The 144,179-nt window shown below is 31.3% G+C and overlaps 6 protein-coding genes across 8 annotated transcripts; 1 reads left to right on the top strand and 5 right to left on the bottom strand.

Moving 5' to 3' along the window:
* Positions 1-29,405: 29,405 nt before the first annotated feature.
* LOC129908230 (chitooligosaccharidolytic beta-N-acetylglucosaminidase) lies at positions 29,406-42,074 on the bottom strand. 2 transcript variants are annotated; one of them, XM_055984600.1, is made up of 8 exons: positions 41,955-42,074; positions 35,146-35,243; positions 34,905-35,093; positions 32,323-32,531; positions 32,143-32,236; positions 30,721-30,939; positions 29,787-30,592; positions 29,406-29,725 (listed from the first exon to the last, which is right to left on the bottom strand). In XM_055984600.1, the coding sequence occupies exons 2-8, from the start codon at positions 35,217-35,219 to the stop codon at positions 29,544-29,546; spliced, it is 1,773 nt and encodes a 590-aa protein (XP_055840575.1). In that variant the 5' UTR covers positions 35,220-35,243; positions 41,955-42,074; the 3' UTR covers positions 29,406-29,543. The 2 variants fall into 2 exon arrangements, with proteins under 2 accessions (XP_055840575.1, XP_055840574.1); XM_055984599.1 differs by having other exon boundaries at positions 41,700-42,031.
* Positions 42,075-46,295: 4,221 nt separating this feature from the next.
* Positions 46,296-50,796, bottom strand: LOC129908232 (uncharacterized). Its single transcript, XM_055984603.1, has 7 exons — positions 50,423-50,796; positions 50,015-50,241; positions 49,695-49,958; positions 49,331-49,635; positions 47,035-47,146; positions 46,885-46,975; positions 46,296-46,824 (listed from the first exon to the last, which is right to left on the bottom strand). The coding sequence occupies exons 2-7, from the start codon at positions 50,188-50,190 to the stop codon at positions 46,525-46,527; spliced, it is 1,248 nt and encodes a 415-aa protein (XP_055840578.1). The 5' UTR covers positions 50,191-50,241; positions 50,423-50,796; the 3' UTR covers positions 46,296-46,524.
* A 1,836-nt stretch (positions 50,797-52,632) lies between these two features.
* Positions 52,633-62,671, bottom strand: LOC129908231 (uncharacterized). 2 transcript variants are annotated; one of them, XM_055984602.1, is made up of 8 exons: positions 62,428-62,671; positions 62,152-62,376; positions 62,076-62,095; positions 57,331-57,574; positions 56,964-57,268; positions 53,616-53,727; positions 53,466-53,556; positions 52,633-53,405 (listed from the first exon to the last, which is right to left on the bottom strand). In XM_055984602.1, the coding sequence occupies exons 2-8, from the start codon at positions 62,325-62,327 to the stop codon at positions 53,106-53,108; spliced, it is 1,248 nt and encodes a 415-aa protein (XP_055840577.1). In that variant the 5' UTR covers positions 62,328-62,376; positions 62,428-62,671; the 3' UTR covers positions 52,633-53,105. The 2 variants fall into 2 exon arrangements, with proteins under 2 accessions (XP_055840577.1, XP_055840576.1); XM_055984601.1 differs by having other exon boundaries at positions 62,152-62,365.
* Positions 62,672-64,614: 1,943 nt separating this feature from the next.
* LOC129909948 (serendipity locus protein alpha) lies at positions 64,615-66,718 on the bottom strand. The gene has a single exon (XM_055987128.1). The coding sequence runs from the start codon at positions 66,631-66,633 to the stop codon at positions 64,816-64,818; it is 1,818 nt and encodes a 605-aa protein (XP_055843103.1). The 5' UTR covers positions 66,634-66,718; the 3' UTR covers positions 64,615-64,815.
* A 14,790-nt stretch (positions 66,719-81,508) lies between these two features.
* On the top strand, positions 81,509-87,081 carry LOC129911022 (serine/threonine-protein kinase fused). The gene is made up of 9 exons (XM_055988661.1): positions 81,509-81,756; positions 81,822-82,406; positions 83,910-84,085; positions 84,142-84,729; positions 84,791-84,941; positions 84,996-85,124; positions 86,209-86,494; positions 86,556-86,848; positions 86,913-87,081. The coding sequence occupies exons 1-9, from the start codon at positions 81,646-81,648 to the stop codon at positions 86,961-86,963; spliced, it is 2,370 nt and encodes a 789-aa protein (XP_055844636.1). The 5' UTR covers positions 81,509-81,645; the 3' UTR covers positions 86,964-87,081.
* A 2,259-nt stretch (positions 87,082-89,340) lies between these two features.
* On the bottom strand, positions 89,341-95,106 carry LOC129909491 (seminal metalloprotease 1). The gene is made up of 5 exons (XM_055986567.1): positions 94,968-95,106; positions 94,703-94,876; positions 89,905-90,065; positions 89,568-89,843; positions 89,341-89,505 (listed from the first exon to the last, which is right to left on the bottom strand). The coding sequence occupies exons 1-5, from the start codon at positions 95,104-95,106 to the stop codon at positions 89,341-89,343; spliced, it is 915 nt and encodes a 304-aa protein (XP_055842542.1).
* Positions 95,107-144,179: the final 49,073 nt, after the last annotated feature.

The following is a 144,179-nucleotide window of genomic DNA, read 5'->3' as shown; positions in this document are numbered from 1 at the left end:
GGTGGTTATCCAATCAGAATCGAATGATTTCATTGGAACGAACACTTCTGTCGGTGCTGTAAATATTTTGTTGTTGTATTAATGCAAATAATAAATAATAGTTCAATTATAGAATTAAAGATTCCGGATAAATAATAATCATTATTTATTTACAATGAGTTAGATAAATCGTCAATACAAAAATTCGTCAAATTTAATTATAATTTCCTTGAAGGTATAGGTATAGTGCAGCACTTGCTCTTATTTACAAACTGAATCAATTTACAGCCCAAAACAAAAATAGCAGTTAAGGATCTCCGCAATCATTAAAAAAAAAAAAAATTGATTGTTAAAATCAATTTTTTACAAATTTTGTTTTTTAACAAACTGTTCAAAACAAGGTTTCAATTTATATAGCGAACGGAATTTTCAATCCAAACCCAAAAAGTTATATGCTGACTCAATAAATCTCAACTTAAAATACCTTAGCTTACTTCAAAGTATATTTTACTGAGTTCATGTGCTTTGCAAAAATGTATCCATCAATTATATATTTTTTTCAAAAATATGTTACGCATACACCACACTGACCTTAAAAGTTTCCTCATATTTATTATAGTGAAAGCAAGTTTTACTTTTGTTGACTATTGACTGTCAAAATTATATACTTATGGAGTAAAACTTTTTAAAAGTTGGGTTCTAAGATCGCCGAATCAGGGTTATCACATATCACAAGCAAAATAAAAAAAAAATTAAAATAATAAAAAAAAAACAGTCTTAAATTGGAGAAAAACTTAATTCTTAAATTCTGGACTATCACAAAGAAAATGTCAATATCTGTGGTGTTGGGTAGATATATGATGCTATTAAAAGGCTACCTTTAATACACTTTTTGTTAATGCAACTTAGAAAATCCTCAAGTGATTGTTTTTTATAAGTTCGATTATGAATAGCTCAAGAGGCTTTAGAGAGAAAAAACTTTTTTTTTTAAATTTTGTTTTTGAATTATTTTAAGGCTGCAAATGCCAATGTTCTTATTGACAAGTTTCATTGAAATCGCATGAGAATAATCAGTATACAAAAACTGTTGTGTAAAATCTGTATGTACCTACCAAAGATTGCACGGGATTATAACATTCGGTTTTTAGTACAGATAATCTGTAGGTAAGGTTTTCAATCCAAGCCCCAAAAGTAATATGCTGACTGAATAAATCACAACTTAAAATACTAATGATTTTCTCAAATAATATTGTACAGAGAATGGTTATCCGTCAATAAATTTTATTTCAAACAAATGTTACGCATACACCACAGTGACCTTCAAAGTTTCCTCATATTTTTTTAATGTAGTGAAGAAAATTTTTCTTTTGCTGATCATTAACTGTCAAAATTATATAGGGGAAGTAGAGGCAAAACTGCCCCTTAAGTGTTTGATTGTCTTAAAAACCAATAAAAAACAACCTTTTATTAAAGTAAAGTCTTTATTCATTAAGTTACATAATTGTTTACTGTAAGAACTTCCATTGTCAAAAAGAAAAAAAAATGATTAAAACACAATAAGTTTTGAAAAACCATCTAACAAAAAAAGGTTTTGATCCAACAATATTTTGGATTGGATCTAGAAAACAGTTGTAGGTAGAGGGTACAAATACAGTCTGCAAAGTCCTCTTCCTCAGAATCATCACTTACATTATTATTTGGTGCCTGTCGCTTAGCTTTTTGGAATAGTTAACGGTGACCTTCTTTTTTCACTTTATTTAAGCTACCAGAGCTAACAATTTCGCACATGGGCGGTCTTGCCCCAGTCATATCATATCTATTGTTCTGGATTATTTATTTTTTTAATTTATCTTTTTGACTTTATACTTTTGAATATTCACTTTCTATTATAAAAAAAAGGAAAAATTGAAAATTTTGATTTTTTTCAGTGTTAAAAATACAACTGACTTTTCACATGAACGATAACAATTTGATGAAAAATCACAAAATTTACCGTAACTTTTCGGCGTCACAACTGAACTTGCTAAAATTTACAGACGTGATCGATAATACCAAAAGGCACCTATTTAATATTGCAAGTGTTGCCAACCTTACTTTTTTTCGTACAACATACAACACTTCCACTACTTAAGGAGTAAAATTTTTTAAAAGTTAGGTTCTAATCTCCGAATCAGGGTTACCGTATCACAAAAAAAAAAAAAAAAAAAAAACAGCGCAGTGTCTTCTTATTCATCAGGGAAAAATCATAAAGCGAAAACGGATGGAACTTTTTGTTTATTTACGAATCCGTAACAAAAGTGTGAAAACAAAAAGTATTCACGACTTTTAGTATTAGGTAGGAAAGTATGAACAGATAAAAGTATTCAAGGAAAAAAGTATGCGCGACAAAAGTTCGAAAAATGGAAAACTATTATTTTGACTGGGTTTTGATCTGGCAATAGTTACAAAGAGAAATGAGAATTTGCGAAAACAAATGTGGCGATGCACAATTCTGTTTGGTCAAAAAAGAATAAATAGACGAATTTATTGTTAGATAGGGCTGGGGTCTCAGAAAAAAAGAGAGTATATAGATATTCATAAGGATAGGAGGTCTAAATTTAATTTTCAGTCTCGCAAGGCAAGGTTAAGAGTGCGCTCGATTATTTTTTTTTTAATTAGGGAGAGTGGAGTATTTGTATGGAAGGTGGACGTCCCGCGGCCAATATGTAAGTTTTATCCGATATCACTTGTGCGCCTCCACAATAAATTAAAACAAAATAGCGAGACATAAACAAATAAACAATACAACATTGTATCGATCTACAATGTTGGATCATAGCATATACCCTTCTGATGTATTCTAATATTTATCTTGTAATAATAAACTGCGACATCCAAGCATCCACTGTTAGATGCTGTGTCATCATTTTAAGTAGTAATAAACTTCGACACCCAAGCATCTGCTAGAGCAACTGTAAGATGCTGTGTCATCATTTTTAAACAAAGAACATTGTAACGATTCCCAGTTGGATCATTCCAAATATCAAAATTATAATTTAATCTTAAGTTGGCTTTCGGGCAAGATACATCAAATCTTAAATTAACCATTGGACAAGACACATCCAATCTTAAGTGTACTTTCGGACGAGATACATGAAATCTTAAGTCGACCATCGAACAAGATACTTCGTATCTTTAGAAAACCTTTGAGATTCAAACTAATAAATTTATTTCTTTTTTAAAAAATATTTTAAAGAAGTTTAATTTAAAATTGGCGCAGTCGGTAGGATCTCATTAAAATAAAATGAGATTCAGTGATACGAATCAAAAAGAAAATCAAATTTAATAAAGTGAATAAGTGAATTAAACCAATCCATGTAAGGAACAATAAGTGTTTTAAATTTACAAACTCATAATTAAATCATTGATTACATAAGTGAATAAGTGAATTAAACCAATCCATTTAAGGAAAAATAAGTGTTTAAATTTTACTAATTCACAACCAAACTATTGATTGTATCGAGTAACGAAAATACTCAACACAATAAATCGATTAGTGAAAATAATCAAACCAAAACCAAATTAAAGTGCTTTATTGTATAAAAGAACAATAAAAGTGTTTTACAGAAAATATCCCAGCTCAAGCCAGTGCATATGGCCTATGCTGAAATTTCCGTAGAGGAAGGTATTTTCAGAAAATTAACAAATTGATCAAAATAAAATAAAAAGTGTATACTCAAAATAAAACAAAGTAAAATAAAATAAAAAATTGTTTAAAGAAAATTAAATTCAAAAATATAACAAAACAAAATAAAAATTATTTGTTTAAAACTTTTGTGTGAAGAAAAAAAAAACGCACATTAAAAAATTAAAATTTATGGTTCATATTATAAAGTAAAAACTTTTTGAATCCAACGGCAAGTGGCATGATCGAAAGCCCCAACGAGTTCGAAAAATAGATGAAGAAGATCATCAATAAATTGAACAGAAATTCAAAAGAAAAAAGAAGCCTACAATTCAACCAACAAAGGAATCTAGAAAATCACACCATGGATCAACAAGCAGCAGCAGCAGCAGCAGCAGCAGCAGCAGCAGCAGCAGCAGCAGCAGCAGCAGCAGTAGCAGCAGCACAAAACAACAATGGTAACAATATTAATAATAATAACAATGTTTTAATTCCAAGAGTCTTAGAACTCAATCCTTTAAAGTACATAGAAAGATTATCTACTTTTGACGGTAAGACACAGGACTTACCTATTTTTATAAGTAACGTAGATGACATAATTCCAACATTACTGACATACAACGATCAAGGACAAAGAATGTGTATTAATTTATTAAAGTCCAAATTCATTGGTCGAGCTAGGCAAACTATTGAGATTCATTCTCACCTCACTCAATGGGCCGATATAAAGGCTATCCTAATTCAAAATTTCGGGGGATTCAAAAACAGTTATCAACTGTATGATGACCTCAGAGCAGCACAGTTCAAAGGTGATGTGCTTAAGTATTATAATTATATACAAAGAACTTTATCTTTGTTAAATCAAAAATGTTTACAGGAAAATAACCAGTTAGACGTTCCTAGAAATAACGAAACAGCCTTAAAAATTTTTAAAGAAAAACTTCCTGTTCATATGAGAACAATTTTATATTCCCTAAAGCCTTCCAGTATGGAAGCAGCACTCCATGAATTATCAGAAGCAGGTTTTGTAACTCATAATTCTGATTCAAAACCCCAATCCAAAAATGAAAGTCCTAAAAATGATAGTAATTTTAGGAAAAATTCTAATAACAGAAATAATAACCATAATTACAATAATAAAAATAACCAAAGACAAAATAACAATTATCAAAGAACTTACGAAAATAAACAATATCCTCAACAAGTTGAACCAATGGATATAGATCCAAGTTCATCACAAGTAAGAAGAATTAACAAAACGAATTATATTAATAAAAACACTGAACATACAGAAGCAAATTTTCGGGATTCAGCCTCGGAAATTCACTTCCCTATATTAAGTTAGAAAAAGGGAACACTATTTTAAGACTCCTTATTGATACAGGAGCAACTAATAGTCTTTTGCGTGAACAAGATTCACCAAAGGAATATACAAAATGGCGTACTAAGCCTATGACAATACGAACCGCAGGAAATTCAATAACTGTAAATAAAGACGTAATAATACCAAAAAATAAATTTGCACTATCAGTGAGAACTGATTGTGAATTCCAAGTACATACCTTCAATGAAGAGTAGGTACAACGGAATAATAGGAAATAATATCCTGATCCCAAACGATGGGGAGATTAATTACAGGAATAGGACATTAAAATTGAACGGCATATTCATTCCATTTTTCTTCAGCGAAAATGAAGAGAAAGAATATGAAAGCTCAATCAATTATTTTAATGATATTAAACCTGTAGATTCCATATTAAATAATACAATAATTAAAGATCTGCGAATAGATCATTTAAATAAAGAGGAAAAACAAAAATTATTCAAAGCAATAAAAGAATGTGATGGAGCATTCTATAAAAAAGGTGATGATTTGACATTTACTAATCATGTAAAACATAACATCCCTACGGAGGATAACTCTCCAATTTACACAAGGATATACAGATATCCTGAAATCCACAAAAAGGAAGTGGATAGGCAAATAAAAGAAATGCTCGAATCAAAAATAATTCGGCATTCAACTTCGCCTTATAACGCCCCAATCTGGGTCGTACCTAAAAAAGAAGACCACGCTGGAAATAAGGAGTGGCGTATAGTCATTGACTGTAGAAAATTAAATAATAAAACAAAAGAAGATAAATATCCCATTCCAAACATGGACTCAATATTAGATAAATTAGGACATGCAGTATATTTCACTACATTAGATCTAACAAAAGGTTTCTATCAAATAGAAGTAGAACCTAAAGACAGAGAAAAAACAGCATTTAGTACTTTATCGGGACACTATGAGTTTATTAGGATGCCATTCGGTTTAAAGAATGCACCCGCAACCTTTCAGAGACTTATGAATGAGGTTTTGAAAGACTACATAGGAAAAATATGTTATGTCTATTTAGATGACATTATAATATTTTCTTCCAGCCTACAAGAGCATATGGATTCACTCCATAAAATTTTAAATACGCTTAAGAACGCAAATTTTAAAGTGTCATTAAATAAATCTGAATTTCTTCGTAAAGAAACAGAGTTCTTAAGGCATGTAGTAACTCCCAATGGTGTTAAACCAAACCCGAACAAAATTGAAACTATAAAAAAATTTCCAATACCAAAAACAGTGAAAGAAATCCAATCTTTCTTAGGATTAACTGGATATTACCGCAAATTTATCCATGATTATGCAGCTATTATAAAGCCAATGACGTTATGTCTTAAAAAAGATAGCATTATAAATATAAATGATGAAAAATACAAGGAGTCTTTTAATAAATTAAAAACTTTGATGACTACTGATCTAATAAATAGACATCCTGATTTCTCAAAAGAATTTATATTAACTACTGATGCAAGTAACTTTGCAGTTGGAGCCGTGTTAAGTCAAACACATGGACCTCTCTCATTTGCTTCACGCACCTTAAATAAACATGAGTGCAAATATAGCACTATAGAAAAAGAACTACTGGCTATAGTTTGGGCTACAGCTCAATTTAGGCATTACCTTTACGGTAGAAGATTTCTTATAAAAACTGATCATAGACCATTAGTATGGTTACATAATCTTAAAGAACCAAATAGTAAACTCCAAAGATGGAAAATAAAACTAGAAGAATACGACTTCGAAATACAGTACATTCAGGGAAAAGAAAATAAAGTAGCAGACGCACTTTCTCGTATTAAAATAGAAAACAATAATATAAATATGATAAACGAAGATAATGAGTTACATACTCAACACAGTGCAGAATCAGACAGTTCTTCTTTTATACCTATTAGCGAAAAACCTCTAAATTATTTTAAGAGACAAATTGTTCTTGATGCCAACGCAAATGGTGATCATACAATTTTATTCCCGCATGTTGGTAGAAGGAGAATTACATTTAGAAGCACTAGTCCAAATGAAGAATTATATTTAAAAATAATAAATCAAATCGATTTAAATATCACAAATGCAATTTATATTGAAAATGATGAACATTTTAACGATTTTCAAAGTATATGGATTAAAGAAAATAAACTAAAAAAGAATATACTATTGCGAAGTAAGAAAATACTTAAAGACTTGAATATAAAAGATGCACATGAATTTATACTTAAAACCCATAAAGATTTTAATCATATAGGTATCGATAAACTTTACTTAGAACTTACAAGAGAATATTATATTCCGAATTTTAAAGAATTAATTAATAAAATTTTGAACAAATGCCATTTTTGTATGACAAAAATAGATAGAAAACCGATAAAATTACCCTACGAAAAAACAATTACACCCAAAGGACCACATGAACATTATCATTTAGATATCTGGTTCAGGGATAAAAACAGAAAATACCTAACTTGTATTGATAAATTTTCAAAATACGTAGCCGTAGAAAAAATAAAAAATAAAACATACATAGACGTTATGAACGCTATGACAAAAATATTTTCGTACATGACTAAACCCAAACTTATAACTTTAGATAACGAAAATGCTTTTATGGCAGAAACATTAAAAAACTTTTTATCGAATAACGATATAGAGGTACATTACTGTACAGCAAACAGACATACGGGCAATTCCGACATTGAAAGATTTCATAGTACTTTAAACGAACAACTTAGAATCCTATCTCAAATAGAAAAAACAGATGATCCATTCCCTTTAATAGATCAAGTTATTAATATTCTTTCTATTTATAATAACACTATACATTTAACTACCAAAGAGAAACCTATTAATGTTCACTTAAATAAAGTAAACAATGAAATAATTTATAAAAATATAGAAGAAAAAAAAGAAAAGATATTAAACAAATTAAATGAAAAAAGAAAAGACGTTGACATTAATGAACAATTCATAAAAACGACAACACAAGAACGCATTAAGAATAAAATTATACCAAGACATAAGAAAGCAAAGGTAATAAGTAAAAATAATAAGAAATATATAATAAAAGAAGCTAAACGCACTCTTCACAAAGACCAATTTAGAAAAAATAAAAAGTTTCAAGATGACATATCATTCCATTCTAGATCCTTCAGTGAAAGCATATCGAATAATGCTACTTTCGGGGAAAATTCCGACAATATTGACAATATTGACGATATTGACAACTCTAAACCTAGTACAAGCGGAGTTAGAAATAATTGACTTGAATCAAGGAAACGGGTTTACAACTATACAATTAGGAGAATATCCAATCATAAAAAGATTTAATACAATCCTTCATATCATTAATTTAACTGAATACGAGAGAAATATAGACATAATGGAAAGAAACATTAATAGATTACCAGAAGAAAACAACAATTTGTTAAAGAAAATGATAAAAATAAAAAATGAATTCAAAATCCTTTTACCACACCCTAAGGAAAATAGGCCGAAACGTGGACTAATAAATATAGTAGGTACAGGACTAAAATTTTTATACGGAACAATGGACGATAACGATAGACAAAACATCGAAAAACATCTAAAATTAATCGAAATTAACGAACATAATGAAATAACAAACCTTAACGATCAGATAATAATTAACGATAAATTTAATAAGCAAATTAAAATACTTACTGATACCTTAAACAATGAAACAAAAGATATAATACAAAAAATAGATAACTTTATAGGAACTTATGATTATGAAAAAGACATAGCTAAGATCCAATATGAAATAAAACTAAGAGAAAATCTTGACTACTTACACGAAGATATTGAAAAAATTAAGGAAGTAATAATGACTTCAAGATTAGGAATACTTAGTAGGGATATACTTACTACAGAAGAAATAGAAAAATACAATATTGAAATAAATAATTTAGAAGACATCGAATTAAGCCTTGCATTGTATAAAGACAATATAGTTTTTATAATTCAACTACCAGAATACACAAATGAAAAATATAAAAAATTATATATACAACCTATTCCTAATAAAGAAAATAATTTGCAATTATACATAAATAAACATTTATATCTAACTAATAATGAAATTGTATATGAAGATACAAAATATATTAAAAACTTGAAACTTATAAAAGATAATTGTATTGAAAACCTTTTTAACGCACAAATGCATTGTAACTTTATAAAAAACCTAAATGAAGAGATTTTAGAAATAGGAAACAATAACCTTTTACTTATAAATGTTAAACAGCAAATACTTAATCAAACTTGTAATAAACAAAAGATTTATGTTAAAGGAACCTATCTTATTAAATTTCAAAACTGTCAAATAGAAATAAACAATGAAATCTATGAAAGACAAAATTATAAACATGAAATAATAATACCTAATACAATGTTAGATATTAATTATACAAGATTTGAAAAACTCACATTTGAGAAATTACATTATCAAAATATTAATAATTTAAAGGAAATTATAGAACTTAAGCATAATCATAAAAAGTCAAACTTGACAGTATATTTTATCATTTTAACTATTTTAATTACATTAATCATTTATGCTTATTCGAAATTAAAAAATAACAAAAGGAAGATAATAAATAATGTAAATCTTCCAACGGTCTCATTTCAACCATTAGAAGACTCTAAAGGGGGAGGAGTTTTATCCGATATCACTTGTGCGCAGGGTCGGACTGGGGCAAAGGGGCCCGGGTGGCAAAATAATAAAAAGGTCCCGCACCGCTGCTTGATCCATGGAACTAAAAAAAACTAAATACTACAAACGTTTAATTTTTAAGATTTTGGTGCTTCTTTTGGCGATTCTAATATTAAAAATTACATATTAAAAATAAATAAATAGAGTATGAGAGCAGGGCCCCAAGAGGCATGCGTTGAGCTCAGTTTATTTTTTTTTATTTTTGATACATAAATCTTATTCAGAATTTCTATTAAAAAAAAAACAGATAGTCGACAAAATTTAAAATTGTAAGAAAATTTGAAAGCTCTTCACAAACTAAGTTGAAAAATTTATTAAAACGCGGGATTTTTAACTATCTGTATAAAGATTTTAAAATTTTTGAACTTGTAGCTGCAAATAGACAATGACTTATAAACAAAAAAATTATATAACATTATCCTGCATTAATTTTTTATCAGGATTTTCGACAAATTGTATTGAGTTTATAGTTTTTTTTATTTCGACACTGCCCAGACTTCCTGAAGGGTAGGTATAGGTACAATGTACCTGGTACATACACCCCTGGGGCCCCAAAAATTTTCCTTCATATACAATTATAAATATAATATAGTCAAATAGTCCGAATTAGGGCCTGCACTTGTTAAACGGGCCCCTTTTCTTTGGACATAAGACTGTTTGATGTTTGAAATTTTTATTTGTATTGTTCTGTACATGTTCTTATCAAATTTTATATGGGATAGCTGAGGGCCCGGGTGGCAATCGCCAACTCGGTTATATGGCCAGTCCGACCCTGCTTGTGCGCCTCCACAATAAATTAAAACAAATAGCGAGACATAAACAAATAAACAATACAACATTGTATCGATCTACAATGTTGGATCATAGCATATACCCTTCTGGTGTATTCTAATATTTATCTTGTAATAATAAACTGCGACATCCAAGCATCCACTGTTAGATGCTGTGTCATCATTTTAAGTAGTGATAAACTTCGACACCCAAGCATCCGCTAGAGCAACTGTAAGATGCTGTGTCATCATTTTTAAACAAAGAACATTGTAACGATTCCCAGTTGGATCATTCCAAATATCAAAATTATAATTTAATCTTAAGTTGGCTTTCGGGCAAGATACATCAAATCTTAAATTAACCATTGGACAAGACACATCCAATCTTAAGTGTACTTTCGGACGATATACATGAAATCTTAAGTCGACCATCGAACAAGATACTTCGTATCTTTAGAAAACCTTTGAGATTCAAACTAATAAATTTATTTCTTTTTTAAAAAATATTTTAAAGAAGTTTAATTTAAAATTTGTATATTATTATTTTTCCAATATCAATTTTATTTCTATCTCATTTTGCTTGGAAAATAGATTTTTGCACTTTTTCTAAATTCACCTTTGTTTACCCTACTCAAACTTCAAATTTTAAAAAATCCTGAAAATTAAAATTTTCAAATTAAATTTTTTATGACATATTTTTTTTTTTTAGAAAATACGCTAAAATAAACTTTAAGGCTTGGCAACCCTATGCCTTGACAGATTATCGCTAGGCAACCCATGTGCAATTTATATCCTTAGACACTACCTTTCAGAAAATATAACTCTCAACTGGTATAACGATGAGAGTAGGTCGTCCTATGGCGCGATCTCCTACTATAATATTTGTTTTGATGAAGATACCAAAAGTTTCGACCATGAAGGTTTTTTAAAAATAAGCCAGGTTAAGGCAGGAAAGGAAATTTTCCCACTTCTACTACAAAATGCATAGCTTATACAATTGGTTACAAAATGTTTGTGGAGGAAGAAACGCATGATTTAAGTTTTGCCTATGAAAACCGTAGCACAATTTTTTCTGAGATGTGGGAGAGTTTCTAGTGCTATTTTTATACATGTACCAATATCAGAATCCTTATTCGGATCTCAAAACACTCTGTATAAAAAGAAAAAAAAATGAGTGATATAAAATGAGGTCTAATGAAACAAATAGATTTTGCATTATATTATCTTTGCTTTCTAATCGTCTAAATTGTACATATATTCATACTCTAATAACATTTGTTGAATACTCCCTTTAGTGATATTTTTTCATCATTGATTGTAAGAATCATTTTATTTGCGCTCGTTTTTTTTTTTTGCAGAATATGCAGAAGCAGATACATAATTGCTCAAATTTTGCCAATTAAATGGTAATTAAATGTGATTGCAATGAATAATCTAAACAAGTTAAGTTTGAAATTTTTAATCATTATTATTATTATGTCTACGAGTCCCCTAATGAGAATTAAAGGACAGCAACAATCAAAAGGCACAATATACCATGTTTCTCTCAGAATTTATATAAAAAAATGAATACATTTGTTCCTCCAAGTATAGGCATAGACCGATATATGTACGTACATATATTATTATAACTTTGTAGGCTATTCAGAACACAAAGTTTATACAATTTTATTTTAATTTTCGGAAGCCAATTTGATTTATGAACAGGAAATCATCCATGCACAAATCCAATGATTTCCAAATTGATATTATTTCTCGTTCCCTGCCCCATATGGTTATTCATGATATATGCAATATGGATTCACTCAGTGGCTCCTCGATTGACCACAAAAAGCCGTGCATTTTGTTTTCATTTTATTTATGTAGTGAAAGCTTTTTTGGAATTTTATTGAAAATTTTGTGAACTCCATTCACGACGAATTATTTTAAACTCAAAGAGTCGAAATCAATTTATGAAATTGCATCCAGCATTTTTGGGAAAGAATTGTGTATTTCTATATACATACTTGCATATAGGTAAATATACAGAGATAATAGTTGTGGAAAAATAAAAGCCACTTTTGAATGAGATTTCACCAATTTGATTCCTAATAAATTTAAATTTCTCTTCATTACTTATCGCTGATAATGGTGGGTTGGAGTAATTTGTTCAAAGGGTTTGATAGGATTGAGAGTTGCATTGAATTCGGTGAATTTATGCATGGGCCATTTGAATTGAGTTTTGAATTTTATAGCCATTTTACAAAACTGAATACGATTTTGTGCATGTGGTTGTGGACTTTATTTAAATTATACCTTTTTGTATAGAGTTAATAGAGACACAGAGTATTTGGTAAGAGCAATAATGGATTTGATTCGTTTTGTTCCACGTGACTGAGTCTGATGTTTCACATATACCTGCACAAGAATTCGTTTATTTTCTGGAATTTTTGATGTTTTTAACCACCACATACTTAGTAGGGTCGTATACAGGGTGACCGGTAAAAAATGGATAAGCCTGAAATGACATATGTAGAGCTAAACTTATGACTTTACTAAAACCAAATAGAAAAAATTTCTATCGCAACCAGCTTAGAAAATATTAGCTTTTTTTCGTTCAGTGTATTTTTAATTTCATCATCTTACGTTTTCGTTTGCCACAACCCAAAATGAATGAATTTAATAAATTTCAATTTTTTATAATTTTCTACAATAATTAACTAAACCATGAGCATTTAAAAATTTTCATAGCTGTCGCACTTTTTCTTTGAAAAAATATTGAAAAAAAAATATTTTATGAAAAATTTTAACACCTGTGGTATAAAAAAAAATCTATAGGAACGTAGGGGAAGGTGGCCTAAAATGGCCCCCCTAAGGGAAATGTCCCATATCTCGAAAAAAAGTAACATTCAAACTTAAATGCTTTATACTTTTGAAAGTCTAATATATTACTCCCACAATTTTGTGTTTTGCGAGTTAAAAAAATTCCATAAAGTATTTAAATTTTTTAATTTTCAAGACGTCTACAAATTTCACTGATCAAATTTAACCGGGTAAAATGGCACACTGTCCAAATATACGTGATTTTAAAATCGAGTCAAAGGGCTCCTTTTCCATTTTCTTGGAACAAGTGGTGCTTAATCCCTCCCAAAATTTCTGTGAGTCATTCAAAACCCTGTTCCTGTTGGTTTCTCATCTCCTTACTGTAGTTTTTGGAAATTCGAATAATTTGGTTACTTTTTTCCAGATTTTGGACGGAATCAAGGACTTTCATCAGTCCAGAGCTTCCTCTCTGTAGATCGTTTATGTTTAGCAACCATTTTCACTATAAAAAAATGAAAATGTGAAAGTCAGTATAAAATGCAATGTGAAAGTAAGTATGCCATTTTACCCGAGTACTAAGTAGGCCATTTTGCCCATTTTGGGTTTTTTGAATTTAAGTTTTATACCGAAAAATCTAAAATCGTTCTAAGCCAACTTATTACATTAAATTATTAAGAAATACTTCATACATACGTATTTTAACTTCTTTTTCCAAAATACATACAATGTTTTTTATACTTTTTTTTGCAAAAAAAAAAATTTCATAAAATTATAACGAGTGTACTTTTTCAGGTGATTAGAGACAGTTTGACCTGTCGAATTGTAAATAATGGCTTGAAGTTGCTAAAACTTCGTGTATGTCGGTTTTGCCAGATTAACATAAGAATCGTGTTCATAAAACTTTGTAATTATGTTCGATTCTACGAATTCTAGCAAGGGGGCCATTTTACCTTGGGGTGCCATTTTAGGCCACTTTCCCCTAGGTGTCCAACTTTTTTAAAAATATGCGCGGATTGCAGAATTGTAATAGTTTTTTATCATTTCTAGAGCTATAAGGAAGTTATTGGTAACAAAGTGCAAAAAAGGACTATTAATTTAATGAATTATTTCAACTTTATATAATAATAAGTTTTTTCACATTGCTGCCTCAAATGCATGGATTCAATCAGTCATATTTTACAATAATTCTTCTAATACCTACAGTAAAATTAAAAAATGTTGTTGAAGAAAGCACCTGGGACACATCCCAGGTGCTCACTTACTTATTTAGGGTGACCAGCACCTCGTTCATACAGGGTACCCCAAAAGTCAACGTCCAAACGAAAACGGTAGATAGCGTAGATGCTGAGAGTTTTCAGAAAAATATTTCAAAAATCACAGCCATCTATTTTGTGTTAGTTATAGGCATTCGAAAAAAAATTGAAAAAATGGTCGCCTGGTGACGGCCTTTTATGTGCCGTGACTACAGATCTTAAGATTTCTCAATTTTTTCTTTTGCTATGAAATCTTGCTTACAATTGCATTCAAAAATTTAAACTCACCTGTATCAATTTTAAAGAAAATATCACTTTTTCCAAACTAGGTACCTACTCAAAAATTGTACGTGACCCCCATTCAAGTGTAAATAAAATGCAAGACTGGGTCGCACAAACTTGCTCTTAGAGCTCAAGTTGCTTAAATTTTTAAGACTTTTAATATTTAATATAGAAATTTGAGAAATGTAGGTCTATAAAAACAACAACAAAAAAAAACACAAATAAAAAAAAAATCGGTTTTCAAAAAAATAAAACAATAGATATCTGAAATCAAAGTGCCCACAAAATAAGTTTGCAGTTTTATTTGATATATTAAGATGCATTTTCAGGAAAAAAAGTTTCAAAATCATTAGAGCCGTTTTTAAAAAAAATAATTTTTTATAAATTATATATGCCATTTTATAGAAATCACTAATCAACATCTAAAACCAAAATTTCAAAAAATTCAACATCCCGTTATCGAAAATTTGATTTTTCAAAAAAAAAAAAAAAAAAAAAATTCAATTTTTTTTTAATTCAAAAATTATTTTTTTGAAAATTTTATTTTGAATTCCTTTTAAAATTATATAAGTTCTTCAGTATAAAAAAATTCGTTGAAATTGAATTACTAGAATCAGATTTGAAAAAAACAGTTCTATGGCAGGTACCGTTAATAACGATTTTCGAAAAAAAAACTTTTCATCGTAAGATAGATCTTACTAAAAAACTAATATCTGATTTTTTTTAGCAAAATCGTTGGAGCCGTTTTCGAGAAATTATACTATTTCGAAGTTTTTATATGACAGGTACCGTTATTTTTGGTCCCAAAAAATCAATTCCAAAAACCCCTCTGGAGAGTCTCCAAAAAATGCTACATACCAAGTTTGAAGTCAATCGGTCCATCCGGTTAGGCTGTAGCTCCTTATACAGATAGACAGACGGATTTCCGGGACCCACTTTTTTGGCATTCTCTACTATCGTAATGTCATGGAAAAATGTTTTTTATACGAATGCATAACTTGATATATAGTACCTATATCGCAAGTAAAAAAAATGCACTACGACTTTTGGGAAAGAACCCTTAAATGTTGGCTGCATGGCTGCGATTTGTTTTTATTATTTTTCTGATTACTCTCTGCGCCTGCGCTATCTACCGCTAAAAATAGCCGATTTGAATTTATCGTATCTGAATGATTAAATCTTACTTTAAACTTTGTCTTAGAAATTCTTGTTTTTTGTAAGTTTTCTTTTGATCACGAAATTTTAAAATCTTTGAAGTTTAAACAGTGAGAACAAATAAGTCCGAGTCAGCTGCATAGTATTTCAAATATTTTTTTTTATAAAAGAAAACACATTTACTGCATTTCCAGTATCCTTCCATTACCTACCATAATCACCATAAAACCATCAAAACGTTAATTCAATACAAATGCATTTCAAAAATTCATTTAAATAATCATGTTAATTCTATACAAATGCCCAGCTCCAATGATGGGCGCCAGGAAGTAACCTTTCTTCATTGCAGAGTGGAAAAAGAGGAGGCTGGGGTAAATGTGGTCGCAAATTTTTCTTTTATTGAATTTAATTCATTAATGCACCAGAGAGGCCGCACATTAATGCAAAAAACACACATACATACCTACATACTTATAATACAAAAAATAAAAATACTTTTTACTCCTAGTAGGCTGAGTCCAATGAGCTGATAGCAGAGCTGAGCTGCTGAGAAATATACCATACCAACATCTATATTCTACATAGATCAACAATGGCACAAAACCATCATCATCATCATCCAACAGCAACACAGCATCAGCAGCCGACTGTAATTAAAATTTTTAATTTACTTTGATAAACAGAGTTGCGGTAGCTGATTTATCAACTTTTTTTCCTCTGTTAAGGCATCAGTTGGAACTCTCTTGCTTACTATACTCCCAACATCACAATCACAACCCTGGCACAGGATGGCTTTACGTCAAAGTCAAACTAAAATAAAGCAGCAGGTACGTTAGCATTTTATTATTTTTTGTTTTTGTATTATTGGAAGTCGTTTCTATTGTTGTTATTCTTCCCCCTTTTACTAATCATTATTCTATTATTTGTGTTTTTCTTTTATTCCCCCTATACCCTAACAAGTGCGGCGCGGGGCGGACGATTTCGTGTTCTTCAGAATGTCCTTTCAACTCTTGGCATTGATTTTTGCATTCTGCGCGATGATTAAATAGATTATATGTTTATGTTTACATTTGCTGCCCAATAATGACAAAAAATAAAGGGTTGAAATGATAACGCAAAATTCAAATAACCTGGTCATTTGAGTGCATAGAGAGCATACAAATGGACAGGGGCGAACTACATCGTTTTTACAACATATTGTATAGTTGATACATTCTTAAATTTATTTTCTTAAAATAACAAGATTTCTTATCAAAATAAATGATATCCACAAAAACTCTATTAAAATCAAAGTGAATTTCATTTAATTTTTAATTTTAATTAATTTATTTCTTTTTAATTTTATATGCATGCTTAGGTATTGAAATTAAAAGATTAAACAAAAATAAAGGGATGTTCAATTTTATTTCGGCATACATTTTGCAGATGCTTTGTTTAAGTGCAAGAAATTAAGAAGATTTGTGCGCTTATCTTAAGACGGCAGTCTTCTTAGCAAAAAACCATGCAGAATTCCGTTTAATTTAATATAAATTCAATTTGCTTTAAAGCATGTCCTTTTTCTCCGTGTATCTGCATGTTCTAATATTTTTTCAACATTCGATCCTTAGTTATATTTATCTCATCGTCAAGATTGAAGGCTTTTTGAATAAAGTGTTTTTGAAAACTAGTTCTCAAATTTTATTGAAATATGTATTTGATTTTCTCTAAAACTAAACATTTTTTTTGTTGTAAATGCCTCTTCCACAATAAAGACTATTCAATAGAAGAAAACATATAATAACTATTTTAATTTTTAATTAAAAATTATATACCAGATCATATTCTTAAATTTGTATATACATTTTACATTATACCTACATTTAAGATTTTTTTAACGACATGAATGGTTGATAATTAAAATAAAGGAATTAGTTTTAATAATTCAACTACACATGTAAAACTAGAAATTCGACTAAATCCCCTCATGCATTTCGGTATATTTCAAAAATTAAGACGGATTCGAAAAATTTCAAGCAAGACTTTTTAGTAAAACAGTTAACTGAAAAACTTATTAAAAACTAAAGCTCAATTTATTCACTCTCTATTATCACAGATAATAAAATCATAAAGATATCTTGTCTGTTCAGAAAAATATGAATCATTTTTTATAATTTATTATCTGTGCCATTATATTTAAAATCGTAATTAAAAATGGTCTTCAAATCGCATAAAAATTTAAAAATTTTCCATTTTAAGTGGCGACTTTAAACGTAATGGAGAGTGATTAAACTGGGCCTAAGTAGGAACAATTAATGAAGTCTAAAAATAAATCGATAAAACATGGATTTTTGAAAATTTTGAATAAATCGTTTATTTTTTTACATTTACATTTACATTTTAATCTAATCTGAAGATAAATCTTTTAGACTAGACACATTGCAGCTTCGGAAACTAAGTCCATTTGGCTGATACAGCACAAGGAATCAATACAACAGAGAAAGACAAAGAAAGAAAGAACAACAGAAACACATATAACACACATAACTATGTGGCACAGAGGGGAGACATCGTTGACAATTGTCTTATGTTATCGCACAGGTGACTTCAGTTAAGCTGGCGATTTTAGAAAAAACTTCTGAGCCGACCGTTGGGCTCGAACCCACTATGTCTGGCTCTGAAGTCATCTACCCATTCCTCTGTGCCATGGCCACTTGAGCAAAGCTAACTGAAAAAAATTATAGGTTCAAGCCTATGACTTGATAGCATAAAAATACTTTTGACATGCTAAGAAAAGCTCAATTAGATTTAGGCCCATTTGCTCATACGGATCATAAATTTAGATCTTAGCTAGGTCGAACATAGCACTTCTGTTTTACTTAGTTTATTCCAAGTTGCTAAAAAATATTTATGTTAAACCTAGCAATGATTTACTTTCATGCGAGAAATCGCTGAGAGCTTCAAATCAAATTGTCAAATCGACACAAACGTCAGTTAATTTAAATTGTTTTTGAACAATTTACGGAAAATAATTCAAGAAATTTTGTTATTCTGTCTATTTTTATTGAAGAAAAAATGAATATTAGTGAAAGCGGTAAAATAAATGGTGTTTAATTCAATAAAAAACAAATTATTAATTTGAAAGATTTATTTTTGTATATGTATTTGTGTGTCATTGTGTTTGTTTGTATTGTGTGTGAAAATTTTGACAGCAAAATGTTAAAAAATGTATACGAATTTGTGCGGCAAATTGTACCATCTGCTAATAGTTAACAAGTATAAGGTAAGTTAACCTTTCTTAAACTTATAACTATTGTTCACTTTACACCCAAAATAATTTTTAAGGGTGTTTTTTTCTTTTTTTCGCAGTTAAAATTGCTTAAGAAGAACATAAAACCCTTATGATCTACTATTTCCTCATCCTAAATAATGTTAAACTTAGTCAGATCTAGGGGTTACTTTTAAGTTCGTGCAAACCGGTATGTGAAACTTAGGCCTTTATGATTTACTTAAATATTTAAGACTCGTTTCAGCAAATGGGCCTTATTTATTTTATTTATTTATTTATTTATTTATTCTTTATCAAACAGAGCAATAATTTCTCTTATAGACTACTTAATTATATTTAACAAAAAGATTCTTAACTTAATCCATTAGAATTTATTATTGAAAATAGTTTTTTCTTAAAACATTATCTGCTTAAGTACATGTTAAAGTCTAAGACACTACATACTGAGTTTGCCTGTTTTAAACAACGTGTTATGGGTTCATTGTTACCATAATTTACTCTATGAAAAGGGACATAAAACAGATGAGAGTGCCATAGTTCACGAAATGGTACACGGAAATTTATAAATGAAAGTAAATCAGGGCAATTGATTTTTTAGTTAATAATATCCCTCACAAACATCACATCAAAACACTTTCGACGCGATTCTAAAGTTTGGATGCCAAGTAATAAACATCTAGAGATTTACTTTAGTTTTTAGTTTTTTTTTAGAAAAAGATTATACCTTTTTTCCGATACTAAATGAACGCGTTTGTGATCATATCTCATAGGTATATAAAAAACAAATGGGTTAAAATACCCGATTTGTGGTGTATTGGGCCCATAAGAAACGTGCTGTCAAAATCCGACACTGTATAACGAAGTGATTTGAAGAAGTATTCTTATACGACAAGCAAACAATCTTAACGAAAGAATGTACCGTTTAATGCGACAAAACTTAATATGCGTATGAATTTGCTCCGCTGAATTTTAACAAAACAATAATGTTTTTAATTTTTTCATTTAAGTTGCATTTGTTATCATTTTAGAGCGTAATTCAGAGAGTGCTTTTGTTTGTATATTATTTGTAAGGATACATTTTTTATTCATTAACAAATAGCCAAAATGGCATTACCTAGATGCATTAAAAATATTTTTGCTAGTTATATATATTTTTACCAGACTGGAAAAATTAGTTCCTTTAGAAAAAATTCTTATACCTTCATATTTCTAAGTATTATGAAAGTGAGAACAAGAAAATTAAACAAGTTGTAGGTTATGTGTGTATACTTTTATATATGCAAACAGATTCAAAACAGATTCGAATTCAAAAACAATGCTTTTTGCATTATATTTTTTTCACCATATAAGAATTATTAACTTTCTAATAAAAGAACTCTACTCTATTTGTATTTTGAAAAATTTTGGTTCTTAAATTTCATTGCTATTAAAGGGAATTTCTGTTTTTAAGTAATGGAATGATTTTTTCTGCTTATACGATGGAAATCAATGAATAAGTGTGAGCAAAAAAGAAATGAAAATTTAATAAATTGCAGTTTAATTAAAAAAATATTCTCCTACTCAAATTTTCCATAGCCATGATTTTAACCCTTGCCTTTCTTATTTAATGAATTTTTTCTGGGCTAAAAATATATTGTTTTTCTAGTGAAAACATGTAAAAACCTCTTTTCTCTGAAAACATATACACAAACACATGATATAAGTTATTTGTTATAGTGTATAGGTGGGTACACAATAATGTAAAAGAATAGCGTATAAACTGTAGTTATTATAAATCTCATTCCTATACTTATATGATATGTTAAACAAATTGAATGCACCCTACATGCTATAAGATTAAAAATAATCATCATATCACATTCATGGTTATTTTGAGGCATATAATTATTATGCTCACATCTCATTGTCTAGCTCTATAACACCAACACAACTAAATGAAATGATGGTTTGGTTCCAATCCAAACTCACCAACTCATCTGCTAACGGCTTCTGCACTCGAAGAGTCGAATCTACATACATTTATGTACCATCATAATAATATATATATATTTTTTTATATAATACAGCTGAGTGAATGAATAGAAATTTTTTGTAATGGAAAGCCTATTCTCTTGTGGAATGAAAATTTTAATTGAAATATGTGATGAATATAAAACACCTCCCACACAACCCCATGCCACCCGATGGCAATATTTGATGTGATGAACCGAAACTAAATCAAAATCACCCAAGCCAGGATTAATTCATCTGCATTGCTTACCACCCACCATACTACAGTGAAATATAATACTTTTGAAACTGGATTAAAATCATTGTACATATAATACAAATACATGTAACAGATTCCGAATTTAATAGATCTGAAGGGATAGACTTCTAAGCTTTAATTTTTCTCCTTCCCGAATATATTGTATGAACTTGTGTTTATGATTAAAGCTTTCTGATTTATAGAATATATGCCATGAAAATTCAGTTCAAACAGCATCAGCAATTCCATTATGTTATGCGACGTTCTAATTAGGGATGAAACATCGTTAAAAAAAACATCGATGTTTGAAAACATCGATGTTTTATTTACAACATCGATGTTAAAAAAACATCGGTTCTATCTTCGATACATCGATGTTTTTCCGATGTTTTTGTTGTTGGACATAAATACGATCTACTGTATCTAAAGAACAAAATTTGTATGTCTTATCTGTTTAAAACCCAAAAACCTAACTTGAATTCAGTTTTAAGACCACAAAACAGAAAAATTTATCAACAAAATGAAACATATTTTCTTAATACGATTTTCGTTTTTATTTATAGTATATAAATACTATATCAATTCTAAGCAAACGGAGCTCATTATTTCTTACATTAAATTTACATTGTTTATTTATTTGGTAGAAAGTAATTCAGAAATTGAGTTCAGGAAAAGAAGTTTGGACAGTCTAGTGCCCAGAAGCCTGTTTCTATCCTGGGTGATGGTTGCCCCAGCCTCCGAAAACAAACGTTCCGTTGGAACAGACGTAACTTCGATAGGAAGATATACCATTTGAACCAGTGCAAGTTTTGGAAAAAGAGTTTTCATATCTTGCCAAAACAAAATTGCGTCACTTTTAATTGGTGAACAGGAGATGAGAGGTACATTTCTACTTCTGTTTCACTCATAGTTGTATTGATTGTCGTTGAAGACGATTTATTTTGTATGTTTTATGAGTTATTTTTGATATTTCCATATATCAAAATCCTAATCATCTGCATCTCTCTCAGACAAAACTTTGAAGCTTTGAACACTAGACAAAAAAGATTGAGTTTGAGAGTTCAAGATCTGTTATTATGCAAAAAAAGAAAAACGAGTAACAAAATGAACGATGTCGATGTTTTGCAAATTTAGCGTCGATGTATCGGCGATGTATCGACTTGAGAAACATCGATGTATACATCGATGTTTTTCACAAAAACATCGATGTTTTGAAAACATCGATGTATCGTTTGCATCCCTAGTTCTAATACCTACAATGGGGAAGAAGTGGAAGGTCAAAAACTCCTGCAACAAGGAAAGATTATATGTCCTATCTTAAAAACATTAAATAAAATTGAAGGAGCTTAAGCGCTGTGTGCATTAAAACCGCATTTAATAGCTTCTTCCAGGAAACTGTCTTCTATTTTGCACCTTTTGAGATCTCTTTCGTCCTTATACATAGGTATCATAAATCACTTTCATTCTTAGTTCTTCAATTGGAAATGCAGATTTCTTCTATTTCTTATTACCTATGGCCTAGCTTTAAAAACTTAACGAACTGAAGGGTCGTTTTTTATTCTATCTACATGTGCTGAAGGTCATTTTAAACTTTTAGTGCGCAGCTTCCTGTCCAGGTGATATCGTGTCGGCCTGCTCCAGATCATCTTCTACCAGTTACGGATCATTTGTTTGATTTAAGTCTTGGAAAAATTACCTTAGAATATGCCTCAGATTTTCTTCTTTTGGTGCTTTCAGGTGCAAAATGAATTGATGGAATTATTCTGAATTGGCCACTGGCAGTCTAGCACCAATCAGGTAACTATTGCCCGAAGCCCGAGTCTATGCTAGCTAGCCTGAAGGTACACGTGTGTAAATTTAGTACGCTGGAGAAGGTCCTTTCGTCGATTGCAATATGATCATTTCGGTCGCAAGTTGGCTTAGCCTTTGTGCTATTCGGGAATCTAGTATTGCTTAGCAATATGTATTTAACTTCGACGAATGCAGTAAGTCTGTCTTGATTCCCAGAATTGTGTGTGAAATAAGTCAGAACAAGAAAGAATTAATGAATATTTAACATGTATTTAATAACACTGGTCAACAAGAATTTTCAAGAATTTTGAAACATGAACCAAAATATATTTTTCTAGAGGTTTTTCATGTGCTGAACTCGAATCCGAAGTCAGAAAATTTTGGAAGGTCAAAAACTCCTGCAACAAGGAAAGATTGTCCGTTTTGGAAATGTTACCGTTACAAAATGCCAAAAAACGTCATTTTGGCTGTTTTCGAGGTTATGTTTTTGTGTGGGGTTTAGTTAACTCTACAAATCAATTACACTTCACTTAACTCAAAAAGAACTATATCAGGAAAAACCTAACAAACTAGCATAAGCCAATTTTTTATAATAGCCATGCTTTTTCGGTAACTCTGTATTTAACTGAGTAAAAAAAATAATTTGTTTTTGAAAAGTAAAAAATGTGTTTAGAAAAAAATTGTCTTCCTTAAATTATAAGTAGCACAGAATTAATGAGGAAACATTTATACCAACAAACAAACATATATATCTACATACTTTACCCACCGTTTATTTACCTACCGAATTTAACCAACTTCGATTTTATCCCAACAACAACACAAAACTTCTCCCACTATCCTACCATACAAAAGGACGATGATGTGTGTGATTTTAACAATCACAATGGTGATGTGTTTGAAAACAATGGGATTTCTGAATTAATATTTTTATATTTATTACTTTTTCAAATCTCATACTCACATATCCAGTCCTGTCCAAGAAACTAGAATGAAATCCAAGATCTTTGCGTTTGTGTTTCATTCAGTATTCAGCAATTTTTTTAATATCCCATATCCATGGAGCGCAGTGAGGCAAACAAAACAAAAAATTCTACAACATAAAAAAAACTGACTTTTGTTCTATGACAAAAGAACTTTATTTTACAACATTTGGTGTTCGGTTTTTTTATACCGCCTAACTATACCACAGTGGGGTAGGGGTGTATGTAGGTAATGCATATTTTATGGTTAAAAGTTGAATGTTTTTTTTTTTTGTATAGTAATGAAAATGATGATGTTAACGTGCGCTTATATGTTTCCAAGGGGCAATAGCGGTAGTGAGGAGAGATTCAAAAGTTGAAGTTGATTAAATTCGAAAGTTGTAAGGGATCGATGATTAAATCAGCGGAAACAGACAAAAAAGCGACACAAAACGACGAAACGATGTTATTTATTTTGATTGTGTTAGCAATGTTTTTGTTGTTTTTTGTTGTTGTTGTTTTTTTTTTTTTAATAGAAGACAAGAAAAAAGGTATTGCCATATGAGTACTGCACAAATTGAAAAAAATAATGATAGGGAGTGAGTAAGGTGGGCGTTTGTGTAATGGGGAAGGCACATTTCATCGACCTGTTAACAATGATTTTTTTTTTTGAAATGCAACTGGGTATAGGAATACATTGAATGATTGCAAATTAATTAAATAAATACATTAAAGGGTTTCTGGTCCAAATGTGCTCAATGAATAGCATAAAGGTTGGAATGTGTTAAAAGGGACAGTGACATGGATGAATAGGTTGAGATTGGGCATATAAGAAATTAGGTAGGTCGTAAGTCAGAATATGAATGCATTTTTAGAGTTCAATTTGTGTAATAATGAACACTTAGAATTATGTTTTTCATTAATTTGTGATAGGTAGAGACATTGTTGTGGCATTTTGAAAAGTGCATCGTAGGTTTTTTTTTGGTTAAGAAAAAAAAAAATTTAATTCAAAACCTTGTAATGTGTGCCTTAAAAATGATAATCTAGAATCTAGATGAACTAAGAAGCGGAGTTTAAAAAAAAAAAAAAAATGTTTTAATTTTAAGTAAGGAGAGATGTGGAAACATTCCATTAACCTTCATTGGAGAAAAGTACAAGGATGTACTTTTTGTACAGTGGATTTTTCAGGTGCTTACCAAGTTTTGGTTTTGCGAAGGGCAGTTTTTTATGTTTTTTATTGAGTTTCATTTGAAACATTGGGTTTCACTATTCATAAACCGAAGAAATTACTTAAGTAAACACTTTAAGTAAAAACCTGCTAGGCTTTAATATTCAGTATTTCCTACGTTTCGTTACATAAGGGACCAGTTATATACTTAATTATCATTGAATTTCATACTCAGTGAAGTGGTTTTTGACAAGTCAATTATAGTATTCATTGAAAAATTACTAACAGTGGAAAGTTCTACCATTCATATGAAATTACTTTAGGTAGGCACTGAAAGATGAGAATAAGAAGAGAATTAAACACCTTCTGTGAAACGGTTTGTGATTTAAGAGTCAATAAAGGTTTTTCTATCGCAGACCTCAGAAACACATCCGAACCAAAAACACTCGGTCCGATGCTCTAGAGTGGTTAGACATATAATATCTGGCATCGACATGCCAAGTTAAAGGAGAAAAAAGGAAACAAAAACATATATATTATGTAGTATTTTATTAGATTTTTTAACCTAAACAATAAGAACATAAGAAAAATGTGTTTTCAAAAAAGAAAATATTTTTTCCAAATAAAAAAGAAAATGTGACATTTTTTTAGCTAGGTAATAGGTATCTGCTGTAAGGTTTTTGTTTTGTAACTAAAATATGTTATTTAAATTCCATAAAACTGCAGTCAAACTATTAACAAGTTATTATTTGCATTTTAAGAAAAAATAAAATGCACGACTGGGTCGCACGAACTTGCTCTTAGAGTTCAAGTTGCTTAAATATTTAAGACTTTTTATATAGAAACTTGGGAAATGTAGGTATATAAAAAAAAAAAAAAACAAAAATTCATTTTTCAAAAAAATAAAACAATATCTGAAATCAAATCGCCCCACAAAACAAGTATGCAATTTTATTTGATATATTAAGGTGCATTTTTAGAAAAAAAATTTTCAAAATCGTTTGAGCCGTTTTTTAAAAAACTAATTTTTTATAAATAATTTTTTTAAAAAAAGTTTAAAAATAAAACTGGTATGCCATTTTGTAGAAATAACTAACCAACATCTAAAAACAAAATTTCAAAAAAATTCAATTTCCCGTTTTCGAAAATTTGATTTTTCAAAAAAAAAAAAATTTCAAAATTTTTTTAAAAATCCAAAAATTATTTTTTTCAAAATTTTATTTTTGGCTTATATTAAAATTGTATAAATGCTTTTGTATAAAAAATTTCGTTGAAATACAATAAGTAGTTTTGCAGAAAATCCGATTTGAAAAAAGCGGTCCTATGGCAGGTACCGTTAATAATGATTTTCAAAAAAAATTTTTTCTTTAAAAGATAGATCTTGTTTAAAAACTAACATTTGAATTTTTTTAACAAAATCGTTGGAGCCGTTTTCGTGAAATTAAACTTTTCCGAAATTTTTGTATGACAGGTACCGTTATTTTTGGTCCAAAAAAATTAATTCCAAAAATCCCTCTGGAGAGTCTCCAAAAACTGCTACATAGCAAGTTTGAAGTCAATCGGTCCATCCGTTTAAGCTCTAGTTCCTTATACAGACAGACAGACAGACAGACGGACAGACGGACTTCCGGGACCCACTTTTTTCGCATTGTCTATCATCGTAATGTCATGGAAAAATGTTATCTCAACTTTTTTTTTTTGTACGAATGCATAACTTGATATATAGTACCTATATCGCAAGTAAAAATTATTTTAGGAACTTTTCCGAGCACTATTTTCTTAAGCACCACGTAAAATCCTTGATATAAAATGTTCAAAATTAAATGAAATTGACGAGTTCCAAAATAGACATTATAAATATCGTAAATATTTCTGAACAAAAATATTCATGCCTTAGTTGTTAGATGACCATAGATAAACCGACTATAATGGCATACTCCATTATTTTGACAGGCAGCCATTATTCCGTTTACGTTTTCGCACGTTGTTGAAGTGCATTAGTTTTGTAAAAAAGTAATGCGTATTATTTATTATTATTACTGGTCAAACTGATTTTAGGTTAGATTTGCAATGAATCGGACAAATTCCGCCGCGGCTAAAGTTTGCTTTGTAAAAAATGGACCCACGAGCCACGAGACATGTGGATTGAAGTGTTTGAATAATTTCGCATTAATTGCAGTTAACACTCCAATAGGTAACAGAAAGCTTATTATTTTCACCAAATTGAAACCAAGTCTAAGAAGTTGAGAATCTAATAGCGTTTTCGTTTGGGAATTCTTAGAAGCGTCCGGGACTGTCCGATCCGGAATGCCAAACGATCAGAGTTAGATACTTTTTTTTTATTCTGAAGTTTGGGTTTCTTTGTATTTGTGAAACATCAAATGCGAACGTCTGATGAAAGTTTTGTTTTGTTTATTTTTTTTTATTATCATTAAGTTATCTATTTTTGTTTTCTTTCTTCACATTATTTTAATATAGTTTATAGTTTGTGCATAGTAAAAAATCTTGAAATTGAGAAATGAATAACAAAGAATGACATTTCATTACTTTGACGTCTTAAGTGTTAACATGTGTGCGTGATTCTGGTTTTGATTCTGCCTCAAAATTCGGAATCGATTTTCTCTTCTTTTCAGAATTAGAACTGTCATTGAGTGCCAAACGATCAGTTTCAGAATCGTTCGGGAGAATTCCGGACAGTCCCGGACGACCAAACGAAAACGCTATAATAATTTACGTCCCTTACTTTGGCGGACACTTTGTGTCGGAATCAAAAAAAAATTAATCTCATTAACTGTAGCTTATTAAATGCTTATTTGTTGCTCAAACCAAAAATTTGTAGTTCGCATATAGTTTTCGAATTATTGAATTTTCCGCTAAAATAAATCTGAAATGATTAAAAACAATGTGTTTAGTTTTGCCATAAACTTGGTTTTTCTAGTCTCAACAGTTTTTTTTTTATATTGAAAATTCCGCTAAAATAAGATTGGAGTTAGCGGACGAAAGTAAGAAAATTAATATATTTTTGATGCCCAAAAATGTAGCTAATTCAAGGCCAATTTGTTGCGCAAAAATTAATTTCGTAGCTCCACCCAGTCATTTTTTATTTCAACTTAAAGTTTCAGGCGCACCGGTCGGTGGAGACATTTTAAAAAATTACTTTTTTAAGTTTTTGCTTTTGCCATTAATTGAAGAGTTTGAATACATTATTTTTGATATCAACCCCACATTCGCAGCTCAAACCGTTTTTAAAATATTCAAGATTGTGTTTTAAAAAGATACCTAGCTCAAAAGTAAGAAATTTGAAGTAACCTAGACTAAAATGAAACCCAAAAAATTATTTTAGCGGAATATTGAATAACAAAAAAAACAAAATCGAGGTTTTTGGGTTTCATCTTATGTCGTTTTCGATTGGAAACACTCAAGGATTCACTCATTCTGAAATCCAATAAAACAGTTTGAATCGCTTCCACTCAATTTTGTTTTTTTTTTGTTTATGTTTGCTTTTATTTGAAATTCAAAATGTCAAATATGGCATAGGATTTGAAAAATAATTTATATTAAAGAAAATTGTGCCTAATGTTCAACAAATTAATGTGGAATTCGTTTTTTAAAATATTTTAAAAGCATAATTGAATTGTTTGAAAGTAAATTAACAAATTAATTTCAAAAAATAAAAAAAAAAAGTGAATGAAAAACAATAAAAAACATGATTGAGTGTTTATTTGACATGTGAGTATATATGTATTAGTGCTTTTTGATTGGATTCTGTTTTGAAATCGAGAAGAGAATTTCTCTTCTCAGAAGCGTTCTGTCTGTCAGTTTTGTGCGAATGAAACACTTTCAGAAGGCTTCTGAATGATTCCGGACGCTTCCGGAGAGCCAATCGAAAACGCCATTAATTTCTAGAAAAAAAAACTTTGATTTCACAAGGATGACAAGAAATTAAGAAGACTGGTTAATTTTAATTGATAAAAATAGAAAATGTATTTCTAATGATTTTTAATCTTAATTTTTAAATATTAATTGTTAACCAAGTACAAACTTTAAAAGTTAATTAACTTTAGTCTTTGTCAGTGCTTACAAAATGTAACTTTCTCTTAGTAACAGTTACCTTCACGAAGAACACACCACTTGGGTGCTACTGCATCCGGTCTTACACCCCGTGCAATTAACCTATCTCTGTAGCGATAAAATCTTGGTTCCACCAACATTGCCGATATCTTTGGATTTGACCAAAGTCTTTCTGCTGCTGCTCCAGCCCTAGGCCAAACGCGACTGTCTATAATTTGGAAGGAAATAATCAATAAAATTCAGAATAATGCTTCTTTTATATCTCATACCTAAAGAATTCTCATCAACATATTCACTCCACATGCACACTTCACCGCCTAGCATATTCTGTTCTCTCACCAATTGATTGCCATAGACTTTTTGCCAGTTATAGTAATTTGTTCTTCCCCAAAATCCATGATCAAGATACCAAGCATCTTTTGTCGAGACAATAATACGATACCCCATAGATAGAAGATCTTTATTTAACGTCGTCGTCGAGTCAACCCACGTTTGAATGACATATCGTTCTTTTGGCAAAAATCCAGCTATAAGCGAAGGATCTGTCAAATGACTTGACCATATTATAACTGATTTTGGAACTTGAAGATTTGGATGAAGTCTCTGATTCACATCATCCCAAGATTCAAGATTTTTTGCATGAAATTCAGCCCATAGTTTCAGAAAACTAAGAGTACTTCTGTCATAACCGGTTTTCATCATCTTATCCACAATTTCCTGAGTTTCATTCCAACATGGTATAAAAACTTCATCTCCTCCCATGTGAATTGTTTCTTCCGGTGAGCTAAATTCTGCAATATCTTCAAAAACTTCTTTCAGCAGACCATATAAGTTATCATTGACTGGGTTAAGTTGACCACATGGTGGCTGATAACAAAAAGAACGCCATGGTTGTTTGTTCATGCAGACTGTTAGATTACCTAAGCCTGCCATGGGACCCCACTGCCATCCCATGCCAGCATGTGATGGTCCGTCAAGTTCGACTAGCACTCGTATTCCACGAATTTTGGCATACTTTATGAGGTTTTGAGTGTCAGTGCGGGTGTACACGTGCTCAGGTGTGTAAGCTCCAAATCTGTAAATTATACAGTTAGTACCATCAAAAAAATATTAGAATCTATAGTATGTTGACTTTGACAAAGGAACATTGTTCAGACGCTTTAAAATTTTGAAAATATACATATGTAAGAAGTAGTTACCAACCTTTGCAATTCAGGAATTCTTGTTATCTCCAACGGAAAACTTTGAGAGTCTGAAACATGCCAATGAAAGACATTGAGCTTAGATGTAGCCATCGCATCTAAAGTAGTTTTTATAAATCTCACAGGAATGTAATTTCTCGAGCAATCAAGTAATAAGCCACGATGTGGAAACATTGGTCGGTCACGAATTCGAGCTCCAGCAACCATTATTAAACCATTTCTAGTTTTTGTTTAAGATAGGTATAAAATAAAATAGAATGGAAAAAAACGTCAATTTTTAATAAAAAAAATGTCTGAAGAAAGTGGTTTTCTTTTGTTTGTTTTTCTACCATACAAAATCATCCCAAAAATTTGCCGACCTAAAATTTATTAAGAATCTTAGCCAAGTTATGCGGATTCAGCTAGAAAACCACACTTTCGTTTCGAAGTATATATTTTCTATGTGTCACAACTAAGCGTACTAAACATTATTTAACATTTTGGTTACACCTCCAGTAAAAAAATTTGATGCGGGCTCCGGGTCTAATCATAAACAAACAGAACTGTATACGTCAATTTTTTTAAATAAATTCATTCAATACTGAACCAAGTCTGAAAGTTTAAAAAATTACTGTTAATGGGAAAAAAAGTTTATAGATCTTCTAATAAAGTTGATTTTTTAAACAGTATGTTTTAGTTAAAATTCCAAGAAAAGTATGGACGTTAGAAATTTGACAGTTCGTGATTTTAAATTTACAAACCCTTGGTTAGATTATTGCCAAAAAAATTAAAGTAAATTATATAACTTTTTTTATTAAACTTTTCTCATTTTAAACGTGAATTTAAAAGGAATATTTATTTAAAATATTATGTTTGTTTTTCCCATTTAATTTTAAGTTAAAAAATTATTTTTTTAAGCATTAATTGGATTTTTGTTTCACGTTTCGAATTAAAAATAAAAGACAATAATAAAATCTAGCCACCCTAATGAACATGTCTTTAATTCAAAATTATTATTGTTGCAATTATGACAACAAAATTCTTTTATCTATAAATTTGTTTTCGTCTTTGATTTTTGTTTTAATTTTGTATGTGAAATGATAAAGTGATACCAAAGTTCTCTGTGATTTAGATGGTGGATCCTGATACTCAAAGTTCAATTCAATTTTCTATTGTATTAAATTTATCTTAATCATTGGATCTTGTACCATAATTATACATTTAAAATAGCTATAAATCCAGCCTATGAATTTGGTGGAAACCCACACAAGTTGATGCTGTTCATTCAAGACCTTATACATTAAGAACATTTTTATGTGTAGAGCTAAAAAATGTATACCTAACCTATTAAGTTTTTTTTTCCAAATAAACTTTTAAATCTCAATAAAAATCAATGTTCTGTAATTTGAAATATTTTGTATATTTAAAAAAAAATATCATTTACCCCAATCCACCAGTTATTAAGTTGCTCAATGTCTCTAATCCATGTCTTGCTCCAAAAACCGTCGCAGCCCTAATATCCACAAAAGTTGCCATTTCTATAATAAATTTAAATTTTTAACAAATACATAATGTAGTTAAATAAAACGTTAAGTAATATTATAAAAACAACATAGGAACTAACCTGTGGTTCTCAAAGTAAGTGTGTATGATTCATCTGTCTCCCAGTCCAGATCTAAACTGGTAGAGTTAACGGTGCTTTTGACTAATATCTCCTTACTTTGGGCCAATGTACAATTGCGAATACATTCTTTTAATGCGTTACTCACAAATATGCGATTTGCTTCACGAATGAATTGCGATGTATGTGAATTTGGAGCAACGACGTGAAATCTAAATAAAATTAGAAAATTAAATAAACAAATTAACCAAATTAAAAATAAAATACACTGAAAAAAGTATTATTCTTAAAAACTATGAATCTCGTTCATAAACCAAAATTCATACATTTTTAAGAAAAATTCATTAAATTTAAGCACAAATTCTTAAAAAAAATGTTTAGTTTTAAGAAAGATTCATAAAATTTAAGAATCAGTTTTCATAAAAATTTTCCTATGGAAAAAATTTGTATGAATTTTTTTTAAGAACAAATACGAAGGTTTATGAATAAATTCATAAACTTCTAGCTCCAATTCTTGCTGAATCTTAGAATCTGGACATACTTTTATGAATGAAATTCACTATTGAAGGTTCACTATTATTTTCCATTCAGTTGTATTTTGAGTTAAAATAATTTTTAAAATTGACTTTTTTCCCTTCTAAAATTAAAAAAATCTATGTTTAAAATTACATTTGTAAGGAGTTCATAAATTTTGTGTGTTTTAAGTATTTTTTTTTTTTCTTAAAATGAATGTATTTTTTCTTAAAATGAATGTATTTTTTCATTAATTGAAAAATAACGAGCATTTTACCGTTATCCTGCATTCGGTATTAAGAACTTATTCTTAAAATCTAAGAATCTGTTCATACTTTTTAAGTTCGAAATTCATATTTTTCCAAAATTTAAGAATTAATTCATTAAATTCTATGAAAGTATACATATAATTTATGAAAAAATTCTTACCTTTTGAGTTTTTAAGTACATTTTCTTAAAGTCTATGTATTTTTTCATCAATCTAGAAAATAATAACTGTTGTTTTGAATCTATGCCTTAGAAAGTTTTCTCTGCAGATTTAGTTTAAAATCTGATATTCAAAGTGGACAGTCGTTGCCGAAACAAGTTTGTAAATAAAAAACAATACAGTGTTAAGCATTTAAAACCACGTATACAATTTTGAAGAGTATAAGACACTTGTTGGTTCCCGTTGCCTCTTTCCCATATACTCAGATAAGTATAAAAACATAATTAATTTGTTAAAAATTTCTTTCTTTTATATATATATTAAATATATTTAAACATTTTTTTGTTATAGGTACATAATTTAGATACTTTTGTGAAACGAGTAGGCACGTGAGTAATCTTTAATTTTAGACAATGTTATTTTCGCAAAAAAGCGAAATATAATAGAACCGGCAAAAGGGCACTTTATACTGCACCGTAAAAACCATCCTAAAGTCTATTTGCAACAGATCCAGTACACCCAAAGTTGTCATTGCAAAAAAAAGCAAACACATCATGTTTGGAAAACATAGAATTTAGTAAGTGTTGCATGTTATTTAATCCCTTTAAATATTTAAATTTTGTTTTAAAGTAATATTATCAACACTCCTCAAATTATTCTATTTCATTCTGTATCTACCTAAATTTTTTATATTGTGATTTTTCCCCAACTTATTCAATTTTGTATTGTTTTTTCTTTCAGCTGCAGAACCTAATGCTGCCGATTACAATAAGGTAAAAGATAATTCTACCTCCTATTTCGATTTTTTGAACCAAATAGTACATAGTCATTTTACTAATACAAACTTTTTTTTTATCTTTCCAGATGATGCATCAATTAAAAAAGAAAAATTAAATTAAAATAAATTTATAGTGATATTTATATTTTTTATTTAATTTATAGTGAAAGTGACCAATAAAACATTTCTTTTATTTTTAAAAACTGTTTCATTTCTTTGTCTTAGATTTTGGGTTGTTTTCTTTTGCTGTTTGTTTGATTGGAACACAATTTTTTTCAGGAACAAATTAAATGCTTTGAATGGTAATGTATATTATATGCATCTATATAAATAAATGCATACATTTTAATGAAAAGTGTACTACATTTTATGAAAACAATCATAGAAAAATTCATAGTTTTTATGATTTTTTTCATAAAATTTAAGCAACATTTCATTCAAATTTTTACGGAATTTATGAAAAAAATCATAAAATATAAGAAATAATCTTAAAATGTAAGAAACTTTTCTTAAACTTTGTTCTTAAATTATAAGAAATAATTCTTAAATTGTATGAATTTTTCTTAAAATCTAAGAAACTTTTCTTAAACATGTTCAAAAATTTTCGAATTCGTGTATGAACAGAATTCATAAAATTTAAGAACATATTCTTAATTTTTAAGAAAGATTCATTCCCTTATGAATTTGTTCTTAAAAAGATTCTTAAATTTAATGAATTTTTACATTGGCTCATTTGCCATGAATTTTTACATTAATTTAATGTACAAATTCATTAATTTTATGTACCTTTTTGGTTCAGTGTAGTGAGAAACTATAAAACATTTTCAATGTAATTTTAAAACTGATCTTTCATGACCAAATTCTTACCTTACTTTCAATGGATCGAAATAAACTCGGTCATGTGCAATATTACATTCCTGAGTAGGCATTGGCCAAATTGCACCATACTTCCCACATGACATTCTACAATCCTTTTGGCTTTCAAATCTGGGAGTATTTGATTCATCATTAAGATCTAGCTGACATAGGTTAGAGTTGTTACATTTCCATGGTTTTCTATTTTCAAAACAAGTTAACAAATTATTCAATTTTTACATTTATTTATTACTTTTCAACTCCTGTGCACTGGGCTAGTACGAACAGCGATATTGCCCAACAGAATTCAGACAGATTTAAACGCATGTTTGCCCTTTATTCCTTTTTTTACTGCAAATAGAAAAAATAACAATAATGTTCAGTTAAAAAAAAAAAAGATCCCTGCAAAACAGGAATAAAAATCATGACGAGGAAAAAAAAAATAAAAGATCAAAAGTCTAGCCTTGAATTGAATACCAGAAACTGAAACATGAAAGCAGCAGTGATTTGATTAATGTTCTTAACTTCATTCAAGTTGAGAATACGGATGGTTTATGGTTTGTACTGGGGGTTGACAAGTACTTTTCAATTCGTCCCCAGCCGCCACCCGTTTAAAATCGGGAGGGTCAACTTTCTAAAATTTGACTTAATTAAAAAAAAAAACTATTACAAATTGAAAAAAATATAAAGCCAAAACTCTCAACTTTTATCTTGTTTTTAAAGCTTACATTTGAAAAATTTTTTCTAAAATTAATTTTCAAAATATGAATGGAAAAAATGAAAAACAAATCGTACTAATTATTTTCAAAAGTGTATGTTATTAACAGTGGCGTAGCTAGCCCTTTGGGGGCCCTGTATCCAAATTTTTTTGGGGGCCCTCTCCATCTTCTTGAACACAGCCTTTATGTATACTTTTCCGGGCTGTTTTGCACAAATTTAAAGTTACCCAGACCCAAATTGTTTAAGCATTCCATTTGGGTCTCGATTTTGAAGCATGATTATTTTTCTACAAAAATTGGAATGTAAGCGATTCATCTCTGTCTAAGTTACTTCAAAATCAGCAAAAAGAATTGTAGAATTTTGCGTTTTTTGGTATTTTGAAAACTTACTTTTATTTATAAAACCTTAAATATTTCAAAAAGAGTTGAGCTACCTACAAAATGTGGATTTGCACCATGAAAGCTATTATTAACAACAACAAAATTAAAAACAGCAGGTATTTCAAAAAAATTTTCCACTGGCCGAGCAAACTGGAAGTGCATTTTTTAAACTTAAAATTGAAATATGAAACTAACCATAGGATCTACGAAATTGATTTTTGGACAAGAAATTAGCAATTAATAAGCTTCAATATCCGAGATTAGTTTTTCTTTGATCCACTCACAGGGATCCACCAAATTAAGGGACATAATAATTTAGCAAGTTCTTTTATGGAATAATTTTAAGCACATTTTTAAAGCAACTTGTTCCTCGTAGAAACAACTGGAGAGTATTTATTCTACTTTTCTACCAGTTTTGTTGATCCTTGTTTTATTACATCATTTGAAAACGGAAACAGTTTATCTGGTTCTAAGGTCCATACTATTCAGGCCATGAAGCATGCAGGCTCTAAAATCCTTGTTTAATTTAACTCATCGAAATTTCCCAGGCGGCAATTGTAAACGTTGACTTCAAGGCACGATTCCGGATTTGAAATTCTTATACTTAGTTACTTCTGCCAACTCATCAAAAAAGCGTTTCGTTATTTTCCTGCTTTTATTTTTAAAAACCTTGAAACAGTGCTAATCCGCAACTTTACCACCGATTTCAGAAGATAAAAGTTGCTGAACCACGGAATTAATATTTGTATAACTGGCCCTAAGTGTCTAAGTCATTTTGTTGAAGGACTTTGGAAACAGGATCTATATTTTCAAACACAAAAATCGATACTAACATTTTTACATTCGTTTCGTTGATCTAGATGCAAAGGAAAAAAAACTATCCCAAAGGCACATGTACAAAAAATGGTTATCATAATCAAAAAATGTTTAATACTCAATTTTTTGGGGGCCCCTATATCTCGGGGGCCCTGTTACATGGATACAGCTGATACAGCGGTAGCTACTCCACTGGTTATTAAGTACTAATTTAGTTTTCAATATGTACAGGAATCCGCATGTAAAAATGTAGTTTTGTAGGAATTAAAGAAAAACCAAAACTATAAGAAACCCCTTTTTTTTGTTTGTACGTGCCTGAACTTGTGGGTAGTGAAATTAATGAAGTTTATTTTAAAATAGTTATAACAAAAACAAAAAATAAATAAATATCATTTTCGTTTTAGTTTTGGTTACTTAGTAGCTAAAAAGTCCTTTTCAGGGATTTTTTTTGCCTATAGAATACAAAACTCCATTAAGGCGACTGTAGCGTCACATCTCATTCATAGCGGATTTTCCCCCGGTGCACACTGGTCGATTCAGTACATCGTAGCTGGTCAAAAGTCGAAAAAAAAAGTTGTTGTCAACATAAAAAATACCGTTAGGCCGAAAGTAAATATTCTTAAACAACAAAAACCAACAAAAATAATTTTTTGATGCCGTTATTTTATTCATGGGAAGCATCTCAATGTAATCATTCATGATTTGCTCACTCTCTATTTTAACTTCCACGAGTTAACAAGTGTTTACAAAGTGATAGTTTATGATAAAAGTGAGTAATTGAGTTGAACAAAAAAATGTCAGAAAATGCTAGTGGTATGCATTTTTAAATTCAATTTGTTTTTTGTAAAAAAAAAGTCGAATTCTATTTCTATTAACTGAATGTTGTAAGGCATTTTTTTGATAGTTTTCAGATGTTTGTTTTTTACTTCTTGGACGATTAAAAAAAAGTGCCGAAGAGTGCCATCGTGAATTTTTTATATTTTGTAGTTTGAATCATTACCTTTAATTTGATGCTAAAATTAAGTGCCGAAAACCGCCGCAAACAATTTTTTTCGTCTTTTTCAGGTACCAATTCGCTCTTTTTAAGGTGACCATTTTTATTACGGAAGGACATTGTTCAAGATTGTCTAGTTTGTAGAGCATGAACTGTTATGTGTGATATATGAAATGAAAGGTTATATTATCTCTTTTCAAAATTAAAATAAATCAAATTTACAAATGCTCTATGTAAAAAGATATTACGTGTCAAAAAAAAGACCATCTTTTTACCGTTATCTCAAAAATGTAACTATGAAAAAGATTGAAATTTTGCACAAATATAGTCCTGGCTTTTATTTATATTTCCTGTTAATTTGATTAATATATCTATCAAAACGAAAAAGATATAAATAAAAAACGGTCAAAAGGGCTCGAAAACGGTAAAAAATTTGGGAAAAAGAAATATTTTTTCCCATTAAAGATATCTCGGGCAATAAAAAAGACATCAGAAAGATTTAAACAGGCATTGAAAGATGGAAAACAGTTCTTATAGAAACCGTTACTAAATATGCTCAAACAATTTTCCTTATATAAAAGAATAAGGTCCAAAGTACCCAAAAAAACGTTTTTTTGCATCTTCTAACGGTAATATTTCAAAAACGGGAGCTGATTAATTTTTTTTAACTTCGGATTCGAGTTCAGGACACCGAAAACCTTCAGAAAAGTGTATTTTTGTTTCGGCAACAAAACCCTTGTAAACCAGTGTAATAGTTTAAGCTGTACATTGATAATGAATATAGAGGCTAAGGTGAAAAAACTGCTAACAGGCACGGGAAGAACGGGAGATTAGGGTTCATCGATTTGTAAGACGTTATCACTTTAAAAATAATATTCTAAGCCAATAAGACATATAAAAGAATTAAGTCCACCTAGTGACTCAAAATCGACCACTGTGCGGTGTCACTATTATATGCATATATTTCATTGATAATATAAATAACGGGTTTTTGCTTTTAACCCCTGACTGCAAATTATGAAAGCTTTGAAAAAAAAAATATTTTTTTTGGAAACTTATATAATATTATTAATTATATAATATTATACCTTATTAAGTGAAAGAAGAAAAAAAATCTATGTTTTTTATTTTATTATTTTTATGAACAATCCATATATTATAATAATTTTTGTTTAACTTTTACTTACTATTTTCTATAGTTTTTTTTAAATTTAAAACTGGTAGTTTAATTGATCTTTATTCTATCTCCGATCATTCTTAAAAAAATTCTCGATTACTTTGATAAGTTGTGCATTTTATTGACAAAAATATGGGAATTCCTTTACATAAATATATGCTTTATTAATCGTAACCGTTGATTAAAATAAAAATTGGTAATAACCATGGCAAAAAAGCTTACTACAACTTAAGAAAACCAAATATGGCTTCGTATGCGGTAAGGGGTTAACTCTAAATGCAAAAAGTTTAAATAAAATATTTCATTTTCAACTTAAAAATATAAATTTTACCTACAAAAAATGATAAGGCTCCACTTTTATTTTTTATTAAAAGATATCGGACTCAAAATTTTGATTTTTCGCATAAGACTTTATGGCTTCGTATGCGGTAAGAGGTTAACTCTTAATGCAAAAAGTTTAAATAAAATATTTCATTTACAACTTAAAAATATAAATTTTACCTACAAAAAATGATAAGGCTCCACTTTTATTTTTTATTAAAAGATATCGGACTCAAAATTTTGATTTTTCGCATAAGACTTTTAAACGGTAGATTTAAATCAGATTTAACAACTTGTATTTTTATTTCAAATAATACAAAAATCATCAAGATGTTTTTTATTTCTCAAACCTTTTTTATAAATATAATTTTTTTACAAATTCGTCGATAAGGCGTTTTGTTTTGCTCTTTGCATAATTGCCGGAAAATATACACTCATTTAATAGAAAAAGTATACATTTCCTACAAGATGTTCCATAACAACTTTTGCGATAGGTACCTAATTTGTATATAAAAATCCATGCCGTTATTACCGTGGCTTTCGAAATCTCTGATGATTTAACTCTTTAATTTATCAATTTAAAATAAATTTAATAAGCTAACGGCTAACACTAATTTTTTTTACTTGCTCTACAGGGCAAGTACCTATTGGTTCCGTGTCAAAAAAAAAATTCGAGGTTTTAATCAAAACTAACATTACGATGATGGAGAAGTCCGAAAAAGTGGTTTTCGTCATGACGTCCGTCGGTCTGTGCGTCTGTGCGTCGTCAAAAAAAAGCTGTACATGAAGCTGCAGCCTAAACAGGTGGACGGATTTTCTTGAAATTTGGTACAGATGATTTTTTCGTAATTTCCAAGGTTGGTTTTTTTTGTTTTTTAATATCTCGCTTAGAACATATACCTCCCATACAAAGTGTTCGAGGAATTGCAATTTTCTCAAAAACGGCTCTAACGATTTTGATTAAATTTGACCCACGAAATACTGTACGTAAATCTAGCAAAACTGCATTTTTAGTTTTTCTCAAAAAATACGTATAGGTAGTGAAAATATGATATTAAAATTTTTTTTACATCTGTGATGTCGGCTCTTCCCGTGCATCGTTAATGAGTTATTGCAATTTTCTCGAAAACGACTCTAACGATTTTGCTTAAATTTAACACACGTAATGTTGTACGTAAATCTAACATAATTGCGTTTTTAGTTTTTCTCAAAAAATACGGATAATGGAAATATGATATTAACTTTTTTTAAATCGCTGATGTCGGCTCTTTCCCGTACAGCGTGATTGAGTTGCTACAACTTTCTCGAAAACGGCTCTAACGATTAAAATTAAATTTGACATACATAATTCTGTAAGTGATTTTAATATAATTGCGTTTTTTGTTTTTCTTAAAAAATACGGGTAACGGAAATATGGCGTAAGAAATTATAAAAAAAAAATTACACAAAAATTATTAAAAAAAAAAAAATTAAAAAAATTAAAAAATCAAATTATAACTTATTCAAAATATTTTTCAAAAAAAGCTTTGACATAAAAGGTACTTTTATCATAAGAGCAAGTACGTGCGACCCCAGTCGTGCATTTTATTTAAATAGTGAACCATATACCTACAAAATAAATCTACCTATTTTTTTCTTTTATTTTATCACTCAACAAATGTTTATCAGAATTCATACATGACCTAACTAATTTATCCATTCACAATTATTTATTAACAGATCTATTGTGTAAGACTAATTAAGCATTCAAAACTTTTTGAATGCATGGTAAATGTGTGCCTATTAACCTTTTCAATTTAGTATTTTTAATAATTATCTATAATGTATTTATTGTGTGTAGGAAAGCAAATGAATACACAAGTGCTGCGAATTTCAAATTAGAAAGATAGAAAAAAGTTTCTAGAATAGAAATCAACACAAAACAGAAATTTTTAATCAACATTACTGCCCTAGCTTCGAGATATCTGATTATAAATTTATCTATCAACTGAAACTTTCTTCACCACTGATTAAATACTAAAACATTTAAAGGAGTTCATTCATCTTTTGCAGTGATATCTACACAATGTACCTACATTATAATGAGTTATCAACAACACAGTACTTGAAAATGCCATTGTGTATCAAGTTCAAAATCAGACCTAACAAAGAAAAACATTTCCTAGCATTACAGGCGTAGGTACATCTACATATCCGCACCGGTCAAGTGTGAAAACGAATCGTGATTTGCACACAATTGTGTTTTGTTGTAGAGCTCTAGCGTATCTAGCAACAAGTGTAACTCTATCCTTAACTCCTCCCTTTGAATACTAATGCTAATTTCTAGTATCAGCCAAAACAAATGATAAAAAAATAAACATAAACTCCCCAACATTTAATTCTGTGTGGATCATACATACTTTATGATGCATAAACAAGCCAAAGGGTGACTAATTTTATATTTTGTTTTGAAATTGCTTAGACTTTTATGGCGATTTCAGCGTGTTCATTAGCATTTGAGATAATCTTTCACAAAATACAAATAATTTGCCAGTCCAAAACCGTGGCGGACGATGGAGTGATTTGAATTTAAATAAAGTTTTTGTTCTGGAGGCACGCACGACACAGCACTTTATGTCCGAATATAGTAGTAGGTTTTCTAAAAACTGTTTCACCTTTATGGGATTCTGAAAAATAATATGTCCGTTCGCGTCGACTCACAACCGCCAACTGAAACTCACAGAATTTCATGTTTCATGGAGCTCTGACTTAGAAAGTTCCCAGTTCCCAGTAGTTCTAATTCTAGATAATGAAGTACCTATATAACAAAACAACACTTTGTTGTGATGTTGTGTGGTGAGTATAATTGAATGTTGTTATTGTTTTTATGAATGTTATCTTTAAAAAAAAAAAAAAACCAAAGAGCTGCTGCATCAACAATAAATAAAAAATGCAAAAAGCCTTTCAGTTAAAGGGGCACACAAAAGAATTATCAGCATTTCGGTACTAAAGAATACAACTACATACCATAAGGTGGATTTTGATGGAATTATAATAGAATAATCTAAAGAAAATCTAATAATAGAAAGTACGAGTAAATACAAACATTAGGAGAGAAAAATTATAATAATAATTGATGTAAGTAGGGAATAGTGTTACCATGGAAAATATTCGAGAAAAGCATTGGAATGAAAAACTTAATTAACTTATGTTAATTAAATTATTAATATGCAAACGATAAATTGGTAATCAAGTGAAATTAAGTTATATTATTATTTTAATAAAAATTTAGATAAGAATGAATGGCAATGTTACGCCTTTCATTTATGAGTCGTTAATATATGAAAATGAAGCAAGTAAAAAAAAATAATGATTAACAGGTCGAAGCCGATCAGGACGTTCCAAATGCTTCAAATTGGCTCCAAAACGAAGGAGTGTTCCCAACAAGGCACTTCCAACTAATGACGGTTAAATACCGACCAATTCATTTTTAATAAAACAAAATTATTTCATTTAAATCCTCTGCAGTCTACAAGAATTACAGAATTACACTTGCATTTGTTTTTTTTTATTTAAATGCATAAATATTTAAACAAATATGTATTTATAACTCTTCAATTCTGTTCGAAAGTTTGAACGTTTGAAATAAGGCAATGGCTAGTAAGGTTGACTTGAAAAAGTAACTGAATGATGAATAAATTTTAAGTTAATTAGAGCAAAATTGACAAACGTATGAGTATTTTTATACTGCACCTAACATCATTTTATACCAGTGTTTAAAACTTTATATCGTTTTCCTAGGTTCCCAAAGTCGATGTCCCTCATAACATCCAAAAAATTTCAAAAAACCCTCCCAGAGTTAAAAATTCATGAAAACATGCGCGCACTTAAAGGGTTTTGGGTACCCTTTATATATGAACTTATTGAATTAAAAGGCGAATTTAATGTCAAATTAAAGCTAATAATGTCTCCTTTTGAAAACCAGAGGTCTTCCAAGTCAGAAATTGGAGGTTAGGTCATGCAGCTTGTTTTAAGGTTAGGAGCGTTTTTCACTTTTAACGTTTCCCCAGGCTTCGGGTGAAATGCCAAGATTTGATCCAGCAGACCCCTAAATTTAAAAAGAATATGTTATTACCTTTATTTTGACATCACTGATTCTCCAATGTCTATATTAACAACATTTGCATCGCACCTTGTTTATATTTCCCTTATATTTTAATAATTTTAAAAATACTTTGTATGGATTAAAAAAAACAATCAACAAATGGCTTAAAAAACTTCTATGCCACGAAAGCTCAGTTTTACCTTTGATTTGATACCAACTCCTTAACTGGTCCACGAACAGCACCAAAAACAGGACTTTAGCCAAAAACTCATGTTTAGCGCTCCTCTGCAGTGGCCGCCCGCTCTATAACTTTCTCCCAAGATCCCAATCATAAGGATATGAATCACCGGGAACACAAGAAATACCTACTAATAAGGGCTTTTTCGCATTCTGCATTATTGACTGGGCCCAGAAGCTCAACGTACGCCTTTGAGTGTGACACAGATGTTTTTAACTATTTTCATAGTCAATCATTTTAATTAGTCAATCAAAGTATTTTCCATAATAACTATTAAGTAGTCACTTTTAACTACTAAAACAGTTATTTGCAACTAATAGTCAAATGGAGGGACTTTATACAAAGCATTTCTATACAGTAGGAGGAGGTGGTCTATCTCCCTCCTCTTTTTATTCAAAGTAATTGTTCGAACGAAATATGCTGATAAAATTTTACCACCCAAACGCTTTATTTTTTAAATATAGGTAATAGCTTTAGACAAATCTTTTATAAGATAAATATTAAGTAGAAAAAAAATATTCAAATTGGGTAAGGACTTTCCCACTTCTGGCGTTTTGAAATTTGTAGAATTGGGAGCGTCTTAGGACCAACGACATCGTGCAATGCCGAAACTGCCAACGTTTTGGTCACGTTGCCACAAACTGCGGCCGCCAATATGTTTGCGTTAAGTGTAAAGAAGACCATGAACCAGGACAATGTAGAAGGAAGGAAAACACCGGATCGGATGTATGGTGCGCCAACAGGACATCCAGCTAGCTTCAAAGGATGCCCGACACTGAAAGCTAAGCTTACCGAAAGGAATAAGGTGCTGGCGGAGAAAAAGTCTCACCAGGAGTTTGCTGCTAAGTCAACATGTACCATTACCCGGCCAGCAGTAAGCTATGCAGCAATGGCCCTAAAAGCACAACCACCAAAGGCAGCAACACCCAAGCCAATAGCACCAATGAAGAACCGAAAACAACAACAGCAAACCAGGACTCCAGCAAAGAGCATCCCAGTTAAGACAGGGCCAACTAAGCCGACCAGACCAGCATCTACATCGGCACCACCACCGATGAATCTCAACAACGAAGTTGAGCGCCTCTTCGGAAGTGACCTCTTGTCAGTGATGCAGAAAGTCCGGAGTGCCGTTCCATCTAACTATGGGCTTCTGAGTGATAAAGATAAGTCCGCGGCCTTAGCCACCTTCATCTACACACTATGTCATTAAAGAAACTCCGCATACTGACGTAGAATGTCAATTCATTGTACAGCCTGGAGAAGAGGACATCATTCAACTTGTTCTTGAAGAACAACAGCCCAGACATCGCCCTCATCAGCGAGACCAACGTGACACGGAAAAATAACATTGACATCGTTGGATTTAACACCTTCCGACAAGACAAAGCCGAGAACCGCAGAGGGACTGCAATTTTTGTAAAGAAAAATATAAGCACCAGTGAAACCATCATCAAAGGACTCTTGACCAGTGAAGCTACTGCTGTAATCTTAAACCTAGGAAGAGATGAGACACTCACCATAATAAGCGTGTACTTCAAATGCAATTCCACGGCCAAAAACATCCAGAGCGACTTACAGACAATCAACGGCACACTCTCGAGAAGCACTTATGGACTCATCGGCGGTGATTTCAATGCTAGACATCACCTTTGGATGGATACAACTATCAACACTGAAGGGAAGGCAATATCCGACTGGTTGGATTTCAACAGTGCCCAACACTCGTTAGTTGTAATTTCTCAACCGAAACCAACCTACCCAAGAACACCTTCAACATTGGACTTCTTCTTAGTAACATCAAATTTTGTGCATATTCATCCTGATTTCTGCAACTTTATCTGTTCAACAGTATCCAGCGACTCGGACCATGAAGCAGTTCAGCTCAGTATTAAGCTTCATCAGCCCATCAACTTAGTGACACAACCAGCGGAACACTTCATCAACTATAGGAGATTGGATATAGACAGGCTGCAGAGAGAGGTTGAACAATCCATCACTTTCCCACCACACAACAGAAATCTCCAGAATGTTGAAATTGATGCTGCTATTGATTCTCTGGAAACGGCAATCATAAGTGCACTGGACAATCAAAAACAGCCGAAGACATCAAAGGACCGCTACCAACATCCCCAACTAACAATTTTACTTCCACAAGGGTCTAACGAAGCTGTTTCGATTTTAGAAATATTGCTTGTATACGACCATAGAGAAGCCCATCTGGCCCACCCGAGAAGCTCGAGACTCATAACATGTCTTTAATGTCTTATAGAAACAACCAACGTTTGAAATTTGAAAATGTGTATTATTGTTGCAGGCTTTTATTTTTATTTAGAAGCTCTGAGTAGACTTGTAGAAGAATTGTGAAAGTCTAAACGAGGTATATCCCAAATAGAATAAAGAAAAACTTTTTATAAATAATTGTTCCTATAACGGTATTTGGTGCCCAAAAAAAAGAAATGTTTTTCTAAACTATCGTAATTTTTATTTTGAATTTAAGTAATATTACTGGTTTAGTGCCCAATTTGTTCTCTTTTCATAAAATTTGATCTTTTATTTTACGAGTATGCTAAATTTAACCTCTGACCCTTACCTAAGGACAAGGAGCTTAGTAATTCGACTGTCAGGGTTCTCTGACTTAAGTTCATATTTCAAATAATAACTCGGAATTCAAGATTGTTTGTCATTTTTTTTTTATAATTTTGAGTCTCTACACTTAATTGAAATAATACAATACTAAAAATATAAAATACAGAAATTATTAAAGTAACATTTTAAGCAAGATACAATTACATTTATGTATATAATAAAGTAAAGGAACAAAGTCACATTAGGTATTGAAATAATTCCAATTTACGTATGAAATATTACAAAATTTGTACTTGTTACTTTAACTTAATTAATATCATTGTAAATATTCTTGGTCAATACCGTGCTTAAATATATCAGCTATTCTCTTCCTCTTCGCTTCTTCTTTAAATGGAGTGATGTTCCAAACATCAGTTAGAATGGTATTTTCCTGAATCGCATCCAGATCGGCCACTTCATCATCCTCAATCAATGCCAGGGATAAAGATTCAATTCCCATGCCACAACCAAAGCGTCCAAATGCTTTTAACTCTGCTAATAGTTCTTCAAAAGTAAGAACCTTATCTGGATTTGAACCGAGATCTTTAATTAAGGCACATGCACTGTCGTGGTAATCCTGAAAGCATACAAAATTATTTTTATTTTATATTGAAAACTGTTGTTTTATTAATTTTACCTTTAATAATGATAAATAATGTTTTTCTCTTAATTCTTGACTTGTACAAGAATAAATGAAAAACACAATGTCCAATGCAATCGAAGCACATCTGGAACAAAATGTGAAATTAAATTTATTGGTTTACTCTGTTATCGAGCTAAGATATACCTTGTTATTTGGTAATCAATAACTTTGACAGCCTCTGGGGATCCATCTTCTCGGTATTTTGTAAGGAAGTTGGGAGTCCAACAATCACCGTGACAAATACTTGAGAATTTACCTTAAAAATAGTAGTTTTTACGAAATAACAAGCTTTAACAATAATTTTGGGAATTAAAAATTTATTTTTAAGGCTAAATGTTAAAAAGTCTATCGCAAGGTAAAAAAAAGCATAAGTCATTAGCAGGTGGCCATGGCACAGAGGAATGAGTAGATGACTTCAGAGCCAGACATCGTGGGTTCGAACCAAAGGGTCGGCTCAGAAGTTTTTTCTAAATCGCCAGCTTAACTGAAGCCACCTGTGCGATAACATGAGACAATTGTCAACGATGTCTCCCCCTCTGTGCCACGTAGTTATGTGTTATATGTGTTTCTGTTGTTCTTTCTTTCTTTGTCTTTCTCTCTGTTGTATTAATGTCTTGTGCTGTATCAGCAAAATGGACTAAGTTTCCGAAGCTGTAGTGTGTGTCTAGTCCGTAGATTTATCTTCGGATTAGATTAATATGTAATGTAATGTAAGCATAAGTCAATTTTTTTATGAAAATTCAAGAAATGATGAGTTTCCGTAGTATTTATTGATTATAAGGAACTGTATTTTTAAGGTCTCGCCAGTCGCACACAGAGAACGTATCACCGCCGCGTTGAATAAACCAGAAGCCCAATGATCTGATTAATAAACTCTGGATAGAAGATAAAATTTTTGAGTAGAATTGAGTTTCAAATAGCACTTGTTGTGTGAGGTGTGACCTTTTTCACTCTATTCACAATGAAAAAGATTACACCGACACTCTAAGATTTGTTTTCGGAAATCGACAAGACCTGGGGTCCTATTATTTTATCGTTGAAACTACTTAGTTATTGGTCAAATGTCGAAGAAAACGAGACTTTTTATATCATCTTTTCAAGAGCTACAAGACTGTGCCCAATAACAACTCGAAATGCAAGGAACTCAATTAAACGGTTTATGTAAAAACAGAAAAAACGTTAATTACACAGGTTTAAAATATCAAAAAAGAAATTTGAATTAAGAGATTATCTAGCTATGGTAGTTAACTTTCTTTTTACATGCTAAAATACATAAAAGGGTGAAATTAAGATTCTCAAAACTTTTTATTCGATTTTCTAGGAACATGGACTATGGACACCTTAACATAGAACATTATAGTTTTAAGGCCGCGATATTACGATAATCGTTTTATTTCAACGATGCTCGTTATTCTTTACGACTGTAATTTGCCTATCGTTTGACTTTCGCTTTCGTTTAGCTGTTATATTATTGTAACGTCTGCGTGTAGAATGCATGTCGTATCAAAAAAAAATGTTCCGTTTAGTTCGGACAATTTACGACTCTCTCGTTTTTAATTGCTCTTGTCGATACTATCGTTTACTTCAGTATCGCTTCCTTGCCGCTAGTATTACGTAATAGACCCCCTTTTTTAAGATATACTCGTCATAAGTCGTTGATAAAATTTAAATTATCAATCACACAATTGTGCTTTTCTAATCCTTTAGCTATTTCCCGGTTAAACTTTGTGATTTTAATACAAGTTATAAATGGATTATATTTCTTTTGTGTTTGGACATTTGTAGCGTTTTATTGTTATTTGTTGATATGATATTACAAAGCATATGTAATTAATATAATTGTGTGTTCTTCCTCCGCAAGTTTATGTGCAGAAATGGAATAATGAATATAAATGAGGAAATAAATAGTGATAACAGGCCTAGGGAAAAAATTTTATGAATTGAAGAAAAAAAAATTAATATTAATAACATATGAAGCATAATAAGCGTTCGTTGATAAGTCTGCTTCTACACGAAGACGCAAGGCGTAGAAATTATCTTCGAATTTCCTTTTGATTTTCGTTTCGGTGCGTCGCGCGCTTCTACACGTAGTATTTTTTTTAAGACGCAAAATGGGATTTTTTTTTTAACTGGCACAGGATTTTTTTTATTGATGAAGAACACTGGCTGAAAAATTATTTTGTTCGGTTTTCAATTTCCTTTTGGAAAAAGTGAAGAATTAACGAAAATAATGGAAGAAATATGTATCGCAAAATATAATATAATAGGAAATATATTCATAATGGTTGTTTTTGTTCATAACAAAAAAAAAAAAAAAAAAATTCAAAAATTTTAAATGGTCTAATAATAGACATAATAAAATCTATAGATAAACCTCATAATCATAATACAATCTAATCTAATCTAGTAGACTAAAACTGTATAAATCTTGGTTACTTACCTCTTGTTCCAACAATCTTAATTTGATCAGAATATAGGGATTCCTGAAGGTAATTATTGACAATTGTTTCATATTTAGTTCCAGGATAAGTTTTTGAAACGGCATCTTTGGCCGCAGTCATTGCAAGCCGCATGAAACCCATATACCAACTGCGTAACCTCTCACTAAAATAAGTCTCTTCCAATTTTCCCACAGTTTCTGAGAATGCTTTTGGTTCTTGATCAGCGAATGCTAAACCAATCCCATGAAGACGTCCCATAGTTTGCATTGTTATCCTGCATTGTTCGATGGAGATATAATCTTGCCTAAAATAAAACAAACCATAAAATGGCAATCATTTTATAAAGCAATATATTATATATACCTGTTCGGACTACCATATCCAAGAAAACTAACATCTTCCAATGCAATGAAATCGTTTTCTCCATCACAATGACATAAATAACACTTTGGATATTCGGTAAAGGGATTTAAAGGATTTTTGCTCTTTTGAAACTGTTCCAAAGCTGGAATAACCTTAGTATAGTAATAGATTTCATTACGAAAGAAGTCAGCCGATCGAAAAAGTTTTTTACGGGCTAAGTTGTCAGGCATAGATTTTATAATCAAATTAACTTCTTGTTTTGTTCTATAAAGATAAGACTTGTCAAAGCAAATAATAATTAAAAGTATAAATAGACATACTTTAGAGTTTCATGTTCTCCATAAACACACAGTCGGAACACCTTGCTCAAGTAGGAGTCGCCCTTTTTAAAACCTTTGCCAAACTTGAAAGAAGTATGCTTTGTTCCTCCAGCTTTCATAATAATCTCATCCAGAGATTTTTCAGTAAAGAACTTGGAAATTTCGGATAGACTCATCTTAGCTTTCTTACAATCAATATACTCAGGAAATTCTTGACTAAGAGCCAACTTAAATGGATTATTTTGACTTTTAAGTGATTTCAAATGATAAAAAACTATATTTGTTTATTTTAAGTATGAGTATGATTAGAACGAGATCCAATTTTAAACTATGTATTTTTGTTTATTTGTTGCGTTGAGATATCAAAAATGTTAGAAGCTGATTCGTCCACGTCACATTGGCACTCACCAATACAAATTGTACAATAAAAACGTCTCGTTCCCACAACAGAAGCAGTGTAAATATTTATGTTTAAAAAGTGGTGATTCCTGTTTTTCAGCTTAGGTTTGGTTAGACACCAAACCAAATTCCAAAGTTCGAACGAAGAACGAACAAATAAATCAACATTTTAATTGGTTATTTTTAATAAATAAAATAAAAACAATAAATTAAATAATTAAAATTGGTTATTTTTAATAACTCAGTCTTATTTTATTACACAATTTTTTATTATAAATATGGCAACGCGTTTCGGAATTAGTGTTCCATCTTCGGGCTCTTAAACTGAATGATGCTGTTGTGATTTGCATGTCTTTTTTCCATGCTCTTGTTATTGTCTTCGTTAAGCTTAACATTTGATTGCGTTTAATTGGGCACGTTCAAAGAGCTAACATAAAGCTATCGGATAGCTTTTTGTTGTTGTAAACAATGTTAAAAATTAGCAAGGAAACGAACCATTTTCTGTCAAAAAATAATCTGAAGGTATGACAGAATTTCTGGTATACCTCAGGTATCCGAGTGATCAGCTGATTATACATTTGGCTTTTTTTTATTTTGATTACTTTTCGGGCGATTATTCAGCTTCAAAATAAGAAAAAATTACAAGAAATAAAGTCAAAGCGATTGTGCAAGTACTATTCAACAATAAAAAAAATGTAATTTGCTCAAAAGAAAAAGTTTCCTCTTCTCAATTTTTACATATTTTTTTAGTAGCTGCTTGGGCAAGCTATCTGGATACCTCTTTGTTCAAAAAGATATTCCAGATACGGGTATCCCAGATAGCCTATCCGATAGGTTTTGGAATGTGCCCATTGTAATTGTTTTCAATAAAGTGTGGTTGTCTCGTTTCATCAGTTTTTTGTGTTTTAGTAAAGTGTCAAATTTCAAATAGTACGTTAGTTTTTAATGTTACCTTGTTGTTGAGTAGGTCGTCTTCTTTCTCCTTGTTAGATTTATAGATCTTGAATTCCTCGAGAGCGTCTAACAATCTAACTTTTCCACAGTGGTGAAGGGGGGTGAGGCTGGAGTCAAAATCAGTATAGTTATGATCTGCTTCGATTAGATGTAGGGCGAAGTTTAATTTTGTATTTTGTTTTGGTTTATGTTCGTTGAACCTGTCTATGAATGTTCTCCCCGTTTTTCCAATGTAGTGTTTGGTGCAGTCGTCGCAATTTAGTGTGTATACCTACCCCTGAGGTGCGTTCTTTTTCTAACAATAGTTAACTATTGTTAACTATCGTTAACCTTTATCGTTCGAAGTCGTACCTATAAATCGAAAAACTAATGATGCCAATCAATTTCTCAGGTCCGAAATAGGGGGGAACAGTCAACAGCGCACTTGTCTCAAAAATTTTTTTTTGAAAAAACTTGCACATTGTAATATATCTCAAAAAAATATGATTTTAGATTTACATTTTGTTATACTATTCGATAAAACTGTCTATTTTTCTTTAAAGGCGCAAAAAAGAAACATTTTTTTTGCATAAGTACGTTGATATTTAAAAAACAGAATAATAAATTATGAAAATCGAATTTTTGCACCCTACCCTATGTACTTGTACAATGTACTATGTACATACATTCTTTCTAATGCTATTTTTGTATTAATTTTTTCATTAATTTGGTTACATTAATAAAATTAACGAAAACTATCAATATCAATCAATCAAAAAAAAATAATAAATAAATCAAACCAATCCAATTAAAAAACATCACAAAAAAAAAACAGAAAATTAAACGAATACACACATTGTGTAGGCAATGGCGTTGAGCCGCCGGGGCCCCGGGGCAAGGCCAAATTTTTGGGGCCCCTTTGATATTTGGGGGCCCCTTAGATACAAAGAAAAAGAACGTATACGCCATACAGTTTTTTTTTGTATGGCTTATTTATTTTAATGTTTTAATGTTTTCGTAGTGCACTTCGCTATGCTAACTAAAAATATCTATCATAAAAGTAGTAAATACTTGTGCTAGGGACCCCCAAAATTAAATATTTAGAGACCCCTAAAATACATTTTTTTTTAGCTTAGAATTGATAGTTCAATTGTTCTTAAGTAATATGTACATTGTACACATTTGATTTTCCATCATCAAACATAGTTTATTTCTTTTGGGGTCCCTGGAAAATTATTTTTGGGGCCTCAAAATTAAAAAATCAAAAAAAAAAAACATAATTGAAATAATAGAATACTAAAAATATGAAGTACAGACATTATTAAAGTAACATTTTAAACAAGACGCAATTACATTTATGTACCTACATTATATAATAAAATAAAGGAACAAAGTCACATTAGTAATTAGGTCTGTTTAATGAATCTGATCCGCACAGAAAAGATCCGAAAAGTACAAGTTTTTGTGTTTCATGAAAAAAAAACTCGCCCCAACTTGTTCTACAATCTGTCATTTTATGTTTCATGAAGTTTTTCAGCACAGAAAAGTTCAAAATTTGTACTTGTTAAGCTAGAACTACATCGAAACACAAAGTCAAAAAAAGTATAAAAAGTAAATAAAAGTAGAAAATAACAAAAACAATTTAATTGATGTGACATTTAAAAATTTAAATTATTTGAAAAATTAGAAACTTTTTTGTACTTTTTTCACTTTGTGTTTGTATGTATGTAGTTCAGGCTTAACTCTAATTTAATTAATATCATTGTATATATTCTTGGTCAATAGCGTGCTTAAATATATCAGCTATTCTCTTCCTTTTCGCTTCTTCTTTAAATGGAGTAATGTTCCAAACATCAGTGAGAATGGCATTTTCCTGAATCGCATCCAGATCGGCCACTTCATCATCCTCAATCAATGACATTGGTAAAGATTCAATTCCCATGCCACAACCAAAGCGACCAAATGCTTTCAACTCTGCTAATAGTTCCTCAAAAGTAAGAACCTTATCTGGATTTGAACCGAGATCTTTAATTAAGGCACATGCACTGTCGTGGTAATCCTGAAAGCATACAAAATTAATATTATAATATTTTCAAAAATGTTGTTTTATTAATTTTACCTTTAATAATGATAAATAATGTTTTTCTCTTAATTCTTGACTTGTACAGGAATAAATGAAAAACGAAATGTCCAATGCGATCGAAGCACATCTAGAACAAATAGTATAATTAAATTTATTGGTTTACTCTATTACCGCGCAAAGACCTACCTTGTTAATTGGTAATCAATAACTTTGACAGCCTCTGGGGATCCATCTTCTCGGTATTTTGTAAGGAAGTTGGGAGTCCAACAATCACCGTGACAAACACTTGAGAATTTACCTTAAAAATAGTAGTTTTTTACGTGAAATAACAAGCTTTACAAATAATTTTGGGAATTAAAAATTTATTTTTAAAGCTAGAATTTAAAAAGTTTATCCCAGGGTAAAAAAAGCATAAGTCAATTTTTATGAATATTCTAGAAATGATGAGTTTCCGTAGTATTTATTGATTATTAGGAACTGTATGTTTAAGGTCTCGCCAGTCGCCACACAGAGAACGTTTCACCGCCGCGTTGTAATAAACAGAAGTCCAATGATCTGATTAATAAACTCTGGATAGAAGACAAAACTTTTGAGTAGAATTAAAATTCACATAGCACTTGTCGTCTAACCTTTTTCGCTCTTTACAAAATGAAAAGGATCACACCGACACTCTAAGATTTGTTTTCGGAGGTCGACAAGAACTGGGGCAATATTATTTAATCGTTGAAACTACTTCGTTATTGTGCAAATGCGATTACATATCGCTTCCTAAAAAAACTATAATGTGCTATGTCGAAGTAAACGAGAAAAAAGTGACTTTTTTATATCATCTTTAACAATAACAACTCGAAATGCAAGGAAATCAAATAAATGGTCTATGTAAAAACAAAAAACGTTAATTAAACAGATTTAAAACATCAAAAAAGAAATTTGAATTAAGAGATTATCCAGCTATGGTAGTTAACTTTCTGTTTACATGCTAAAATACATTATATAAAGGGTGAAATTAAGATTCTCAACACTTTGTATTTGATTTTCTAGGAACATTTTCTACGGACACCTTAACATAGAACATTTAGTTTCAAGGCAGCGATATTACGATAATCGTTACTCTTTACGACTGTCATTTGCCTATCGTTTGACTTTCGCTTTCGTTTAGGTGTTATATTATTGTAACGTCTGCCGATAGAATGCGTGTCGTATCAAAAAAAAATGTTCGGTTTATTTTGGCCGACTTACGAATCTCTCGTTTTAAATCGCTCTTGTCGATACTATCGTTTACTTCAGTATCGGTTCCTTGCCGCTCGTATTACGTAATAGACCCCCTTTTTTAAGATATACTGGTCACCTGGTCGTTAATAAAATTATCAATTATATATATAATGGGTACGTTGAAAGAGCTAACATAAAGCTCTCGAATAGCTTTTTGCTGTTGTAAACAATGTTACAAATTAGCAAGGAAACGAACCATTTTCTGTCAAAAAATAATCTGAAGGTATCCGAGAACTTCGGGTATACCTCAGGTATCCGAGTGACCAGCTGATAAACATTTGTCCTTTTTTATTTTGATTACTTTTCGGGCGATTATTTAGCTTGAAAATAAAAAAAAAATTGCAACAAATAAAGTCAAAGCGACAGGGGCGTACACTCCCTTGGGGCAAGCGGGGCGGCACCCCGGCGCCCCCACTGGAGACAATGCAGTGAAGGAAACTGTTAGCATAAATTGAGTTACAAAGTAAATTCAAATGTATTTGAATCACTTCGGATAATAGGGAGACTAATTATTTCATTCAGTGTAATGCATAATGCATTGGTAGCCACACAATATATATTGATTTAAAAAAAAAAGGTTACCCCAGGGGCCCCCAAAAAATAAACTGCTTTTTTAAAAGAAAAATTATAATTTTACCTTAGGGCCCCAAAAAATATTACTTGAAAAATCTCTGCCACCACAAATAAAACATTAGGGGCCCCAAAAAAGCAATAAAAGTTTTGTATGCCATACCAAATATTACTTCAAGTCAATACATTAGGGGCCCCAAAAAAGCAAAAAACTTCAGACCAGGGGCCCCAAAAGCCTTTATTTCAAGGCGTCAAAAAAAATTAAATTAAAAAAAATTGTTTTTTAAATTAAATTACATTTGTTGATGGATTACTAAATATTACTTTAGGAGCCCCAAAAAAATGACCTTGGGGCTCCAAAAATATTATATGAAGGGTCTCAAAAAATAATTTTTAAGGAACCCCATTAGTTGAGAGGCAATCAAATATTAATTTGGGGGCCACAAAATCTATTACTTAGGAGCCCACAAATATTCATCAAATTTTCTGATGGTATGACAAATATTATTTGAGGATCCTCAAAAGCTATTACTTCAGTGGTTCAAAACAATCAAATGGAAAATTAAATATCAATTCAGGGGCCCCAACATAAATACATCAGGGCGCAAAATAAAAACATTACGTTAATGGTGGCATTCCGAATATTACTTCAGAACAGAGGCCCCAATACCTATTAATTCTTGGCTCCCAAAAAATTATAATATATTTTAGGGGCACATTATAATGTCCTATACCTTTTTGGAAAACTAAAATATACTCCTTGAATTTGATTGTTTATTTGAAGTTGATTGAGTAAATAGTTTTTGAGAAACAAATTTGGAATCCTGAGGTCATTTCGAACAAATCTGCATCATTACTTTTGGAGTCCATTTTTATAAAACCTGCCGCGTTTTCAAGACCACCGTGTTAAGGGTTCTCAGAATCAGAATGTATTACTCTTTAAATGAAAGAATTGTAAAAAACAAAAGACAATTATAGACAGGGGATACAGAGCACTAGTTTAAAGTGGGGGTTTTTGAAAAGTTCACAAAATGTGCATTAAATTAAAAACCGTAAAATTTGGATGAACAAGTAGCCAAGTTCTGAGAACCCTTCAGTTGGAAGTTGGAGCATATTTTGTTTGGAACATTACTTTTGGGACATTCTATATACCTAAAAAACCGATTAAAATCCAACTGCCTTTATAAATATTTCGGTGAGTGTAGGATAATACTGAAAAAATTTCAGTTCGGTTTAATAATTTTGATGAAAATCGATGGAGAAACAAAATTTTTACGAAACTTTTCCTTTGTGTTTACATAATAGTAACAACATTTTTTAACACTGCAAACAAATCGTTGCTTGCAAAAAATTCCCCTTTAACAGACAACAGAAAAGGCATTTATTTGTTTATTTTAATCCAATTACCTTTTACAGGCAGTAGGTATAAGAGTTGATCATTCTTTGATGATTTTTGTATTATGTTTGCACTGTAGCGTATATTGCTCATATATAATTTTGATAAAAAAAACTGTATGCGACAGTAAAATCGAAGAAGAATATAGCCAGAAAATTGGTAAACAAAAAAGAATTCAAAAAATTTAAATGGTTGCCGAGTTCTAATAATAGACATAATAAAATCTATAGATAAACCTCATATTATAATCTGATCTAATCTAATAGACTAAAACTGTATAAATCTTGGTTACTTACCTCTTGTTCCGACAATCTTAATTTGATCAGAATATAGGCCTTCCTGAAGGTACTTATTGACAATTGTTTCATATTTAGTTCCAGGGTATGTTTTGGAAACAGCATCTTTGGCCACAGTAATTGCAAGGCGCAAGAAACCCATATACCAACTTCGTATCCTCTCACCATAATAAGTTTCTTCCAATTTTCCCATAGTTTCTGAGAATGCTTTAGGTTCTTGATCAGCAAATGTCAAACCAATCCCATGAAGACGTCCCATAGTTCGCATTGTTATCCTGCATTCATCGATAGAGATATAGTCTTGTCTAAATAAATAAAACAAACCATTGAATAACAATGACTTTATAAAGCAATATAATGTTTGTACCTGTTTGGGCTACCATATCCAAGGAAACTAACATCTTCCAGTGCAATGAAATCGTTTTCTCCATCACAATGACATAAATAACACTTTGGATATTCGGTAAAGGGATTCAATGGATTTTTGCTCTTTTGAAACTCTTCCAAAGCTGGAATGACCTTAGTATAGTAATAGATTTCATTACGAAAGAAGTCAGCCGATCGAAAAAGTTTTCTACGAGCCAAGTTGTCAGGCATAGATTTTATAATCATCATATCATCATATATATTATTACGGTTGTCGAACACCCTTTTCCTGGACTTACACCGAACAGATTTTAATAAATTATATCTTAAAAAAAGGCGAATTTCTGCCGCCAGAATCTGGCAAAATATAAATATATAAATGTTTATAATTTTTAAGAAATCTTAATTTGTTTAAAAAATAATATTCCAGCCAAAATGAATTTTAAAATGACTTTTTATCACTTTCCAATGAATCTGGAAATGTTTGACATGGCGTGTTCCTGTTCACATTAGGGGTGTTCGTATATCATTAGTTCGTATCATCAGGGGCGTTCATTAGGCGAGTAAATTCTCCGATTTGCTTAAAAATTCTGATGGTTAACATTTTAAGCATTATTATGTACAAACAAATTGCAGATAAGTTTGGACAAAAATATGAAACCTGTCAAATTTTAGAAGTGGGGATGAAATCCTCTCAGAGAAAGAAAAAATTGTGCAAAAGTACGCAAACTCTTTTAGGACAAAATTATCATTTATTAAAAGAAAAAAAGAAGGCACTAGCTTTTGAAAGATTTCAGACTTTTGTCCCAAGAAATTTTTGGGCAGAAATTTGCAAGAGGGGCTCTCTTTTTTGTAAAAAAAAAACTACACAGTTTCAGTCTAATCAAACAGGAATTGGGTTAAAAAAGTTGAAAAAAGGAGAATTATTTCTGTTTTAGGCAGTACCTAAACAGCCCTGTTACATGTAACATTAGTTATACATTTTTATTTAATTTTTGGAACACAAATTAAAAATGCCAACTTTTGAGGTTCTGGGTAGTCAACCTCCGTAAAAAAAAGATCACTCAAAAGTTTTATTTTGTATTTAAGTGCCTTATATCATGTTTTCACTAAAATCCAAATGAGATATTTTCGTAAACTATTTCATTTTGAATGGTTAATGGTTAATGGTTAACCCATAGAATCCGTTCCACCCGTTGTGTCAATCAATCCGTTGAAATTGAAGGATGGGACAGAAAGGGGTGACCCAAAGAATACGTTGCATGACGGATTGCTTTTTGACAGCTCACTTTAAATTCCAAGGTGTGTTCGATATTTTCTCGATGAATGTGCACTAAGGAAGTTCTGATGCAAGAAATTGTTAACTATTATCGTTGTTCTTTTTTTTTTTAATAAAATAAAATACGCTACTAGACTTTATGTATGTTCTTGCTCTTCAGTTAAAAACAATTTTTAATAACAGATTATCATTTGTAGATATGACTTTGGCATAATAAAATTGAACTCTACAACAGAATTTTAGTATTTAATTGATATAATTTATTAGATATATCATTAAATGTTACTTTTATTACATTTTCTTCACAAATAAACAACTAAAGTTCACAATTCATAAAATCAGAAAAGAAAAGAACACAGTTCTTAGCTCTGAAATTCCCCGGTCTGCACTCCGAAACAGAAAATCGAACTGATCTATTGTTGACAACCAATGTCAAAGGATACGACAGATGAAAAAGTAGAAAGTTGGGCTATTTCTTCCGTCGAATTCGTCAAATACAAATAATTGATTTATTTTATTCATTTATCACATAATACGATATTTTGATAGGAATAATTATATTCCACATAGTGTAGTTCCGATAACCAATGAAAGATACAAAATATTTTGCTTATTTTTTACTTTGGTGTACTTAGCGTAGTTCCTTCAACATCAAGTGCGGTCCTACCTTTATTTTAATTATTCTTTCAGATCATTGAACACTTCTACATAAGATGTTTCCAAAATTATTGGAAAGTGGAAGTGTTCATCGCTTTTGACAGGATCTTTGGAATAAGTTCAGTGGGGAACTTCCAACGATTGTCAGTATAAGAAAATAGTCAAAAGAAAACAGAAAAAAAGAAAAAAAAATTTACAGCTATAGCTGAGGTGCGTTCTTTTTCTAACAATAGTCAACGATCGTTGTTATGTCAAAAATTATTGTTGAAGTGCCATTGTTAGAAATCGTTGGATTTTTTACAAATCATTTAGGAACGATTTATTGTTAGAGATTGTTAGACTGTCAAACCACCAGCTAAATTTCTTTTGAGAATACTTTTATTTCCATTATTTATTTACAATAAATTATCTTTCATCAAAAAATTACAAAACTCTCTTTTTATTTTCATTTTTTCCGCTTATTTCCAAAAGAAAAAAAATCTTTGAGTTTGTTTTGTAAACAAAACATACACTTTGACACATCAACAATCTCCTGAATGTTCAACTCATATCATGGAGGTGAGTTGGAAATAGTTACGATTTGTAACTATTTGACACTTCAAAACGAGTTTAGGAACGATGTTCATCTGTCAAATAGTTACAAATCGTAACTATTTTGTAGTTTAGGAACGACAAAAGTTAACGATAGTTAACAATAGTTAACTATTGTTAGAAAAAGAACGCACCTCTGGGATGGTGAAGACTGAAGACATAAACAAACAAAAGGAGGCGCGAATTGCGATAGAGTTTTGTGAATTTAGTTCGTGTTTTCCAAAATAAATATGTAAAATTAATTATTTTTTTTTAATTAATCGGAAATAAAAACTTTAAATTTGAAAACAATCGCGAAATATAAAAGTTTTTGTGGTTAAATGATTTCGAACACACAGTGTTTGTTGTAATGTAAGTGTGTGTGACAATATGTTTTTTGTTTACATTTTCCCTGCCGAGATATGTCAAATTAGAAAAGGAAAAGACAAAGATAGTTTTTGGAATTTCCCTTTATGAAAAAAAAAACACCGCCAGAAACAAAACAATAACAAACGTTTAATGGCGTTTTTAATTGGCAATCCGGAATTGTTCTTCGATTCAGAATCCCAATTGAACAGTTTTTTTTATTCCGAAGAATCTGAAGTTTAACATGTGCCACATATATGTGTAATCGCGCCAAACTTCATTTGTTTTTGTGCTGCAAACATTTTGTACTGCTAACATTTAAATCTATGAATGTGTGAGTGATTCTGCTTCTGATTCTGTTTTTAAAACCAGAAGAGAAATTCTGTTTTTTTTCAGAATCAGAACTGTCAGTTTTGATTTTTGGTTTTTTGTGAAATTTTTTGAATCCAAAATGGATGCCATGCTATGGTTTTCGTTTTTTTTTTGTGAAAAAAATTTGTTTGCATCCATCATGGATGTAATGGCCTTCCACTGCGGAGTTAATATTAAAAAAACAAAAGCGACTTTTCTGACAGACAGCTGCCAAAGTTTATGTACAGTGGTGCCAAATATTTGCATGGATTTCAAAAATCAATATAGATAAACAAAAAAACACACCTATGGTTTTTTTTTTCAAGATTTTTTGTAAGTACCTACATATATGTATGAACATATTCCGTAGGAACATTTCATCTTCCATTTGCCAGGAAAAGTCTGGGAAGTGTACCTATGTATGTACATATATAGTATATACATACATAATGTACATAAGAAAAAAGCCGGAATATTTGAAGGCTCCAGGGGAAAAACAGCACAAGTCCATTCCAACTCATTTCGAGAAAAATGCGTTTTTAAATTTTGTTCTCCATACAACTTAGTACTTAGCACACAATTTATTTATTTTTTCAGCAAGGCTTAAATTTGTTTTATAAAAGTAAGGATGCCATCAGATAGTGGTCAGTAAATACTACAAGACCTCATCATTCGTTTATTTTTGACAAAAAGTGGACATGTGCCGTTTTTCCCCTGGACCCTTCATTTGCCCTTTGCGTGCTATAGGGGCGTAAGTGTTGCACCCCTATTACGATTGTCAACTATCAATTCTTTGCCCCTGGGTAAAAAGGACTTACATAAATGATAGTTTACCAGAAAATCCGATTGAAGTTGAAAATCGATGAATTTTTGAGCATTGATCCCCTTATTTTTATAAGAAAGAGTTACTCTAAATTTATGTTTTTGATACCAAATAAAAGAGCTTATTCTCTTTTCATCAAAACCCGAAAGTGCAATTTTGTGACTTAACCTCTTTGTAGCCGGAAGCAAAGAATTTATAGTTGTTAAAAAAAATTTGATCTCTTATTTGCTTTGAAAAAAATTTGAAAACGAAGAATGATGCTAACCGTGAAATGTAACTGAAAAGATCCATTAAAAAAATGACCAGTTTTCCCCCATTTCGATTTTAAAACATCAAATTTCAGTATTTATCAACTATCAATTGATAGTTAAGGTGGTGAATGCATGATTCAACATCGGTTCAAGTTCTTCAAATTGACCAAGTTTGAGATATTAGTTGCGGCAACCTGTTTGAAATAGAGTTAATTATAAAATGTATGTACAACTTAGGGAACCTAGAATTGCTAAATTTAATGTGCCATATTCATAGCTGTTTAACTTAAACTGGGGCTAATCCAATGTATTTTAAAAGGGATGAACAGGAGTTTTTTAGTAATTCTCGACTTTTTAAAAAACACACTCTGCATTTACATTTGTACCTACCTAGCTATACTTTCTTTTTATTTAAGCATGCGAGAAGTCTCGCACGGGTAAGCTAGTCAAATTAATTTCTTGTTTTGTTCTATAAAGATAAGACTTGTCAGAGCAAATAATAATTAAAAGTATAAATAGACATACTTTAGAGTTTCATGTTCTCCATAAACACACAGTCGGAACACCTTGCTCAAGTAGGAGTCGCCCTTTTTAAAACCTTTGCCAAACTTGAAAGAGGTATGCTTTGTTCCTCCAGCTTTAATAATAATCTCATCCAGAGATTTTTCAGTAAAGAACTTGGAAATTTCTGATAGACTCATCTTGGCTTTGTTGCAATCAATACTCAGGAAATTCTTGACTAAGAGCCAACTTAAATAGATTATTTTGACTTTTAAGTGATGTCAAATGATAAAAAAGTACCTATTTGTTTGTTGTTGAGTATCATTAGAATGAGATCCAATTTAGAACTATTTGTTTATTTGTTGCGTTGAGATATCAAAAATGCTATAAGCTGATTCGTCCACGTCACAGTGGCACTGACCAATGCAAAGTGGACAATAAAAACGTTCCGTTCCCACAACAGAAACAGTGTACATATTTATATTTAAATGTTTGTAAACAAATTATGTGCAAGTTATGTTTCAATAGTAGTTTCAAATTTAATATAGAAATTCTTTAAAAATGTTACCGCATTGTAATGAAATAAATAAATATAAACAAATCGATTTGTCATAACGTCAATTCATGTTTACACCTTGCGACGGAATCATCCAGCCTTTGTATGACGATAAATTTGTTTGAACGCCAGTAGAAGCGTTTTATTCTAACTCAGTAATGAGCTGAGTAAACACACGTGTTCATGTAAGCAACATCAAAAATGTATAAGTTTAGAAAACAATTTTCTTTGTTAACACAACAAACGATCATTTTTGTTCATCCTTAGCAATCATTTGTTGTTGTTGTTAACCGTGCATAATTTTACTAAGCTAAGTACTGAGTTAGAAATAAAACTCGGAAAGTTCAAATTTTGAACTGTTGAGACATAATTATGATAAACAGAAATCAAAGTACGTAATGTGTTCATTAAGATTTTGACAGTTCTGTTGTGACGTCATCACCATCTCATTCGCAAAATAATATAGGGACAAGTGAGAGCCTTTAAACATTTCAGGCAAAAGTTCTAATTGGGGGTATTCATGAAACGGTGTAAATTCTGGGTAATGGTGGTGAATGTATCAAAATGTTATATGGGTTGGATACCTAGTTCATTTACCAAATTTACCGTTTTACCAGCATTAAGATACAACTACAATAGCCGCTTTTTGCTAAACGTGGGAAAATTATACATGTACAAAATAATTATTTTTTACAAAAGCCATTTGTCTTCGGAAAACCCACAAAAATTGTTTTTGAAGCCAATTTTCCAAGCGGAAAAACTACCATACTTTTTGCTAAAAGTAACCTTTGTTGTTATAACTTTACCACGAAAAATTCCATTCGCCACAAAAAATCAATTATTTTTAATTATTTTTGATCTTCTATCAAAAAATACTGGTATATCAAATTCTATTTGCAAAAAGAGATCATTTTTTATTGATCTGAGATCAAATTTACCAGATCTCGATTTTTAAAAAGATTTACACCTACTTGCACACGCACTTTCACACACACCGAAGTATTTAAGAGTTATGTGAACATTTGTTTTTGTAAATTTTTGACCAGCTTTTTTTTATATGGAAAAATTGCTCGCACATAGTTACGAATAAAAATAAATCATTTTTCAATATCCATTTGCCACAAGAGATCATTGGATTTGCTACAAAAATCTCAGTTTCTAATGGAAATCCACATTAATATACATACATAAATCAATTTGTCTGACCAATCGAAGGCAAAAAATTATCATGTATTTATGGGGTTTTATTTGGTAATAAAAATAAATTTATTTTTGATAAGGATCTGTCAAGAAACTGATGTCGTTTTCGATTGGTTTCACTCGAGGATTCACTCGTTCTGAAATCCAATAAAACGGTTTGAAGCACTTCCACTCAATTCTGTTTTTTTGCGTTTGTGTAAAATTTTAAATGTCAAAAATTTGAATTAATTTTTTTTCTGGCAAACGAATGACATGGTATTAAAGTTGAAAAATTATAATTATGAGGACGACGACGAAGAAGATAATGATAATAAATAGTTCCAACGCTTTAATGCACATATTTCTATTTTTTTTATTAATTTCAATTTCAAAAAACAATTAATTCTTGAATTAATTTCAATTTTAAAAACACTGATTGAGTTTTTTTTTGACATTTGAAAATTCATGTATTATGTCGATTTCGATTGGACGTCCAGAAGCGTCCGGAAGCTTTCAGAAGCCTTCTGAAACCATTTTATTGGCATGAAAATGACAGCTAGAACGATTCTGAGAAGAGAAATTCTCTTCTCGATTTCAAATCAGAATCCACAAACTTCCGCTATGACGGATACCTAGCTAGGTCCGATTATTTGATTAATGGTATCTGAATCGGAAGAAAAATACAATAAGGGAAATAACTATTTAAAAAAAAAAAACAAAATTAATATATTCTTTAATTTATGAGTAGAAAATATATTTATCAAAAATATTTTCACATATATCGAAGGTTTAAAATATTAAAACTTATTAATAACATAGAAGAATTATTATAATTAAATTGTAATATAAATCTACTTATAAACGAATTTTTTAATATAAATTTATTTTATCTTTTTTTTGTTTAGATTATACAATATTTAGTTTATTATATGAAAAGTATACAAAATACAAATCTATTTCTTCGATGTTTTACCTGATATATCGTTGACTTGATGAAGAATTTCTTGTATTTGACGAGCATGCGACTGTTCTCTATACAATTTGTACAAGTTTTCTGATTCGTTACTTTTTTGTTTCTTAAACATTGTTGTTCTTAAACTATCCTTCCGGCGAATACTCCTGGGAGCATTTACTTTAGAAAGCTTATCTATTCCACTTTCCAGTGTGGGCATATTCAATCGAGAGCAATTTGGCTTCAAAGAAGCACTTTGCTGAAAACTAACATCATTTCGGTATAAAATACCACTACTTGACGGTGCAATACCAACTGATTCAAGTAGTTTTTCAGACTCACACATCTCATCCGATGTAATGAAGACATCCGATACTGGGACTTTCTTCGATGTCTTTTTCGAATCAGTAAGACAATCCCTCAACTTGGACAAAACAGAACGAAGAATCTTAAAACGTTTGATGACTCTTTCAGGTTCAACTTGATTAACACAAGCTAAAATTGCTTGACATTCTTTCAACATCAAAATGAACTTGTCGTATTTAGTTCGTTTATCTGCGTCCCTGTGAAATTCCAAATAAGCATTATTCAAATGAAGATGTTCCTTGAGAATGAAGCCCATTTCCAGTATGTCTAAAAGCTGTTCTTTGTTTAACTCCTTTTCATTGGCCGTGATAACTTCAGATAGCATTTCCAGATAAGATGAACAAAATGCGTTACTATCAATAATCTCCTGAATCGCAGATTTGAACTTCTCAATCTCTTCATTGAAATGTTGTTCGAGAATTTCCGAATAAATGTCCAAATTCGATTGGAGCGCTGGAATTATACAAGAATCCAGAGATTCTAGCGAAGCCAAACAGCTTCGCACAGCTGTTTTGATCTTAACATTTGGAGCAAAGGCAATTGCAAAGACTCCAATTTGAGTAGTTCGGTCAATGTTAACATCAAAGTCTGCAATTACTTCGTCGAGAATAGAATCATTGACATTCGTCTGGATGGATTCACGTAGTTTTTGAATTGAAAACTTTGAGTAATCCAAAAACGTTGTGAAAACTAATCGGAGGAGACTTTCGTTGATGAAGTCTTCCAACTGATAGAGTGAATTCTCCAAGGACATTGCCTTGAGCTTGCGATCGCTTTCATTGATCTTTGTTTTTCCCTCGGAAAGGGAACACTCTTCTTGAAAAGCCATGCAATCACGAATGGTCTTTTGACAAAGAATACTGACAATCTTTTTGTCATTTTTCAGTGTTACATTAGCAAAGGCTAAAGTGTGACTTAAGATCTGATCAACAGCAGATCGAATCTCTTTGCTAGCAAACATAGCTTCAGCACTTTCTTCGGCAATGTTTGAAGAAATGGAACCTTCATGGAATGAACTAAAAGGAGCTATGTCTTCGAGGACTTTGTCCATTAGAGTGACAAAATTTGACTCCTCAATTATATTCGACATATTGGCTACAGCATTAATTGTAGTTTTAATTCGATCCAAGCACCAAAGAATACGATCGAGAAAATGTTGACGTGAAGCGGAGATCGCACATCCACCAGATTCTTCGGATTTAATAGTCCTTTCCAAATGTCTTATGCATGTGGTTATTTGTGTTAAACATAAGAATATAGTTTCAATAGCTTCGTCTTTCTTACAACATTCAAATATAAGAAATTTGTGTAAAATGTTGGCAAATTTTTCAAGTTCAGCACAGAAATTATTTAGCCATGGAATACCACTTGAGGTGGTACTTGTGTAGCCATTGTAGATGGTTTTGCGGCAATCTATGAGTTTAGTTAAAAGTATTTGTGCTGTTGTGTCCATTGTAAAAAATATATTAAAATTATAGTAAATGAGAAAATTAGTTGTTTGTTCTTTAAAAATAATTTTAAAAATGAAAATTTTTGACAACTGATGTATTTTTGAAAAAGAAACGAGACTCGTTATGCAAGAACGTAAAATGTACAGCGGCTGGAATAAGGTAAACTGTGGTAATAATACATACTAATACATATGCAATCGACTTCGCGGTGATTATAATTTCCATACTAATTTGAGCCGTCTTCGGACCAGTTTCTGATCCGAAGTCGGACTCAGCTCCGCCTCAGGCGGAGCGGATTCGGACCGAGGTCGGACCTGTTTGCTTGAAGGGAAGTCGTAGTTTAAGTAGAACGTAAATGAACGCGTTCCACTAAGGTCTTCTATATTGGATAGACCTGCTTTTTAAATTTTGCAAATTTCAGTTTTCTTTCACTTTCACTTTTCAGCATAATAAGGGTATTCATGAAATGGTGTACACTCTGGGTAAACATGGTATAATGATAAAACTGTCAAAAGTGGAAGTGAAAAAACCGTCAACACTGCTCTTGGAATCAAGAAAAAGACACAGGACAGTAAAAAGTAAGTTACAAAAGAGTGAAAACTCTCCAATTTTTCGCTAGAGCTGCGTATTGAAAAACGAAAAGCAAAACGAAATTTTTCGTTCAAGACTTATAAAAACTATAGTTATAGCTTGTTTTCACTACACCCCAAATGAGGTAATTTAGCAAATTACCAAAAAAGTGTTTTTTTAACTACAAATTATCTCATTTCGACTGAAACAAAACAACATAATTAATGGTAAGTTAAAAATGTATCTCTTCAAAATTAAATAGCAATATTTATACAAATTGTTTACTTTTGAATAGAAATAGAAGACCGCCCTGCTGTATCATATCAACTAGCCTTTTCAAAAAACAAACGAGGATCCCTTTTTAAAGTAAAATAAAAAAAATTCTGCAAGCCCAAACCACCCCCGAAGAAACCAACCGCGTCATCAGTAAAGGCTTGGCCACACCGGAGGGTACGCGGTAGCGGTACGGGTAGCGGCAACGATATTTGTATGAAAAAAATTCCACATCTGAACGTTGATGTGTCAGTTTGGAATTTTTTCCATACAAATACCCGTACCGTTACCTGTACCTCTACCGCGTACCCTCCGGTGTGGCCAAGCCTTAAAAGGAACACCCATCTGGCTGCATTGCTTTCCTCCTAAAGCCTGGTACGCTGCTCGCGCTAAATTTTAGCTGAGATAAAATTCCCATACAAGTTATCGATAATTTGTATGGGATCCATTTTAGCTCAGATAAAAATTTTCGATAATTTGTATGGGAGCTAAAATTTAGCGAGAGCAGCGTACCAGACTTAAGCAATTAAAAATGTTTCTAACAAAATAAGATTGATACAAAAGGTGTTTTTTTTGTTTATCTATATAGATTTTGTGCAAAAAAACGACATCGGGATTTTTGAAATCCATGCAAACATTTGGCACCACTGTACATACACTTTGGCAGCTGTCTGTCAAAAATGTTGCTTTTGTTTTTTTAAATTTTAACTCCGAAGTGGGAAGGCCATTACATCCATGTTGGATGCAAAAAAAAACTTTTCACAAAAAAACAGAAACCATTTGGCATCCATGTTGGATTCAAACAATTTTTTTTCACAAAAAAACCAAAAATTATTGGTATATTCTTAGCTACTTTTTAAGTCCATAACCATTAAAATTAGTTGCGTCGTTCTTGTGTTATAAGCGTTTGAAGCCCAAGTAACAATTTTACTTGCATGGTCCATTTTGTTCGATTCGACAAGCTTTAGTTTGTATACGTTTAGTTTAAGGCTTACTTACGCAAGTCATCCATTTTGGAAAGAAAGGAGGTTTCCTTAAGGCTATCTAGAAGTGTTAAGAAGAAGCCTTGTAAATATAAGTTAAAGAAGACCTGTTTGAACCTTTCTAAAGAAGCCTTGTATTTTCAAGTGACAGAAGGCCTCTATAAGACCTGTTCCAAGAGGTTCTTGTAAGTATGCAATGTTTTCGCCTGTAAGTATTCAAAGTTTTTATTCTGCAGATATGCAATATTTGTAACGCATTAGAAAAAAACATTGCATTTCAATGTGAGGTTTCAATTTGCTCCCAATTTTCCACTCATCTTTAATATTCGAGCATGGTCTACTGGTAAGGTGCTGGCTTGGTATGCAGAGGTGCGTGGGATCGATTCCTGGCTGGGCCATGTGATGAAAATAAAAAAATGTGTTCTTTTTCAATTAAAATAATATCCTCATCATTTCAGAACAACAGAAAAAGCAGTAGAATTTCCAAAAAAATTGGAAAAAATTAAAATAAATAAAATAAAATGTAGAAAATGCAAAACAGAAAAAATCAAAAGAAAACAAAAATAAATTCTCATTTTTTATGCGTAAATTCAATATTTTCTACAACACCTTCAACAACTTCTATAAGGCCTTATTGTAACATCCTACGCAAGTAATCCGGTTTGTGCATTAGATAAAACCTCTGCAGGAAGACCTCTGTAAGGCCATTTTAAGCTGTTTGTAACAAGCTATTAGCTTGTGGATTACCTGTGAAGGAAAGTCCTATGCAATTTTGGTAAAATGCGCCAAAATGATTTGCATAAGAAGAAAAGTGACGCGCGCGTCATTCTTACGAAAAGTGACGTCCGCTTCATTCTTACGAAAAGTGACTAGCGCGTCATTCTTACAAAAAGTGACGCGCGCGTCATTCTTATTAAAAGTGACGCCCGCGTTATTCTTACAAAAAGTGACGCGCGCGTCATTCTTATTAAAAGTGACGCCCGCGTCATTCTTACAAAAAGTGACGCGCTCGTCATTCTTACGAAAAGTGACGCACGCGTCATTGTTATTAAAAGTGACGCGCGCGTCATTCCTACAAAAAGTGACGCGCGCGTCATTCTTACAAAAAGTGACTCGCGCGTCATTCTTACGAAAAGTGACGCCGCATCATTCTTACAAAAAGTGACGCGCGCGTCATTCTTACGAAAAGTGACAAGCGCGTCATTCCTACTAAAAGTGACGCGCGCGTCATTCTTACGAAAAGTGACGTCCGCGTCATTTTTACGAAAAGTGACGCGCGCGTCATTCCTACAAAAAGTGACGCGCGCGTCATTCCTACAAAAAGTGACGCTGCGTCATTCTTACTAAAAGTGACGCGCGCGTCATTCTTACGAAAAGTGACGCCCGCGTCATTCTTACGAAAAGTGACGCACGCGTCATTCTTACAAAAAGTGACGTGCGCGTCATTACAAAAAGTGACGCCCCAAGTAACAATTTTACTTGCATAAGGTCCATTTTCTTCGATTCGGGAAGCTATAGTTTTTATAAGTTTAGTTTAAGGCTTACTTACGCAAATCATCCATTTTTAAAACAATGGAGGTCTCCTTAAGGCCATCTGGAAGTGTTTAGAAGAAGCCTTGTAAATATATGTTAAAGAAGACCTTCATAAGACCTGTTTGAACCGTTTTAAAGAAGCCTTCTATTTTCAAGTGACAGAAGGCTTTCATAAGACCTGTTCCAAGAGGTTCTTGTAAGTATGCAATGTTTTCATCTCTCAAGTATGCAATGTTTTTCACCAATAAGTATGCAAAGCTTTTATCCTGCAGATATGCAATGTTTGTAACACTTTAGAAAAAAACATTGCATTTTTATGTGAGTTTTCAATTAGCTCCCTTTTTGCCACTCATCTTTAATATTCGAGTATGGTCTACTGGTAAGGTGCTGGCTTGGTATGCAGAGGTACGTGGGATCGATTCCTGGCGGGGCCATTTGTGAAATAAAAAAAAAATGTGTTCTTTTTCAATTAAAATAAAATTCTTCCCATTTCAGAACGACAGGAAAAGCATTGACATGGCCAAAAAAGAAGAAAAAACAAAATAGAAAAAAATTAAAAGAAAAAAAAATCAATAAAATCTTTTTTTTTTTTTAATTCATAAATTCAACATCTTATAACAACCTCCATAAGGCCTTATTATAACATCCAATGCAAATGATAGTTTCCTTAGCGAAGCTTTAGTTTCCCTAAAATGTTTCATTGTTTTGTAAAAAGGCCTGCATAAGGTCGTTTTACGCTGTTCGTCAAAAGCTATTAGCTTGTGGATTGCCTGTGGAGGAAGGTCTTGGGGAAATTCGGTAATGTGCGCCAAAATGATTTGCATAAGACTTGTCCTTCTTCTTAAACAAGTCAAAAAATAGCTTGCATTGACACTTATGAAAGCTAAATTGTTACTTGGGGCCCGCGTCTTTTTTACGAAAAGTGACGCCCGCGTCATTTTTACGAAAAGTGACGCTTGCGTCATTCTTACAAAAAAAGACGATCGCGTCATTCTTACTAAAAGTGACACGCGCGTCATTCTTACTAAAAAGTGACGCCCGCGTCATTATTACAAAAAGTTACGATCGCGTCATTCTTACTAAAAAGTGACGCCCGCGTCATTATTACAAAAAGTGACGCCCGCGTCATTCTTACAAAAAGTGACGCCCGCTTCATTTTTACAAAAAGTGACGCCCGCGTCATTCTTACTTAAAGCGACGTCCGCTTCATTCTTACCAAAAGTGACGCGTGCGTCATTCTTACGAAAAGTGACGCCCGCGTCAGCAAAGCGTAAGCCCATGACACAAGCTAGCATTTGGCAGCACTGCCGAAAATTTCTCTCAAGCGGTTTAGCTTCCAAGAGCGTTCAAAGGTTCGAAAAAAAACAATTTACCCAAACTTTCAAACTGGATTTTCTCGGAATTTTGAAAAAAAATTCCAAAAACCCGATTATACCACTATCGGGTAGCTGAGAATATAAGCTTTCATATGGCACCACTCCCATGTCTCTAGGTCAAAGCGTTCAGCTCCCAGAAGCTTTTTCGCACCCCCAACTTCCAACGCCTATATCTCGGGATTTTGAAAAATGGTAAAAAAAATTTTTTGATACCCAAAGATAACGGGGACTCTAACCTACATTTGGGTAAAACTCTAATCACTGTAGGTCCACGGGTTCTCAAACTGGGAGAACTTAAAGGTTAAAAAAGAAGTTAAGCCCGATGCTGAAAAAATAGGCATGATTTGGCGGTTTAACATGGAAGATAAGCTTTTTAAAAATCTAACAATGTGCAAAGCGTAAGCCCATGACACAAGCTAGCATTTGGCATCACTGCCAAAAATTTCTCTTAAGCGGTTTAGCTTCCAGGAGCGTTCAAAGGTTCGGGGATTTTTCGAAAAAAACAATTTACCCGAACTTTCAAACTGGATTTTCTCGGAATTTTGAAAAAAATTCCAAAAAGTGACGCGCGCGTCATTCTTACAAAAAGTGACGCCCGCGTCATTCTTACGAAAAGTGACGCGCGCGTCATTCTTACTAAAAGTGACACGCGCGTCATTATTACAAAAAGTGACAAGCGCGTCATTCTTACAAAAAGTGACGCCCGCGTCTTTTTTACGAAAAGTGACGCCCGCGTCATTTTTACGAAAAGTGACGCTTGCGTCATTCTTACGAAAAGTGACGCGCGCGTCATTCTTACAAAAAGTGACGCGCGCGTCATTTTTACTAAAAGTGACACGCGCGTCATTATTACAAAAAGTGACGCCCGCGTCATTCTTACAAAAAGTGACGCACGCGTAATTTTTACTGAAAGTGACGCCCACGTCATTCTTACAAAAAGTAACGCCCGCGTCATTCTTACAAAAAGTGAAGCATGCGTCATTCTTACAAAAAGTGACGCCCGCGTCATTCTTACAAAAAGTGACGCCCGCGTCATTTTTACGAAAATTGACGCTTGCGTCATTCTTACGAAAAGTGACGCGAGCGTCATTCTTACTAAAGTGACGCCCACGTCATTCTTACGAAAAGTGACGCGCGCGTCATTCTTACTAAAAGTGACACGCGCGTCATTATTACAAAAAGTGACAAGCGCGTCATTCTTACAAAAAGTGACGCCCGCGTCTTTTTTACGAAAAGTGACGCCCGCGTCATTTTTACGAAAAGTGACGCTTGCGTCATTCTTACGAAAAGTGACGCGCGCGTCATTCTTACTAAAAGTGACACGCGCGTCATTATTACAAAAAGTGACAAGCGCGTCATTCTTACAAAAAGTGACGCCCGCGTCTTTTTTACGAAAAGTGACGCCCGCGTCATTTTTACGAAAAGTGACGCTTGCGTCATTCTTACGAAAAGTGACGCGCGCGTCATTCTTACAAAAAGTGACGCGCGCGTCATTTTTACTAAAAGTGACACGCGCGTCATTATTACAAAAAGTGACGCCCGCGTCATTCTTACAAAAAGTGACGCACGCGTAATTTTTACTGAAAGTGACGCCCACGTCATTCTTACAAAAAGTAACGCCCGCGTCATTCTTACAAAAAGTGAAGCATGCGTCATTCTTACAAAAAGTGACGCCCGCGTCATTCTTACAAAAAGTGACGCCCGCGTCATTTTTACGAAAATTGACGCTTGCGTCATTCTTACGAAAAGTGACGCGAGCGTCATTCTTACTAAAGTGACGCCCACGTCATTCTTACGAAAAGTGACGCGCCCGTCATTCTTACTTAAAGTGACGCGCGCGTCATTCTTAAGAAAAGTGACGCCCGCGTCATTCTTATTAAAAGTGACGCGCGCGTCATTCTTACAAAAAGTGACGCGCGCGTCATTCTTACGAAAAGTGACGCCGCGTCATTCTTACAAAAAGTGACGCCCGCGTCATTCTTACGAAAAGTGACGCCCGCGTCATTCTTACAAAAAGTAAACGCTTTTTTTGCTGTTTTGCTTTATTTGATTTCGTCGTTCGCAGAGTTCGCTTCGTCGCGCCGCACGGTTGTCCAAAATGACTTATCTCGTTGCAAAAATCATAACTTTTGAACGGATTGAGTTAGCGGTACAATTTTTTTTTTTATTTGAAGGACATTTCTAGGGCTGTTATACCAATGAATTTCAATAAAATTATTTCACAGGGTGTTTTGGAATCATCGGCCAAAAACAGATTTTCTTTAAAAAAAAAGTTTAAATTAAAATTGGTATGCCATTTTGTAGAAATCACTAATCCACATTTAAAAACAAAATTTCAAAAAAATACAACGTCCCGTTTTCGAAAATTTTATTTTTCAAAAAAAAATTTCAAAATTTTTTTAAAAATCCAAAAATTATTTTTTTTGAAATTTTATTTTTGGCTTATATTTGAGTTATATAAGTGCTTCTTCACAAAAAGTTTCGTTGAAATCGAATAAGCCGTTTTGGAGAATATCGGATTTGAAAAAAAACGGTTTTATGGCAGGTACCGTAAAAAATCCATTCGGTTCCATTCATTAAGCCGAATAGGGTATGTGTACCAATCAATTGTTGATTCAAAATAAAAATATTTAGCTGCGCATGCTTGCGCACTGCCGAGATTTTGTACTTTGAAAAAAAATGAAGGCAGAAGGAACAGATTTTCTTTAAAAAAAATGTTTAAATTAAAATTGGTATGCCATTTTGTAGAAATCACTAATCCACATCTAAAAACAAAATTTCAAAAAAATACAATGTCCCGTTTTCGAAAATTTTATTTTTCAAAAAAAAAATTTCAAAATTTTTTTAAAAATCCAAAAATTATTTTTTTTGAAATTTTATTTTTGGCTTATATTTGAGTTATATAAGTGCTTCTTCAAAAAAAGTTTCGTTGAAATCGAATAAGCCGTTTCGGAGAATATCGGATTTAAAAAAAACCGTTCTATGGCAGGTACCGTTAATAATGATTTTCCAAAAAAATTTTTTTCATTAGAAGATAGACCTTGTTTTCAAACTTACATTTGAATTTTTTAAACAAAATCTTTGGAGCCGTTTTTGAGCAATTACAGCTTTACTGAAATTGGTGTATGACAAGTACCGTTATTTTTGGCCCAAAAAAATTAATTCCAAAAACATCTCTGGAGGGTCTCCAAAAAATGCTACATACCAAATTTGAAGTCAATCGGTCCATCCGTTTAGGATGTAGATCCTTATACAGACAGAAAGACAGACGGACTTCCGGGACCAACTTTTTTGGCATTCTCTATAATCGTAATATCATGGAAAAGTGTAATCTGAACTTTTTTTAGATGTGAATTAGTGATTTCTACAAAATGGCATACCAATTTTAATTTAAATATTTTTTTTTTAAGAAAATCGGTTTTCGGCCGATGATTCCTAAACACCCTGTAAAACAATTTTCTTGAAATTCATTGGTGTAACAGCCCTGGAAATTTCCTTCAAATTAAAAAAAAAACTGTACCGCTACCTCAATCCGTTCAAAAGTTATGATTTTTGCAACGAGATAAGTCATTTTGGACAACAGTGCGCCGTCCAGTTTATGAAAGCAAAAGTTAAACTATATAGAAGCGGATCCAGAACTTGCGGAAGTTCATACTAATGCTAATTTTTTTTTTATCATTCGCCACAATTAAAACAGAAAATCATTTCATGTGATCATCACTAAGTAACTTAAGTTTTTATTTTTTTTAAGAATTATAAGTTTGGGTGTAGGGCTTGATTGAAAAAAATTACTGTTGAGATCGATATCACATTGTGTGCATTCTGTGTGCCAACCATTTGCAAACAGTACACTGGATGCGTATGTGCGCATCTTGTGGTGTCCTCGATTATCCCAAAGCACAATCCGACCGGAATGCGTTTCACCGAGTATAAGATTTGGATTGAATTTAGCAAAGCATGTTGACATAACACTCTGACAATGGAATACATCTTCGGGTGATTGTTTTTTATATTTTGTGTTCCAGACCATTACAACACCATCTGGTTCATTGGGACTCTCCTAGGGAAGTTTTTTAATGGGTTTTAGGTAGAATCGTACGATACAATACAAATGCAAACCTCATTATTGTGATATAAAGTCTTCGTAGAAAGCTCGATTCAATGACAACCTAGCATGTTTCCTCTCATCGTTTGACTCTTCATTATCACCACCTCCAACGTAGTCTGTGTAGATGTCGACATTCTCAGATAGAGCCCTTCTTTTTTGTGTACAAGTGGTGTTATGGCTGATGCAACTTCCTTCACGTTGGGCAAACCATGTGGTAGAATTCCTGGTGGTAGTTTGGAATGGAACCTAACACAGCTAGAGGAACATGACAATCGACAAAACAGGAACAATTCTACGAATTTTTTTGTTTGTTTCTTTCACTTTGTTTTATTAAATTTTAATTTTTAAAATAAAAAAGCAAAAGCAAACTTTTTGACAGACAGCTGTCAAAGTTAATGTTCAGTGCTGCCAAATGGTTACACGGATTTAAAAAATCTCGATGTCGTTTTTTTGCACAAAATCTATATAGATAAACAAAAAAACACACCTAATAATTGTCATTCCAAACATCAATTTTGATGTTTTTAAACAAATTCTAAACAATTTACGAACAAGTTAATTTGGTAGCACAGATTTAAATCTGTTGAAAAAGTTAAGCCCAGAGAATTTTCCGGGCTAAACAACTAAGCCCAAGGGGCTAAAGTGTTGTTGCATTTAACATGTAAATTGCTTAGCCCCGACTGCGTTTTTTTTGTCCAGTTAAGACCGGTGGTAATAAAAAACACACCTCTTATTTCCTTCGCTTTTTTTTTTTGTAATATTTTCAGATATTTTTGTATGAACACAACATTTAAACCACCTTGGCACTACTGTTTTTATCGATAGAAAGTAAAAAAAAGAAAAGAATATATTTTGGTTGATTGATTGATTTTGTATTTTTTTTTTTTTTGAGGACCACTCGCTTGTTTGCGTATTCGAACAGAGCAATGGATTGCTCTGTTGACTTTCGTATGTATGTTGATTTGGCCACAGAGAAACTGTTTGGAACTATGTACGTGATTCGTACTGCTCGCCAAGTGCTCCGTGCTTCTGGAATAATATACTCGGGGCTGAGTTTTGACCACTTTCCATGGTTTGTTGTGGCGCAGTACTTGCAGCTGATGATTTAAGGCTTGGCCACACCGGAGGGTATGCGGTAGCGGTACGGGTAGCGGTGACGGTACTTGTATGAACAAAATTCCAAACCATTGACCTACTATATATGAACTGCTAGTCGTTTGACTTTTCCATACAAAAATTGAAAAAAAAAAATGATTCCACATCTTTCTAGCTCTACTAGCGGTATAACCTTATGTCATTTTCTATTGACTTTTGAGATTTTTGTGTAAAATTCTCAGATTTTCCACTGCAAATAGAATATGAAATCTAGTTTAGTAATTGTGTGCGAAATCTGTGCGTATAAAAAAAATAAAACAACAACAAATGTTCAGACAAACGTCAAACAGAGGAGTGTATGTGAAAGTGCGTGTGTTTGTATGCGTGAATCTTGATAAAAATCCAGAATCAGATTCTTGAATCTCAGATTCATTTTTTTGTCATTTTTTTGAATCTCAGGAAGCAAATAGATCATGAAATCTGAGATTTTACCACTATTTCCCCTCTTCACCACCCCTTTCAGCTGTCAGATTCACAATTCTCATTCTGAGATTCGTCAATAGAAAACGACATTAGACGGCGAAAAGAGGAAACTTTTAGTGAATGACATCTGTCGTTAAAAGGTAGTGCTTTCTCTGTTTTTCTATATTTGTTCCTTTCGCACTTCGTCAAAAATGTTGCACTTATTCTCCGCTTTTTTTTAGGGCGCTAGTATCGTTAAGAAACAAGTGGAACCAACCTGAATATGCTTCTAGAAGTCCATATATATTAAGTCAATGTTCCAAACTGACACATCAACGTTCAGATGTGTTACCGCTACCCGCACCGCTACCGCATACCCTCCGGTGTGGCCAAGCCTTTATGTCGGCAAAGACATTTTTAGAAAAAAACGAGCACTGCTAGTTATTGCACGCCATATACTTTTCACGATATCGGGTAGGGTCGACTTCTTCTAGTTAATGACCGAGCAGTCAGGTCCACCTTCTTTATCAAAGATCTTTGAAAAAAAAACAAAGACAATTCAATTCTATCATCAAATTTCTATAATTCGAAACTTACCATGGGTTTCATGTTTCATCTAACATTTGGTTGTTTCAGCACTATTCTGTGAAATGGTAGAACAAGCTTATAAAAAAGTAGTAGTATGATTTTATGTTTTTTTTTTAATTTTATTGCTATTTTTACCGAACCGACGAGAAATATTAAATAAATTGAAATTATTTGACCTTCATAATTGTGACCCATTCACAATGAAGTTTTAAGTGCGTTTAGGCGATTTGACTTAATTTCCTAGCTAATTTCGTTGAAATGAGGATAATCATCTCATTTCAAGTTTGAAATTTGTATCAGAAATTATCACATTTCAAACCTCATTTGGCCAATTTGATCGAAATCATCTCATTTGCTATAGTGAAAACAGGCTATTATGCTATTATTGAATGGAAAATTTAGTTTCGCTTCAGCTGCGGAGTAGATTTTACGTCACCACACGGCTGCTGAAGTCCAATGAAATAGTAAAAGAAAATTTTATCTTTTCGTTGCACAGTATGCTGTTCAGCCAGTGAAATTGAAAAGTTTAATACTATGTTTCCACCTACACCCAAATCCACTTTTTCAAGATTTAGAGCTAAATCTACTTCTAAATCCCGAGATTTACCATACAAATTTAAATCTCCTAAAAAGTAGATTTAAAATAAATCTCCTCTAAATCTACTTGGCTGAATGATTCCATGCTCTAATAACACTGGTCAACAAAATTTAACTTTTTTTTGCCACAAGAACCTAAATATACTTTTCTAGTAGTTTGCTGAATCTGAAGTCAAAAAAATTTTATTGGCCTATGTTTTTGAAATACTACCGTTATAAAATGCAAAAAATCGTAATTTTGCCTGTTTTCGAGGTTCTGTTTTTATGTGGGGTAATTCATTATAAACAAATTTGTAACGGTGATTATAAGAACATATATTTTTCTTTCAAAAACTGTTTAAATTTTCCCAAAATCTCTTTTATTGCTCGAGATATCTTAAGTTTCAGTTAATAAGTCAAAGAGAAACTAAACTTAATCTATAGTGTAAGTCACTGGTCACAGAATTTTTGCCACAAGAACCAAAACATACTTTTCTGAAAGTTTTTGGGTTACTGAACTCGAATCCGCAATCAGAAAAATTCTATTAGCCTCCGTTCATGAAATATTAACGTTTAAAAAAAACCTTTTTTTGCATTTTATAACGGTAATATTTCAAGAACTTAAATTTTAAATATCTTGGGCAGTAAAAGAGATATAAAAGAGATTTAAACATTTTTTGAAAGAATCAAACCAGTTCTTATAGGCACCGTTACAAATTAATTCATAATGAACTACCCCACATAAAAACATAGCCTCGAAAACAACCAAAAAGACGTTTTTTGACATTTTCTAACGGTAATATTTCAAAAACGGAGGCCAATAACAATTTTTTGATTTCAGATTCAAGTTCAGCACATCAAAAACTACTAGAAAAGTATATTTTGGTTGTTGTGGCAAAAACCTTGTTGACCAGTGTAATAGCCCTGTGAGTAGAAATCTAGTAAAACAACTACACATTCCTATCTCCTCGAGTAGAAGATTATGTGTTAATTCTAGTACTAGATCTACTCATGAGTAAACTACCACCTCCAATTTAAGGGGGCTAATGAAAGGAACATGCCTAATTTTGTGAACGCACTCACTGTCAAATGTCATTTTTTTTGACAAGCATAATTGAGTTAAAATTTATAAAACATAGTCGGACGGAAATATTGTTAATAAATAAATTAAATAAATTGCAGATGCTGACCAAGAAACAAAACAGAAAGTCGTGGTGGCAAGAAGAAGAGGAACTCTTGATGGAGATTTGGGCCGAAAATTAGCCAGCTCCGTGGGCAGAAAAAAATTCACAACGGCTTGCTTTGTAGGATTAACAAATGTGATCTGATAACAATAATTACAAATTCATTTTTAAATAAAAATTACGAAAAGTTTAAAAAAGTAAAGGCTTGGCCACACTGGAGGGTATGCGGTAGCGGTACAGGTAGCGGTGAGGGTACTTGTATGAACAAAATTCCAAACTGACACATCAACGTTCAGGTGTGGAATTTTTTTAGTACAAATATCGTTACTGCTATACCGCATACCCTCCGGTGTGGCCAAGCCTTAAAGGCTTACGGTACATACGTAGCGGTACGGGTAATTGTATGAAAAAAATTCCACATCTGAACGTTGATGTGTCAGTTTTGAATTTTTTTCATACAAGTACCCGTACCGCTACCGCATGTACCCTTCGGTGTGGCCAAGCCTTAAAGGCTTGGCCACACCGGAGGGTATGCGGTAGAGGTACGGGTAGCGGTAACGATATTTGTATGAAAAAAATTCCACATCTGAACGTTGATATGTCAGTTTGGAATTTTTTTCATACAAGTACCGTTACCTCTACCCGTACCGCTACCGCATACCCTCCGGTGTGGCCAAGCCTTAAGGCTTGGCCACACCGAAGGGTACATGCGGTAGCGGTACGGGTACTTGTATGAAAAAAATTCAAAACTGACACATCAACGTTCAGATGTGGAATTTTTTTCATACAATTACCCGTACCGCTACCGTATGTACCCTTCGGTGTGGCCAAGCCTTTAAAGGCTTGGCCACACTGGAGGGTATGCGGTAGCGGTACGGGTAGCGGTGAGGGTACTTGTATGAAAAAAATTCCAAACTGACACATCAACGTTCAGGTGTGGAATTTTTTTAGTACAAATATCGTTACCGCTATACCGCATACCCTCCGGTGTGGCCAAGCCTTAAAGGCTTGGCCACACCGGAGGGTACGCGGTAGAGGTACAGGTAACGGTACGGGTATTTGTATGGAAAAAATTCCAAACTGACACATCAACGTTCGGGTGTGGAATTTTTTTAATACAAATATCGTTGCCGCTACCCGTACCGCTACCGCGTACCCTCCGGTGTGGCCAAGCCTTAAGGCTTGGCCACACCGGAGGGTATGCGGTAGCGGTACGGGTAGCGTTAACGATATTTGTATGAACAAAATTCCACATCTGAACGTTGATATGTCAGTTTGGAATTTTTTTCATACAAGTACCGTTACCTCTACCCGTACCGCTACCGCATACCCTCCGGTGTGGCCAAGCCTTTAATGCGAAAAGTTTTTTAAGTTTTTGAGATTTGTAAAATGTCATACGCCAAGGTCAAAATACATCTTGGAAATGTCAAAATAAATCTGATTTGAAAACACTTCGAGATTTATTCTAAATCTACTTCGCTAAATCTCGGATTTAGGTTAGGCGGAAACATAGTCAGTGTGTTCCTTTGGCCTTAAGTATCTATTGCTAAGTACTGCTGGTTGTATTCAACTCCATTTCTTCTATAGAAAAAATGTCTTTAAATGGATTCAGAAGTACTAAAAAGTACTTTGCTGAGGCCAAAGGAACAGGGCCAGTATAAACCTCTTTTTCGCACACAAATAATTGCGTTGGCCATTAAAATTATGTGCGGAAAAATGATATTTTGAGTTTATGAAGTAGGTACTTCTTTGGCGGCGTTGGAGTATGAATTTCTGTGAGTAAGAAGTATTACTGCAATCGCGAGTACAGGTGCTTGTGGTTGTGTTCTCAACCAAACTAATTGAGTTTTGGTTTGCAGTGAATTGGGCTTTTAAGCCAAACGTCAGTGTCGAAGAAAAAAAAAAAAAAAAACAGAAAAAAAACATGACATTTCAATTCTGAGGAAAAGAGTGGCATATGTTTTCCTCAGTATGCGTTTGATTTCCTCAGAATTGATTTGATTTGATTGGTTGGTTTTTTCTTGTTCAAAGACAGATTGCTTAAAAGCCCAATTGTTTTTTTTTTTCAGATAGCACTGAATGCATCCATTTTAATATCGTATCATATATCGTATTTTGAAATAAGTTGACATTTCATACTACATCTGTCATTTATTGGAACTGTCGCGGCGAACTTGTTTTTGTTTATATTTCTGCGGTGTGCAACAAGTTCAACAAACTATTTTTAATTAAATTGTTAAATAAACAAATCCATAAACTATCCCCAATGAATCGCTATACAGTAAGCTCATTAATTGGTGAAGGCTCCTTTGGACGTGTATACAGAGCGGCTCGTAAAGTCGATGATCAAATAGTCGCCTTAAAAATAATATCAAAAGTATGTAAAAGTAAATTATTTCTAAATAATAAATCCAAATAAAAGTATTTTTATTTAATCAATAGCAAGGACGTTCTAATAGAGAATTAAAAAATCTTCGACGAGAATGCGATATCCAAGCAAAACTCAAGCATCCAAATGTCATCGAGATGTTCGAGTCCTTCGAGACAAAACACAATCTAGTTGTGGTAACTGACTTCGCCCAAATCGATTTGCATCGATATTTGGCAAAAAATGGTGCTATTTCAGAGGAAAAAGCTCAAAAACTCATCTGCCATTTGGTCTCGGCTCTATACTATTTGCATTCCAATCGAATTCTTCATCGTGACTTGAAACCACAAAATGTCTTGCTAAATGACGATTTGCAAGCGAAGCTGTGTGATTTTGGGCTAGCACGGAATATGACAATGGGTACGCATGTTCTTACATCGATCAAAGGAACGCCACTTTATATGGCGCCGGAATTGTTGGCTGAAAGGCCATACGATCATCAAGCTGATCTGTGGTCACTAGGATGTATTTCCTATGAAACTATGGCTGGTCAACCGCCATTCTGTACCACTTCTATACTACATTTGGTCAAGTTAATCAAACACGAAGAAGTCAAATGGCCGAGTTTTCTGTCAAGTGACTGTCGTTCGTTTTTGCAGGTAAATTTTTCTTTGAATATAAAATATTTTCAGGTTTTGTTCAACTTGGATTCATATATTTTTCAATGATTAATATAGATATAACATAATAACAAATAAATTTTGTAGAATGAGAAAAAGAGCTCAGGTTACTCGAAAAATCCTATTATGCCATGATAAAATCAGGCTCCAAAGCAATTTTTTGTATTACAGAGTTTCGAAGTTGTAAATGATTCCAGGGTTCAAAGCAGGGGTTTTCAGAAAAAAACACGAGAAGAAAATTTATAAAGCGAAACGCTTTATAAATTTGGAGTTGAGGTCACTTCAATCGTCCCGCATAGAAATGTAATTTGTTGTATTAGGTGGTACATGGAAAATCTATTTAATATGTATAATAAAAGAAGTTTCCTCGCGATTTCATATTATTCGATTTTTGTACTCTTTCCACTCAATTATTATTTTTGTGATATAGACCACTGAATATTTGTATTCGCTAACGACTTCGATTCTCTCATTTTTGTATGTCCAACGTTTCCATCCACTTGCTCTTCCACTATTCTTTCGGAAAACCATAACCTTTAACAGCACGAGACAGAGACAATCAAATATTTACTGTGTTTGTAGAGATTCTGGTGAATATGCAAACAAAGATTTGAAAACATTGAGATTACACTTCTTGACTCCGTAAAGTTTTTCAAATGAGTATGTTCTACTGCGTCGAAGGCTTTTTTAAATTCTATGAAGCAGAGATAGATTTCGATTTGATATTCCTGGCGTTTTGTTGATTTGGGTAATTCTTTGAAGGTGATCAGTAGTAGAAAAGTCAGAGCGGAATCCAGACTGTTCCCTTGATTGCTTTTCACTTAACAGACTTGTTTTATTTTCCTCTTGATCCAGATCAAATCATTGTATTTGTTTGTTTTACAATAACAAAACGAAATCCTGCTTTTGTTGTTATGCAAATAAATACAATGATCTGATCTGGATCACGATGGAAATAAAACACGGCTAATGTTGTTTTTACTTGATGACATATACAAATACATTTACAGAAACCTTATAAATTGTAGACTTTCTTATGCATTAACATTATGTCGTTTGTGTGCAATTGTAAGGGTACAATTTCTAGTCGTAAGATATCATTGAGGTTGCAGTGAGAAATATAGTACACATTCCAATCTTAAGCATCTCATTTGTAATGTCATTGAAATGTTCCTTTGTGCTTTCTCTTAACAAGGACATTGTAGAGTTTTCCGGTTTGATATCGATTATGAACCGCACTTGAATCAAAATGATTGAGAGTCTTTACAGCAAGCATGTTGTTTTTAAATAAATAAGTTTAATAAAAACTCAAGTTTTTTTTTTCTTTCTTTAACTACACATTAAAATACTACTGTTTTGGCAACTAGCTACCATTAAGATTAATATGCTTTCTTTACAGTTAATGAATTTTGTTGCTGTTTTAGTTTATGGTACTTGAGAAAGGAAAGTGTAGATTTATTAATATTTGTTTTTTCCTTAAAGGGGCTTTTGGAAAAAGATCCATCACTACGAATAACCTGGGCACAGATATTATGTCATCCATTTGTTGAAGGGAAACTTTTTATATCGGGTATCATGGCTGAAAATTCGCCTTTCATTAACCCGAAAAAGAATTCTCGAGCCCAAAAGCAGAGCAGTTCCAGAGGATCTCACGACAGGTAAAATTCTATCAATGGCAATAAAAAGATATACAAAATTTTAAATTTTTGGCTAGATCAAATGATGAGAATCTCAGTAAAAACTTGGCATCACTTTCTCTACAAGGTGGTTCACAATGCACCGACAACCTAACTTCATCTCGTGACAGTGTCAACGCCATCCTCCAGAGTGACATAGAGAATTTGGAAACAGATGTCGAAGATGTTGGTAACATTGTTACAGTTCCTTTCTCTGACAGACCATACAAAATTGAGTCATCCCCTGCAAAATCAATTGATCCTCTCAAATCCAATCAGCGAACAAGTGCAACACCAAATGCAAAGTTTTGTTTCGTTTCTGGAAACTCAAACATGATTGTAAATCATTTGAATGATAATTTCAAATCCGAGCAACCACCGACTGATACTCTTAAATCAAAAGCTAATCTGTCATTGAATATAAAAAAGGCCACTTTGCCAAGTGCTCCAGAAAAGAATATCTCACGCAATAAAGATTTAGAGAAAAGAAAACTTAGCCAAAATTTGGATAATTTTTCTCTCAGATTAGGTAACAGTGTGGATGTGGAAAATGGTCGAAAGTGTGGAGAGAAAAAAGACAAATTACTAAAGACTTGCACACAGTCAACAGAAGAAAAACAAAATGAGTAAGACTAGTTTCAAGCAATATTCCCTGGTTTATTTGTATATTTTAATAAAAAAATCTAGAAACACACCACCTTGTTTACTGCCTGGATGGGATTCTTGTGATGAATCACAAAGTCCAGTAATTGAAAATGAAGAATGGTTGGCATTTCTACATAGATCTGTACAAGAGGTTCTCGATGGTGAATTGGATTCATTAAAACAACAGAATTTGGTAAAATTAAAAATTGTTTTTTTTTTCTTCAAAAATTTATAATTTTATTTACAGGTTAGTATAATTGTGGCACCTCTGCGGAATACAAACGCAACACCGAAAGTCGTTGAAGGTGTGGCGCAACTGCTAAGTTTGCCGCTAGTCCTTGGTGGTCCATCCAGTGTTATAGATCTTATTAAAACGGTGAGAATACTTTTGAGTTTTTAAAGTTTTGTATATATTTTTGTAACTGAGCTATAGTTCGGTTTTAAGGGGTGATGTCGTTTTCTGTGTTTTAGAGGGCATCAAAAATGTTCTGTGGAATCCAAACGTTTTATACGAGGTTTTTAATTTATACATTCTCGCTTAGGCTAGGCGCACACATGCGATTTTAGTCGCGCGATTATTCAGTCGCAAAAATGGATCACAAGGATTTCAATGCCTGTGAACACACATGCTTCCCGCGACTAAAAAATTGAAAATTGTGTCTACAGTCATTGAAATTCTTGTCATCTAATTTGCGACTGAATAATCGCGCGATCAAAATCGCATGTGTGCGCCTAGCCCTAAGCTGAAAAAAAAAAATGACAAAGTGTGAAAAAAGTAAAAATATAATTTCAAACAATTTAAATTTCAAAAATATTTTCAGTCCATCATTTGAACAAACAATTTTCAATCATACAGATTTGGAAAAAACCGCGTTAGACTGCGGAAAAAACCTTCGTAGACCATGAAAGATCGCATAAAAAAACCATCGTAGACCGTGGAAACATCGAGAAAGACCTCGAAAAAAAACGATGTTGATTGTGAAAACCCAGGAAAAAACTGATAGATCGCTAAAGACCACGTTAATAATCGCGGTCTACTAGGTTTTTTACACTGTCTTCCACGGTTTAGCAACTTACCCGACCTTCTGCAATTTTTGAAGTTTTATACGGGATTTCTTCTATAAACCTTTCATCGTTTTGGGGGCTGAGTAACTGTTGCAATTAAGAGTAAAAAAATTAGCAGGTAGGGTGTTAGCAGTTTGGTGGGAGTTTAAATGCGACATTTAGCAAAGATGAACATAGGACGTTTGGAGCTGTCCAGTAATTGCGCTTGTTTGGCATTTTATAATAAAAACTTCCTGTCGTTCAGGAAATGTTTCGATCCTTGATAAATTGATTGATTGTTATTTATTTTGTTTATTTTCCTTAGTTTAGTCCGCCCGCCCATGCTGCATATTGATTTGTTGATATATTGAAATTAATTTATATGTATTAGTATTTTAAACCAATTTCTATTTTAGGTATATGCCGAGGTTAAATTGGTTCCTAATTTGATGTTTGCTTCAAAACTACTTATAAGCACTAAAAGCATTAACGATTCTAATTCTTCACTGCCTCCCTCATCGAACAACCGAAATTCAATAAGATCTGTTTCTGAACTTACAAAAGACGAAATCATCACAATATCTCGTCTCTACGAATTGATTTGTCATTTGGTGCATCTAAAGGAGCAATTTCTATCGCAGTTTTGTGATGCGGTTGTTATATTATCTGCCGATGAATTATTGATAAACTTTTTAAGCCATGGTAAGTTTTCTTAGCAAACATTTGAATTGTTTGTGTAATTACTTTGATTAACTTGTTTTAGATTTTAAAAACAAAAACACTATCAGAATTACAAATTGTGTGATAGCTCTGCTTTGTTGCATACTGCGTGAGTTACCGGAAAATGCTGATTTAGTGGAAAAAATAATATTCAGCCCAAAGTTGGATTTAATAAATTTAATGAAACACGAAGATCAACTGCTTCGGATGCGAATATGTATGCTTTTTCGTTTGTTGGGGCGATTTAGCTTACGTGGTCTTCAAAGTATATGGTCATCAGAAGTAAGAAAGATTATCGAATCATTTGTTGATGATAAAAGTGAAGAAGTTCGCATGGTAAACAAAATTATTTAAACAAAAATTAATAGACTTTGATTGACTTTTTGTATTTAATTTATAGGAAGCACAATGCATGTTGGATGAGTTGAAACATTTCTCCTTTTATGCTTAAATATTATTTGTATTTAGACTTGTAATGTATCTTGTAAAAACAATGCAAGATTATAAGCCATATTATAGAATAAACGAGTATATGTACTTTAGAAATAAGATTTAAAATAAAAACATTGGTCGCTATAAAATTAAACGTGTTTTTTTCTTGCGATATAGGTACTACAGGAAAAGTTTAGGATTCGTAAAAAAAAATCTAACCCGAGAACAATCAGACATAAAATACCGTTGATATACTCTAAGAACCAGCGACTTAAAACTTGCAAGTATTTGGGTAATATTTAAAGTGTATATAAGGAGTTGTAAAAGGAACCGATAATCTCCTTGTGTATGCCGAACATGAAGGTGTGACAAAAATTAACCGATTGCAAGTTATCGCGTAGTGACGTAGTATTCGTTCGTATGTGTTTAATTTAAGGACGTTCCCACTTATGTAACTGCAAAGAGACAAAACGATATTCCGTGCCGAATATCATGGCAGATGAACTTGAATTATCATTAAATGAACCTTTAGTCAAAAAAAAGTAGGGAAGCAAACAATAACGGCTTGAAGGCAGTGCTACAAAATATAGGGCGCTTTCATAAATGCATGGTTGCGCAAGTCTGACGAATGCAAAGCTTTCATTAATGCAAATGACAAATTTCAGGTGTTCATAAATGTAAAACGCAAATATTTGCAGCGCAAATGTGCAAATGAAAAAATTCTCATGCGCAATGAATTTAAACTTAAAGAAAGAAGGAACATGACGTAAAAGATGATACAGCTTTTCTTTGTTTCTCAATTCTGTCAAAATATTAATTGGAAATTCAAAGTTCAAGTCAAAATAACAAAAATAGCCGCGAATTTCTTGGATATACCTATTAAATTTGTAAATATTGACAGAAATGTTCAAAAAAAAGTTTTTTTTCTTAAAGGATGGAATTAAGATAATATATTGTTAATTTTGGAGAAGAGGCTGAATTGCAACTTAAAAATTTTGACAAATGACGCAAATTAGAAAAAGTGTTCATAAATTCAAAGTAAAATACATGCGCAAATAGTTTTTCTGACATTAGTCTGATCGCAAATGACCGCATGTAAACAAAGCAACCATGCAATTATGAAAGCACTCATAATATATGAACTCAAAACTATATTAATAAACTGGTAACATTATTTTATTAGTCCAATTTCAATTCTCTTAAATTTTAAGTTTGACACGTGTCCCCGCCTACATACAAAAATTTACAGAGACTACCTTAAAAAACTATCAGATGAAACTATAAGGCAAAGTGTCTGAAGCAATTTACTAATAATTTGGGGCCGGTTTCACAGCAAACTGCTTCAGCTACACCAACGACTTATAACATTAATAAGTACCGCCTATTGAACTTCTCGAAGCATATTTTTGAACGTTTTGCACTATTTAAATACTATTGATGTATTGCTTATAGATGTAATGTGTACTTAACGGTCAGGAAATGCTCCACAAAAATCATTATATGATTAGCAAGAGAAAAAATGTCATAGTAAACAAAAAGTTACACATACGCCACAGTGACCGTTTAAGATTAAACTTTTATATTGGCTAACCAGCACAGTTTCTTATTTAGTGGAGTGTCAAACAAAAAGTCGGGGTAGGTATTAAAGAATACACACCAATATTGGGGACTATAGTGAATACTTTCCCATAATACAAACATGGGAATGAAAATCATGCCGAGAAATCTTCTTAATGTCTTGGATGTTTTAATTAAGATTTAAATTTATATGAATTAATAAAATCATCCTTTTTGTTGGTTTAACAAAAAGCATTCAAAATAAACTTATCATTTTTTGAAAATAAACGATTCAATTATGCACATAAGAAATCTTTTAATTTTTTTTTTAATATAAAATGAAGTTACTTAAAATTTAACAGTTTAAATTCAAGTTTAAACGGATTGCGCTTATTTTAATAAGAAATCTTATTGTTTTAAGAAAATTGGACTTAATGTGGGCATCATCCATATTTTAAAGTATTTGATTTTGCTCCGTACTGCAAATAAATTTTGAGGAAGATTTACAATCGCAAAAAAGATTCCGAGATAGTCTACACAACATTTCACATTCGTGCTGAAGAAAAATCTTTTTTACAATACAATTACTGATAGCAACAGAACTTGGAAAAAAGGGCAGTAATTTTCACTTGTAAAATAATTCATGTCATAATTCATGTCATATAAAAACAAATGATCTTTCAGTTTAAAGACTTGACCACACCGGAAGGTGGGAGATTTTGTTCACACAATTACCCGTACCGCATACCTTTCCGGTGTGGCCAAACCTTTAGTTTAAGTTTTTTTTTTTTTAAATCTTCTAAAAATACAAAAAAAATAAAAAATTGGAGTCTGTTTTTTTATTTTCCTAAAAATTGTTGGAAAAACTTAATCAATTCTTGTAAGAAATCAAAGTTTTCTTCCGAAGACTCATCATCGTCACACTCTTCTTCGTACATTTCAGTGAGTTTTTCTATATCTTTTGGAGAAAGACCTTTACGTTGTCCAATTTTAACTCCTCCTCTCTAAAAATTAAAAATATTCACCAGAATGAGTGTGATTAAAATATTTACATAATAAAGCTCACCAATGGTACAATCGTAGGGTTTCCATTTTTAGAAAATGCCTTTTCACTGTAGTGCATTATACTTCCGAAATCATATCCAACCTCAAAATCCGTAATACGATCAGCATCATATTTGTTAAAATTGTGTTGATGCTTTTCAAGAATATTCTCCCATTGAATCTTAACATAGTTATCCCGATCAGTAGCACTTTGCTGATGATAGAATCCAATTGCATGAAGAAGTTCGTGTACGACAATACCGTGTGTTACACATTTTGGAGTATTTAGATTTAACACCTTCATACATGTGTGCAGATTAAAAAATAGTTAAGATTTAAAAAAATTCTTAAGAGCTAACCTGACCACCTTTTCGCATACCAACACTAGACCAACATCCAGAATAGTTTCCCTTAAAGACAATAAAATTTGTATCGCCTTCCTGGTATGGTCGAAAACGAATGCAAGTTTTCTTGTGATATTCTTCAAAAGCCCTTAATATTGTTCCAATTTGGGTCCCATCTAAAAGAATGGTTAAAATGTGTATTTGTAAAAAAGTTGTTCTGTTAGAACCAAAAAGATTATTGAACTTTGGACTTGAAACTTGGCAAGACTTTCAGTCGCGAACAGAGAACAGATAACTCTCTCCCTTAAAAGTAGAAAAAAATAAATAATTCATCTGAGTTAAGTCAACAGATTTTTACTTGCTCTATATAGGCAAATATTGGTTCTGTGTAGAAAAAAAAGTTTGAGTTTTTAATCAAAACCAACATAAAGATTTAAAAGAAGTCTGAAAATGTGGGTCCCGTAATTCCGTCCGTTCGCCTGTGGGTCTGTGCGTCTATCTGTGCACATTTACAAAGTGTAAGCGGGTGGACTGATTTTCATCAAATTTAGTACAGTTGATTTTTATGGAATTCTGAAAGCTAAGGATGAGTACCTCCTATGCAAATATCTGAATTTTTTGCAATTTTATCGAAAACGGCTCTAACGATTTTGATTCCATACTCCCTCTTTTAAATATATTATACTGTTTGGTATATGAATGTACACTTCGCGTCACTTGAATAGAAACAACAATTTTTCTTTAGAAAATACCGATTGGCGCTTCGGTGAGGTAACTTAGTAGATTTTTGGTTTTGCATTTTCAAAGAGGAATTTTTAATAAACAATGTTGTAAAAACAAAAAACCCAAAACAGAAACCGTATGGCTACTAGTTTCGTTTTTTCGCATTACTTCACAAAAAACAGTGTTTTTTTTGCGTCACTTGAATAGAAACAAGCTCTTAAATTAGATACAAATGATGAAAAGTCATGGACAACACTAATTTTTGTAAAGCAGTCTTAAACTTTGACATTATTTGCACATTATAACCAATTATGGGCTACGAGCTACCATTAGGCATCACAGAAAATGCATAAATAGAATTAAACATTGAAAATGCACTTGTACTGTACACAATCGTGGACCTAATTGGAGAAAGTGACTATAGTGTTTGGTAACTTCTTACAAATTAAGAAAATGACATTTTCTACAATTTAAGGTTTGAATAAGTGAAATAAACTTTCGTTTTCATCCGGAATGCATCTGTTTTGTTTCTATTGCGTTGTTTTTTTCTGGAACTCTCCTTGTGCAATCTCTAAGAGGGTTGTTTTTCCACGTTCCTAAACTTTCCAAGAGCTTCTTCCATTATTTCTTTGTAAAAGTTTGCATCTTTTTTCGAAGCGTGAAGCTTCAATTTTCCTATTGCACATCATTAAAACAAAGCGTATTACTATAACACATTTTATTGCCCTTTATTGGCGATGCGATAAAAGTTATGCTTTCATAAACCAATGAAATAGGACTAATATTAACGTGGTCCATCTGAGTTGGTATGTTTTCCTTTAAAAAACCACTCTTTACCTCACTTCTTTTCAGTTCAAATTCAACTATAAAAATAAAATAACTTTTTTGTAATCTTAGTAGAACTTAAAATGTTGTTATTTTGCATTTTGAGGCTTTTTAAATGTTGTGCACCTTTTATAACTTCCATGATGGAACAAACCAACACATTACCATCGCACTAACACCACGTTTTTGACCGATTTTAGCGGCAAAGTGAAGGAAATTGCTGCTAGTTTTTAAATTATTTTTTTCTCTGCTCTTGAGTTGGGTCTCACCTGTCTTATTTTTTTATTCAATCACTAGTTTACGATATTTCAAAAATATTCTCATATAAATTTTTCAAATTTTCCAATATCTTTCGCGATTTTGCATAGTGCAAGTGCATTTCTTTTTTTAAAAATTCCCACGCCTCTTTCCCCCCCAGATACCGCACGCGCTGGGGTCCATTTTCACCGAGTACGAAGTCATTTGCGGATGATTATCGTATCGGCACTTTTTAGTGTTTTTTGAAGGTAAAAACAAATTAAAAAGAACTAAATAAGTAAAGAGAATGGTGATACGAATATCAAAGGAAGGTCAAAGATTGGGACTGCTTAGTACAAGCATTTATTATATCTGTGCAAAATAAAAAAAATTTAAAATGAACAAAAAAATAAATTTAATATTTCATGTTTAATTTTCAGAAAGTGTCAAAATTTTAAAACAAAAATGTTTTAATAGTCAAGAGTGTTGATAAAAAAATAATTCAATATACATATGTACATACAATTAGGTATAAAGACATTAAATGAGAAAAGAATCAGTAAACATTGAACATAAATACAAAAAAAAAAGTTTATGAGCGTGGTACACTGGTTTTTAGTATTTTTTTCAGACTAGTTTTATTAATATTAAAATCAAACAGATTAGTATTCAAATTTACAAGCTTACACATGCGAGTTAAGGGCACATGCATACCATAATTAGTACGGTGTTGGGGTAGTTTTATTAAATCTAAGCTACGAAAGTTATAAGCACCTCTCCGGTAGTTAAAATTAATAGAATTAAGCAGATCCGGGCCATCAATTACACCCGTTATAAGTTGATGAATAAATACAAGGTCGTTATTTACTCTCCTTTGAGACAAGGTTTGGATCTGCAGTAGGTTGATTCGATGCTCATAGGAAGGAAGGTTAAAAGGGTCCGTCCATGGTAAGCCTTTTAAGGCAAAACGAATAAAATTACGTTGGACTGATTCTATTCTTTCTATATGGATGCTGTAAAAAGGTGTCCAAACTTGAGATGCGTATTCTAAGTGGGGGCGAACTAAGCAGTTGTAAAGAGCTAATGTAACGTAAGGGTCCCTAAACTCTTTCGACCAACGCTTGACAAAACCTAACATAGAATTGGCCTTGTTTACAATCAGGTTTATGTGCTCTGAGAAATCGAGGTTGGAGTTAAAGTTAACACCAAGGTCTTTAAAGCTATGCACACGGAGTAAAGTGTGATGCGATATCTTATAATCGTACAGACTAGGAGTTTTTTTCTTTGAAAAGGTCATCGTCTGACACTTAGTCGGGTTGAGATTTAAACCGTTCCTTGTACACCAAATAGCAAATCTATCAAGATCATCTTGCAAGGATATGCGTTCATTCACAGAGCTAATGCTTTTGTAAATTTTCATATCATCTGCGAAAATAAGAATTTCACTCTTACGTAAACATAACGGTACGTCATTAATAGCTAAAATAAAAAGAAGAGGTCCCAGGTGACTACCTTGCGGGACGCCCGATTTGGCAATGAACGATTTTGAGAAGGTCCCTCTGAATTTCACCTGATATGATCTATTTTTAAGGTAAGAAGAAATCCAAGTGATAAAACTTATAGGAAAACCAAACATTTTTAATTTAAACTTTATGATGTCATGAGAAAGTAGATCAAAAGCCTTAGAATAGTCTGTATAAATGCAGTCGAGTTTCCAATGTTAGCTGCTATTTATGCATTTTCTGTGATGCCTAATGGTAGCTCGTAGCCCATAATTGGTTATAATGTGCAAATAATGTCAAAGTTTAAGACTGCTTTACTAACATTAGTGTTGTCCATGATTTTTCATCATTTTTATCTAATTTAAGAGCTTGTTTCTATTCAAGTGACGCAAAAAAAACACTGTTTTTTGTGAAGTAATGCGAAAAAACGCAACTAGTAGCCATACGGTTTCTGTTTTGGGTTTTTTGTTTTTACAACATTGTTTATTAAAAATTCCTCTTTGAAAATGCAAAACCAAAAATCTACTAAGTTACCTCACTGAAGCGCCAATCGGTATTTTCTAAAGAAAAATTGTTGTTTCTATTCAAGTGACGCGAAGTGTATATTTCTGTTCAAAAAATTGTTGTGGCTACAATTTTCAGACTGAGTAGTATTTTTTTTTCTTATTGTAAGCCATCTTTTATATGAAAGTAACAACAATTTTTGAATTTTGGATAAGATTACATTTCGAATTGTGTGTGGAAGAAAGCTAATAACGGTCGACGAATATCAAAATCTGAAAAGCCCATAAGAATATGTATTTCCTAAATGGTATATTTGGTTCAAAAATAAAATTAATTTAAAAAATTTTGTATCACCATTTAATGTTTGTAATCCAGAATGATTTTTTAAACAATTTGTTCCAAATTTGAATTAAGAAAGAAAAAAGTAAACAAAGCAAATACAATTTAGATTGTAAGTATAGTAAATGGGAAGTTAACAAGTGGAATGAAAACGTATTAAATTACAAATTATTAATTCAAAGTGCGTTTTTACAGGCCGATCTCTCATGGAACTTAAGCACCTTATTAAATGTACTTTCAACGAATATAAACCAAACTTATAGTTTTATTCTTTATCAAAAGCCCCACGACAATAGATCACATTTTCGGTTTAGTTAAAGTTAACTGACTTTTTGAAACCAATATAAATATTCTTGATTTTTTCAACGTTTCCATAGTAGTTCTCTTATTTACAAAAAAATTTAAAAAAATGAAATAAATTTCATTCGAAAAACTAGAACTTTGTAGAAATCATTTTTTCAGTGCTTTTTTTAAGAGATATAAGTGGTAACAGTTTTTTTAATCAAGGATTTTAAACCCCTTCAAAATTTTTAAAAAGGTTTCCGTTAGTTTTGCAAACTCACACACAAACTTAGTCTTTTACAAAAAAAAATAATTTAACTATTCCAGTTTTGTAGAACTTTAACCGCATTGTCAAAACAAACCACCTATCATATTTATAATCTCATTCGTAACCTACTCACCAAAATCCTTGCTATCAATATAGAATGGCACAACTGCCTTTGGCCAATAATAACTTTCATTGAGCAATCCATTCCTGCGACTATCATTATAGAGCATTATATCGCCTTCAAATAGTCCACAATGTTCCCATAGATTAGACCCACATTCATCCGACCAATCAATAAACTCTGGACCTAGAATCAAAGAACGCACACTTTACACTCCTTAAAAATGTTTGTAACCATCTATTACAAACCTCTGCTGGATACATCTCCACCTACTTACTGTTCTTCTGTTTCAACATCTTTGTATTGGGACCATATCGAGGCGTCGGAGGTATCACAGGATCCCAACTTAGCATAGACGCAAACAACATCGTCGGCAAGGCAATTACGCTCAGAATATATCCACAAATGACATGCATTTCCTTAAATGTCACAACGTCACTGTTGCCGCTTCCTCAATGACAGACCTCTTTCCAAATAAACTCCGCCCGCGCACTTGGGAATAATAAATACCTCTGTCATTAAGCAGGGTCTTTTATAGCCTCGGGCCGAACGGGCGCGATTACCTATTTTTGTGTCAATGATATTCACAAAAAAAAAAAGAACGATTTGTGGGGATCATTGGCAGACAGCTTATCAATATCCAAATCAAAGAGAATTGAAAGAGAGGCATACGTTGTATAGTATTTGCCATCGTCGTCGACGTCGAACGTCGAAGTCGAAGTCTTTGGGAATTTGGGTTAGAACACGGTCTGCATACGAACTGAAGCTCCACACAATCGAGTAATATTCTGTGTGGAACACCCTAATCGTTCGTGGTTGCAGATAGAAAGCTTAGATAGCACACAAACCTTCGGCTCCGAACAATGTATCTACCAATTCTAAACAACGAATGATTCATAGCGCAAACAACAGCGGAGGAAGATATACAGCTCCACTGTCATCATCAACTTACCTTCACCTACTTCCTGAAACGCTGTATCAGCCAGCAATGGCACAGGCAACCGATACATGCCGCGCCACCATCATTGAGTGTCTTTAACCTTTTGCTACCACTCTCCAAGCCGCCACCGCTGTTGTTGTGCTTGAAACATTCAATTTCTTCTTGATGTTTTTACTGCAATATTGCCGCTGCCATGCCGCCGCTGTGCTGCTGGCCTGGCCTAGCTGACTGGTGTTATTTCACTAACCTACATTGGCGCCCTCGAAAATTCGCCTGCATGCATACAATTCGACATCCGCTTTCGTATTTTGTGAAGCCGGTCCAAGTGGTCCATGCATTTGAGTACAAGTTGCTGAATGATGCTGGGCTTCCCTCGTTCCGCTACTTGTTCGCGGATTCAATAAAATTGCAACTTCAAAGACCGCATTTGTGAAATTTGGATCGTTGCACTCTAGTAACTTATGGTGGTGACTCTGGCTCACATGGTGGGAGTCTCGGTGGTCTCTCTTTGGGCCAAAAATAGAAACCATCCATTTTAAGTATGTATCACTTTCCCCGACCAATGTAGAAATTCTAGGAAATCCCATAGCCACTTTTAGCAGCAGGCTAAGCAAGAAAAAAAAAGTGGGAAAAGAGTGGATGTGCGCTATTAATTGATTCCGGAAGGAAACCCATCTTTCTAGTTTCCGTAAGCGCGGGAAATCAATGCAGCATGTGCTCATCACGATGAGCCTGAACTTTCGCGTATCTTCTACGTTTGGCGCTACAAGCTGCCGTTTGGCATTACTGCATCTTAGTTCAAGTGTTGTATGGCGTTTAACTAGATAAATATTTGTTCGTTTTTCTTGACAAATAGACGAATGGGTAATTTAATGCAAGTCTTCTTCTTTTAGCTGGGAAAATATGTCTACTTGCGAATGTAATTATGAGTGACTTTCTTTTGTGCATTTAATGGATGTTATTTTGCTTTACAAATACGGGCTTGAATAATGTGGTACTTGAAAACATAATTGATCGTTTAAATATCAATCAAATATTAGTGTGGAAAATAAGTTAGGATAAGTGAAAATCGATAAGAAGAGCTTAGGTTTTTTAGAAAATGTACTGCTATTTAATAACGATGGAGGATAAGATTTAAATGAGTCTTAATGTAACCTTAATATCCCTGGAATAAATCTGCATATTTACAGATTTATATTTTATAGTTGTAAATGACGTACTTTTTATCATACAACATGAGCAAAATCAAACCAAAGAAATATTTCAAGATTAAGGAAAAATATCCAAAAATGGTAAAAGTTCTAGAATTTCAAGTTAAATGGAGTATCGAAAGCTAAGTACATTTTTTAAGGAATTGAGAAGTAAAGTGATGAGGTAGGCTTATCCATATGCATAGTCATTTTAAAATTAAAAAAAAAGTATTTATCTCCAAACACGAGAACGACGATGGCACAAGAGCAAAAAAAAATCTCAAAACGTGTATTTTTTGTTTATGATACAATACACTTATTCTAAAAAAAAATTTGTGATAAACGCTAAACACATTTCCCCAGGATTTTTTTTTCAAAGAATTGTTTATACATACCTATTAAGAATATATTCATATAAAAAGGTTCAACTAAAAAATCTAAAATTGAGGAGTGACTTTTCAAAAGGGGATAAAGCACATCAAATTGATCCCACAAATCGGACTCAAAAACGGCGAACGAATCGTATGAAAAATCGCAATTTTTGAGTGTTTTCGATTTTCTGAGAAATGACAAAAAGTGTTTTTATCCCCTTTTGAAAAGACACTCCTCGATTATCTTGTCGATAAACACAATTTTCAGTTGGTTTCTATTAAGTGCTTGAGTTTTTTCTTTTATATTTTCGAGTTGCATAACACATCAGGTATTCCAGCAGTTACTGTTTACCGAAGCCAAGTGCTGACTTTGGCTTAGTATAAAACTATCAGCTTATAAAAAGTATCTACTCTAAATTTGAAATAAGTTATTTTGAAAAAAAAAAAAATTTAAAAAAGAAAAATCATGTATCTTCCACTTAACTTACAATACTTAAAAAAGAGAAAGAAGTCTTAAAATATTTACGGCGATATATGCACTTCCACAATTATGGAGTTAAATAGAAAACAGAAGAAAAAATTAACTCGTCCGTGTACCGAAAAAAGGATGTTCAAGAGGTCTAGGACATAAAAGCATAAATAGGAAGTCTAAAGCAGATTGTGCAACCATGAAATCTAGATATAAACTATAACTCAAGCCATACGAATTGGTAGAAGCACCTTCAAGTTATTTTTATTTCATGCATAATGGATGCTTTTTTTGCACGCGCAAAAATCATTGATGGGTTTTTTGATCTCTAATATTAACAATTCAGTGAAAGTCATAAAGATCAATGACCATACTAATTAATAAAAACTAGTTGCAATAATATGAAAAAAAAAAAAAAATACATAATTAACTTTATTGTGCACATAATTTGTCACCTCTTCGCTAATTTTTAGGTTACTAGAATGCTAGCAGAGGAGGTACAAATGTATACCTACTTGATTTTATAATGCCATGTTTTATGATGATCTTGGCACAGTTTTGAAGTATTGCATATTTAAATAAAGAAACAATAAATATTTTTATAGACATATTTTTACTTTCTTATGAGATATTAAAGATAACAGAAAAGATAATATCTTAAGTTCTTTTAGTGTAATGGACGAGATTGGGTTAATTTAATAGAAAGATCATCTTGTTCTTGTTGTTTTTCTTATCTTCCTTGCTATTATCTCGATATCTTGGGGATAATACAGTGTATCAGTATATCAGTGATACACTATGCACACACCTCCTATAGAGTCCATCGCGTTGATTTAACTACTTGCGTTTGTACAAATGACACCCCAACCGATATGGCAAATTGTCTCCCACTGTAATGTCTTAAAAAAAAATTACTAACGAATTTCACGCAAATATGTTTATTTATTTGTTTTGAACTTTTGTTAAAATTTTTTTAAACTTAATTACGCAAATGCCAAGAGGATTTGACTGTACACTCTGGTGTATACGTACTTTTGTACTATTTAATAAATTTCAAAACTTTTTCTTCAATAATAAATAATTTTAATCATTTCCAAAATTAATTTAATTTTCAGAGTATAGAAAGCTACAGTGTATTTTACAAAAAATCACATGTATGTATGTAGTTGTGATCTTCCTGAACTCTGCGCTTGGATGAATATGGTTTCATCAAATGATATACAAATTATTTCAAATACATTTCATGACGATTTTTGGTTAATTTTTTGTTTTTAATTTTAAACGTGGCCATTTTAAAGTAACGGACCAGACATATTGACTCTAGTTTCCAGTATATCTCGTTGAAGAAGCCAAATTATTCCCAAATAAAGACGGTAAAGGAGAGGACTCGTACACGTCTTCTCCGTTACCGTCTTTGTCTGTGTATAATAATTAATCTGCCAAATTTTCTTTGCACCTCTGCCATAACAGAAATGATTGTGTATAAAATTTGCCTAATCGTCCCAATTGTAAATTTTTATTAAATGTAGGTAAAAACATAGGTTGTAGTCTAACAAAATCAAAATGGAGTTGAAGTACTCATAATGTGTATAAAAATATTAAAAAAAATCTTTTTTTTTTATTGTACTGTGTATTTATAAAATGTGATCTAGCAGAAAAATTCATTACACAATGGGGATAAGGCAACAGTTAATAGCTGCATCAAGGATCAATTATTTTCAAAAACATGAAATAAGTACCTTTAATGCATTGCGCCAAACCAATGGATCAAGAGCACTTTGTTTGAATAAATTTACTTCTCTACGTAAGAGGACTCACGAAATTCAACAATATTCTTGTAGGTCCGACAAGAAATTATGGTAGGGGTCCACATTAACCGCCTACTCCACATTTCCCAAACTAATTCTATTATCCATATCCCACTCACTAAGATTAAGAAAAAACTAATTTATATACTCTGTCAATAATATATTCGCAGTTGGATACGGATAGTTCAAACCCCCGAAATGAATGTTATTAAATATTTACAATTTGAAATTGGCGTCAAAAAATTGTATTGTATTGAAGAAGAGAAAGCTAGTAAACATAATAGACGGAGAGATGGTTGCAAGTTTTCGGACTGACTCGGGAAATGGAATTTTTTTTCATGAAATTGTTGGATAGGGGTGGGATAAGCAAATGCCAAATTGGCAGAAAGCAGACTGGATGGAATAAGCGTGGGTGGGGGCTCAAACTTGCATTTTTTTTTTGGAAAAAAAACTTTCTCGGAAATGGGTGCAGAGTGGTGGAGGTGGTTGAAGAAGGTGTTAAAGTGACAATTCCAAAATGGCAGAAAGCTAAGTGGATGGAAAAGGGGTGGCAGAAGGGCGCAAAGTGGTAAATTTTTTTTTGAAATTTACTGACTCGGAAATGGCTGCCATTTTGCAAGTGTGTTCCTGATGGTATGTAGTTTCTAAATTCAAAATGGCAGAAAGCAGACTGGATGGGTTCTATTTTTTTTTCAATTTTTTACTTCGGAGAGTGCCAAAAAAAACTTTTATTTTAAAAAAATATTTAAAAACAACCGAAACACCTAAAATCTTATATTATAACTTTTTTTTAAAGCCAAAACCCTATTATTTAACAATCTTTTTAAATAATGTTGTTTTTGTGAAAAGTTTTTGAAACAAAAATTTTTAAACTCAAAATTTTAACTTTTTAAAAATTTTTTTTGTAACTTTATTTTTTTTTTTAATTTTACACGATCAAGCTTTGCTTTTTGTATTTTTATTTAATTATTTAGCTAATTCTCAATAAAGTGTTGAAAACCAGATGCTAAAATATCGTATAGTTTTTGAAATAATTAATTTTTAAACTCAAAATTTTTAACTTTTTAAACATTTTTTTTCTTATTTTAATTTTATTTTTAATCTTACGATATCAAGCACTGCTTTTAGTAATTAACATCAATTTCGTAATCAATTCTAAATTAATTAATGAAAAGCAGATGCTAAAATGTCGTAAAGTTTTTGAAATAATCAATTTTGTAATTCAATTTTTATTATTTTGTTTGTAATTTTTTTTCTATTTTAATTTTATTTTTAATTTTACGATACTAATTATCGCTTTTGGTAATTAAAATCAATTTCGTAATCAATTCTAAATCAATTACTGAAAAGCAGATGCTAAAATGTCGTAAAGTTTTTGAAATAATCAATTTTTTAATTCAAATTTTTTTATTTTTTTTGTAATTTTTTTTCTATTTTAATTTTATTTTTAATTTTACGATACCAAGTATCGCTTTTGGTAATTAAAATCAATTTCGTAATCAATTCTAAATCAATTACTGAAAAGCAGATGCTAAAATGTCGTAAAGTTTTTGAAATAATCAATTTTATAATTCAAATTTTTTTATTTTTTTTGTAATTTTTTTTCTATTTTAATTTTATTTTTAATTTTACGATACCAAGTATCGCTTTTGGTAATTAAAATCAATTTCGTGATCAATTCTAAATTAATTAATGAAAAGCAGATGCTAAAATGTCGTAAAGTTTTTGAAATAATCAATTTTGTAATTCAATTTTTATTATTTTTTTTGTAATTTTTTTTCTATTTTAATTTTATTTTTAATTTTACGATACCAAGTATCGCTTTTGGTAATTAAAATCAATTTCGTAATCAATTCTAAATCAATTACTGAAAAGCAGATGCTAAAATGTCGTAAAGTTTTTGAAATAATCAATTTTTTAATTCAAATTTTTTTATTTTTTTTGTAATTTTTTTTCTATTTTAATTTTATTTTTAATTTTACGATACCAAGTATCGCTTTTGGTAATTAAAATCAATTTCGTAATCAATTCTAAATCAATTACTGAAAACCAGATGCTAAAAAGTCGTAAAGTTTTTGAAATAATCAATTTTTTTACTCAAATTTTTATATTTTTAAATTTTTTTTTTCTATTTTAATTTTACGATATCAAGCACTGCTTTTGGTAATTAATATCAACTTCCTTATCAATTTTAAACCAATTACTGAATACTAGATGCTAATATAACACACGGTGGGCAGGAAGCATCGATAGGTATCACAAAAATGTCGACAAAAACTGCAAGTTGGGTTGTATTTGTTGATGATTATATGTCCAAAATTTGGTTGAAATTGAAATCCTAGCTGCTCCTTTTCAAAAGTTATTCATATTTTTGTATTTCTAATCGGGACAATTTGGAATAAAAATCTTGGGGAGAGTACGATGACTTAGACGACAAGAATTGATAACAGTATTTTGTAGAGGAGTTTAATACAATAATTTTTTACTATGGGAGGGGGGGTCCATCTCCCCCCGTTTAGGCGGGAGGTGGAATTTTCTAATAATAACGTTAAATACAAAAAAAAAATATTTAAAAACAACGGCAACACTTACAGTTATGAACGATACCTTTTTCAAAAGCCTGAATTGTACACTTGAGTCTTATTTTTAAATCAAATTATTGCAATTAATTGTTCTCGAAATAATCAACTTCAAAGTCAAAATTTGGGAAAAAAGTTTAAAAAAAACACATTAAATACAATTTTTACCAAGATTGTAAATTTAAATATGAAATAATTAAATGAAATAAACTGCCTCAATAAATTTTTATCAAATACTAAAAACCAAATGCTTCTATGCCTTATAATTTCCGAGAAAATTGAAAATAAGAAAATTACCTTTTTATCAGATTTTCATTTTCTTAACTATTTTCGCCAATATGAACAGCTTTTTAACTTAAAAGTATCATGCCTCGCTCACTTCGCGGGTTCTCAGGATTCAAATTTTTTTTTGGTTCCTCTGTCCCGCTAAGACAACTTCGTTGCTTCGCTTAGGCCATTTGAAATTGGTCCAAAGAATCTCGCGATTTTTTTATAAAAAAGGTAAATAAAAATGGTTAAGATATGAAGTTCAAGGCGTATCAAAGTGAGATGGCTAAGAGGGGGGGGGGCATGGTGCCCCCCTGTAACCCCCCAGCTTGGGCACACTATAGGATTGATTTGGGGTGGGGTCAAGGTTGGGTATGTACAAAGTTTCTTTTGAATTCGAAAAAACTTTTAAATTCTGAAGAAAATTTGTGCCCTTAATTATGAAAGTGGACTAAGTCACTCCCAAAAATGGAATCAAATCTAGCCTAAAAATAACACGGTGTAACACTCAAAAAATACGCGGGTGGAGACCTATCAGGTTTTGTAGAGCTAGTCGCACTGAATACGAAACGGTATTTGAAAATCCCCTAACACCCCCAAAATCTGGAGTTACGGGCAAAAAACGGTTTTTTGGACCTTCACCCATTGAAAAAATTCTAGCTTCGACTATTTTTTACCCATTTTCGATTTTTTTACAGTTTCTGATAGAAGATAAATATACCTTTTTAACAATGTATAAAACATGTAACTCGGTTAAACCACTTAGAATTTATAAGATGTCAAAGTTCAAAAATTCAATTTTTTTTGTCATTTGTCCAACTTCGGCATCAATTTAAAGTATATGTTTTCAAAACAACATGCTATTTAAAAAATATATTCTAAAACTATATCTATTTTCCAATCGATCGAGGTATTTTTTATGAAAATCACTTCAAAATTGGCTTAGAAAAAAAAATTTTTCGATTTCAACCCAGATACAGAAATTCGAACTTTTAGGTATAGAACAAAAATGTTGTTTCGGCACGTAGTAAGATAAGTTGGGCGCCAGGATTTGATTAAAGGTTTTTGTAGAGGAGCTCAATACAAACATTTTTTTTATTTGGGAGGGGGGTCTATCTCCCCCCGTTTAGGTGGGAGGGGCATTTTTCTAAAAAAAATTATCAAAATAAAAAAAAATTATTAAAAAACAACGGCAACACTTACAGTAATAAATGATACCATTTCCAAAAGGCAAAATTGTGCATTTGGTTCTAATTTCTAAATCAATATAATATTACCAATAGTTTTTGAAATAATCGATTTCAAAGTTAAAAATAGGCGAAAAAAAATTTGTAAAAACTCATTTTATACTATTTTTGTCCAGACTGTGAATTTTAGTAAATAAATTACTTAGACAGAAAACTGCCTCAATTAATTTCTTATCGAACAGTGAAAACTATATGTTTCTATGTCTTCTAGTTTTTGAGAAAATTGAAAAATAAAAACAAATAAAAACAAAAAATATTTTGAAAAAAGAAAAATCTGATAAAATAATTTTTCAATTTTCTCAAAAACTAGAAGACATAGAAACATATAGTTTTCACTGTTCGATAAGAAATTAATTGAGGCAGTTTTCTGTCTAAGTAATTTATTTACTAAAATTCACAGTCTGGACAAAAATAGTATAAAATGAGTTTTTACAAATTTTTTTTCGCCTATTTTTAACTTTGAAATCGATTATTTCAAAAACTATTGGTAATATTATATTGATTTAGAAATTAGAACCAAATGCACAATTTTGCCTTTTGGAAATGGTATCATTTATTACTGTAAGTGTTGCCGTTGTTTTTTAATAATTTTTTTTTATTTTGATAATTTTTTTTAGAAAAATGCCCCTCCCACCTAAACGGGGGGAGATAGACCCCCCTCCCAAAGAAAAAAAATGTTTGTATTGAGCTCCTCTACAAAAACCTTTAATCAAATCCTGGCGCCCAACTTATCTTACTACGTGCCGAAACAACATTTTTGTTCTATACCTAAAAGTTCGAATTTCTGTATCTGGGTTGAAATCGAAAAATTTTTTTTTCTAAGCCAATTTTGAAGTGATTTTCATAAAAAATACCTCGATCGATTGGAAAATAGATATAGTTTTAGAATATATTTTTTAAATAGCATGTTGTTTTGAAAACATATACTTTAAATTGATGCCGAAGTTGGACAAATGACAAAAAAAATTGAATTTTTGAACTTTGACATCTTATAAATTCTAAGTGGTTTAACCGAGTTACATGTTTTATACATTGTTAAAAAGGTATATTTATCTTCTATCAGAAACTGTAAAAAAATCGAAAATGGGTAAAAAATTGTCGAAGCTAGAATTTTTTCAATGGGTGAAGGTCCAAAAAACCGTTTTTTGCCCGTAACTCCAGATTTTGGGGGTGTTAGGGGATTTTCAAATACCGTTTCGTATTCAGTGCGACTAGCTCTACAAAACCTGATAGGTCTCCGCCCGCGTATATTTTAAAACCTCATTTTTGTAACACCGTGTAATTATTATTTAAGGGGTAAAGTTTATTTGAAAGCGAAATCGCAGTAAATAAACTTCTTTATTGCTCCTCTAGTGATTTCATAAAAGAAATATAAATAAATCGTTATAAGAAAATAATTATGTAAGTTTTTCTTCAAACAATTCAAAAAGTGACTTAGTCGCACCCACCCCTCAACCAGCTCAACCAGGGGGGTTGCAAAGGGGCATACTTCTTGCAAGCATTATGTTTATGTAAACACGAAAACAGCTAAAAAATAGAAATCCGATAGAAAGGAAGTTTTTTAATTTTCAATTTTCTCAAAAACTAGGAAGCATAGAAGCATATAATTTTCAGAATTTGACTATAAATTAATTGAGGCAGTTTATTTCATTGATTTATTTCGTATTTAAATTCACATTCTTGGTAAAAATTGTATTTAAAGTGTTTTTTTTCAATTTTTTTCCCAAATTTTGACTTTGAAGTTGATTATTTCGAGAACAATTAATTGCAATAATTTGATTTAAAAATTAGAATCAAGTGTACAATTCTGGCTTTTGAAAAAGGTATCGTTCATAACTGTAAGTGTTGCCGTTGTTTTTAAATAATTTTTTTTTGTATTTAACGTTATTATTAGAAAATTGCACCTCCCGCCTAAACGGGGGGAGATGGACCCCCCCTCCCATAGTAAAAAATTAATGTATTAAACTCCTCTACAAAATACTGTTATCAATTCTTGTTGTCTAAGTCATCGTACTCTCCCCAAGATTTTTATTCCAAATTGTCCCGATTAGAAATACAAAAATATGAATAACTTTTGAAAAGGAGCAGCTAGGATTTCAATTCCAACGGATTTTGGACGTATAATCATCAACAAATACAACCCAACTTGCAGTTTTTGTCGACATTTTTGTGATACCTATCGATGCTTCCTGCCCACCGTGAACATACAGTTTTTGAAAAAAAAATAATTTTTAAACTCAAAATTTTATTTGAAATTTTTTTTTACTTTATTTTTTTTCTAATTTTACGATATTAAGTATCGCTCTTGGTTATTTAACTCAATTTTGTAAAAAAAAATACCTACATTAGTATACTATAGTTAATAGTACATGTTCTCGTAAAATCCAAAAAAATCAAAAAAAACTTCAATTCGAAATTTTTTTTATCATTGTTTACAATCTTGGCCTATTTATTAAAATTTACAATTTAATTACTCAAAAACTGTAAGATTTCATGTAACATTGATAAATCTTACGATTTTTGAGTAATTAAAGTAAGATTTATCAATGTTTAGTATTTGCATTTTATGAGAACATGTGCATTCTATAGTATACTAATGTAAATTTGTTTTACTCCATCAGAAAGTAGACATTTTAACGAACGAAATGTCCACTGACTTTTTGAAAAAAGCTGGTATTTTAACACATAAATTTTCGTTTGAAAATTAGGGTGCTTTTTTTGATATTAAGTCAAAATAGGATGAAAAAATAATATTTGAAATCAAATAAGTTACAGTGTATTTGTGACATAATAAGGTAAGAAATTTTTTTTTTTGAAAAAGATTAAAATAAAAACCAAAAACTCGGTTATTTGAATTTTTTACATAAATTTTGAGGTTATGTGAAAAAATGGTCGATACAAAAGTTATAGATCTTTTTGGCAAAGCTATCTGCAGTAGACATTTTAGCATCTGGTTTTCAGTAATTGATTTAAAATTGATTACAAAATTGATTTTAATTACCAAAAGCGATACTTGGTACCGTAAAATTAAAAATAAAATTAAAATAGAAAAAAAATTACAAAAAAAATAAAAAAATTTGAATTAAAAAATTGATTATTTCAAAAACTTTACGACATTTTAGCATCTGCTTTTCAGTAATTGATTTAGAATTGATTACGAAATTGATTTTAATTACCAAAAGCGATACTTGGTATCGTAAAATTAAAAATAAAATTAAAATAGAAAAAAAATTACAAAAAAAAATAAAAAAATTTGAATTAAAAAATTGATTATTTCAAAAACTTTACGACATTTTAGCATCTGCTTTTCATTAATTAATTTAGAATTGATTACGAAATTGATTTTAATTACCAAAAGCGATACTTGGTATCGTAAAATTAAAAATAAAATTAAAATAGAAAAAAAATTACAAAAAAAATAATAAAAATTGAATTACAAAATTGATTATTTCAAAAAATTTACGACATTTTAGCATCTGCTTTTCATTAATTAATTTAGAATTGATTACGAAATTGATTTTAATTACCAAAAGCGATACTTGGTATCGTAAAATTAAAAATAAAATTAAAATAGAAAAAAAATTACAAAAAAAATAAAAAAATTTGAATTAAAAAATTGATTATTTCAAAAACTTTACGACATTTTAGCATCTGCTTTTCAGTAATTGATTTAGAATTGATTACGAAATTGATTTTAATTACCAAAAGCGATACTTGGTATCGTAAAATTAAAAATAAAATTAAAATGGAAAAAAAAATTACAAAAAAAATAATAAAAATTGAAATACAAAATTGATTATTTCAAAAACTTTACGACATTTTAGCATCTGCTTTTCATTAATTAATTTAGAATTGATTACGAAATTGATGTTAATTATTAAAAGCAGTGCTTGATATCGTAAGATTAAAAATAAAATTAAAATAAGAAAAAAAATGTTTAAAAAGTTAAAAATGTTGAGTTTAAAAATTAATTATTTCAAAAACTATACGACATTTTAGCATCTGGTTTTCAACACTTCATTGGGAATTAGCTAAATAATTAAATAAAAATACAAAAAGCAAAGCTTGATCGTGTAAAATTAAAAAAAAAAATAAAGTTACAAAAAAAATTTTTAAAAAGTTAAAATTTTGAGTTTAAAAATTTTTGTTTCAAAAACTTTTCACAAAAACAACATTATTTAAAAAGATTGTTAAATAATAGGGTTTTGGCTTTAAAAAAAAGTTATAATATAAGATTTTAGGTGTTGCCGTTGTTTTTAAATATTTTTTTAAAATAAAAGTTTTTTTTATCACTCTCCGAAGTAAAAAATTGAAAAAAAAATAGAACCCATCCAGTCTGCTTTCTGCCATTTTGAATTTAGAAACTACATACCATCAGAAACACACTTGCAAATGGCAGCCATTTCCGAGTCAGTAAATTTCAAAAAAAAATTTACCACTTTGCGCCCTTCTGCCACCCCTTTTCCATCCACTTAGCTTTCTGCCATTTTGGAATTGTCACTTTAACACCTTCTTCAACCACCTCCACCACTCTGCACCCATTTCCGAGAAAGTTTTTTTTCCAAAAAAAAAATGCTAGTTTGAGCCCCCACCCACGCTTATTCCATCCAGTCTGCTTTCTGCCAATTTGGCATTTGCTTATCCCACCCCTATCCAACAATTTCATGAAAAAAAATTCCATTTCCCGAGTCAGTCCGAAAACTTGCAACTATCTCTTAGACTATAAGACCAAAGTAAACAAACCGCAAAATTTTTATTTGGAATTTAAAAATTATAGGCATACCTACCTATGAATGCTTAAAGCAAAACTCGTTAAAAACTAAAACTATTGAAATGATTAGGTATATTTTTTCTGCAAAATCATTAAACAATAAATTCAAAAGAATAATCCCTCGGACCTTGTTCATTATCAATGTAATATAATTATTTTACAAGTACACTAACGTAACTATCGCTCTGATGCTACATACAAAATGCTTTATTGCTTTCTTCTTCGACAAAAACAACTTTGCATGCATTTTTTCCCTCGCCCCCGCAAATCTCACAAAATGCATACAACATTACTTCCACTTTGCAGTCACTGCCCTCTATCGAAGAACACAAATATAAAAGAGCCACCACACGGCACACGAATGATCCCCCAAAACACACAGTCGCACATGACGTATGATATTATTTTGCACTTCCGAAGCCAGCGACACCACAGCATCGTCCGTGTAAATACTAAAAAATAAAAAAAAAAAACACACATTAACATCACAACACCGATCTAGCCAACACACATAAATCTTCAGACCCAACTACAATACAAACGCATATCTTCTGCCAATACCATCAGAAAAGGCTTGCGATCAGCTGTCACCTAGTGTTCCACTTTCATAAGATATGGGTCAAATGGTGGGGCATTGATTGGAGGTTCAACGACCGTTGAATGTAATCAAATGCTGTTGTTTTTTTTTATTTCTTCTTTCTGTTTCACTTCGTCTTTTTATTTTCTGTCCGTCCATGGATGATGTCGTTGCTTATAGATATTAAAACACAAACACCATTACACGTGCTTTCCTTATTAAAAAATAAAAGAACTCTTATTTTGTAGAGGAATTTCTCTTTATAGTAATTTCACTATGAGTGTAAGCTTGCACAAACATAAAAATGCATTTTGCTTGCTCTTTATAATACGGAGTTTACTCTTTGGGAGGGGTAGTTAATGGGTTTTGAATTTTGATTGGAGGGAGTTATGATAAAGCCTCTCTTTATCCAGTTAAATTGGATGTTGAGTTGATGTTCATTTTTGTAAACAGAATTATATCTCTTATTTTGTAAAAATACTTAAAGTAAAAATAATAAGTAAAAATATAAAGTATTGGTCCATGGTAGTTCATTTCTAACTAAAATGCACAGCAAAATACTCAAAGAAATACAAACACTTTACCGTTTGACAATACTAGAAATATGACTTTATATCTGGCAATTATTGTTTCAAAATCGCACTGCGAAATGCGCTTATTTCCTGTTCCTCTGTTCCTATTGGGTAAAATTGTGTAAGCGTTTTCATAGAAGGTTTTGTCACCCTACTTGAATGTCAGAATTGCTCATTGCACTGATAAGGGTATGTTCAATAGGAATAGCCAATCAAGCTTCTTTGGTCTATTTGCTTGAGGAGTTACACAAACATTAGGACAAAGAGCCGAAGCATATGTCATTTTGTTTCATGTTAAACCACTCATTTTCATGGACCATTTTAATTTAAATTAAAAAATTGCCCTTAATTATGCAAAACATAATTCCATTACTCCAAAATTTAAGTTATTAAAAATATAACTTTTTATTTCTGTCAAAAAAACACAGTTTCACCTTGATTTTTTGTATAAACTCTTTTGGTTCTTGGTTATCATTATAAACAGCAAAAATCAAAATTCACACCTACCTCTAATTAAAACACAATTTTTCTAAGAGTGGTCGTATAAGTTCTTGTTCTATTCAGAGTTATTATAAAAAACTTTAAGATAACGTGTCATTTCGCTAGATTACATGAATATAAAATATCTTACTTGATCAACAGTCTTCTCTTCTCCCACTCTTTCACATAGGTACAGTTTTAAAAAAAATCGAATAAATAAATTTAAAAAAGAGCACGTATACGCCACAGTGGAAAAAGTGCAAATAATGTGAATTACAACTTTGGCCTAGGTGCCAACAAACCCAAATCGATATTAACCTTCCGATAACAACACATTTTAATATGGGTATAGGTAGGTACAATACAAATTATTTATTTAATCATAATACTTCTTGGACTTTAACAAAAATAGAAAATAGACAGTTCAGAAAAAAAAAAAAATAATTGTCGAAAAAAACAAAGAAACAAAAACAAGTCTGGGGTGGTAAAGCACCCCTGTTGTCATCGGAACGAGAAACAAAATCCTTTCAAATAAGAATTTAAAATTTTAAAGTTCTTTATAGCTTGTTAGATTCTGTTTGTTTTTAGAATATTACAAAAACAAAAGATAAACAAATACTTTAACACAAAACAAATACAAACAAACAAAATATAAATAGAATTTTTGTATTCTTGTTTTTAGGCTACTTGCTAAATCGATTGGAATCACTCAAGGATTCACTCATTCTGAAACCCAATAAAACAGTTTGAATCGCTTCCACTCAATTCTGAAATTTTATATCAGTATGGGTGAATAATCAAATTTTTGTTTTTTTCACTAGGAAAATTTGTTTGACGTTTAGTTATTTATTATTTAAATATGTATTAGTGATTTTGAGTGAATTCTGTTTTTTGTCGTTTTCGATTGGAATCACTCAAGGATTCACTCATTCTGAAATCCAATAAAACAGTTTGAATTGCTTCCACTCAATTCTATTTTTTTTGTGTTTGTGTTTGTTTTTCTGTGAAATTTAAAATGTCAAATATGGCATAAGACTTGAAAAATAATTAATATGTGAAGAAAATAGTGCCTAATATTCAACAAATTAATCGGGAATTCGTTTTGCAAAATATTTTAAAAGCTTTATTTATTTGTTTGAAAATAAATAAACAAATTAACTTCAGAAAACGAAAAAAATTTGAATGAAAAATAATAATAAACAATGATTGAGTGTATCTTTGACATGTGAGTATTCATGTATTAGTGCTTCTTGATTTGATTCTGATTTGAAATCAAGAAGAGAATTTCTCTTCTGAGAAGCGTTCTGGCTGTCATTTTCATGCCAATAAAACGGTTTCAGAAGTCTTCTGAATGATTCCGGACGCTTCCGGAGACCCAATCGAAAACGACATTTGTATGCCAATAAAACTGTTTAAGAAAGGCTTCTAAATGCTTCCGGACGCTTCTGGACGTCCAATCGAAAGCGACATTATTCTTTACTTTTTCCTCTGCGTAAACTATCATATAAGGATTTATGTTGACTTAGGCTGAAACGAAACTTAAATAATTTATGTTGAACATAAACTCTTGTTCTATACTTTTTCCTCTGCGCAAACTGTCACATAAGGATTTATGTTTAACTCAAATAATTAAGTTTCGTTTATTACCTTATTTGTTTTGCTTCTTTTAAGTTCAGATGAAATTTAAACGCATCTTTTATTTTAGAATATTTATTTATTTTTGTCCTATGTACCTATATATTTCGAGGTCTTAATTGCCTCATCTTCAGGGTCATTCAAATATTATGAAAAAAGATGAACTATTTTTTTAAAAAGTTTTTTCGACATTTAGAGCCCCCGCACACTACAGACTTTCTATCGGCCGATAGTTTAGTCGGGTTGGGCTCCTAGTGTGCGCACAGGCAACCGACTAAACAGTCGGGTCGCTAGGAAACATTTTAGTTTGAAGGCAATTGTGTAGCAAAACAAACTTTTTTTTCGATCAAACAAACTTTTTGATCGGCCGATACTTAATCGTTGTAGTGTGCGCACTTTCATACATTTTGATACTGATTAAGAAACCGACTAAACTATCGGCCGATAGAAAGTTTGTAGTGTGCGGGGGCTCTTAAAACAATAATTGAAAAATCAAAAATTAATTTCAATAAATTAATTAATTTTTGATTTTTCAATTATTGTTTTAAATAATGTCGACAAAAACTTTTTAAAAAAATAGTTCATCTTTTTTAATAATATTTTATTGACTCTGAAGATGAGGCAATTAAGACCTCGAAATATATAGGACAAAAATTAATAAATATTCTAAAATAAATTAAGTTTCGATTCAGCTCTTAATTTCTTAAGTTTCGACTTAGCAAACGGCTCTTAATTACCCAATCACCAAAAAGTCCTTTTCAGTTTTTTTTGGCTAACCTACCCAATACCCAATCCTGTAAGGTAACTGTGGCGTCAATTCTTATTCATAGCAAATATTTTCCCGGAGTCATTTCTATAAAATTGTTCAACACCAATAGTAACTTTAGATATAAGAAAAGGTTTTAAACAAGGCAACTTCTTTACATCATTCTTGAAAGAATAATACGAAACTCTTGCTTGCATGAATAAAATAAGTATCCAATATTTGACGCAACTACAGAACTGTCTTTTTTTTTTTTACTTTTATAAAGTTACATGATCGATATTTGTTATTTTGGCACACAGCATATTTATTGAGTATAAAACATTATTACACGATGCTATGTAATTCACTAACTAGGTACCCATTTGCGTTTTAACATTTTGAAAAGACATTTTCTCTCGATGGGGCCCATCCTTATCCCTAAAGAAACAAAACCATCTCAACATATTACAGGAGAAAAACTCTCCTCAAGAAGTAGATATTTTTCATGATAAACATACATTGTTTTCTTATATTGTAGGTTAAATGTCGATGTTTATAGTATGCCAAATAAATTTGGGTCAGCCAACCAACAAAACAAACAAATTCTCTTTCCTCACGATTCCACAAACCAGCATGAGGTCAAACATTTTATATCCGTTAAAGGAATATTCTCATAACCGGCATGCAGATGATGGTATCTCTACATTATTTAGCGACTTATACATAATTACAGTTTATCAGTATTTTTTTTTTCATTTTTCATTTTCTAGTGAAACAATATTTTGATTCACTCATTCTTTTGACAAGGCCACGAGACGTTGGCTCACTACTGGCTTATCTATCGAAAAACATACAGAAGTCATCCTTAATTGCAAGAATATTTCATTCCACCAATCTTCTTTAATTTGTAATCTGAGAATCGTTATATTGTTTGTAAACAAAAACGAAAAGGTATTTATTTGTATGATTATGTATAAATGTAGGTATTGTAACTAAAGATTAGGAACGTAGCTCCGACGAAGGGTTTCTGTAGGCAATATTTTTCGTTTGTTAAAATAATTAGTTTTCAAATTTATATTCAGTTTATTCAGGTTAATTAATTCAGCAATAAGTGACCCAATTTTTTTTTTTTTTTTTTTGCAATTTAAATAAAAAAATCCAAAAATTTCTAGTTCGAAAATGTTTTCAAATTGAGAATTTAAAAAAATTTTAATCTGCAACCTAACCTAACCTTATCTGCAACGAAGTTGACTGTTTAACACTTCCTGGACTTATAAGTTATAAAAAAGAGTTTACAATGCCTCTTAAAAAATATTCTAGCCACGCTTCTGGCTTCTAAAGATACAATCCCTATACTTGTTGACCTACTGAATAATCTTCTTACTGAATTTTACAAATTTTTGATAAGAAAGCATCAAGTTTGCGAAATACTAAAATGATAACAATAAATTATTATGTTAATAATGACAAGTACGTACTTTAATTGTTTTGAAATTTCGAATTGGAAATCGACAAAAAACAATGAATTATTTACCTACAAGAACGAATTGATATTTTTCTATGAGAAAAATCAATTTGAACAAATATTTTTTCCAAATTTTGGTAATCATTCAAAGGAATTTTTAATTTGATAAGAATATTGCGAATTTTTTATTTTAATGATTGTATTTAAGACATCAATATGTTTGACAGGATGTGAATTTACTATTTAAAGAGTTGTTCCACACCTTTTTTTTTTTAATGTCGTGTTCGTTAAGCCCTACCAGAATCCGAGCTATCCTTAAGATTTAAGGGGTTGTATCTAGTTGTAACTGCGAAAAAACGTCCTTTTGTTTGGATTTTTTGTAAAGAGGCATTTAATTATATAAACATAAGGAATACAATTCAATATAATAATCTTAACCCTCTACTGCATGAATTATGAACGAAGTGATATACAAATTTTTTTTTTATAATTTTTTAGCTTTATTAGGGATTGAAAAAATGTATTACATAGAAATTTTTATATTTTTACATATATATACATTTTTAGAAACATAAACCATATATGGGTTAGTATGCAGTAAGACGATTTCCTACAGAAAATTAATAACCCATATATGGTTTAGTATGCATTCAAGGTATGTTTTGTAAAGAATGTTTTTATTACAATGGACTTTTCTTATTCATGGAATTTATTCAAACGCTTTCTTTTATCATTGTAGCAGAAGAACACATTCCATTTTCTACACATTGTGTACGTCTTCGTTCCGCAAATTTTGTGTTTTGGCGTTTTTTTTTGCCATTCAGGGATATGGTCGATTTTTCCAGTTCGCACTGAATTCAGCGACTTTAGCCCTTGGTTGATGTTGTGAGTGAATTGAAGTTCCGGGATAAGATGGGGATGGACTTCCGTGACTTGTATAACTCACTCACCTTTGTTTTATTCCATCTCTGCTTTGATCACCTGCCAAAGGTTGAAGGTCGTCCTCTTTTTCGTGACATTGTAGGCTTTAAGGATTCGCATAAGTACTCGAAGATGGCTTGTTTGATGTTAAAAAGAGCCAGAATCTAAAGCTAGATCTTCATCACTTCGAAAGCCATCACCAGTTATAGCATTTACACAATTATTTTTCCTATAGAAAGTCTTCGAATTCATTTTACAAAAAAAAAATAAAAATCCCACAAAAATCAGTAATGTAAGTCTCCAACGCATGATAACCCATATATGGTGTTTTGGAAAAAAACGTCAAAAAAGACAAAAATTATTATAAAAACAAAAAACAAACTTCGTAAACATATAAAAGTACAATAAATACATACGAAACATATTTTTAATTGGATGCAACTAATTTCTTAATTAGAAAAAAACTCTTGAAAAGTACGCACTTTTATTCTCTGATTTGCACTTTACACATGCTCTTGAAACAATGAGTTTATTTCAGAATCAGGACTCTCTTACTGATAATAAAAACCGGTTTATTATAAAAATATAGACATAGTTTTACTATAACTTTTTCTTTTTGACATTTGGTGCAATATAACGGAAATAAATCGATTTGAAATCGATAAACCATATATGGGTTAGTATGCGGTAGAGGGTTAATAATTTTTTATTATTTTGTTATTTTTTTCTTCGTTATCATAAAGAATACATGTACATATAGCAAATTTAATGTATTTAAGGAATTCGCTGTGTATTTAAAAAATATTGGGTTCCATTATTTTTGTAGTAGATCTATTAGACGACCTCCAAAGAAAAGTGCCTGGCGGTGAGCAAGATATCTCTGGTCCAAATCAGCTAAAATTAAAAAAAACAACAGATTTATTTCCAGGATAAACGAATGCAGGTAATGAACGAAGGAATAGTCAAAATTTTGATTTTTTGACAAAATGGCGGTTTAACAAAGAAAACATTTTTCAAGAAAATCTATACTTTAAAGTGGCCTAAAAAATCGTCAAAAACCTTATTCCTTAGTTCATTACCTGTAATTCAAACCGATCACGCCAGCCGTTTCGGAGAAATTTTGCTCACCGACTTTGAAAACACAGTTATGAGAAAAACGCGTTTAAACGCGGACAACATTCTTATATATACGTAGAATACATTCAAAACATGCAAAAAAAAATTTGATTTTTTTCAAAATTACAACTAGTTATAACCCTTTAAAGGAAATAAATGGTTTTACTCAATTTTGTTCTAAAAATATGTTTGCTAGCTTAGCTCCCAATAATAACTGGTATAAACTTAATTTTTGTAAATCCATTATTTTTATTTACCACTCCGGAGCAACGGCAGGGCGGCGGGTTTCAAATCTAATAAAGAAGATTGGTTTTATTATACGAATTCTATATACTACTGAAATCAGTAAAGTAGAAGAATAAGAACTACATACATATATTTAATTGGACTTGTTAAATTAATGATTTAAAATAGCTTTTTAACGCCTTTTAGTCTTATAAGTCAACTGATGAGTCCTAGTGAGCTCCACCGGGACGAAACGCCAAGTTGTTGCATGGACTAAAGGCCGTAAGAAGCTATATTAAATTAAAAGACTCAATGCCAATGCATGTTATAGTTAACGCAAAGGAAAAAGTATGTTATTGATATTCAAGTTTCGTTTCAACAAATGTTAATGTTATTGGTATTTTATAGATGTTATTTGCACTCAAATCCATATGCACTTTATTCTAAGCAACATTCCAATTTTTTTTTTATTAAATAATTTCAAATAATTTTCAAAAAAAAACATAAAAATGACATGTCCAGCAAAAAATTTTCGAATGGTAAACAAATAAGCATTACTAAGTGGTGTTTAACTAGAAATGTAATTTTTATTATGTGAGTCTGATTTCTTTGAAATACATAGGTATTTGTTTTGGAAAAAAAGCCTAGTTCAATGACAGTGAAAATAAATTGATGAAAGTCCACTTATTAATTGTTGGAATACCAAAATGATGAAAATACAAAATAATAACAAACAATAAATCTTCTTTCTTTTTCATTCAAAAAATGTAGGTACATTTACATAATATCAATTGAAGAGTGACTTTTCTAAAGGGGATAAAAACAAGTTGAGTCATTTTTCGGAAAATTAAAAAAAAAACTGATAGCAGCTAGAATTTTTGTTTTTTTTTTTTTTAAACAGTACAAGCACTTTTCTTGAAGTACATTTGTTATGTATGTATGTAAGTTCTTGTTAAAAAAATGATCAGCCTTTTAAAACCCCTTTTGTAGCAGTTTATAAAATGTTTTAATTCATTTATGTGTGGAAAAAAGTATTATATTTTTATATATTATATTGTTATAATCTAGAATCTACCCCTAAAAAAATATTAAAAAAAAATTTATAATTAGTGTTTGGTAGGTAGGTACGTAAATATGTGCTCTATAAAATTCTTTTTCACATCGGGTTGTGGTCAAAATTTTTCAAAATTTTGGTTTTAAAATTCTGTTCTTCAAACAGCGCTTTTTTTAATTTTCCAAAACCTTTTTTTAATTTTTTGCAGAATTTTGTGACATCCAATTCCTCCCAAAATTTTTTATTCACTTACTTTGTCAGTTTTTGATATTTATTTTTTTTTAGGTAAATCAATATTGAGGAAAAGTTTTTAATAATAAATATCTTCAAAAGAATAGTATAAAAATTTATAATATTATCAAATAAAAATTAATATTCAAAAAATTGAATAAGAAATGATTTAGGATGTTTTTTGCTCCTTTTTCGAAGTTCAGTATATGTTGAACTATTATACTTTTCCTAGGATTAAAGACGCTTAAAAATGTGAATCTACTCAGAGAAAAAGACTGTATAAAAAAAAATTATTTTCATCCTCACTCACTCATTCTTAATTTTTTTTTCGACTATAGCATGAGACTGGACAGGTCACTAAAGTCAATTTTGTTCACAGATTAAAGTTAGAGTTTAGTCAAAATTGCAATTTTGCAGAATCCTGACTTTAATCCTGAGTAATTTTCACATTGAAATAGCATAAAATGCAGTTAAATTATAAAATTTCTAAAAATAATGACTAAGGTTTAAGTGAATTTTAATTGGAAAATCTAAACATTTGAAGAAAAATAATGTTCGCCAAAAAAGCACCCTAGTAAGTTTTAAGCCAGGATTCAAGTACTGAAAAGAAAAGCGCAAACAATTACAAATGACAACTTGTTCCAAATGTTTTTCGTTCGTGTTCCTGTTTCATATCACTTTCGAGCTCCCTATTTTGGGCCAGAGGAACAGTAGCACAATGCAAAGTCTAACAGATGGAGTCATAATTCTGTTGATGTTGTAGCTTTTATGTGCATTTATATTCAAGCCATTTGGTAGTATTATTAATATATGTCTTAATTGTTTTTGCAGTTAAGAGGATAGGTATCCCTTCTGAAGCATCGGGCAGACAATGCTGAGTTTCCATTCTGCGGGCATGCTTTCTTCCGACCAATCTAATCATTGCTAAAGTATTCCAAGCTGATATTCTAGCGATAAAAGAAGTTTTCTCGTGATGTTAAGAAAACTCAGGACCATCTCGGTTATCCACATTTTCTCAACGAGTCTAGAACCCGTCAAACTCTACCACATCCTAAATCTGTCCCTAAAAATTGGTAATGGAGATGACAAAACAGTAATCGAGGTATTAAAAATTCATCTTCATCATCTCAAAGAAACATCACATCAAAAATAAACTAAAACATTACGTTTATTTCGCCTGTCGCAATTTGGTTTACATTTAATCTTCTGGTAACTTCTTTTCCGGATACTGCAGACCTCTCAACGCACCACATAGTTTATGAAACTCGGAAGAAGTGAAAGCCTTAGAATAAGCAAACCATGGCGAAGAGTCAATTGGACTTTTACTGCAATTTTATATTTTCGTTTGCCAAAAGGTAGGTCATGCTTTCGCTATTCTGACGAGAGAGATGGCAAAATTACACACAATCGTCAAACATTATATTCAAACCAACCATCTAGCATCTTGTAGTTGCTGAGATGGACCAATACATGTCGGATATTGTATACTTTCAATGCTTAATATAATAGTCTGAGATATTGTATTGCATTTCATAGATTTAGTTATTGTAATGATAAGAAGAAAAGGTATAGATTTTATTCGCCAGAGAATAAAAGAAACAGTTTCAATGCGGGCATTAACATTTCAGACTTATTTAAAACTTTATTTAAAACAATATGTTAAAGCTTAAAACTAAGAATAATAAATTATTGCACAGGCACAAATTGACTGCACATGAAAATCTTCAAAAGAAAATGAAACATTTTACAACGCTACCTCGAATTCTATAAAGGAAGTAAATTGTAAGTATTGTACGGAGATTTTTTTTTACTAGGCCAGAGTCATATCTTAAAGATGAACTTGCACTTTGTGCCAGGGCGTTAAGGAGAATTTATAGAAATTCTGCAAATCATTTGGAAGACCATGATGGCATCGTTCAAGTAATCAACATCATTATCATCAATATACTTAAGCGTGACTCTAGCGGAAGAACGAATTCAATGCCATCGCCCATGGGGCCTCGGGAGTAGGCCATGGGAATTAGTAGACAAAAAAAAATGGTTCATTGAATTGAATGGTGGGCCCTATCGTGGTTTGTCTGTTTTATAGGGAAATCTCTCGCACCTCGCATTGCCTTCACTTCTTCGTCAAATAGACAGTGACTTTTGTAACACTTTAGAAAGTTTTTTTTTCGGTTTGTTTGGTTATTTGAATGCTTTTTCTCTATCAACTTCTTTTTGTTGTTGTTGTAAGCTAAACAGTTTCGAATTGAGTGTTAAATAATTTGAGGTCGACGACTTATGGTGAACTTTCGGTTTGAGGTTGGTGCATAATCTGCAGATTTCTGTGTTATGTTGAGGTCGTAGAACAAGCTTTTATATATATTTTAGAGCCGGATTCAGCAGGAATTTTTAATGGCTGGTTTTAATTAAGATTATGTATGGAGATTTTAATTGTGGCAAGTTAGTTAATTCTGCATTGATAAAAGTATGTATAGTCTCATTGAAGGTTGATTATTTTTACAATGTAGTTTGATGTGAGTCTAAAACAAAAGTTATAGTACATATAAAGTAGACCGGAAGCCTAATATATAACACAGGTCAACACGAAATTTGTGCTTGGGTTGTGACTATGAAATTATGACAGATATATATTGATTCTCATCTGGAAAACATTTTTTATTTTTTTTTTAATTTGCTTTTGAAGTCAGCAGAGCAATTTCCAGTATTCAAGTAAATCTGTCTTTTACAAAAATTGTCGTGCTTAATTTTGGCAAAAACTCGAGAAAGTTTTAACCGATTTGGCTGATTTTTGTTTTGTTTTCTTCATTTTAATGCTGTTTTCATATTCATATTCAGAAAAAATAAAAAAAATCAGGAAATTTAAGAAGAAAAAAGAAAAATTTAATCGAAATTTTCGTTTTATTCGAATTTTTGTCAGGTGGGAGCTTGAGGCATTATAGATACCTTCTATTTTCAATATTTATGGTAAAAGTAATTCACTTCGATGGTATTTTTATTATACAAAAATAATTGCTTACAAAAATAACTGTATCCAAACAGTAGCCAAACTAGTTTATATTAAAATTCTTTATTTATTGAAAAATTAAATTAATTTGTTTGCATAGTATTTTTATTATTTTGTTGCATATGCAGGGTGTCTAAAAAGTAATGGACCAAACGAAATGTGCTGATAGGCCAACTTTAGATATTTCTGGAATTGGTAACTTGTTCATTCCAAATCCTTGAGGTTTTCGATTAAATATGCAGTTCGAAATTTCGAAAAATCCCTACTTTGCAACAGTATTTTGGTTCCTCTGCCCATAATTGATTTTTTTACGATTCCTTCACTTACACATTGCCTAACAAAAAGAAACAATTAATTAATAAAAATATTTTTTATTTCATACGCCATTTTGCTTCAAATTAATTAACAGTTCCAAGTTTCTTAAAAACTCAATTTCTTACTTTTATTTTAAAATAACAAGACGAACAGTATTTGTATAGTGTGACTCTGGTTTATTATTTTTAAAATATGTCCCGGCATTGCAGTTTTCAAAAAAGTATAAAAGTTTCCAAAGTTGAAGTTAGATCAAAAAATATTACAGTTTTAACTCAACAAAACGGGGGTTTTCAGACCAAAAAAGCCTTTTATTCATCATAACTTTTTTCTTATGATTTAAGTCGAATAAAATGCATTAGCAAAAATGTAGAACTTTAAATTATCTACATTTTATAGCTTCACAGTTTTTTTGTACAATGCACGGTTCTTGCACTCGACCTGTGTAATATATATTATTATATTTGAAATGAAAGAATGGTTTGAATTGTAGAATGGAGACTGGTTTTTTTTTTTTTTTAAGCATCTCTTTTTGTGCTTTTGTTATTTTGGAGAAAACTTCCAAATTGACAAAGCATCCATTCTAAAGATCCTAAATCAAACATATGTAAAAAACAAAATTCAATGCGCACAAAGAACTGATAGCAGAAATCATCAATAATTCTAAACTAAAAAAAAATCAAAAAAATGACAATCATTTTTAACAATTTCGAAAAGAAACAAACATTTACATCAAATGATAGTGCATCGATACTTTTAAACATAAATATTTCTTTTAACATGTGAATATATGTGATCAAAAACCGGTACACGAAAGGCTCTTTTTTGGGAGAAAGCTAACTGTACCATACAAGGGTCGTGAAAGGACTTGGCAGAAAGTTCTACCAAGTAATCGGTTTCTTGTTTTTACAAGAGCTAGATAACATTGAAAGTAAGCATGCAGCAGTTCCTTTTTCATATTGATTCTCACAACTTCACCAAGAAGTGTAATGGTGATTCTAGCTTCGCAGCCAAATTCTGTCCTTTATAATTCTTACGAGGAGTTACTCTTTTCAGTTTAGGGCGATTTTGTTCACTATTGATCAACTTGAAGCAAACTCTCAAGTTGACAAACTTGAGAGTTGACTTTAACTCGAGAGTTAAAACAAAAGTTGAGAATCTATTTTGTTCGCTGTTTTTTTCTTAACTCTCGAGTTTGAAAAACAAAAGTTGGCCAACTTCCAGTTTCAAAAATATCCCTGGGATATTTGTGACAATTGATACAAAATCTGTCAACTTTAAGTCCGAAATTCAAACAAAATGTCAAATTTGAGTAAATAATAAATAATTTAAATCCATATGTCATGAATTATTTCTTTTTTAGGAAAAAATGATTTTATACAAATCAATTTGTTTTCAATTGTTTGTGTGTGTATCTGCAGTTGGAAAATATTCAGAACCTTAATATAAAATGCAACAATCAGTAATTTGTGTAAACGAAAGTGAAAATATAAGTATTTGTCTTTTGATAATATGTGAACTCTTCTTATAAAACCCATTTCGTCTATTATACTTCAGTCCAATTTGCTATTAATAAATATTATTCGGAAAATTTTGGCTCAATTTAATTTTTTCTCAATAAATAAAATAAAAAAAACATGAAATTTTCATCCAAACTCTCAAGTTTGCTTACTCAACTTCTACAATTTCCGGAAGTTAATGTCGTTTTCGATTGGCCGTCCGGAAGCGTCCGGAAGCATTCAGAAGCCTTCTGAAAGCGTTTTATTCACAAAAACATGACAGCTTAAACGCTTCTCAGAAGTAAAATTCTCTTCTTGATTTCAAATCAGAATCGACTCAAAATTACTTATACATAGAAAATAAATGTCAAACAAAATTTTCTCGTACAAAATTAAATTTTTTTATTTGATTATTCACTAACACCGATACAAACTTTCAGAATTGAGTGGAAACGATTCAAACTGTTTTATTGGATTTCAGAATGAGTGAATCCTTGAGTGAAACCAATCGAAAACGACATAAGAAAACTGAAAGTTAATAAACTCTCGAGTTGAAAATCGAAAGTTAGAAACGTCAACTTTCAGTGAACAAAATCAAATTGGGAAGTTGAAGATAAAAATCCTCAAGTTATGTTCAACTTCGAGTGAACAAAATGGCCCTTAATCAGGCTGATTAAGAATGCTATTGTGTTTGGAATTCAGAAAGAAGGGCTCGACCAATTCAGAAGACTTCACAAATCTAGATGTCTTTAAGACAGAATTTATAGCCTTGGTAGACGCCTGGAGAACCTAATGGGTTGGTTCCAGATTAAAGTGCATGAGTAATGAAATTTTTAAAATAATGTGGATGACACTAAGTAATAATTTTTACCTTCTGACCGCAAGATTGGCAATTGACAATATACACTCGAAAACTCAAACTTTAAGCGTACATTCCATAAGAAAAAACTGGACATTTAGGTAAAATGGAATTAAAGTTTTTATGCTGACAATATTTGTTTGCTTGTTGTCACCATTGTAATTTAAAAAATAAAATGTCAAATAACTTTGCATTTGTGGGTAAAAAAACAGCAGTTTGTAAAAGTTATTCTTCGATAGGTCACACGTACATCGTATATGCTATGTTAAGATAAAAGTTGCTTAAAATTTTAAAACTTTTTTTTATTTATTTATTTCATTTCTTGCAAAACGGAGAATTTTCAGAATTTTTATTTTTTGTATTACTTAAACAACCTTTCAAATGATTTTGATCACAAAATGAAGTATCTAAGTGTATTTTTGGAAAAAAAAATTAAATACCATTAGAGCAGTTTAAAAAATTAATTTTTTGTATATGTATGTATATAAAAACTTCTTAACATTTTTCAAAAATATATTTGATAGGTATGCTATTTTTAAGAAGATTTTAATTAACACTTAAAACCGAAGCTTCAAAAAAATTTATCAAACCGTTTTCAAAAAATTGATTTTTCAATAAAAAAAAATTTTAATTATTTTTTAAAAATCCAAAAATTTTTTTCGAAAATTGTACTTAGTTTTCAACTAACGGTTACTATTGAATTGTTTCAAGTTATTCAGAAAAGAAATGAAATAATGGCTCAAAAATATTTTTTTTACTTCGAAAGTACCACTTTATTGCCACATTACACTCAAAAAATTTGATCAAAATCGTTATAGCCGTTTTTGAGAAAATTCAGTGTTTTCATTTTGATTATTATTGCCCTAAAAATAAAATTTCAAAAATTTTTCGCCTAAGTTAAATTCAATCGTTTTCGAGAAATTCAAAAATCGATAGAACGAATTCAGTATTGAAATTGGAACCTTTCCTTACTCGTATATTTCTTTATACAGTTAACGAAATATGAGAGTAACGACAATGTTTTGGAAATAACATTTCATTCCTCATTACTGATGTGATTACCCGCATTTTGGAAAAAATATACAAATGATATACCACTTCAAAATCTCCCCAACTCCGACATAATTTTTACACAGTTTTGAAATATTAACGTGAACGTAACTATATAGACCTGCGTTTTGTCAGATTCTGATTTTTTTTTAATACAAACAAGAATTTTCAATTTGAAGAAGACTCTTAAAAATATCGTTACATCGGCACCTACAGCAAAGACTGGGGACTAGGAACGGACTCATCAACGACCAATTACAGGATAGGATACTTAAATATTTAAGAAAAACTTGTAGTGAAAAGTGCAATGTTTCAGGTATCACATACCTTGGTAAGTGATTCAATTAAGCTGAAAAAAAAAATAAATTAAATTTCCGATCAAGTGCCTAAAAAAACCAACTCTGTATGATAGCTGGCATATTTTTTCCGCTCATATAATGAATGATGTTATCAAAATGTATAACTCAGCTATCCCATCAGGCTAAATATTTGTATTCATAACATAATAACATAACGATAACATAATATTCAAACTGCCTTAAAATACTAGTGTCAAATGCAATACCTTTATTGAATTTAATACTTAAAATGTACACAAACCGGAAAAAAATGAATTCAAAAGATGGCGCAAGTTCAGTTCTTGCCTAAGGCATACGGTACTTCTTTGACCATAACTAAACCTATATAATAGATACCGCTTTCACACAACCTCTATAGGCTTATATTTTGTGTGTTCCAAAAATAAAAGAAGACGACTTTAGTTTTTTTTTTTTCTATTTTGGCAAACAGAAGTACAGACAGTAAGAAGTTGAATGAACCCCAAAATATCCAGACTTTCACCATTTATCAGCTGAAGAAAACGAGGTTCACTACCCGATGTTCGATGTCGTCGGCACTCATACAAACAAACGCACTCAAACGGTGTGAAGACAATGTCATGCTTGCAAGATCTAAAAATAGTAGTTAAAAACTTTTTTTAGCCCTCTAGCCCAACCCAGTCGTAGCGGTGAGCAAATTTGGTAACACTTTTAAACTTTTAGTCTTATAGTACTATGAACAACTGTGGCATACTGATTTTTTGGACTCACATAACTTGTCAGAGACTGTCGATGTCGTCGATGTCGCGTCGTTGGACTTTGCTATGTAACAATGGCCATGCAACGCAAATTTCTACATAGCCACGCAGAGCCCTGACCAAGAGATCAATGATCTGCAACTACAAAGCCAGACTTTGGTGAAGAAATTTGGAAATTTCGGACAGCGGCACTGACCATTCTTTTGAAGAAGCTATGACGATCAATTTATGCGCCAATCCCAAGCGGTAAACGGTGTGGTGGAGGCTATGGCTTTATGCTATTATGTTAATAAAAATGAGCGCTATATGCCTTTCCTCGTAGGAATTCCCAATACAATGTTGTGTTTCTTATCTTTGATTATGCACGAGATTTGAATAAAACGAAATGAAATTTTAATTAATTGACACATAGGCCTATCATCCGCACTCTGTCATCTATTAAGACTTCTCTCGAATTTAGAAGTCGTGAATAAATTATATTAGGGGCCAATGATTAATAGTGAACTTTTGCATTTGTTGGCATAGAAAACAGGTGATTTGCATCTTTTTTTCGTTTATTTTATTTTTGGTTTAGTTTACGAAAGAAGACGATGAACTGTTTGCATGGTTTGGTAAAAGAAATATACTGGATTAGTGTTTTTGTTAATTTATTAAAATTTGGAAACGTTTTTATTTTTATGAGTCTCTGAATATCGCATCTGACCTTTTTGTTATTATATGTATGCATTTCACCGTGATAGTAGAGAAGTTGCTAAAAAAACAAGCTAATCTATGCAGAGTGCTTTAAAAATAAAATTTCATTTGCAATTTTATAAATATATTATTCGATTTTAATGAATATAAATTGCAACATTAAAATTAATAGTTTTATATCAGATAAACATGGTATAAGAGTACTAGGTGATGGAGATAATGTATGTGTTTGCTGAATATTTTTTGAAAGTAGGTATGCATGTTTAGATAGTTTTGCATTTTGAGTTCAATGTTTGGCATTATTATTTTTCAACCTTTCAACAAAATGTATAAGAAAACAAAAAAATCATGACCATAATAATTTAACCTGAGGAAAAAATCTCGGAATTTATAAATGTTTATTTCAGTCCATAAGTAGGTACCTACTTCTTTTACTCTTTATTATCTTTTTATAAAATTTAAACTCAGCACTTTTTTTCTATTTATTTTAAATAATGACAACAGTTTACAACTGCAAGCTGTGAAATATGTTGAGAATTTTGAAACTTACAAGTTTTTTAATTCAACCAAAAAATCTACTGCATCCTCTCTGTCTATTTGTAGCCTTGAATTTCAATCATCAGTTAGGCTATCAGGAATAAAAAAATAACTGAGGTTTATCTGACTATAGAAAAAAAATGGCTTTAAAGGAAGAATATCTCTGACAGAAATCTATCTGAGTCCCTGGACTTAGTAAGAAAACGCTTTTTTCGAGCGAACCCGAGTAAAAATGGAACTCCGCCGCACCACCACTGCACCACGTCCGCACCATTTAATTTTCAAAAATGAGAAAATATGAAAAACAATCACTGCACCACCGCCGCACCATTTCATTTTGAATGAAAAATTCGGTGCACAACCTCCATTTTTTCTCGTACTTATACAAATGTTTAAGTCGTTTTCAAAGTTATTTTGACTTAAGCAACAAATTGCCAGTTAGTACAAACATGACTTGGTGGTCGAGTGTTTAAGGCGTTGGACTTCTAATAGAAAGTGCTTTGGATACTCGGGTTCGAATCTCCTTCTCGTGGGTATTTTTTTTTTATTTTCAATAATTCAAAATTTAGTATCATTGTGCAGCGAGTTGTTCATATAAAATGAAATGGTGCGGACGTTTTCTATTTCTATTTTTACTCGGGAACATACAAATTTTCGTTAAGCCTTAGATGTGCAGTCATATCGGAAGCATTTTGGGCAATCCACTTCGTGCTAGGTCACATCATACCTAATTAAATCTACGTAAACTTCATAAAGTAGTTCTGAACTCAGAATTTGGGCATAAATACCTATCTTTTATTGGTAAGAAACTGTTATTTTATAATCAAAATTATTTCAATTTACTTAATTAAATTCATAAACAATAACTCCCTCAATGAGGGAAAAGCTGTCCCATTCCCCAGTGTCAAGCTTAAAAATCCACCAAATGATGTGCGTGTATCAGGAAGAAATCGGGACCAATTTAATTTCTATTTTGAAGGTACTTTCCAACTGGAAGATCGATAAAAAGTCCCTGATTATGTTCACGATTACAAAGCAAGATGCACGACCGACGACACCATGCGGACAGTGGCCAAAAAAATTCCACAGATGCACTTCATCGTTCCGCTTTTTATTGTTATTATTATAGCCCGTTCATAAAGTGGGTATTTCGTGTTATTAAATTTGGTACACACTTTGGATTGGGCAGTACAATAACCTTTTCTTTGTGGAAAAGACTCTGAAGAGAAAGCAACTTACCAGATCGTCAGGCCAACCGACATCATATCGACATACAGTTTATGCCCACGAGAGTTCACCAACACAATGTAAGTATTCCATAAAAACACATAGCATAACCACATGCCGTAATCCAGTAATGCAGACAGGGGTTTAACTTTTAACACTTTACTTTTTACCTCCAAAATCCACCTCCACTGCACCGTCATCGTCATCATCAGTATCAATAATACGCTCAACAAAATATGTCGGTTAATGTAAACAAAAATTTCATTTCAAAATGAAAATTGACTCGGGCTATTGCTCTATAGAGAGGTTTCCGCTTAAGATAAGAGAATAGGAAATGCTGTGTACTTTAGGCCGAAATTTGCTTTGCTAGTCGTTTTTGGTCTGTACGTTTATTTGATATGATACAGCAGAAAATTTGATCTTTGGTCTCCTTTCTTGAACACATGCAAGTTACGTTTGTTTTGTTTTTTTATCCCATAGCGCAGGTGGAATCATTTAAGATAACTTCCGGTTGTATTTTTGTTTTTAATAACTATGTATATTAGGGGGGTCCTTATTTTGCTCTTTTATGAAAATTGAGTGCGACGCACCCCAGATTGGTTCCAAATCAGGAAAAACAAAAACCCTATTTTTTTCATATTTCTATATCTCTAATCCTTCCTGGCCATATTTTGATAAGAAGTTACTAGAGCAGGGGCGATATTCTGTGTCCAGTGTTTGATAAATGGCGGATGTTTGATCATTCATACGTATAAAATTCTTAATGAAATAGTGTCAGGAAGGGTTAGGAATAAAAATTTGAAAAAAATTAGGGCATTTTTTTTTTTCCTGATTTGAAACCAATCTAGGGGGCGTCCCCAATTTTTTTTTCCTAAGGACCACCCTATGTATATTCATTAACCTTATAATTTTATTACAAGTCACGTTACTTATTGTGTAAGTAAGCCTTATCTTAGAATTCTGAATACATTCAATATTATATTAGACGGAGTGAAAACATCATTTTTGCTTTTACAATTATTTAAAAAATTGTGAGTTTTTGCTAAATATTAATTACTTGCGATATAGGTACTATAGGGCAAGTTTAGGATTCGTAAAAAAAATCGAACTCGAGATAACAATTTTACATGACATTACGATGATGGAGAATGCCAAAAAAGTGGGTCCGGCAATTCTGTCTGTCTGTCTGTCTGTCTGTGTGTCTGTCTCTATCTGGAGCTGCAGCCTAAACGAGTGAAGTGATTTTCTTCAAACTTGGTAGTTAGCAGTTTTTGGTGATTCCCTAGAGGAGAAATTGAAATTTTTTTTTATGACCAAAACTAACGGTACCTGCCATATAACGGAAATAGAAAAGTTAATTTTTTTCAAAAACGGCTCTAACAATTTTGATTAAAATTTTTGTGTGTAGTACTACACATAAGAGCCAACTTTTTAAATAAAAAAAATATTTTTTGTACCGTTATTAACGGTACCTGTCATAGAACGGTTTTTTTCGTTTCTGAATATCTCGTACAACATTAACCCGATTTAAATGAAAATTTTTATACAAAAGTGTGTAAGTAAAGATAATATTAAAATTTTAGAAAATTTTCAAAAAACGCATTTTTGGTTTTTTAAAAAATATTTCAAAATTTTTTTTTGAAAAATCAATTTTTTGAAAACGGATAAATGAAAAATTTTGAAATTTAGGTTTTATGTGTAAATTAATTATTTCTTCAATATGGCATACCAACTTTTTTTTTGAAAAATGTTAAAAAATTTTTATATATAAAAAACTATTTTTTTAAAAAACGGCTCCTACAATTTTCGAAAATTTTTTTCTAAAAATACCTTTTTATACGAGAAATAAAATGGCAAATTTGTTTTTTTTTTTTAAGATAATTTAAAACGGAGTTTAATTTATTATAAAAACAGATTTAATTTTTTTATACTACTTATGAAATTTCTTCAAAATATCAAATTTTAAATTTTTTGAATAAAAAGCTTTAACATTATAGTTACTTTAAGCATAAGAGCAAGTACGTGCGACCCCAGTCGTGCAATTTATTTTTTTTGCATTTGGCCTTCAACAACGTTTATAACTATATAATTTTGAAAAAAAAAAAATTAAAAATAAGTTTGAAGTTTTGGCTTTAAATATTTTTGTAAATAAAATAAAGCATTTTAAAAATTTTTAATTTAATTTTACAACAAATTTAATAAAAACTTGAAAATAGTATAAAATTTGTTTTTAAAATTACAAAAACATCACTTTTATTGGCCACCAAACGAGAATGCCAGACAATTTCTTGCATAACAAAGTATTTTCAGAAATTTTTATTTTTGAAAATTGTTAGAGCTGTTTTGTTTTTATTTAAGTTTCTTTTACAGGGGCCCCCAAAAGTAATGGTCCAAAGGAACTATGCTGAAAGACCAACTTAAGGGCTCTCAGAATATGAATCTAGTTTTTGTGTAATTTCGAATAACAACTACTCTAAACTAGAATTTTCCTTCCCCTATTGTTTTTTTTATAATTTTTTCATTTAGATATTGGTTAACAATTGAAAATAATTCGTTTAAAAAATTTTATTTCGTACTCAATTTTTCTTTAAATTAACTAACGTCCATATTATTGACAAATTTCAAAACAAGTTTTAGGTATATAAAAACATGTTTTGTGACAGCTTAAATTTGGAATACCTCGACCAATTGGCAATTAAATTATCGTTTTTTTATTCTTTTCAAAACCCAACAAGTGCAGATTTTAAAACAATAAGGAAAACCCGATTGTTTTAATAAGGTTTCCTTCTTGGATGAAAACCATGGAGAAATCTTATTGTTTTTGTTGGTGCAGGGAACTAAGTCCACGGGAACTAAGTCCACTGAGGGACTTCGTTCTCATTGAGTGGGAACGAAATCCACTTTAGGGAAGTGGTTTTCTTTCCCATTCAAGGTGGGATTGAATTCCACTCTCTAATGGGAACCTAGTTTACACTCAAAAAAATCAAAAGAGAATTTATTTTCAACAACGATTTTTTAACGAAAAACGAGAGTAATCAAATAAGCGTGATTTTTCGTAAAAGTACTTTTTAGTAAAAAAAATCGAGCAGGGGCACAAGTCCCGATTTTTTTTTTCGGAATTTATGTCCCACTTTACTAGAATCCAATTCGGGACTTAGGTATGTCCCTCACTACTGAGAAATAAGTCCCAAAAGAGGAATTTCGGAACTCATTTCCCACATGTATTTTTTTTTTTATTTTTGCGTATAAATACCTGAAGAGACAAGTTAATATGACCACTGCTGATGCAATAGTAGAACCGGTCTTGATTTATTTTTGTCGGTAGTACCTAGTCCAATGCAAAGCACAATTATAAGATTTTGAAAAACAAAAAAGAAGTTGGCAAACTTAATGGTTAGTCGAAATAGCATCGTGACAAAATAAGATCATGGAAAGTGAAAGTCTTTTCGAAAATATTTTTGATATGTATTCTTTTTAAGTTAATAACACGGTGAATTGGAAAAACTTTTGCTCACATGAGAATCTATTTAATTTGTACAAGCCAAACGCGAAGCGGAAAAAAATTTTGCTCAGGATAGAATCAATTTTGAGGTGTGAAAATAAAAATTCGCGCGAATTTTTATTTTCACACCTCAAAATTGATTCTCCCCTGGGCAAAATTTTTTTCCGCTTCGCGTTTGGCTTGTACAAATTAAATAGATTCGCATGTTAGCAAATGTCGCTTAAATATGGTAGTTTAATAATAAACGAATTACCTAAGTTAAAACTTTCTAAACTTTGCTTCAATATCATTAGTTAATTTTTGTTTTTGAACCTGACAGACAACTTAAAAAACAAGTTATTGTCAAACTTAATTTTGAATACCAGCTAAATCATGTTTTTGTTTAAATGGAAACTAAAATTATATTATCTATGTACTTATCTATCAATGATTTTAATAAAACTTAATTATTTTGAAATTTTCATTTTAAACAGCACCCTGAAAAAAATTCGTATGGTTTGATACTGGTTTACTATGACTATTCCTTTTATAGTAATCAAAAGAGTATAAAAGTTTTCGAAGTTGAACTTGAACATAAAATTAAAGATATTGCAATTTGAATTCAAATAGGTAAACATTGTTTTTCAGAGCAAAAAACAATACAAAATATGTATAGACGTACAGTTTACACGAATGACAGATATTTTGTTGTTTGTTAATTTCTATCTGAACAAACTAGCTACTCTATTTTTGGTTTGTTTTTTTGCTCTGAAAAACTGGAAAGCTAATTTTTTTCGTATTGCTCATATCATTCAATATCCTTCAGTGTAACAAATTTTATAAATTTTATAAATTTTAGTCAAGAAATGGCAATGCGAATCATTTTTAAGGCAAACACCAAGATAACATTTTTCCATGACATTACGATGGTAGACAATGCCAAAAAAGTGGGTCCCGGAAGTCCGTCTGTCTGTCTGTCAGTCTGTCTGTCTGTATAAGGAGCTACAGCCTAAAAGGATGGACTGATTAATGTCAAACTTGCTATATGTAGCGTTATTTGGCGACTCTCCAGAGGGATTTTTGGAATTAATTTTTTTGGACCAAAAATAACGGTACTTGTCATATACCGATTTTTGTAAAATTGAAATATCTCGAAAACGGCTCCAACGATTTTGTTTAAAAAATTCAAGTGTTAGCTTTAAGCTAAGGTCTATCTTTTACTGAAAATTTTTTTTTTGAAAATCATTATTAATGGTACATGCAATAGAACCGTTTTTTTTTTCAAATCCGATTATCTCCGAAATTGCTTATTCGATTTCAACGAATTTTTTTGTGAAGAAGCATTTATTTATTTTATTTTTTTAAAAAACGAATTTTATTTTTTTTTTTCAAATTTTTTTGAACTCTAAGAGCAAGTTCGTGCGACCCAGTCGTGCATTTTATTTCACAGATTTGCCTGCCAACAGTGGATAACTTTATCTACCAGCAAGATAGAGCTTCAGCACAGTATACAACATAGCAATAAATCGTTGGAGTGATTCCAATTTTAAATTGGAAGTTTTTTTTGATTCATATCAATATTTGAATATTTATTCCTTAGGTATAATATAAAAATACTCGTAAGTAACGTAAGTACCTACATATTTTCATAAAGTTCCAAACTAATAAAATTCGAAAAGATTAAGGTATTTTCTCGCCATTATATCTGCTTTTACTTAGTAAAAGGGTTTATAATCTTTTTTATAGGTTTATTTTATAAAATTAACGTAAAAAAAGAGTTCCTGTCAAAGATTTCAACAATAAAGTGACTGACATCATTTCCTGAAAAGCTCGACCAATGCTGTAGTCCAATGCCCAAAAGTCAATAATTAAATTTTTTTATGTCGAATTTTAATTGAATACGCAACTGTACTCGAAACACTAACCTATCCCAGTCTTCACTGGGCAATGGATTTCACCAGCAGCAGCAGCAGGACAATTTGATTGCTTGTACCACTTCCCTGCCCCTTGGACGTCTTTTACAATTTTTGACATTCCCGTAACCGACATCGACGAACACGCCTTAAGCACCAACAGATGTGTAATTATGTCGAATGCGATGCAATAAAAAGACACTCATCCGTACCACGTAATGCAGCCAAAAATGCACTGCAAATGTAAACGAAGCATAAAGTAGATTGCATCCTCATTTTGGCGCTTTCATCTGTTATTGCCAAAAAATACTTGAATAAAAAAAAAATATGTATATCACGAAACTTGAACGGAACAGTCGAATTCGAAAATCTTCTGTTGATTGAACCTGGCCCAAACCGTTGCATCAGATTTCACATGCGATTGCAGCGTCGACGCGGCGGCATGTTGATCTGGGCGACTGACCAGTTATTGACAGTGGAACGTTCTATATGGCAGAGGTGGAACAAAATTCAAAAGCTTTATTCCTGTAAATAACACTGCTACCTCATCGTAAAATTCAAAAAAATAAAAAGATATTCGTTTATTAGTCTATTTTCAACAGGTACATATTTTCAGAAACCCACTTCCCCCGATGGTCCAGGGATAAAATTTGGCATGAATGTTTCATTTGCAATGAGAACCAAGAGCCAAAAGAGTGAAGTATTTTGGGTGACTGGGTGTTTTTTTTTTTAAGGGAGAAAGAACGTTGTGAAGCAGATATCAAAACAACCTGTCAAAATTATGGTAGATTTAAAAAATTGGCTAAAATCTTTCGATGGTCATTGGCATTAAGAATAAAATAAGACCAAAAGCACATCATTGATGAAAGGGTTTTCTTTCTATTGAACACAATTCATATTGGATTTTAAGGTTAAAAGCTATTAGTACCCTGGGAACCAATTACCCAAGAACTCTCAATACAAATGTGAAAAGGTGATTTTTTTAAAACTGAATTTATATTTTATTGTCAGTTAAACTATGAGTATTGAGGTGCCTTGAAGGGTAATGGTTCCCGGGATACTAATAGCTATTACCCTTAAAATCCACCCTTATCAGTTCACCACCATATTCGAAAGTGGGTTCAAAACTCTGCCCAATTTATGTTACAAAATCCTGCTTTAAAATTTCGGTTTTTAAAGGTCTTGTGTTCTTGCGTTTAATTGATATGTTGTGCATTTTTTAAATTAAATTTGATTACATTTATTTGCGTAAATAGATATACATAGGTACTACCTAGCCTATTCATAAATATTTTTTAAATTAAAAATTTTGAACTGAAAATTTTTATTGGGCAGATAAATAGGAATTAATTTCAATATCTTTTGGAGCTTCAATGAGAAAAGATCTATGCAGTTTTGTACCTACAGAAAATTACCTTTGTGTTGATTTATAATGTAATTTATTTTAAATCTCTCAAGTATTTATCAAGTTTATTATAAAATCCAGTTTTTCGATATAAGTAAAACTTACGTATAAAATGCGTATCTTAATAAATTAAAGCAACTATTACTCCCACATTCTCCTCCAGATTATTTAAACGAAGCAAGCGTTTGCATTTCAACCAGCAAAATAATACCTAAATAGATTCATTTGACTTGCCTATACCTATTTGGTAAATTGAAAAGAAAATTAAACTAATTACTCTGCTTTGAGCTCTGTTTGTTATTAACTTCTTTTGGCTCGAACGGTTTTTTTTTCAATTTTAAGATAATTTTGCCCCACTGTTTGATGAACCGACAACGCGACGACACTTATGTCTCCAAAATTCTTGACGCGCCATCAAAATGCAGTTTAGTTTTATTTTGTGAATTTTATTTCCATTTTTCGAATGCATTTTGTGGTTGGCACTTCAGCTTGTAAATTATCGTAACTAAAAAGGGAAAGATTCATAACATTAATAACCTACTACCCAGAGTATGTGGCAGCTGCAATCCGATTTCGGTTTATTTATTTTCCACTGGAATGCCAATCGAAAAATCGTAAACATTTTGGAAATTCAATGTGACAATGCATGAACCAATCAATGATGATTCTTTATCAATTCAAGAGTTGATTGATTCAACAGACACATACATACCGTAGATTAACTAGATTGGTTTGAAACGATTAACTTGCAAGCGGCTCTTAATTATTTTTTTTTTTCATTAATTTCTATTTCTACTAAAAAATCTAAAAAGAACTTACATAATTAACAATTAATTAATAATTTCGATGTTTCCCGCGCATCGATGTATTAGAAAAGGTCTTTCGTAGCTGCAAACTTGGTTTTAAATTACTCGTGTCTATCCTAACAACTGCAACATCACGAAAAATCAGTACAGTGCAATTATTACTCCCACTTTGCCAAACAGTTTTTCTTGAATCTCATTTGGGGTTTTTTTCGTTTTGTTTTTCAAGAGAAACTTTTAGTTGGTCGTTGATTTGGCAAGAACTGTTATCCTAGGCCATTAAAAATAGTAAAAGCGTTCGTATTAAATGTTCTTCTATACAATAGACCAAGTCAAATGGCAATCGACGGCACAAAATTGCACACAAGGCCACAAGGATGCTGGTAAATTTTTGTTTGTCATACCTAGTATATATTTAATCAATTCCTCGAGTTCCTCAAAAACTAACCAATATTTACCTTTCTTATCGAATTTTAAAATCATGTTTCAACTAACAAAGTCAAAAATAAAGAAAAAGTGCTAACTTTTTAACTTAAAAGTACAAAGGTACAAACTTAACACACCAAAAATGTCCCGTGATTTAGTAAAAAAAACACAAAATCCTCATTTTTTTCCATAGATTTTAGGTTAGAATTTTAGTCAAAACTAATTTTTAAAAAAATGTCACCACCTTAACTTGATAGAAAATTTAATTTGCTATGAAAAGTGTCTTTGAACCATTTTAAAATTAGGCTTGGGTTTCGAGTTAAACCTGAAAACTGGCCAGTGTTGCCGTTTTCTAAGAAGTATACTTGGAAGTATATATGGCTGAAGTATACTTTTATGCCAAGAAATCTTTTAAGCAATAAAAATTCTTGAAAATTTGTTCCATTGAAAAAGGTTTATTCAATAGACTATTAAAAGTTAAAGCTTTTTTCATTTTGATTTGAATATTTCTTCTAGACATTTTGGAAAAAAAAAAAATCAGTTTTATTACCTTAATTTTTATTAACTTTTTTTTGCATATTCCTTTTAAAATTTTTTCTTGCTCAAAAGCCTAAAATGTAAGTATTGCTTTCGTGCCAAAAAGAAATTTCGCGGTTTGAATCAAAAGCAATATTACTATGACGGAGAAGATATAGAGAAGCTCTAGGGCCTTAACGGATGGATTGATTTGCTTGAAACTTTGTAGAAATGATTTTTGCGTAATTTCCAAGACCTATTTTGTATTTCTTTAATATGTATCTCCTTTTTAATGCATATCTCTGATATCTCTCCCGAGGTATGCCAATTTTTCCGAAACGGCTCTTACGATTTCTTAGTGATTATGAATGCGTTTTTAGTTTTTCTCAAAAAATTCGGATGATGGAAATATGACTTTTTCGTTTTATGAAAAAGTTGACATATTTTTTAAGTAAATCTTATTAATGTATAAGCCAAGTTCTTTCAAAAATTAACTGACAGATATGTATTTCTTATCATTTGAAGTGTAAAATGTTAATAAATTTTCAAAAAAAAATAGTTATGTACATATGTATTTAAGATATAGATTTTGAAACTAGGCCTTGAACCAAACTTCCTATTCCGATGGGATAGTATGACATATAATAAATTCCAAACGCCAAAAACAAGTGTGTAGAACATAATCTCGAAAGAAAGTACCTACACAAATCTAAACATTGTCATCATACTAATTATAATTAGCTACAAAGTTGTATAGAACATAAGTAGCAGCTTAGGTACTCCTTTATTTAATTTATAAATATGATTGAAAATTCAAAATATTTTGTTTCTTGTCAGGATATAGTGGAGTAACTAAAGCTCAAAAATTGGCAATATTAGGGAACCCGGCCGAACAGCTTAGATTTTGATGATCTTTTTTTTCAAACGTCGGTAATTAAAAATACTTTAAAGTCTATAGAATCAAAATTGCCGGTGTTGCCGTTTTGATTTTTTAAATTTAATTGAAGATTTTTGTGAACAAAAACAAATTTTTTTCAAAAATTTTTCTTAAATATCATAAATTAATTGATGCCAAAAGATTGTCTAGGAAATTCAAGAAAAAACATATATGGGAGTGAGGGACAATCTTCCATAGATGCAATTTTCTTATTAATTGACTTCAAACACAAAAAAAAAATATTTGAACACAACGGCAACACCTACAATATTCAAATATACATTTTTTTTAAAAGCTAGAAGCTTATTCATATATGTAAAATTAAAATTAAGTTAATTCAATTAACGGCTTTTGAAAGAATGGTAATTGAACTCAGATTTTTGAAAAAAAAAATTATTGAAAAAATTTTAACATGTCGTTTCTTAAACTTAGTCGTAATATAAAATGCATTTATTTTCAATTTTTTTTAGTCGCATTTATTATGATTTCAAATTATAAAAGGAAATGTCAATATGTATTACGGTTTATGAAACAAATTAAAAAGTATTTCATTTTCGAAGAACTTTTTTTAATAAAAGTTTTGAAAAAAAATGTAACTTATTTTTTTTTTAAAGTTCAACATCTAAACAAAAAATTATTTTTTATTCATTTAATAACCCTTACTGTTGAAAGTTAAATAGCAAAAATTTAAAGTTCCTATTTACCACAGTCTTTGAGAAAATTAATTATTTCAATGCAAAATCCAGTTTTAATAAAAAAAAACCATTGAAATTGAAGTAATTTTTCATTTTTTTTTGCAAAAGTGTGATATATTTTACCTTTTTTGCTTCGAAATTAAACTGATAATATTTATGGCCAAAAATTTTTTTAAATAAATTCTTATTTTATTAGAAAAAGTTTGGAAAAAAGTAATTTTAAATTTTTTTAATAACATTTTTTTTTTAATTCTGAGTTTGAGGACCATTTTTTCAAAAAGTCTTAATTAAATTTAGTGGATTTATATTTAAGGGATAAGAATGAGCTTCTGGCTTTTTAAAAATGTATTTTAAAATATTGTAGGTGTTGCCGTTGTTTTCAAAATATTTTTTTTGTGTTTGAGGTCAGAATGTTAGAAAATTGCATTTATCGCTTAAACGATGGAAGATTGTTCCTTACTGCCTTTCATATATTTTCCTTAAATTACCTAGAGAATCTTTTGCTATCATTTGTTTTATGAAATTTAGGCAAACAAAAATGGTTTTGTTAAAAAAAATTAATTTTAATTTTAAAAAACAATACGGCAACACCGGAAATTTTTAATCTATAGACTTTAAAGTATTTTTAATTACCTACGTTTGAAAAAAAAATCGTCAAAATCAGAGCTGTTCGGCCGGGTTCCCTAATAATTTGCTTTAGTTACTCTACTAATACCCAAGTTTCTTAAACATGATTGGCTTGAATATCATATCAATCAGTAAAACTCATATTAAATTTTATTCCATTATGCAAAGTTCAATAATTAATAAAATTCTCTTGTAATCTCTAATTATTTTGAAGTTATGCAAGAAACTACTTCATATCACAAGTCACACTTCGCAACTCAACAATTCCTACCTAAAGTTAACAACTTAAATTAAATCATAAAATTCACTTATTGATTCACGCACATATAATAAGTCCGGATCTAAAGGTAGTACCTACTTACTTATAGTCTGCGTTGTTATGTTGCATATTAAAGAGTCAGTCCATTTCGGTTGATTATTTCTTCATATTTTCATTACTTTACAACATTTTAACGTAAACGATACCTGACAAACTATTAAAGTATAGAAGTCACTTGAAAGATGTAGGTACCACAAAATATTGCGTCATTATACAGCCCGTAATTTAGGTTATAATTTCCAAATGCATAGTTTCCACTCAACCATCATTTGGTGAAGCCCAAGACGCCTTCAATCTGCATTTCATTAGCACGCATTACGAGTTAACCACACGTTCGCCGATGTGATGTGTCTACTTTAGGTTTACGATATGAGCTCAGGTAGTTTAAATATTTTTGTTAGGCTCGAGAGTTAATAAATTGTTATATGACCAGTAGGCAAAAGTAAAAGAGTACCTCTTTCCAAAACAGATGTACCTACTACCTACCACTACCTATTATGCAAATATCATTTTTTTTTACATTCTCTGATTATATTTTGGTGAAATTGTGTCTGAAGGAGGATCCTACTCGGCCTAAACCCAAATTTCGGCACTGTGGGTTAAAATCTTATCTGTAGAGAGTTTTTATATAACAAAAGAAACTTTTTTGTGTTTCACAGTTTGTCATTTTAGTGATGACGATACATGACATCACTGACATTAGTTTCATTTCTCGTATCTTTGTTCGTTTGTTGATGAGTTAAAATTTAAAAAAAAGAAAAAAGTGGAACCACTCAAAATATCAAATTATGTCAGATTAAGTTTAATTAATTTGCAAGGTAAGGTTAATTTTATTTTAAATTAACTTTGTTGGTAACAAGTACGTCAGGTGTGGTAAATAAGGTAGGTAAGGTAGGTAAGGTAGGTAAGGTAGGTAAGGTAGGTAAGGTAGGTAAGGTAGGTAAGGTAGGTAAGGTAGGTAAGGTAGGTAAGGTAGGTAAGGTAGGTAAGGTAGGTAAGGTAGGTAAGGTAGGTAAGGTAGGTAAGGTAGGTAAGGTAGGTAAGGTAGGTAAGGTAGGTAAGGTAGGTAAGGTAGGTAAGGTAGGTAAGGTAGGTAAGGTAGGTAAGGTAGGTAAGGTAGGTAAGGTAGGTAAGGTAGGTAAGGTAGGTAAGGTAGGTAAGGTAGGTAAGGTAGGTAAGGTAGGTAAGGTAGGTAAGGTAGGTAAGGTAGGTAAGGTAGGTAAGGTGTTAGACATACTATAGCTTTATATAGACAAAAATTATTCAGGATTTTTGGTAAGTAAAAATAACAGAAAACTAATTATATTTCGAAGTGGATTTCAGCTTCCTCTTTATTTAATTTTAAGTAAATCTTAGTTATGTTGTTTAAAATTTTACCAGAGTACCTACCTATTAATTGATTTTATTTTTTTTTTGTCTGAACAATCTTAAAGTTCTGTTTAATTCAATAAAAAACATTCTTCTTAGAAAGGTCCCCCGCTCATTTAATGCACTTCTCCTCAACAAAAACTCGAATGTTGAAGTGATTCTGAGACAAAGTCTGAGAAAGAGAAGGAACAGTTCCAAGATAACCAACACCAAACCAATCGTCGTCGTTAAGAGAAAGAAACTTACGGATCTACAAAAGCATAAAGCATAAAGGAAGCATGGACTTCTACGGTAGTGGTGGCGGCACAACTTACCAACGGTAACCGGTATATAAAATTAAAAAAAAATGCGAACTCCATACCAATGCGTGGAGCAGCAAGTCAGGCCGCAATAATAACTGTAGTTTTCGTATCACTCCATTCAAGCATTTATATGCATGAGACTGCGATATGAGTTGACTTTAGATGTATGTATATGTAGGTCTACGTCCGATAATACTTTCACTTTCAAAGGTTTACGAACTTAGTGGTTCTGGTGTTTACATGTGGGAATCGCGCTAATGGCATCGGCACTTTAGTGGTGCGCCTGCGCAATGCTAACCGAAGGTCTTTGTGCCTTTTATTATGTTCTACGTGGTTCTTCTTCTTTTATCTTTCAATTTATTTATGTAAATTATGTGTATTTCTTTTTATGGATGGTAGGTACAAAGAAGACAAGACACGAGAATTTGATATTTGTGGTGTCCATAAAAACTTGAATGTTCTTCTTTCATTTTATGTAGGTATAAAAGTTTATTCTTATTAATTATATTATTTATAATTTATTTTTATCATTTTGAATTCAAAGATAATGTTATTTATGTTGGTTGTTTTTTGCAATTATGAATTTTTTTTTATTAAGAGAAGACGTTTTGGATCAAAACTGTAGGTATGTGATATCGGTAATTTTGTTTTTCTATGGTTTGGATTAAATCTAACTTGCAAAGCGAAAAATTCTATGCGTTCCAAAAATTTTGTCATTTCTAAAGAGAAAGAGTTGTTAAAAGTTTTGATTATGGTTCAATGAAAATCTTAATTTTTCGAACTCGAGTTTAGAACTTAACACTTTCAAAAACTCAAAAAGTGACGAAAAATACCCCGTTTGCTCAGTTTTTAGTGATTTGGTGTTGGCAAAAAGAAAAGAACAATAAATCACGACCTTAAAGCTAACAGCATTTCTTATAATTCGAGCCTATTTAGGCGTCAAATACCAGTTTAATCAATTTTTTCGACCTTAGTCCTTCAATACATTAAATATTATTATTCTTAAATTTTAACACAAATGAAATTTGAATGCCAAGTTGTGCCACTTAAAACTGCTGCTGGTATCGACTTATTTGGTGGAAATTTTGGATTTTGAAAATTCATCTTTCCAAATCTGTTTGGATTTTGTCATTTTTTGAAAAAAAAAGTAAAGAATGAAATTGTAAGTTTTGCCGTTCTGTTTTGATTTGTTTTCCTATTTTAGAACATTTTCTAAGAAAACTGTGCAGTGCTTTGTATAAGTATACCTAACCTCACCGTTAAAAATTTTAAACGGATAGGGATAAGGTATAATATTTTTTGTATTATATTGCAAGTTATTTGAGCAAAAAAACATTAAAACCAAATTCTCTGGCATTTTCAAGAAAAAAAAAAAAAAATAAACAATTAGATAATTGTTTTTGCAAAAACTGATTTGGATTTTTTACCCCATTTTTTCCGTTATAATAAGGTTTGGAGTGGAATATTCTAAAGTCCTTATTTTAATCAGCTTCAAAACGTCTCTAAATCTTCCAATTTGTGGCATGAATCTAGCCATGAAATTGGTGAACAAATTGGTCCTTTAGAGTTACTGCGTCTAGACTACAATACTCTTTTTTAATGAGAAGAAGAAGAATGTCAGCGAACAAAAGTCATTATTATCTACGTAACTTCTAACTTTAAATTGAATTTTTCACTTGTGGTTTTATCCAAACAATTTAGGTAAATATTTCACCACACCAAAATTTTATTTTAATAAACATGAGCAAACACAAAATTTTTTTTCTTTGACTTTCAGCCTTATTGCGGTTTCCAACTATCGATTGATAAAAATTAAATTTCGATATCTTATTACTTAATTAAGAAAAGTTTTGAAAGCAGAGAATGGTCCTAGCCGTTATTAAATGAAATCTAATAACAAAATTCCATTAAAAAGTTGACCAGTTTTCCTATAAATTAGCTTTAAAAATCCCAAATTTCAGTATTTATCAACTATCGATTGATAGATGTAAATCACAATAAGGCTGTTTGTTTCAATTTTTCAATCTTGATTAACAATAGGAACATTTTGCTTGGTCTTAATATGGTTTGTTCGTAGAATGTAGTGCGGTCGAAGTAAATCAATGTCGATTGTTGAACAGAATTTATTGAAAATCTCGCCAAGGTTTTCATTTTCGCTGAGTGGTATTCCATGAAGAACAAAGTCTCCCGCGATTGTTTTCCTAGCCAAAGCGTCAAACAGTGCTGTCATGGATTCAGTTTTATTGTGTTCCGTTTTCATTATTTGTGCTAATTTAGTTTCGTAATCCAACATAAATTTATTACTCATTTCACATTTGTCATTGAAATCATTTTCAATAGATTTTATTCGTGAATCAAAATTTGCTTCCATTTCATTAATACGTGTATCAAAGGTTTTTGTAATTTCGCTTAATTCTTTTCTAAGCGTTGATAAAATCGTGTCAGTAAGTGTTATTGTGAGATTATTTAAACGAGTTTCAATTTTTTCCCAAATGTTTGACGAACAAGGAGCCACTAAAGGGGAGCTCAGAGGAGAGCGGCCAACTAGGTTAGATCGTAAATTTCTTCTTTCATTTTTAAGGTTATCGTTACCCATCTTAATTGATTTTATTTTTCGATTTTATTTATAGAAAAGAATAATGAATTTAGTTAATTCTATGCACAATATGAAGCAAATATTTTAAATTAACGAACAAAACAGTTTAAAACTAAGAAATTTTAATTTTACTACGAATTTATAGAATTTATTGCGGAGCTAATTTAAGCGCTAAACTTTACTTGACATTTCTCTTTCTCGAATGCTGTCAGCAAACAAAAGTCGTAGTTAAATGCAATTACAAATATAAATTTTAGTTTTATTCCAATAAAATTACATAAAATTTGTAAAAATATTAAAATACGAATAATTTACGAGATCCTGAGTCTCGGTCCCAGAGACTGTAAGTTGTTATTTTTATGACACGGTATTAGAAGTTTCAATGTTAGCATTAGCAATAAAATCACAAATCAATTGACTTATTTTTAACATTCCTTTGCACTACAGTAATTTTTAGTTTTGGTACACTGTGGTGTATGCGTAACTTTATTTTCTATTATTCAATTTCATATACATAGTTTATTACTTCTTTTAAATTTTGCCAATATATGTTAAAAATTATACTACACAGCTGATATTTGACATAACAGTTTCATTTGGACATAAATAAAGAAAAGAAAAACTCCATTTTAGTATTTCAGGATTTTTGAAAGCAATATATCCAAAAGAGAATGCTTGACATTTTTTTTAGAATATTCAATTCTTAATCAGTAGTTGTTATGTAATCGTTAACAACTAAACCAAGCATAAGTTCTCTTGATTAGTAATATTTGGCAGGCAAGTGACTTAAAAAAAAAACATTAATTTTATTACTCAACTTTAACTTATAATAAAAAATATAAAACCCCCTCAAAATAAAAAAAAAAACTCGCTACAAAAAAGTCCCCAAAACAAACACACACTGCAATTGCAGAACTCTAAAGTGCTGCCAACTATTCAGCATATCATAAATTCAGCACTCACCATCACCAGTGTCTCATAAAACTATCATCTCTATAAACGAAATTAAATAAATAGCGCCCGCAATATGCAAAAGTTCAATAGATGTCAAGAAAAAAGCCTCCGTACTATTACAGTGGGGTGTAGTGGGAGTACTGGTTTAGTTATATATGTAATTACGCGCGAGGCTAAATTCACCCCATCTAGTGCTAAATCAATAAAACCACCACCACCAACCAA

The sequence above is a fragment of the Episyrphus balteatus genome, chromosome 2 (assembly GCF_945859705.1).
Source record: "Episyrphus balteatus chromosome 2, idEpiBalt1.1, whole genome shotgun sequence".
NCBI classification, from domain to species: domain Eukaryota; kingdom Metazoa; phylum Arthropoda; class Insecta; order Diptera; family Syrphidae; genus Episyrphus; species Episyrphus balteatus.
This window is presented reverse-complemented; position numbering and strand designations above follow the sequence as displayed.

What these genes read in the sequence shown, in the direction of transcription:
- LOC129908230 (XM_055984600.1), bottom strand. Translation starts at nt 35,219, where the DNA reads ATGCGTTTAAATCTGTCTGAATTCTGTTGGGCAATATCGCTGTTCGTA. An exon ending in TTCGATCCATTGAAAGTAAG is followed by an intron (nt 32,532 to 34,904) that starts GTAAGAATTTGG and finishes AATTTTATTTAG; the next exon opens with ATTTCACGTCGTTGCTCCAA. An exon ending in TGTTGATGAGAATTCTTTAG is followed by an intron (nt 29,726 to 29,786) that starts GTATGAGATATA and finishes TCCAAATTATAG; the next exon opens with ACAGTCGCGTTTGGCCTAGG.
- LOC129908232 (XM_055984603.1), bottom strand. Translation starts at nt 50,190, where the DNA reads ATGAGTCTATCCGAAATTTCCAAGTTCTTTACTGAAAAATCTCTGGAT. An exon ending in GGAGAACATGAAACTCTAAA is followed by an intron (nt 49,959 to 50,014) that starts GTATGTCTATTT and finishes TTATCTTTATAG; the next exon opens with AACAAAACAAGAAGTTAATT. An exon ending in GGATATGGTAGTCCGAACAG is followed by an intron (nt 49,636 to 49,694) that starts GTATATATAATA and finishes GTTTTATTTTAG; the next exon opens with GCAAGATTATATCTCCATCG.
- LOC129908231 (XM_055984601.1), bottom strand. Translation starts at nt 62,452, where the DNA reads ATGATACTCAACAACAAACAAATAG. An exon ending in TAAGATTGTCGGAACAAGAG is followed by an intron (nt 53,728 to 56,963) that starts GTAAGTAACCAA and finishes ACTATTTTTAAG; the next exon opens with GTAAATTCTCAAGTGTTTGT. An exon ending in ATTATTTATCATTATTAAAG is followed by an intron (nt 53,406 to 53,465) that starts GTAAAATTAATA and finishes GTATGCTTTCAG; the next exon opens with GATTACCACGACAGTGCATG.
- LOC129909948 (XM_055987128.1), bottom strand. Translation starts at nt 66,633, where the DNA reads ATGGACACAACAGCACAAATACTTTTAACTAAACTCATAGATTGCCGC.
- LOC129911022 (XM_055988661.1), top strand. Translation starts at nt 81,646, where the DNA reads ATGAATCGCTATACAGTAAGCTCATTAATTGGTGAAGGCTCCTTTGGA. An exon ending in TCCAGAGGATCTCACGACAG is followed by an intron (nt 84,086 to 84,141) that starts GTAAAATTCTAT and finishes ATTTTTGGCTAG; the next exon opens with ATCAAATGATGAGAATCTCA. An exon ending in AAAGTGAAGAAGTTCGCATG is followed by an intron (nt 86,849 to 86,912) that starts GTAAACAAAATT and finishes TTTAATTTATAG; the next exon opens with GAAGCACAATGCATGTTGGA.
- LOC129909491 (XM_055986567.1), bottom strand. Translation starts at nt 95,106, where the DNA reads ATGCATGTCATTTGTGGATATATTCTGAGCGTAATTGCCTTGCCGACG. An exon ending in GATGTTGAAACAGAAGAACA is followed by an intron (nt 94,877 to 94,967) that starts GTAAGTAGGTGG and finishes CTTTGATTCTAG; the next exon opens with GTCCAGAGTTTATTGATTGG. An exon ending in ACCCTACGATTGTACCATTG is followed by an intron (nt 89,506 to 89,567) that starts GTGAGCTTTATT and finishes TTTAATTTTTAG; the next exon opens with AGAGGAGGAGTTAAAATTGG.